Here is a 144,179-nt window from a genome sequence, read left to right as displayed (position 1 = left end):
CACGCAGGCGATATTTTATCAGCACTTTCATTTAGGTAAAGACATTGCGACATTGCATGCATCGGCCGTCACACTATTCAATGATAACATATTGCCACGTGCGTACTGCTAGGAAGACGAAGACGACAGCGCATACGCGTATCTGCACGCTTGTATGCAGCAAGCAATAACAAGAAACAAGAGAAACGCTCGGGCACGCAGTAAACAGAAATACTGACCTGCTGCTACTTTCTCAACCTGTTAAAATTACTACTTCTGTCTTCATGTTGCAGCAATACATTTGTACTTAACTCGCAGTCCTTGAAACAAGACCACGGCTGAAAATATTTCATCATTGTTGTTTTCTGACTACCTACGAAGTCAAGGCTTTGACCGAAGCACGTCTGCTGGAGAAGATACATAAACTAAAAGAAGGGGATCCACAAAAAAACTGAGAGAGAGAGAGAGAACTAGAGAATGCGTTTCGGGTCCCCTGAGGAGAGCTTTGTTCGCAATTCAGTCCACAAGGCTCCCGTCATTGTGAGCAAGGCTGCGTCAAGGTCACCGAAATGTCCTTATTCTGAATTTTTCTTTATGGTCGGTGTCCTCTTTCTAATTTCCATGACGCACTCTTAAGGACACATGAAGAGGAACATTCACTACAGTAATAAATAAAACGTGCCTGCTAAAAATACGTGACCTCAATGTTCGTTTTTAAGGGACCTAATGGCCAGCTGACGTGGTAATTATGGCTAAACAACTGTTTTGTTGTTGTTGTTTTTTGCAGGTGGTGGACGTTTTATCTCTTTTTTCGATCTTATGGAAGACGCGGGAAGGGGGGAATGTTCTATGCATGGCTAAACCAATGTGCGCCACATTACCTTGTTCAGGCAAATCAGTGCACTTTGTGAGTGTTGACTGATCACGCAAATGACACAGATGAAAGCAACAGGTACAGGAGAGTTGGCCCTTATTCTATTGAAAAAGCGTCGCTCCTATTGTATATTCCATCTTGTAGTAGTTTGCGTACATTATCGATTAAAACTGCGTTTCGCTCCCATTGCTTTCTGCTTCGATTTATTACTAGACTCGCAAGCAGCTAGTAGTGGGATCCTTGCTTGTATCAAGATGGTTAATGTACACTAAGAGTATAAGCAAAACAGCCCGAAAATGTCGTGCAATTGTAGCCTTGTAGGCACGTGTGCTCAGATTTGGGTGCACGTTAAAGAACCCCAGGTGGTCGAAATATCCGGCGCCCTCCACTACAGCGTCTCTCATAATCGTATGGTGGTTTTGGGTCGTTAAACCCCACATATCAATCAATTATTTGTAGCCTTGTTCATTACACCCAAAATATAAGGGTGTAAATATGGTGTTTTGAGGGTGTTCTCATTACGAACACCTCGGATTTTCAAAATGGGGCGTGAAAAGGCTGTTTATTTGAGTGATTTTCATGCGTACACCCGTTTTACACCTTTTAGGGTGTAAAGTTTTTTAGAGTGTAGAGGCGAAGTTTTAGGATCTTCGATTTTTTTCTCTTTGCACAAGCATCGCTCAGACTCAGACTTACAAAAAGTTGTTATAAACTGACTCTCTCGCACTACAACGGGCTAAGTAATACAGCTAAATATGTATGTGGGTAGAAGAAACGAAACATTGTTCGGCAGCGGTGTCACGAGCGGTATCCATTGGTTGTGCTATCATTCACGTCATCCTCAGCGTCGTACTCCAGCAAGCGCGCCGTTGGCTGTGTTGTGAATGACGCGATTCATGCCATTGCAACCATTGCACCGAGCGCGTGTGCATCAGTTTTGACATTCCACATTCATAGGCCAGGGACAACTCCATAAAAGAGCCAACAATGGTAACATGCTGTAGTCCTGGCTAAAAAGTGCCGCCATATCCACGAAGTGAATGAGGATGAGTGGGCGAAGCTCCGGAGGTAAACCTGGTAAACTATGAATCCTCCGTACATTTTGCCCTCTCGATTTTATTGCAACGCTCCTCCTAGCGTACGTCACTGATTTGAACGATTGCCTTGTATCAGTTACACGCGCCATATGTGACATCATTCATATTTTATAACATCTATAATGAGGCGTTTTAGAGTTGCACTCTTTTATAAAACAGGAGAGCGGTCACGACACGTCAAGTGGTAATGGCGGAACCAGCCTGAGTGCCCAGCCAACCAAACGTCGTCTTCTTCACCGACAGAGTCATACCCCCTGCCCTTCTGAGTAGCATTCATCTTCTTCACTACATTTTCCTCCCCTCCGGAAAAGAGCCATCCTGGCGACTCATGGGCAGGAGACAATAGAGGGATCGTAATACGGTTTTAGGCGGTCTATGTGGACGGTCTCACGTCCACGGCGTCGTTGATCATGGGGCTGTTCAAGCGGCTCCACGATGTAATTGACGGGTGAAGTTTGTTTAACCACACGGTAAGGTCCGTCATACTTGTACATCAGTTTCGTTGAGAGACCAGGGCTGGTTGAAGGGATGCGAAGCCAGACAAGTTCATCCGATGCATAAGAAGCCGGAGGCGTCGGGCTATCGCGGTGGTGTTTCTGGCGTTGCTGTTCAGCACTTGTGAAGGAGCGGGCAAGCTTACGACACTCTTCCGCGTATTTAGCAGCTTGTGACATCGTCGTCGACTCAGCAACATCCGGGTGGTAAGGAAGGATGGTGTCTAGCGTGCAAGAGGGCTCGCGACCATAAAGGAGGAAATATGGCGAGAAACCAGTTATTGTCTGGACAGCAGTATTATGCGCGTAGGTTACAAAAGGGAGAATACTGTCCCAATTGGTGTGATCGGTTGCGACGTACATCGACAGCACATCTCCTAATGTACGGTTGAATCTTTCTGTAATGCCATTTGTTTGAGGATGATACGCGGTGGTGGTGCGATGAATGACTTGGCATTCCTTGAGAAGCGATTCGAGAGCGTCCGACAAAAACACACGCCCTCGGTCACTCAGGAGTTCACGTGGTGCACCGTGACGTAAAATGATCTGATGCAGTATGAAACGACCGACGTCGCTGGCTGACGCAGAAGAGAGTGGTGAAGTTTCTGCGTAGCGCGTTAGGTGATCGATAGCGACGATTACCCAGCGATTTCCAGCCGGTGTAATCGGAAGAGGTCCATACAGATCAATACCAACACGGTCGAACGGTCGGGCAGGACAAGGTAAGGGTTGTAGTGGAGCTGGAGAAGTTGGAGTGGGATTCTTCCGGCGTTGACAAGCGAGACAGGAACGTACGTAGCGACGGACGAAGCGATACATTCCACGCCAGTAGAAGCGGTGGGACAGGCGGGTGTAGGTTTTTAACACTCCAGCATGGGCGCATTGTGGGTCGGCGTGAAAGGAGGCGCATATGTCTGAGCGGAGACTTCTGGGAATGACTAGAAGCCATTGGCGTCCTTCGGAGAGATAATTACGTCTGTATAGCAAACCGTCTCTGATAACGAAGTGTTGTATTTGACGGCGCATACCTCTAGGGATATTTTGCGAGGGAGTTCGATTCAACAAGTTGATAAGTGAAGCGATCCAAGGATCTTTTCGTTGCTCCTGTCGCATGTCACTGACACTAAGTGCAGATACGTCGGGGGCAGGCGAAGACGGCGGCTTGTCACTACATCGTAGAGGTGATCGGGACAACGCGTCTGCGTCGGAATGTTTTCGGCCAGATCGGTAAACGACGTGTATGTCGTACTCTTGTAGCCGAAGCGCCCAACGGGCAAGCCGGCTGGTGGGATCTTTTAACGAGGAGAGCCAACATAATGCATGATGATCTGTAACCACGCTGAATGGGCGCCCGTAAAGATATGGTCGAAACTTGCCTATGGCCCATATGATGGCTAGACACTCTTTTTCTGTGACTGAATAGTTGGCTTCTGCTTTTGTGAGTGCACGGCTGGCGTAAGAGACGACGTACTCATCAAATCCAGGTTTACGCTGGGCGAGCACAGCACCGAGGCCAACTCCGCTAGCATCCGTGTGTATTTCCGTCGGGGCAAGAGGATCAAAATGTCGCAGTATAGGAGGTGACGTAAGAAGGTGGCGGAGTGTGGCAAATGCATCATCACAAGCTGACGACCAACTAGAAAGGTCTTTGTTGCCGGCAAGAAGGTCAGTCAAGGGCGATATGATGGAGGCGAAGTTGCGAATAAAACGACGAAAATATGAACATAAACCGAGGAAGCTGCGAAGTTCTTTTAAGGTCTTCGGCTTGGGAAATTCGGCAACGGCACGGAGTTTCGTCGGATCCGGAAGAATGCCATCTCTAGATACAACATGGCCCAAAATTAGGAGTTGTCGAGCGCCGAAGCAGCACTTCTTCAAGTTGAGCTGTAGACCGGCGGCGGTGAGGCAAGTAAGCACTGTCTCGAGCCGCTGAAGATGCGTTGAAAAGTCGCTTGAAAATATTACAACATCGTCTAAATAGCACAGACATGTCTGCCATTTGAGGCCACGGAGGATGTTGTCGATCATGCGCTCGAAAGTGGCAGGCGCATTGCAGAGCCCAAATGGCATGACGTTAAATTCATATAAGCCATCAGGGGTAACAAAAGCCGTCTTGGGGCGATCAGCCTCAGCCATGGGAACCTGCCAATAACCTGAACGCAGATCTAGTGACGAGAAGAACTCCGCGCCTTGTAAGCAGTCAAGGGCATCGTCTATGCGAGGTAGCGGGTAAACATCTTTGCGCGTGATCTTATTCAACCGGCGGTAGTCGACGCAGAATCTTATTGAGCCATCCTTTTTCTTGACTAGAACAACTGGGGAGGCCCACGGGCTGTTAGAGGGCTCAATAACACCTCGCTTCAACATGTCGTCAACTTGTTCCACGATTATGCGATGCTCAGATGCCGATACCCGATACGGACGCTGACGTAAAGGAGCGTGAAGGCCAGTGTCGATTTCGTGAGATACAGTGGAAGCACGGCCCAAAGTCAGTTGCTGGTGGTCGAAGCTGGCACGGAAGCGCTCGAGGAGGGCAATGATGTCGGTGCGCTGCTGGGCCGTAAGGTTGGGGTCGATGCAGCGCGAAATTGCGTCGGTGAATGATGGGGAAGAGGATGACGCGCAGCAATCAACAGCATCAATAGGTAGCGTAGTCGAGTGGTCAGGAACTACACGTGCACTCGAGGGATCGATGTCATCGGCAAAGCCCAGGCACTCTCCGCACAGTAACTTGGAAGGCGAGGGAAACGGATTTGATACATAAATTGCACTTGATCCATCGTGAATATTAAGAACGGCGAAAGGAATCAGGAAGCACTTGCGGTGAACAGCGGTTACAGAAGGCGTAAAAAGAACAGTTGAGCCACTCGAGACGTCACAGGAAAGCGGAACTAGGGCGGACGAGAACGGGGGTATCGAAGTGTCGGCGGCAACGAAAACTTTTGCAGGTGAAAGGGACGAGTCGAGTGAAGCAGCGTCGCATAACGGCGCGAACTCCACTTCCGCGCGAGCACAGTCGATGACGGCATGATGAGTGCAGAGAAAGTCCCAGCCTAATATAATGTCATGGGAACACTGCGGGAGCACTACGAACTCAACGACATATATATTGTCAGCAATAACGACACGTGCTGTGCATGCAGCAAAAGGGCGAATTCGTTGCTCGCTCGCAGTGCTTAAAACGAAGTCGTGTAGAGGCATTGTGACTTTTTTTAGTAGACGGCAAAGTTTTTCAGTCATTACAGACACTGCGGCGCCAGTATCGACCAATGCAAAAACAGGTATACCTTCAACGGAGACAGCAACGACGTTAGACGGTGAAAAACAAGGTCTTGTGGAGTTCGAAAGATCCGCAGTTCTTGCCCCCGGAACCGCGGCTCCTAGTTTTCCTCAGGGACAGGGCGAGGTCGACGGAGCATAGGGGAAACGGAACGGCGTTGAGGTGAAGGCGACCGGTGTCTGTTGAAGTTCCGGCGAGGTGAACATGTGTCCATGGTGGTAGTCTCGCCATATACAGCCGGCTCCGGTCGTGGGGGTAAATCATAATTGTTGGGCCTGACGTCGTCACGCAGGAAAAACTCACGCCGTCGACAAAATCGTGCCACGTGACCCGCAATTCCACAGGCGAAGCATATGGGGCGGTTGTCTTGAGTGCGCCAAGGGTTCTGAAAGCGTCGAGGTGGTGGTCAGGAGATAGGACGGGCAGCCTGGTACATAGGCTCAGTCGGTACGACAAAGGGATGCGTGGACGTAGGCGTTCGCGACAAAGAAACGTGGCCGTTCGCGACAGGTGGACGTCGGGTTCCGTTCAGTGCTTCGGCATAGGTTAAGGGAGCAGCCACAGGTGGTGCGTGAGCAGTTGGTAGCGCCTCGGACACTTGCTCCTGGATTACTCGCTGTATTGATGGCGCTAAAGTAGATGGGGCACTTTCGGAGGTATAAGGCACGAGGGACAACTGGCGTGCGACCTCCTCTCGTACAAATTGCTTGATCTCGAGAAGCAAAGTGGTGTGATCTATAGAGCCAGCCGACGTTAAAGCGGAGATGGTTGCACATGGCGCGGTAGCACGACGAGTGGTGTCACGCTGTTTCCAGAGCTCATCATAACTCTGACACAGTTGGATCACTTCCGCTACCGTTTGCGGGCTTTTGGCGACAAGCATCTGAAATGCGTCGTCAGTCACGCCTTTCAAGATGTGTTTGATCTTCTCGGCTTCTGTCATGGCCGAGTTGACACGCCGGCAAAGGTCGACCACATCTTCGATATAACTGGTGTAATGCTCACCATTCTGCTGAGCCCTGGTACGCAAGCGCTGTTCGGCCCGTAGTTTGCGAAGTGCTGGACGGCCAAACAAGTCCGCAAACGCCGTTCGGAAGGCCGACCAGGTGGGGAGGTCTCTCTCGTGATTGCGGTACCACAGACTGGCGACGTCGGTCAAATAAAATTGGACGACAGTAAGCTTGTGTGCATCGTCCCACTTGTTGTGCTTGCTCACCCGGTCGTATTCGTCGAGCCAGTCTTCCGCGTCTTTGTCATCGGTTCCACTGAAGGTAGGTGGATCGCGTTGCCGAAAGGAGCCAAGACAGACAGGAGCTGCAGTAGTTGGAGCCGAGGCGGCCGCCTGCTGATCCTCGTCCGTGGACATTGTAGCAACTGGAGGCAACGTACGGTTTCGCAGTTCCAGGATTAGGCGTTACCCAGCACTCTCCACCAATTATAATGAGGCGTTTTAGAGTTGCACTCTTTTATAAAACAGGAGAGCGGTCACGACACGTCAAGTGGTAATGGCGGAACCAGCCTGAGTGCCCAGCCAACCAAACGTCGTCTTCTTCACCGACTGAGTCATACCCCCTGCCCTTCTGAGTAGCATTCATCTTCTTCACTACACATCTCGCATCTTTCGTCATCAACACTAAGTACCTCCGTCTAGTTTATAACATCTTGCATCTTTTCATCATCATATGCAAGTACCGCTATCTAGTGAACACTGCAAAACCTAAACGAGAGGTGGCTACATGCATGGGATGGTACCGCGATCTAGTGAACACTGCAAGAACTAAACGAGAGGTGGCTACATACAGGAGATGCACAGCACACGCCTTAAGGAGCATCGCCCCTAAAACCAAGCCCGGGAGGCCGAGTACCAGCATCAACTGCGTACCGATGATACGGCAGCCTTGCGAACTTCGCTAAATTGGGAACGTGAATGCGAGTGATGGTGGCAGGTGGATCCTGGAAACCACGCCGCCAAGTTTACTTGCGATGTCAGACACTTGCAACTATGCCACGCTGAGCAAGCGCCCTTGCGACAGGGTTGCTACTGGTAGCTACGTTTTGCCAAATGGCCAAATTTGAGAGATTCGTGGCGACCTGAACTTACGAATATCAGCTTGCCGAATCATCAGTGATTTTCAGCTTAGGTCTCAACCGAGTTAAGCACACTATACTCATTGTCTTCGGAATGCATGTGGCGGAAGCATTTTATAGTTTTCGTAGCTTGAGACCCACCAGTAGAAGGCACGCTTTGCGTGTATTGAGAACGTATGTCTTGTTTTTTTTGTGTAGCTTCTCAATTTATCCAGATACTCCGAAGCACTAAATATCTGGCGCAAGCACCGGCAACCTCCCAACAAAATTCATATCAGTGAACCGATTTGCCTTCCGCGAAGCGGTGCTAGTGTACAAAATTTTTAGGCGATATCAAGGCTTCGAGAGATGCCCATCTGGTTGGGAAGAGTCATTGAATAAAGAAGCAAAAACACCGACCACAACAGAATAAAGATGCATTGACCTTTCAGCACCCAGGACGGAAGCCTCGTGCCCAATATCCTTGTGAGGGAGGCTCCCGTTCTGGGTACCGAAACGTCATTCTATTTTTATTTTGTTGTAGTCGGCGTTTTTGCCTTTTTATTCACTAAGCTTTTATGTGCTTCGAATGTTAAGGCTTCGTAAGAGTTTTATTCTGAAGTGGTTAGGTGACAGTTAGGCTGCTTGTTCGCACCACAGCACCATCTCTCCTGAAACACTTGTCGGCTTCTTCACTGCTGTAGTATATCTTAATTTCGTATGTGCAGTTAAAATTTATTATTACCACACTTTTCGGACCGGTCATAAAATTCGGTTCTTTAGACAGCCCTCAGAAACTTTCGAAACTGAACTGAGGCGAATATGCAGCGTTACCAAGACTGCACAGAAAGCTTGGTGCGGGCATTGCGATGGGTACACTCTAAGCCGAAAACGGCCGAAATGGGAGCAACGGCTGTTTTTACTCCTTCATACCGACTGTTACTCTCCAAGCGGAACAAGATGGCCGACTTGTTCGAGAATGGGGGAGCAACTGTATTCATCTTAAGTTTGTTAGGGAGCAACGGAAGGAGGAACCGCTGTAAATGCTCTTGTCACGCGACGGTTGCTCCCCGGCAGGACACCACACACAAATATGCATGCCGCCCACATTGACATTCATGGGCCAGATTATTGTTTGTTCTGTGTGCCAAACTTCACCAAACCAAAACAGTGATTTATTTTAGCATACGCAGATAATAAGATAGCAGCGCTGGCGGAACACAGAAGGCCTGTGATTACAGCTACGGCAAGTATACACACGCAGCAGCAGAATGGAGAGTTGGCACGTCAAAGCGGACCGAACGCCGAGACACGTGCAAAACAACGATAAAAAAAGTGTAGACACGCCGTTCGTCCGTGAAGAAAGGGCGTCAAAGCCGATCAAGCACCGAAACACGTGCATAAGGAGCCCCCCCCCCCCCCCAGATATATCGGAGAAAAAAAAAGCGGACCCAGACGCGCTTCTCATTAGCCGTACACTTAGTAACACGCTTCACCGTGTAGTTTGAGGGCAGAATGACAAATCTGCGCCATCTGCGCCCGCACGACAAGTGTGGCGCTAGTGTAGTAAGCGATGTAATTTACAAAGTAATTTTTATTCAGTGTTTATGTGTACTAGCACTAAATAAAAATTACACTCAATTATTCATATTTAATTATGAGTTTTAGTGTACCTCAATTTTTTCTTTATAAGTGTATTAGGAGAACACACTGAAAGATTGCGCTGACGCCTGTGCTGCCACTGCTCGACGTTTTTGTTTCGGCGCAACTAGGTTCGCGTTCGCACTACTCATATTCATATGGTCTGCGGTCGGCGAGCACATGGAAATACGTGCTTGTGGGCTATGTTTTGATCGTGTGTGTGTGTCGCAGATTTGCGTTTCTACTTATTCGTGATGAAGGTTAGTGTATATTTATCTTTATGGAGCGCGAAGTTGTGGATTTTGCTGCCGGGTGGAAGAAACACATCGTAAACACGTCTTCAGCTATCTGCAAGCCTGTTCGCTCGTCGGACAAAGGACTGTGCATGCATCAGCGTGCAGGTGAGTGGCATTTCCAGCAACATTTAATGCTCTTACAATACATTGTTGAGTGGTTGTGCTATTAAAAGAGAAATGATTTGCTCTTTCTTATTTACCGTATTCATTGCTAGCCGTATCGGACTAAATTACCTCTATTATTACCGCCTGCATACCCTTTTGCTTCCCCTGTCACCACTGCAGTGCCAGTGTACTTTTGATGTTAAAAGTTCATTTCCGCAACACTACCTCGCTTGAAAAAACATTGGGGCGGGGTTGTAGCTGCCTTCATACTGGCACTTTTCTACCATTGGCTTTATGTAACGTTAACGGCTGAGTGTTGGGGCCTTGGGCTGCATTTTTTAGAGCTGTAAAGTGTATGTAAATCAGTAAGCGAACAAACCATTGTCGCATCACTTCACTGACATAGCCAGGCGGTTTCGCACAAAATTTTTTTAGGCCGGTCGTAGGGAGCCCATAATGACGACCATATTCGCTTGCCCGAACTCCAATTAAAATAAGCGGACCCTCCCCCCCCCTTCCCCGCACGCCTTAAAAAAAAAATCTGCCCACATCACCGCGTCACTTGCTTCACCTCTGCGCTGAACGTACTATTTTAAAAGCGCACCATCAAGCGAGCAATTTACATATGGACAGAACAATTGGAGGAGGAATGACCCAAATCTTTCAGATTTCTTTAGTCATGCAAAACCTTCGCAAAACTGAATATTGTAAAAGACAATCATAAATGCTGTATGTTCTCATTAGCGTTGTCATTATTCTGCATCATGAAATCTTTATGAGCTGTGAAAACTTGGCATGCCGTTGAAGCCACATATCGACGTTAATACCAATCGACGAAAATTTCGACAACCTCAATAACGCCGTTTGAGATTTGCCGCATGCACATAATTAGGCTGACTCCCACTTGGCTGTTCTTAACCTGACTTCACTGCTACCAAATGAAACAATATTTGATGCATGTCTTTTACTACTTTTTTTCAGGGATATGACACAAATTTGGTTATAGTACTGCAGATAAAGATGCTCCCAACGATGCTAAAGTACAGAAAGCAAGTGAATTTAGGTAAGTGCAGACTTTTTGTACTACGTATGTGAAAGCATCGCTTTTTAGGGGCAAACTGTGCATGTGTTGGCCAAAAAATAGTTTATCATGCCACATGGTTACACTGGCACTGACAATTTGACATGGCTCTGCTGGCCCGTGTGTGTGCTCACACTGTTACCGTTAAGATAAAATGTTTATGTTTTCATTGCAGGGGTTGCTGTTTGTACTAGAAAGCCAACTGCCAAGATTTGTTTACGCTGGTGCTCCTAAAAGTACGCTTTCCCTATTTACATGGATTTTGGCTTGTACAAAGCATAACACTTGGGCCTAGATTCACAAAGCTGTCCATGCGCAAGCCTTCATAACAGCATTTCTTGACTTGACTTTACCCTGTTTTCTGCAGATGTTTCAAGGGTTTAAAAGTGCCACAGCATGTTGATCTCCCCCCCTCTGAAAAATTCGCATTCGAAGTTCTGCAAGATTGAGCTCAACTTTCTTGTGCACCTCCTTGCTGTTCCAAGATCCTGAAGTGTTATGCTCTTACTAGAGGTAACAGTGTTTCTAATGTTTGTATTTCCATCACATTGACCAAGTATGCGATCTTGGCTTGACTGGTAGCACTTCCTCAATAAATATCTTTGTGGCACATGTAGAAGGCAGTACAAAATAAATAGGCAGACATTCATACCAGGAGCTAACTTCTAATAATGCTTTTTTTGAAAACCATGGTGCGCTTATTCCAATTTGTCTAACAGAGCAGTAACCTGTTTGGCTGTGAACCAACAAGACGTTAAACTAATAAAAGCTTCACATCTTGTTGCTCTCAGATATACATGTATTGGCAAGCTATATGTGACAATGTCAAACAAAGAATCAGAATATCTGTGCATGCCTTAAGATATATTGCTTCGTTTACATATCTCGTGGCTGTGACTTGTCAACAGAGTGAACAAATGCACCCTAGTTTACTAAATTTAAAGCATTTTTTGAAGGTAGCACGGTCTACATTTATTTGTCTATAGTTTTGTCGAGCCGTTTGCGTCAGTTACAAAGATATATACTGAAGATTATCATGTAGCCTCTGCAAATGGTCGCTTTCAAGCAGGTTTTGCATGCTTGGCTTGTGCCTACAGGTATTGCACAACTGAAGACGCAGCAGCGTATGATAGAACAGTAGAATGGAGAGCAACTATGTGCACGAGCTATATAAGTATTTTAACATGAGCGGACGGTACGTGTTATTTGCCACACACATGATCTCACTTATAATGCCCTTTGGTGAATGGGCTCATAGAAATGTCACTCAGCTGTGTATAGGAAACAAGTTAACTGAACCTAAGGGTATCTTTAACTACTACAAATATGCCTTGTTGAGGTGCTGCACATTTTCTTCCAGAATATTGCTGTCTGAGACATCATGTGAAAAGAGTCTACCACATCAGCATTTATATGGCTTGCCAAGTAACGTTTGGCCAAACCTTCCTTTTTTTCACATTTTGTTTTGCAGTAGACATCCTAGAATGTAAGCGCTGCTACAGTCTGTGTGACTCATTGTTATGTATTGATTCTGGCATGTTTAACCTCACACTTCTATTTTTTTTTTCTTGCAGCAATGAGATGCTTCACATATGCCTGTGGTGACATTCCGCTGTGCTAGCCTGATGGAAACACCAGCTGCGAAACTTGAGTCCTTCAGCATTGGAGAAGTTGCCCATCTCTCACTAATGATGACACAGACTGCCCTATGCTACAAATTCAAGATTGTTTTTCCGCGGATGACGCAGAAAACCTTTGATGTATTATGGTGCTTATTTTGTGCTGGCTGGGGTGTGACGAAGTCTACTTTTACGTGTGCTCGCACGTCGCCTCATAAAAAGAACAATAAAGCATTTATTTTCCTTTCAATATTGTCCACTTTGTGTGTTAGAAGCACCCAAACAGTGCTCTTCCAAGGAGCTCTCGCCATGTATTAAGGGTGTGACAAGCATACTCGAGATAAATAGTCATTTCCCCAAGGAGTAACTGGAAGCATGTGCAGTTGGTTTTCAGAGAGTAACTGCGTACACGTGGGAGGAACGGTAAAGAGTAACTGTTGCTTTTAGAAGAGCAACTGGTGGGAGTAATGGTTGGTCCGCAGGGAGCAACTGGTGGGAGTAACTGTTGGTCTGCAGGGAGGAACTGGAAGGAGTAACTGTTCATCCCCCGAAGGAGGAACTGGAAGGAGAGCAACGGTTACTCCCTCTGCTGTTACTCCTTTTAGGGGAGTAATGGGAGTGGCAATGCAATTGCTCCCTGAAAGGAGCAACCCCTATACCCCTGTTGCTCTCTTTTGGCTTAGAGTGTACGCTGTACCACGGCCGCTGGATCAAAAACAAAATGCAACCTGTTGCGTGGCATCACCGCCAATCGGCAAGCGCGTCTGGGTGCAGTTGGCAGTTTCGGCCGCTTTTTGGGGGAGGGCGCTGACGTTCCACCCATCACAATGGATGGCACTTTGAGTTTCAATGTGGTTGCGGGAGTACTTGTGCGTGTCCGTGTGCTTTGCGTGTGCTTTGTCTTGCATACATTGTGTGAGATCATGTGAGGGGTGCAGTTTGCTTCATGTTTTTCGTGATCGAGTATAATTCTGTGATGCGCGCTCGTGTGGCAGGAGGTTTTTTAGTGGTGTGACGCCCTGAAGCTGTTGTCTGCCGCTGAGCAGCTCGAACGCTAAGAAAGATGCTACATTGAAGCACAACGTATTCCCCGGTAATCTACAGTGCCAGTAAGCGTATCAGTATGCATATAATTTTTAACAGAGCACCGACTTTTGTCGCAAATGAGCGCTGAAGTAGACGCGCACTGCCGCCTTACAACTCCCGCAAAACTCACTCATCTTCCTACTTCATTTACCTGAATCTGCTTTCAATAGCTTGCTCAGATGACCGCAGAGTACTGCTCTGTGCTAACCTAACTGTCACATTAGCTAGACAGTTGTTGGTTATTTATCCTTTAATGGGTCTATGATAAAAGACTCGACACATCTCAAGCACAAAACCAGGCACTCACCACATTGCATGCGGTAGCTGAGTCGAAACCACTGAATGCTAGGGCTAGGGCTTTCGGCTGACCTCCGGTCCATGCATATCGCTCTTTGTCACGGTGTCTTATCAGAACGCTGCCATCCAGTTGTTGCGACTCGCCTTTGCAGGCACCGGAGATTCGGGATGACGATGCCGAGGTAGGAGGAGGTGAACTTCGAAGACAGTGCTTATTTACAATATATACATGGCAAGAACTTTCTGGCGTGAAGCTGTACATTGAAAAGCTGTACATAGAAATCTTCCCATCGAACAAGCACCCCAAGCAGCCTGCGAGGGCCAATTATAAACAGTCTCCTCTCACAGATCCCAGGATCGGGTCCTCACTGCACTTTCCAATAAAAGGTCCCACAGCACACACGAGGCTCATTATACCGGCACCGCCCCCAACACACTCTATAAATATTTCTAGTAAATGGGGTGTCTTTTTGTCCCACAACAATAATCGTCATCAGGCTTGCGTGCACTTCCTTTCTCGAAAACTCGGCGCTGGCCACTTTCCTATCGAGAATGCAATGTAACCCTGATAATGAGCACGTCGATCGTGACCGGAATGTACCGGGTGCGGGGTGATAGCACAAGGATGCAACGCAATATAGATGACGATTATTGTTTTGGGACAAAAAGACACCCTTTTCACGCTCTTTTTTAGAGTGCATATACACTGACATATCAAACACGTGTATGGCGTCGGCGATGCTGCCTCCTCCAACGAATCTTGCTTCCAGTGAGCGGGATGTAATGAGTCTGTGATCTCGCCGCTCGGGTCGACAACTCATGCTTTGTCCAATGGCGGTCGCGGGCTTCGAGGGCAAATGCCTGGACGTCTGGTGCTGATTTGAGCGTCGTCGGCCCATGAGTCAGCGACGCACAGCATGGTGGTCGGACGTCCGTCTTCAGTGAAAACTCGGCATTGTGGCTTTTCCTGGGGCACGAAGTCACCACGTGTCGCATCTCCGCGCCGACCCCAAGGACAGCAGTGCTCCGTCGAGTAATTTCAGCCACGGGCCACCCAGTACATGAAAATAGCAGGGCGTTACACGCTGCTTCTTATCTTCAAAAAAGTTTCGGCAGCATTTTTACCAATCTGGCGGCCGCGGCAAAAGGGTGGCTGGCCAAACGCCACAGCTCGTCCTGCTGCGGGAAAATCGACCTGAGGGTTACCAGCCATACTTGGTGGCGAAGCGTGGTTTTTTGATGCCGTCCTCCGACCCACTCTGCCAATGACGCAACAACGCGTCCTTCACTCATTCATGGGTATTTTCTCCCAGGAAATAAATAGAAATACACACAACCATGGGCACAGGAGAGAGCCTTGTCCGCACTGAGACACACTGAGTCTGGAAAATTATGTTAGAACAGTCTTCGTTAAACAGTATAACTAAAGCACAAAGCAGCAATTCAAGCGTTCCCCTGAGTTATCTCTGACACTCCCCATTCCATCACGAGAATAAGCTTCTCTCAAGGGTTGTGCCCCACGTCAGTGGCATGCCTGTGTGCCAGCCATAGTAATCCACTGCAAATCATCCAAGCCTCATACTCATAGAATAAAAGCTTTTGCTTCACGCTATCTTTTAGTTCCCGAACTTTTGTCCGTTCAAAGTTAGTCATCGATTTCCTTTTAGCAGACGAAAGAATAACTGTCGTGCTGCACCTGCACCAGGAACATCCACATTACACGCCCGAAAACGCACCTTATAGTGCTCCTGCGTAGATAAACTACTGATTCTACCTTGCTGTTACCGGCTTCATGAAAGGTACTTATTAACCCTCGAACTAACTTTTTTTACTGACGTCCACACAGGACACATGCGAAGAAAACAAAAATACCAAACTTTCGCATAAACCCAGGAAAATGTCGCAAGGAATATCCTTTCATTTCTGCGCTCACTCAGAATCTGTTTTCAACGTCGCTCTTACTCGACAGACGCTCCTGGGCGTGTCGCTATGTGCTACCACGCAACGCTTACCTTATAAAGACATACAACACCTAATTTAGAAATAAGCAAAACCTAAAATAAGGTACATAAACACAGTTTATCAGCCAAGATACTAAACACACTACAAACGCAAAACCAAAATGTGCAGTAAAACAAAACTTCAAAATAAAATAAACAGGTACTCTAGTTATCATTTTAAGATACTTACGAATATGGAATGCCGTACCAGGTGACATTCGGTCATTAGGAAAAGATGAATTCTTGAAGGCACCAAAAGACGGCATACACTGATTTTTACTGCTAGCTTTGCAATGTTTGTAAATTACCTTTAGAGCATTTTCGTAAATACTTGATCTGTCATTGTTTCTGTCTAGTTCAATTACTCTCAGTTTATTTTTTGTTTTTTTCCTTTGTACCCACTCCTCTGATAATCCTGCAACAACGCTGCAGTGCGTGAAAATAAATAAATAAATAATTAAATAAATAAAATGAGGTGGCAGCATTTCTACCATTCTGGCGGCCGCAGCAAAAGGGTGGCTCACCAAATGCAGCACTCTCCACGATTTCGCATTCGCTCTCCTCCTAACCGCGGCTACACAAAAAAAACTGCCTTTTTTCCCACCACTACATCGAAGATTTCAGGGCAGTTCATTAGCTCTTGACGACACTGGACAGCTATCTGTAGACCGTCGCCACATCATCGGTTAAAGATGCCACTCTCTTTCCTTATATCATCCTGAATTATCTCTCCTCATTTAACTGTGGACGCTGAGACGTGTTTTCACAAGGAGTTTGGAAAACCGCGTATTTTCCATTGGTCATCCTTCCCTCCTCCTACATCTCCAACCACTCACGGCTTGTCCGCGCTGTGGCATGTGGTGGCCACTGAGTCCCGTGTCAGTGCGGGTAGCGGTTGTTTTTCCGAACTTGGTAGCTAGAACCAGATGACTTCGTTTAACCTCATAATGCTTGAAGAGGTCAATGTTGCCTTTTCAATTGAATAACGGTTTCAAAGTGCGCTACAAAACAAAATTTGGCCTTAAATGGCACTCACATAGGCACTGATTTGATAAATACACATTTATTGCCACTTACAGTCGCTTAGGCACGAACACCAAAATTAAGAGCGCTATAAAATATATTTTACGCTCTAATTCATGCCCATATATATCAATACATGTATTTCTATGTTGTGTCATTTTGCTGGCCCTTTACCCACCCCCAACCTTGTGTTTAATACCCCCAGAACCATCGCAACCATCGAAACCCCAGTGACGCACAGACGCGCTTTCACACAGCAAGAGAAGTATTCATGATGGATGGATTGATATGGCTGTACCCTTTGGATCGGGTGGTGGCAAACGGCACCAAGCCGGAATACTTAGTGAACCAAAAACTAGAATATTTTTTTCCTTTGAATAGTGAGGTAGAGGACTCGTACTTTGCAGTGAAGGGTTTCATTTTAATTATGCCTTGACTTTAGTCATCAATCAGATAACCTCCTTCTAGTTCATTCGACCCGCTTAAAGTCTACTTTGCCCTCCCTGTCCCTAAACCCCAACGCTTTGAAAAACTATGCACCATCATACTGAACTATAGGGGGAAGCCCTTCACAGAACATTATCAAGTGTTCGGCAGTTTCCTCCTCCTCCTCTCCACACGCACTGCATACCGTGTCTACCCCTTCGTATTTGGCCCGATATGTCTTGGTTCGTAATACTCCCGTCCTGGCCTCAAACAGTAGAGAACTACCCCGAGTATTATTTTAGATCCTTTCCTTGGCAATTTCCTGCTTAAAAGTTTGATAGATCTCTAGTGGGGACTTCTTAATCAGGCCAATTCTTCACGTATTGATCTCAGCTTCCTTCACCTCCTCTTTAACCGATAATTGTTTTTGGTTCGACCCCCTGCTGTTTTCTAAGTATTTAGCAGTCGATTTTCTGGTTGGCTTCCCCTATTTTGTATCGACATTCTTCATGTACAAGTAGCTGAACACCTTCCTAGCCCACCGCTCCTCCCCCATTTCTCTCAATCACTTCTCAAATTTTATCTTGCTGCTAGCTTCTCTGCCCTAAATGATGTCCATCCCATATCACCATATACTCCCTGATTTGGTGCATTCCCGTGAGCTCCTAAGGCGAGCCTACCTATTCCACGTTGCTTAATTTCTAATCTTGCTTGAATTCCTGATCTCATGCACAAGACTGCATTGCCGAACGTCAGCCCAGGAACCATGACCCCTTTTCATATCCCTCTCACAACATCATACCTACTGTAATTCCACAGCGCCCTGTTTTTCATCACTGCTGCATTCCTGTCGCCTTTAGCCGTCAGGTATATTTCGTGTTCCCTTAGGTACTCGGTCCCATTGCTCACCCATACGCCCACATAATTGCATTTATCTGTTATCTCTAGCGTGACCTCCAGTATTCTAAGCTCAGTACCTTCATTATGATTAAAAATCATGACGGCTGATTTTTACTTACTGAATCTGAATTCTAACCTATCTCTCTCAATACCGCAGATGTTGATCAATCTCTGCAAATCTTTCTTTTTGTCGGCCATCAGCACTACATCATGTGCGTACATCAATGCTGGTAAAGCCAGTTCCATGAGTTTTCCTTGTTTGACGAAATAGATGTTGAGGCCAAGTCCACTTTTCTCTAATTTGGCCTCTAATACTTGTAGGTACAACATCAGTAACAAAGGTGACAGAGGACACCCCTGCCTAAGTCCCCGTTTCATCTCTGCGGGCTTCGGTACCTGTTTTCCCCCTATCATAACTACCTTGTTACCTCTATAGATATCCTTTAAGAGATGATTGACTCCATCGTCCACACCTAGTGTGTCGTCCAATATTCTCCACAAGTCCTCTTGAACCACGCTATCGTACACTCTGTTGATATCCAAAAATGCTTGCCACAGAGGCCTGTGTTCCTTTTCTGCTATTTCGATACACTGCGTCAGTGAGAACAGATTGTCTTCCAACCTCATGTGTTTCCGAAACCCATTCTGTAGTTCCCCAGCCCCCCTTATCCTCTATCCTTGCCAGCTGTCTTTCCTTTATTACCTGCATCGCCAGCCTGTAGACCACTGATTTCACTGTTATAGGACGGTAGTTGTTTATGTAAGATTTGTCCCCCTTTCCTTTATAGATCATTCTCATCCTGCTAAGTTCACATCCATCGGGGACTTCCCAATCGATTAATATTCTGCTCACTGCCTCTCTCAAAGTCTGCTTGGACTTCGCGCCCAATGTCTTTATGAGCATACTTGGCATGCCATCTGGGCGTGTTGATGTACTACCATGAACCCTCTTTTCAGCCCTTTCGCACTCTCGTTGTGAAAATGAAGCCATCGTGCTACTTGATTCATCCTTGTCTATTGTGGTGCATAAAGCACTTCTTTGTTGAAATTTTTCTGTCACCCTTGTTCTTATATATTCAATACCTTCGTTCCCTTCTAGCCTAGCACCTTGAGTTGTAGGTAAAAACCTCTGCTCTAGGCTCATCTCATTTCTTAGAGAGTTTAAATGGTTCCAAATTTTTGCAGCTGCCTTTATATCCTTTTTATGTACTTTTGCCAGCCACTGAGCCTTGTTTCTTCTAATCTTTTCATTGATCACAAAGGATGCTTTCCTTCTACAGCTTAGAAAGATTTCCCATTTCCTTTCATCAGCATCTGTCGGTTCACCCCACTGCGTAGCATGTCTGTGTTCTCTAGAGTCTTCCCGACGTTTTGCTATGGCTCTCTTAACTTCCTCACCCCACCAACTCTTGGGTTTTTGTCTTCTTTTCTGAGATGAATTGTCACGTGTCTTAGCAAGCTGTAGCTCAAACAGTGTAATTTCGTGTATAACCACACAGTTTTATTATCCTTAGTGATTACTCTCTCAATTTGTTTAGTAGTTATTTCAATTTGCCTTTCTGAATAAAAATTTTCTTGTAGTTACTCATCTTGTCTCCCTCTCACTTTCAATGCTCTTTCAGAACTTAGCTTGATACGTTTGCGATCACTACCAAGACATCTGGAGCTACATTTATCTATGTGCATTCCTTCGAGCCTATCATACATCCTACGTGATATCAGTGCGTAATTCTATTGTCGACTGCAGCCTTCCTACCTTACATGTTATTTCCCATTCACACTTACTACTGTTGCAAATCATCAAAGCATGAATTTCACACATATCCATGATCATTTTGCCTGTTAGGTCGGTATACCATTTGCCTGTTAGGTCGAGGGCCATTTTGCCTGTTAGGTCATTGCTTGTTGGGTCAAATGTTAGGTCATTTTGCCTGTTAGGTCGAGGGCCGAGCAAATATACGTAGTATATTTGCTCAGCCCTCGTGGCTACAGCTACTTATCTTATATACTAATGGCACTTTGGAATCGTATCTGTCCATACTACCCGTCAAATAGTCTCCCTGGAGAAACTCAGGAGAAACTGGCGGCAGCGCCCCTGGCTGGCGCCCGATCTCTCGACGTGGCAAGGGCCATGGCAGCGTAGTGCAGGGATAGATAGAGCAGTGAGTCCACTGCCCCCTTCTAGTGCACTGTACCTACGGCTAGAAACGGGTGATATGGACTATGCGGCACAGGACTCGCTCTCGGGACTTCGTGCCGACCGGTTGTGCCCCCGCGACCTTCAACGACAGCGCAGCTCTGGCCGACGGGGCTCGCCCTACGCCATCTCCTAACGCCGAAAAGAGCTCTCGCCGAGTGGTGCCCCATCCTCGAACTCCTGCGACCATGTCCATCTTTCCAAACTTCTGCTTACTTCAAGATGTCGCTTTCCTCCTCTACGCTCCCTGCTTTTCCCTCTCTCTATCTATATACAATTCAATCCTATTCTTCTAATCCCCCCTTACCCCCTCCCCTCGTGAGCCACTGTTGAGGTGTCCCCCTGAAAAACAGTTACGGGGCTCCCTTTTCTTTTGATTTGAGAATCACTCCACCTCCCCCCCCCCCCCGGCACTGGCGAGCATAGCAAGGAAATATGTGTCATTAGCAGTTTTCCGAGCCCGGTGTGCTGCCGGGCGATGATTTCAGAGTTTGTGAAACACTGGCGCTCACCTCACTTTCTGTCATGCCAACACCTAACCACGGCACCAGTTCCTGTTTCAGGAAATTATCACAGCTAAGACATGTCAATGCATAATTTCTAAATTTAGGCGTTGACTTATGGTACAAAACAATACTTCTCGACAAGTAAGATTCTACCCAGATACATAAATACGTCTTCGGCAAGGCATAACGAAGCAACTTGCAAGAGCACCTCGAGAAACTTAGCCTGTGTTCTTATTTACTGTTCTTAACTGTTCACAACGTTAAGAGACTATGGGGCACTAGTAGTATAAAGCATAGGTCACAGCTGCAGATGTTCACCGCCCACTATAAAGATGCGATTCATCTTCATATGAGATATATGCTCCCCCGTGGCGTCGTTTCCACGAATCCGTGCTTGCCTTGAAGCATACGACATTTAGCTGTAGATGTCTTCTGTAGGAACAACAGCTGGCTGACAGATTGAGCGTCTGTTTATAATATTCAAATGTTGAGAAGTGAGTGTATAGGAAATGCCATGGTGCAGGGTTAACACAGCGAAAATATCACAGTTTCGCCTCAAAGGCCAAGGATTTAATGCGATAGCAACAACTTGTAATGTCGCGCTTGGAACGGTAAGCAGCTCAAAACGTGCAGCGCACTGCTCACGCACAAATGACGCTTGAAAACAAAGCACACACGACGAGAGCGAACTAACAACGTTTACTGCTCCACACGTAAGGCGCTGTTTAAACGAAAATAACGCACGAAACATGATCAAAGATACAGATGAGTGCAAACTAACAAGTGTCCCAGTTGTTATACCGCACTGTGTATGAAAAGCGCACTCTTTTTGCAAACGGAGCCTGCGTAGCAACCGAAGTCATCTCTGTGGTCCCGGCAACTAACGAAATCGTTCCATTTAAAACCGAAGGCACATGATTGTCCCATCAAAGGATCAGTGCGCGCGCGCCCAAGCATCTAAAGGCCCTCCCCTACCAAAACCACTCGCGAGGCGAAGTAGTTGTGGGAGATAAGCGCGCGTCGGCGCATTGCGCCAAGCTGCGCGCTGAGCGTGGGCGGCTTTTAGATGGGAAGCAGCTTTTTGATTAGTCTGTGTAACGCCGTTCGCACCACTCCTTTCACCGAAGGTGTTAGAGGTCACGACCTCCTAGCAGTGGCTGGTGACATCCCTCTGGCTCGCCTGCCGCGCGCTCGCCACGTGTCAGCTCTCTATCACTTCACCCACTCCACCACTCACTATGCTCGAGCACACTCCTCACTAAAATCTCCGAAAAAAGTTGGTTCCAATCGGCATGTTACACCGCGAATGAAGTCGAAAGACGTTAGTCTTGCGTCTGGGTAGAGTGAACAAAACGTTTATTTGATGTTCTGCGCAAGAAAATCGAGGAATGGTATTCTGGAGGCGCAGCGTTAGAGTGCTTCGAGCATGTAGCCGAGGTGAACGAGCGCATCGAGGCACGTTAGACGCAAGCGCCATCTGGCAGTTATCTTCGAAAACAAAGGCGTGCAGCCCGCGGAGAAAGATACACGCCAGTCGCGGAGGTGATTGGGTGTAGAACGCAAAGCGATGGGTAGGTGCCGCCACCGTGACGTCATAGCAAAGCGTTAGAAACACCTTATCAGCATCGCGATGCACTGTCAGTTCAGCGCAATAAACGCTAGATTCCTTGGAGTTACTTGTGTGTGCTCCTTTTAGTATAAAGGGAGACATACAAAAATTTGAAGTGTTGTTATGGCGCCTCCAAAATGCTCAATAATTGCTTTTAAAGACGATAGTCTTTCTTGGGGACCTTCGATGGAAAAACTTTGGTCTGTCTGTCTGTCTGTCTGTCTGTCTGTCTGTCTGTATATTTGTCTGTTTGTCTGCCCTAACGATACCACAAACGGCACCGAACGGCCAACCCTATCCGCAGCGCCCACCAATATTGCTCAAGATTTAGCGTTCATAGTTCCGCGATGGCCAATTAACAAAGCAACTATTGCGCATATATGATGCGCCATAACAACATGTCTAGGTTTTGTATGTCTGCCTTTATACTAGAAAAGGACAAACACAAAAAACTCTAAGGACTGTAGCGTTTAACGCGTTCCGCTGCCAGTGCAACGCGATGCTCAAGAAGGTGTTTCCAACGCTCTGCTACGACGGCACGGTGGTGGCACCTGCCCGTCGCTTTGAGTTCTATACCTTATCACCTCCATGACTGGCGCGCATCTTTCTCCACGGTCGCGCATGCTTTTTTTTTCGAAAGTAACTGCCAGATGGCGCTCGTTTTTAACGTGCCTAGATGCGCTTGTTCGCCTCCGTTACACGCTCGAGGGACTTTAACGCAACGCCTTCAGAATAGCATTTACCGATTTTCTTGCGCAGAACTTCAAATAAACGTTTTCTTCACCCTCTCCAGAAGCAACACTATCATCTTTCGACGACATTTACAGTGTAACATGTAGATTCAGGCAAATTTTTTATTTGACAATCGCACAACTATGAACGCTAAACTTTGAGCAATATTGGTGGGCGCCGTGAATAGGGTTGGCCGTTTGGTGCCGTTTGAGGTATCGTTAGGGCGGACAAATAGACAAATGTACAGACAGACAAACCAAAGTTTTTTCTCGAAGGTCCCCGAGAAAGACAATCGTCTTTAGAAACTAAAGTAGCGCCACTCGTGTCAATGTGCAGGCTCCTCACCCATCACGTGCATAGCTTTCGTGGATGTATCGCAGACGCCACATTGTTTGTCCACTTTTGCGAGCGCGCGCTTGACTAACAGATGTCACCGGCGTACCGTTTCAGCATACCCGAAGCACGGCGGCTGGATCTACACCCGGCGCAACAGTGCCCGAGCTGCCCAAACGACTGGCCCATTCCCAAGCGTCAGGGCAGCGTGCTTTCGTATTCGTAGTTTCCTGGTGGACACTCTAGAGGCGCTCATATGGTTGCTGGGAGACGAGGTAGAGGCGAAGGGGTGCGGTGGGTGCGGTTTGCGCTACTGTAGTGTCTTAAATGCGAACAATTTATTAGCGAACTTCGCTGACCTTGAGCGTATCTATCTATCTATCTATCTATCTATCTATCTATCTATCTATCTATCTATCTATCTATCTATCTATCTATCTATCTATCTATCTATCTATCTATCTATCTATCTATCTAGCCGCCTACGACTTCTAGCTCTCCTTGCCGTTTCGATAATGGTGTCGATACCAAACTTGGCATGGCATAACATGACCGTATGAATAACATATTTGACTACTCATAACGTGATAATCATGACATGTATGCCATAAATGTCATGAGTTACATTTCATGGTCTCGCCGCTCTTGCGGTGGTTTCGTTGGCATGGCATGTTGCAAACTGGTATGATATAGCATGATTGCATGGCGAACACAAGCGAGAGACCCTAACATAAGTATAAAAATTATGATGAGCATGTTACGTAACAACATGACTACATGGCATGCTCATGATGCGCTTGCGGCCGTTTCGCTAGCGTCACATATACAAAATTTAGTATTACAGTACGTGAGTGGATAACGAAGGTAGGTGACTGGTGCAAACATGATAATCATGAGATGCGTGTCATGTAACAACAGGACTACATTCTTTATTCTTTATTCGAAGTATACCTGCAGCGCCTGAAGGCGTTATAGCAGGGGAGTTACAGATTCGAAAGAAGCACATTTTCATTTACAGCAGACACTTGTACACTTGTGAGCCCATTCCACTCATGTATTGTTCTGACAAAACAGAATTTGCAAAAATTCCAGTCCTGGGACGGTATTTCCTCAGTTTAAAAGGATGATCAATTCGATTTGACAAATAATACGGCGTCTGTAAATACATATCCTTATTGAGTCCAGTTTTACTATTAAATATTAGATATAAAAGTTTTATTCGGAATTTTCTTCTACGCGATGAAAGCAGCTCCCAATTCAATTCTTGTTTCATAGCAGTAGAGCTTTCCCGCCATTGATACCGTCGCAGGACGAACCTTGCCGCCCTGTTCTGTGTTTTTTCTATCTTATCACTAAGATATACCTGCACCGGATACCACACAGCGCAGGCGTACTCTAAGACTGGTCGTACACACGTCAAATACGCACATTCTTTAAGTCGCTGATGCGAACATCGTAAGTTACGCTGAATAAAATTTACCACCTTCGCAGCTTTCGCGACAACATAATCAACATGTACATTCCAGTAACAGTCGGAAGAAAAGAACACACCAAGGTATTTGTAAGTTGTCTTCGTGGTAACTGGCACACCATTTATACAATATCTAAATTCGATCTTCTTTGTCTTCTTTGAAAAACAAAGGTTAATGCACTTATTAAAATTTAAAGACATTTTCCACGTTTACACCAGTCATGAATACGCACCAAGTCATTTTGAAGTTGGGAGGAATCCTGCTCACTCTTAATTTTCCGGTAGACTATGCAGTCATCGGCAAAAAGCCGGATAGACGATGAGATACCAACCGAAATATCATTGATAATAAGTAAAAACAACAAAGGACCCAAAACGGAGCCCTGTGGCACACCTGATGTCACGTCAACATAACTGGATACTTTTCCATTCGAAACAACACATTGGCGACGATGCTTTAAGTAATTTTCTATCCAGATCATCACATTTAGGTCTAAATTAAATAACTAAAGTTTTTGCAAAAGGAGCGCATGCGAAACCGAATCAAAAACTTTTTGTAAATCAAGAAAAATACAGTCAATTTGCGCATTTTCGTCAATACTAGAGGATAAATCATGATAAAATTCAACCAGCTGCGTGGTACAAGATGGTCCTTTACGGAATCCATGCTGATTTTCTATTAACAATTTGTGGTGCGTTATATGTGGCATTATTTCCTTGTACAAGATGTGCTCATGTACTTTGCAGGCAATTGATGTTAATGAAATTGGTCTATTGTTGACAGCTTATTTTTTTGGGTCCACCTTTGTGGATCGGCACAACGTGGGCCATCTTCCAGTCATCTGGTAAGACACCAGTAGATAAAGACTTCGAGTAAATTAAATAAAGATACATGGAAACAGGAGCAGCACAATGTTTGTAAACACGCAAAGGAATGCCGTCAGGACCTTTCGCTTTTGTTTCATCGAGATTACTGAGAAAGGCTTGAATGCCGTCCACGCTAAGCTCAATAGGCTGCATTAAGGGTACGGGATACACACATGGGGTATCACAGTATTCGTCAGTCTTTGGCGAAAATACAGAGCGAAAATATTCATTAAGGCAGTTCGCCTTGTCTATATCTTCCGAGAACACTCGATTAATATTGTTACGACCTCAGTAGGCGTCTGGGGGTTTATTGATACACGGTTCGAGGGACGAGCCGTATCGGCGCAGGCAGATGATGATCTTCTTCTTCCACACCCCTTGCTTCTTTTTCCTTCTTCGTCCGGCACATACGTGGCGTAACATTTCCCCCCTCGCAGACAAAGCGCGCCGCGCGTTTCATGCAGTGTCGCGTTGACTGAAAGGCTTCAGGCGAGCGACATGCGTGACCTCTGTCTTTCTGGAACGTCTCCCGCTAGCTGTAAGACGTGCGATGCGGTAGTCGACTGCGCTCAGGCGGTCAAGGATAACAAAAGGTCCGATGTAGTGCGCGAGCAGTTTTTGGCACAAGCCACGTTTGCGTAAAGGCTTCCACACCAACACGAGATCTCCCGGAATATATGTGGCCTGCCGGTGCTTGCTGTCATAACGAACTTTCGATCTGTCTTGCGAGGCTATTGTACGTAAACGAGCAAGACGACGAGCTTCTTCGGCGAGACAAAGAGTTTCTGCTAGGGAGATTTCTGATTGGTCCCGATCAGAGAAGGAAAATATTGTATCCAGAGTATAACGGGGGGGTCGAACATAGAGGAGGAAGAACGGGCTGTAGCCGGTGGTCTCATGTTGGGAAGTATTAAACGCGTATGTGACGAACGGCAAGACATCGTCCCAGTTCTTGTGGTTCGAAGCAACGTACATAGAAAGCATATTCACCAGTGTTCGAATTGTTCGCTCGACGAGACCATTCGTCTGCGGGTGATAAGGCGTCGAGTGTCTGAGCTCTGAGCCACACATACGGAGAAGTTGTTCGACAACGTCTGCCGTGAATTGACGTCCACGGTCACTTATGATGACGCGAGGGGGCCCATGACGCAGTATGATAGAATGGAGAAGGAAGGACGACACTTGACCAGCAGTCGCGGATGGCAGGGCAGCAGTCTCGCAGTACCGAGTAAGATGGTCAGCACATACCACAATCCATCTGTTGCCTTTCGATGAACGCGGAAAAGGGCCCACCAGGTCAATGCCAATTTGTTCGAACGGAGAACTGGGAGGCGTCACAGGTTGTAGATGTCCGGCCGGAGCTGCTGAGAGAGATTTGTGCGCCTGGCATTGCGCACAACTGGCCACGTACAACTCAACTGACTGGCGCATACGTGGCCAGTAGAAGCGTTCCTGGGTACGATGAAGAGTGCGCGTCGTTCCGAGGTGACCTGAAGTGGCGTCATCATGCATGGCGTACAAAACAGATGACCGTAGTGCCTCTGGAACCACCAGCAGGAAGCGGGAACCGGTGCCGGAGATGGATTTCTTGTACAGTAGACCATCACGGACGCAAAAGCGGCTTTCCGGAGTGGATGCTTGTGCGATCACGAATAACGGATTCAAACTCACGTCCTTCCGCTGCTCAGTTTCAAAGGTGGCCTTATCCGGGAACGCTGGTGCTACGGACGCAATCAGATGATCGAAATCGTCAGCGTCGCAAACTGTAGCATCAACTGGCATCCTTGAAAGGCAGTCTGCGTCCGCGTGTTTCCTGCCGCTCTTGTACGATACCGTGAAGTTGTACTCTTGCAGCCGGAGGGCCCAGCGTGCTAGACGGCCTGACGGATCCCGAAGGTTGATAAGCCAGCACAAAGAATGATGATCCGTAACTACTTGGAAAGGACGACCGTATAGGTATGAGCGGAATCGCTGCACAGCGAAGACGAGTGCAAGGCATTCTTGTTCGGTCACAGTGTAATTGCGTTCCGGCTTACTTAAAGTACGACTGGCATATGCGATTACGTGTTCCACTCGATTACATCGCTGTATCAGGACTGCACCTATGTCAATGCCGCTTGCGTCGGTGTGAACTTCAGTCGCCGCAGAAGGATCGAAGTGCCGCAGGATAGGCTGCGACGTGAGCAAGAACTTCAGTTGGTTGAAAGAAGTTTCACAATCAGGAGTCCATTCAAAACTAGCACCTTGGCGGAGAAGACAGGTCAGTGGAAAGGCAACTTCTGCAAAGGCGGGAATAAATCGGCGAAAGTAAGAGCAGAGGCCCAAGAAGCTCCGAAGCTCCTTCACTGAGCCAGGTGGTTTAAAAGCTCTAACAGCCGCCGTCTTATTCGGGTCGGGCCTGATGCCATCCTTGTTGACGAGATGTCCCAGCACCAGTGTTTGTCGAGCTCCGAAATGACACTTCTTTGCATTAAGAACCAAGCCAGCATTTCGAATACATTTCAAAACCAGCTCTACCCTTTCGTTATGTTCACTGAATGTACGCCCGAAGATAACAACGTCGTCAAGATAACACATACAGATGTTCCACTTCAGGCCGCGCAGAATGGTGTCCATGAATCTTTCAAATGTAGCGGGCGCGTTACATAGACCAAAAGGCATCACGTTAAATTCATATAGTCCAACCGGAGTAACGAAAGCCGTCTTTTCTTTGTCCATTGAATGCACAGGTATTTGCCAATAGCCTGAGCGTAAGTCTATGGACGAAAAGTAGGATGCTGAATGGAGGCAGTCTAGAGCGTCATCAATGCGTGGGAGAGGGTAGACATCTCTCTTTGTGACGGAGTTTAGACGGCGATAGTCCACACAGAATCTCCAGGTACCATCCTTCTTTTTGACTAGAATCACGGGAGCCGCCCAAGGACTCGATGATTCTCGAATGACACCCTTCTGCAGCATATCACGCACTTGTTCATCAATTATCTTGCGCTCAGACGGCGACACTCGGTAGGGTTTCTGGCGGATGGGCTGTGCTGTTCCCGTGTTTATCCTGTGGAGAATCCGAGACGCGGGAATCGAGGGCGCATGGTCATGGGAAAAATCGAAAATCGCCACGTATTTCGACAAAACGTCCAGAAGCATGCGGCGTTTGTCAGTAGTAAGTGACTTGTCGATCATAGGTAAAAGTTTTGAATCGGCCGTAGAAGTATTGGCTGAGGCCCCACCTGGAGCATCACTGAGGGCAGCCACTGCCATCGGTGAGTATGTTTTGAACTTGGCAAGCTTCAGTCCTCCTGGTAGAACCACCGACTCAGCTGAACAGTTTACCGCCCATAGTCCTGTGCGTCCTTGAACGAGTGACACTATGCAATGCGGTACCAATGTGTTCTTCTTAATGCAACTGAGATGAAAGGGCTCCACTAATGCGTCGAACGCACTGTCACTGTTTTCAATGCGTGAAGAGTATACAGGAACACAGACTGCAGAGAATGCCGGCACAATGCTATCTTCACTGACCCGGAGCGCACCGTGCTCCCTGTCTGAATTCTCTAATAGTTCTCCAGGGGCAGCATCACATATGTACACCTCTCCATTTCTACAATCAACAGTGGCGCCACACATTCGAAGGAAGTCAATCCCCAGGATTATGTCGTGTGTGCTCCTTGGAAGAATCGTAAACTCTGTGACAAACACTTGATCACCCAAGCACACTTCTGCGGTACAGACACCAATGGGACACAGCGAGTTACCACCAACGCCACAGAATGTTGTTGCCTTCTCCCACAAAAACATCACCTTTTGTCCTAAACGGTGTTTAAAAGCAGCACTCATAATCGAAACTGTAGCACCAGTATCCACCAAAGCCATCGTACACACACCATCAACAAAAACTTCTACCTTGTTCTTGAACATCAACACAGACGGGGGTATTTCGTTTTGCAGCAAGTCACCAGCGACCTCACCCCCATCGGCCGCACTGTTTAGTTTTCCTGATGTGGTGACGATGGGCGGCGCCGTGGCGATGGAGACCGGTGGGATCGAGGCGCAGGAGGTGGCGTCACACTTCGATCAGAGGCAGGGGAGTTGTTGCGCCAGTGTCCGTGCCAGAAGCTGCTGCCGGGTCTTGAGTCGGTGGGCCAGTGTCCTTGAAAAGGTGGGACAGCAGGTTTATCGGTCAAGCTTGTCCACTGATCATAGCGTGGTATGCGCGAACGATCGCAATACCTCGATATGTGACCAGTCAGACCACAGTTGTAGCACACAGGCGCAGGACGAGGTCGTCGCCGTTCTTCGAAGTGTTCACGTCTGCGAGCGTTCGCGTAAGCCCGAGATTCAATGAAATCAGTTGTCGGTGGGTGGTATGGGCGTACGGAACGGAAACGTTGAGGGTACTGTGATCGCTCGTAAAAAACCGGACTTGACTGCTGAATACGCCGAGGCCCTGCAACCTCCGTTGCGTTGACGGATGGATGTTCATAAACTGTAAGCTGTGGGGCAGTGGTGTCCTGCGGGAAATAGGATGGAGACGTGGCAGCTGCCCGTTCACGTGTCATTTCGCCATGTCTGAGTAACTCTTCCCGAACAATTTGGCGGATGGTTGCCGAAAGGTCACCAGTTGAGGCCGCTTCTATGCTGGCTACTGAGGTGACATTTGCCAGACGACCAAACTTAGGCGCTATTCTGCGCTGCTTCAGGGTTTCAAACGTGCGGCAGTGCCGTACAACGTCAGACACTGAAGTCAGGCTTTCCCTGCTAATAAGGAAGTTGTAAACATCTTCTGCAATTCCCTTCAGCAAATGCCCCACCTTGTCCTCTTCCGACATGCTGGAATCGACTTCCCTACACAGCCTCAAAATCTCTTCAGTATACACGGTGCAGGTCTCACCGGATAGCTGGGCCCTCTGTGCAAGACTCTGCTCGGCAAGCTTCTTTTTTGCAGCTGAGTTGCCGAAACACTTCTTGATTTCTTCAACAAAGCGTTCCCATGTTGTCAGAATATCTTCATGGTTCTCATACCAAACGAGGGCAACATCAGTGAGGTAGAAAACAACGCGTGACAGTTGGGAGGCAGCATCCCATTTGTTGCAGTTGCTTACTCGCTTGAAATGTTTGAGCCATGAGTCCACGTCGTCATTGGCCCTCCCGGAGAAGGTTCGTGGCTCTCTGTGATACGGCCAAGAACTGCTGGGGACTGGTTCCCGAGCTTCTGTTTCGTCAGGCATGATGGCCAAAGAAGGAGGCAGGCCGGCGAGGCGACGACTCCGGCGAAATCCGAGGGGTAGCGGTCCCGTCGTTGGTTCCTATACCCAGCACCTTCCACCACTCTGTTACGACCTCAGTAGGCGTCTGGGGGTTTATTGATACACGGTTCGAGGGACGAGCCGTATCGGCGCAGGCAGATGATGATCTTCTTCTTCCACACCCCTTGCTTCTTTTTCCTTCTTCGTCCGGCACATACGTGGCGTAACAATATATTGGATTAATATATTGGATTATTATATTGGAATACCGGTAGCATCCGACCCGCAACGTTTTAAGTACCACCAGAACATTTTGGGATTTGTTTTCATTTCTTCGTTTAGCCTATTTGAGTAGCCCGCCTTCGCGTTTTTTGCCATAACTTTGTATTCACGCGTTAGGGCGCTTAACCTGTCGAAGTGTTTTTTTGCCTTCGTTCTTTTGAAGCTACGGTATACTCGCTGCCTGTTTTTAATTATTTTTAATAACTGTGAGGTAACCCAAGGCTTCTTGCGGCTATTCATTCCACGAGAATGCACACTAGGTATGTAAATATCTATGAGCTCCATTACTTTACTTTTGAAAGCACACCACAATTCTTGTGTGGTAGAATATTCGGCAAGGCATTCGAAAACAGGCAGATGATTTGAAAGCGCATGTGACATCGCTGAGTAGTCACCTTTACCAAAAAGAAATACCTTCCTTGTAGGTTGCTTCTTTGGCTTGTTCTTTTCAAACTCAATACCCGCGACGACCGCGGTGTGATCACTTATACTCAGAACGTTATCCACAGAAGTTACAATAGAGGGGACATTACAAAATATCAAGTCTAGAATGTTGCCATTTCGGGTTGGCTGATACACATACTAGTAGAGTCCCAAAACATTAACGATTTTCTTCATTTCGCTGTTAACACGGCTACCAGTTTTGCACGTGCATGTGCTGTCATCCCAAAGCAGATCTGGTAAATTAAAGTCTCCAGCAAGAAGAAAGATTTCGCCAGAAATATCGGAAATAGTTTGATGTAAAAGTTGTAATGAACTAATGTCGCAGGCAGGTGGTCAATAAAACGCCCCGACGGCAAAAGAAGAATTGTCTTCTAATCGGACGGAGCACCAAACTGATTCCAATTTCTCATGGCCAATATCAAGCGCTGATGAATGCAGTGAGCAGTGAACGAGTACAAAGACTCCCCCGCCTAAGCTAGGCCTGTCCTTCCGATAAGCTATAAAATCATCTGGGAAGACTTCACTATCACAAATAGACGGGTTCAACCAAGACTCTGTGCCAAATACGATGTCAGCTTTGAAAGAATGTATTAATCCGGCAAATTCTTCGACTTTATTCACCAGGCTCCTACAATTGATTACAATTGCGACAAGGTCGCGACGAGCACCGCTTTTGACAACAACTTGTCACTGTTTGCGCACTTTCGCAACTTCTTCTTTTTCCTTACCCCAAACGAATGCTTGGCCGTTGATGACAACCCGGTCACTCTTAAGCTTTACTTCTTTATCGGTCCGTTTCGCTTTCGCGAATTCCCACAATCGCTTACGTATGTCCCGGGTCTCGGGAGAATAGTCTTGATCGACGCTGTAAGGCGAGCCCTTAAACTTTTTTGCCTTAGTTAGTACGCTTTGTTTTTCTTTGTATGAAGAGAAATGGACAACAATAGGTCTTTTCCCACTTTCAGTATACCGGCCCACGCGGTGGGCCTTCTGTATGGAGTGCAAATCGATCTGAAGTTCTTTTTTACAAATAATTGTGATCAAGTTTTCTGATTGGTCCCAAGTCTCGGCTCAGTTGTTGTCATCGACACCGTAAAACACAAGATTTTGCTGTCGGCTGCGATTTTCTAATCTGTTATTTCTACTTTGCAAGTCTTTAACACGCTGTGTCAAACTAGTGATCGCATTCGCCTGCTCCGATGCTGATTTGTTTAGTCCTTCAATATCTTGTGTAGTTTTGCCTAGTTTTTCATTGATTTCCTTAATAATTACTTCATGCTTCGAACAGCTCGCATTGATAGATTTCAGCTTGTTAATTATTTTTGCTTGGCCATCCTGGAGGCTTTTCAGTAAGGCCAATTCGTCTTTTGTAAGAGGGCCTGGATTAAGTTCCACATCCCCAGAAACCAGCAGAAGCAAAAATAGGTAAATAACTCTATTAGCAATAAGGCAGAACCATTTGCGGAAGCATTTCCGACAGACATGCTTGTAACAATGCTGGGCAACACAAAACTTTGCGGGAGGAGCCGGCAGAGCACATAACAGCCCAGAACAAGTAACAGTACTAAAATGACCAACCTGCATGAACAAAAGTGACGTGAGTTGCATGTCGGCAAGAGTGCCGGCTCCGAATCCCACGAAGCCAAAGTGCTGCGCGCTTAAGTAGTCCCCGGTGTGGTCACGTGGTCCTTGCGGCCCCAAGATTGATGGCTGGTCCTCAACTGTTATCTTTTCGGCTGGAAGCTTCACAGGCTTGATATCGTTGAAGGCAACAACGAAGCTCATGCTGGTGGCCACAGTCGAGCGAAATGCAAGCGGTGTTAGCGAACATGGTCCGCACCGAAAATCTACAAAATCGTGCCACGTGACCCGCAATTCCACAGGCGAAGCATATGGGGCGGTTGTCTTGAGTGCGCCAAGGGTTCTGAAAGCGTCGAGGTGGTGGTCGGGAGATAGGACGGGCAGCCTGGTACATAGGCTCAGTCGGTACGACAAAGGGATGCGTGGACGTAGGCGTTCGCGACAAAGAAACGTGGCCGTTCGCGACAGGTGGACGTCGGGTTCCGTTCAGTGCTTCGGCATAGGTTAAGGGAGCAGCCACAGGTGGTGCGTGAGCAGTTGGTAGCGCCTCGGACACTTGCTCCTGGATTACTCGCTGTATTGATGGCGCTAAAGTAGATGGGGCACTTTCGGAGGTATAAGGCACGAGGGACAACTGGCGTGCGACCTCCTCTCGTACAAATTGCTTGATCTCGAGAAGCAAAGTGGTGTGATCTATAGAGCCAGCCGACGTTAAAGCGGAGATGGTTGCACATGGCGCGGTAGCACGACGAGTGGTGTCACGCTGTTTCCAGAGCTCATCATAACTCTGACACAGTTGGATCACTTCCGCTACCGTTTGCGGGCTTTTGGCGACAAGCATCTGAAATGCGTCGTCAGTCACGCCTTTCAAGATGTGTTTGATCTTCTCGGCTTCTGTCATGGCCGAGTTGACACGCCGGCAAAGGTCGACCACATCTTCGATATAACTGGTGTAATGCTCACCATTCTGCTGAGCCCTGGTACGCAAGCGCTGTTCGGCCCGTAGTTTGCGAAGTGCTGGACGGCCAAACAAGTCCGCAAACGCCGTTCGGAAGGCCGACCAGGTGGGGAGGTCTCTCTCGTGATTGCGGTACCACAGACTGGCGACGTCGGTCAAATAAAATTGGACGACAGTAAGCTTGTGTGCATCGTCCCACTTGTTGTGCTTGCTCACCCGGTCGTATTCGTCGAGCCAGTCTTCCGCGTCTTTGTCATCGGTTCCACTGAAGGTAGGTGGATCGCGTTGCCGAAAGGAGCCAAGACAGACAGGAGCTGCAGTAGTTGGAGCCGAGGCGGCCGCCTGCTGATCCTCGTCCGTGGACATTGTAGCAACTGGAGGCAACGTACGGTTTCGCAGTTCCAGGATTAGGCGTTACCCAGCACTCTCCACCAATTATAATGAGGCGTTTTAGAGTTGCACTCTTTTATAAAACAGGAGAGCGGTCACGACACGTCAAGTGGTAATGGCGGAACCAGCCTGAGTGCCCAGCCAACCAAACGTCGTCTTCTTCACCGACTGAGTCATACCCCCTGCCCTTCTGAGTAGCATTCATCTTCTTCACTACACATCTCGCATCTTTCGTCATCAACACTAAGTACCTCCGTCTAGTTTATAACATCTTGCATCTTTTCATCATCATATGCAAGTACCGCTATCTAGTGAACACTGCAAAACCTAAACGAGAGGTGGCTACATGCATGGGATGGTACCGCGATCTAGTGAACACTGCAAGAACTAAACGAGAGGTGGCTACATACAGGAGATGCACAGCACACGCCTTAAGGAGCATCGCCCCCAAAACCAAGCCCGGGAGGCCGAGTACCAGCATCAACTGCGTACCGATGATACGGCAGCCTTGCGAACTGCGCTAAATTGGGAACGTGAATGCGAGTGATGGTGGCAGGTGGATCGGCCAAACGAATGCTTGGCCGTTGATGACAACCCGGTCACTCTTAAGCTTTACTTCTTTATCGGTCCGTTTCGCTTTCGCGAATTCCCACAATCGCTTACGTATGTCCCGGGTCTCGGGAGAATAGTCTTGATCGACGCTGTAAGGCGAGCCCTTAAACTTTTTTGCCTTAGTTAGTACGCTTTGTTTTTCTTTGTATGAATAGAAATGGACAACAATAGGTTTTTTCCCACTTTCAGTATACCGGCCCACGCGGTGGGCCTTCTGTATGGAGTGCAAATCGATCTGAAGTTCTTTTTTACAAATAATTGTGATCAAGTTTTCTGATTGGTCCCAAGTCTCGGCTCAGTTGTTGTCATCGACACCGTAAAACACAAGATTTTGCTGTCGGCTGCAATTTTCTAATCTGTTATTTCTACTTTGCAAGTCTTTAACACGCTGTGTCAAACTAGTGATCGCATTCGCCTGCTCCGATGCTGATTTGTTTAGTCCTTCAATCTCTTGTGTAGTTTTGCCTAGTTTTTCATTGATTTCCTTAATAATTGCTTCATGCTTCGAACAGCTCGCATTGATAGATTTCAGCTTGTTAATTATTTTTGCTTGGCCATCCTGGAGGCTTTTCAGTAAGGCCAATTCGTCTTTTGTAAGAGGGCCTGGATTAAGTTCCACATCCCCAGAAACCAGCAGAAGCAAAAATAGGTAAATAACTCTATTAGCAATAAGGCAGAACCATTTGCGGAAGCATTTCCGACAGACATGCTTGTAAATATGCTGGGCAACACAAAACTTTGCGGGAGGAGCCGGCAGAGCACATAACAGCCCAGAACAAGTAACAGTACTAAAATGACCAACCTGCATGAACAAAAGTGACGTGAGTTGCATGTCGGCAAGAGTGCCGGCTCCGAATCCCACGAAGCCAAAGTGCTGCGCGCTTAAGTAGTCCCCGGTGTGGTCACGTGGTCCTTGCGGCCCCAAGATTGATGGCTGGTCCTCAACTGTTATCTTTTCGGCTGGAAGCTTCACAGGCTTGATATCGTTGAAGGCAACAACGAAGCTCATGCTGGTGGCCACAGTCGAGCGAAATGCAAGCGGTGTTAGCGAACATGGTCCGCACCGAAAATCTACGCTCCCTCCCACTGCGCCGGAGCACACTTCTATTCCAAGAGCGGCCAAAACCTGCATGAACAAAAGTGACGTGAGCTGCATGTCGGCAAGAGTGCCGGCTCCGAATCCCACGAAGCCAAAGTGCTGCGCGCTTAAGTAGTCCCCGGTGTGGTCACGTGGTCCTTGCGGCCACAAGATTGATGGCTGGTCCTCAACTGTTATCTTTTCGGCTGGAAGCTTCACAGGCTTGATGTCGTTGAAGGCAACAACGAGGCTCATGCTGGTGGCCGTAGTCGAGCGAAATGCAAGCTGTGTTGGAGGAAGAAGACGACGAAGCTGTTGCTGCTTGGCTAAGTAGCTCTGTCTGCTTTTATCGTTTATTTTTTGTTTATATTACGGCTCAGCGCTGCTCAAGACGTCAGACGACTCGAAAAGGTACCTGCCGTAGATGATGATATATGGTGTTTTCTGGCGCAAGGGCCATTTGTTGGCCAAAGAGCGCCATTTCATCTTACTAAAAATATGGACGATGATTGTGATAAGCGGCTGTATAAGGGCCATAAAATTCCTCGCGATAAGGCGGGTAAGAACATACAAGTAATAAAATGATGACCATGCCGTGAAAGATGTGTGTGGTGTAAATGATGACAAAAGTTGGTGATAATAAGACGATAGTGGATATGTATGGCATTAGCACAAGTGCCTCACTCGTTCATACCCTTGCGTCCAAGGGCCGTGAGGCAAGTGCTTTCCTGTGTAGCCACCGCAGCAAAAACCTCTCTAGAGAGGTCGTGCTACGGTATGCCCGGGTATATGATATGAAAATTATGAATTTCCTTTAAAAACGCTAATAATGATTTGTGACTAAAAAGCGGTTCCCTACCGACGAACACTGCAGGGTGTAAAGGTATATGTTGTCGGTAGGATAGTGGGAAGTGGTGTCTTCTTAGAGTGTCTAAATGTTTACATTGAATTAAAACGTGAAGAACTGTTAATGTGTCACCACATTTATCACACAATGGGGGATCACCACCGGATAAAAGATGTGTGTGTGTCGTGTATGTGTGTCCTATCCTGAGTCTTGTTAGTGTTACCTCTGTTAGACGTGATTTTGATACTGGTGGCCAATGGCCAAGGTGTGGCTTGATAACGTGTAGTTTGTTTTGTGTGTGTGTGTATCCCACTTGCTCTGCCAGTAGTCCCTGAGGTTTCGTTTGAGAGACGGCTTAAGATCAAGGGACGGGATTGAAATAGATGTAATGGCGGTGCTCTCATGGACGGATGCAGCGAGCTGATCTGCCCTCACGTTACGTTGGATCTCACGGTGCCCTGGCAACCAGCACACTACAACATGTTGTTTGTGTGTGTAGAGTGTGCACAAAATGGAGTAAAGTGAAACAAAGACTGGGTTTTTTTGTTTTTTAAGACTGTGCAGAGCCGTTACCACACTGAGGGTATAAATTCCTGCTTTTTGTATTTGTAATTGTTTGATGTGTTTAGCTGCCACCAGTATCGCGTAAGCTTCCGCTGTGAAGATACTTGTGCGTGGATGTAGAGGGCCAGCATCCGAAAAGGATGGGCCGACAGCAGCGTAGGACACAGAGGAGTTAGTCTTGGAGGCATCTGTAAAGAACTCAGGACGTGTGTATTTGTGTTGAAGTTCCAGAAAGTATGTTCGGATATGGGCAATAGGTGCATGTTTTGTAACCTCTAGGAAAGACACATCGCAGTCTATAGTCGGCCACTGCCACGGTGGCGGGTATGCTACAGGAGCCATTAAACTGTGTTCGAGTGACACTCCAGTGTCCTCAGCTAGACCCTTCAGGCGAACTGAGAAGGGCTGCCTCATTGAAGACCTGTTTTGAAAAAGAATGGAGCTCGCCAAGTCATTAATAGTAGAGTATGGGGGGTGCCTCTTGTCTGCTTTCACCTTAAGGAAATATACAAAGGACATGTAGGTTCTTTGCAGATGAAGCGACCACTCATTTGACTCAACGTAAAGGCTTTCTATGGGACTGGTGCGAAAAGCACCCGTAGAAAGGCGGATGCCCAAATGGTGCACGGGGTCTAGCATTTTCAAGGCACTTTGAGTGGCAGACTGATAAACAATTGCCCCATAATATAAGCGGGTACGAATAAGGCTTCTGTAGAGGTTCATGAGGCATTGCCTATCACTACCCCACGTAGTACGTGACAACACTTTTATAACATTCATGGCTTTTAAACATTTTGTTTTTAAATACTTTATGTGTGGTACGAAGGTCAACTTGTTGTCCAAGATTAAGCCTAGGAATTTATGCTCCGCATTCACAGACAGACGTTGGCCGTTCAGTTCAATGTCGGGTTCCGAGTGCATGCCTCTCTTTCGGGAGAACAAGACACACGTGCTTTTTCCTGGGTTCAGCCGGAATCCGTTTTCCTCTGCCCATTTGGAGACCTTGTTTAAACCTGATTGAACCTGTCGCTCACACATTGCTAGGTTGCATGACATAAAGCTAAGCTGGACGTCATCGACATATGTGGAATACAACATGTTGCGGGGGAAGGACAGGTGCAAGGAATTCATTTTTATAACAAAAAGTGTACAACAAAGTACACCACCTTGCGGTACTCCCGTTTCTTTCACAAATATTTGGGAGAGATTACTACCCACACGGACGTGGAATTTCCGATTGGACAAGTAACTCTCGATTATGGAAAGCATTCTACCGCGCACACCCAGGTGAGACAAGTCTCTTAATATCCCAAAACGCCATGTTGTGTCGTAAGCCTTCTCGATATCGAGAAACACTGAGAGGAAGTATTGTTTGTGGACAAACGCGTCTTGGATCTGTGCCTCCATACGCACCAGATGGTCGGTGGTGGATCTACCCTCCCGAAACCCACACTGAAATTGGTCGAGAAGATTGTGTGTTTCAAGAAAATGTAAAAGTCGGCGGTTTATCATTTTTTCAAAAAGTTTACAAACGCAGCTGGTTAGTGCAATGGGCCTATAACTTGAAACTAAGGAAGGGTCCTTGCCCTGTTTCAAAATAGAATAACAATAGCCTCTTTCCAGGAAGCAGGGATGGTGCCTGAAAGCCAGATAGCATTGTATGGAGAGAGTAAAGTTTTTCGCGTTTCGAGCGGCAAGTTTTTCAACATTTCAAATGTGACACGGTCGTAGCCTGGAGCGGAATTATTGCAGGAGTTTAGTGATGTTTGTAGCTCAGCTAAGTTGAAAGGTTGGTTGTATTCCTCGTAATTTGTGCACTTGAATTCTAGTTTCTGCTTTTCTTTGTTTGCTTTGTGTCTTTGGAAAGCTTCAGTGTAGTGTGACGAGCTAGACACCTGCTCGTAGTGTGCACCGAGGAAGTTCGCTTGATTTTCCAGGCTATCACCCTGTGTGTTTACGAGTGGGAGTGACTGTACTTGTCTTCCTGCTACTCTACGAACCATGTTCCAGACTTTAGCCTCTTGTGTATATGAACTTATCCCTGATAAAAATTTGTGCCAGCTTTCTTTTCTGGCCTGCCGACGCGTTCTCCTGCCTCGAGATTTTATATTCCTAAAGCTCTCAAGGTTTTCCGCTGTCGGCGAGTTCCGCAGCAACCTTCATGCCCTGTTCTGTTCCTTTCGCGCATTCTGGCACTCAGTGTTCCACCACGTAACGTGTCGTTTGCCGGGCAGTCCAGATGTTTGTGGAATGCACTTGGTTGCTGCGTCAGTAAGAAAAGCCGTGAAGTACTGCACAGCTTCATCTATGCCTAACCCGCATATGTCAGTCCAATTTAGGTGAGTAAGCTTTTGAAATCGTTCCCAGTTGGCTTTGTTTACCAGCCATTTAGGAACATGTGGAGGACATTCATTTATTATTGGTGTACTCAAAACTAAAGGGAAATGGTCACTTCCGTATGAATTATTTATGACTTTCTACTGAAGTAATGATACAAGTGAAGGAGATGCGATACTGAGGTCTATGGAAGAGTAAGTTTTGTTGGCAAGGTTATAGTATGTTGCCTCTTTCCTATTCAACAGACAAGCACCCGATGAAATGAGGAATTGTTCAATGAGACGACCTCGGGCATCACGGCGAGAGTCACCCCACAGACCATTATGTGCGTTCAGGTCCCCAAGGACCAGATAAGGTTCAGGTAGTTCGTCGATTAAAGACTGGAATTGAAGTTTTTTGAGACGGTGGTGCTGAGGTATGTACAAAGAGCAAACAGTGACAAGTTTGTTTAGAATAACTGCTCGGACAGCCGCCGCCTCGAGGGAAGTTTGAAGGGGTAATTTTGTGCATGCTATACCTTGACTTACTATAACCGCTACACCACCGGATGGTAGCATGGCATCATCTCTATCCTTTTGGAAGATTATGTAGTTACGTAAAAAGTTTGTGTGAGTTCGTTTTAAGTGTGTCTCCTGTACACACAGCACTCTTGGATTGTGTTCATGGAGGAGTTCTTGTAAGTCATCGAGGTTTCGAAAAAGGCCTCGGATGTTCCACTGTAATATTTCTGTCTGCATATTTAAACAAGAGAGATTCTGCTGTGTGTACAAAGAGTATCCTGTGTTGGAGTGAGCTCGTTAATTCAGGTGGCAGGACGGTCGTCCGGCCCCGTTATTGGTTTTTTATTTTTCTTAACGCGCTCCAAGGAGGCGCGCCGCTCTTTTGGTACCAAGGGTACCGTTGTATCCATTGCCTCCCCAGAGGCACTGGTTGCCCGCACATGCGAGCTGGTGGTTCGGATTTTAGGCCTCGCCTGGTGAGGGGAGGCCTTGAGACCAGAGGACCCTGGAGTCTCCGGCCTCAATTCGCTAGGCGGCGGAGTAGACTGATACTGCCGCCTTGGGGGCAGGTGCCACAGCCGTCGGCTCGCTCTGCTCTGGCCGAAGGAGTGACGAGGGCTGGTGCGGCGTTGCCCCCTGACGCGCCAAATCAGCATACGTAGCGCCATAAAATGGCGACACTCTTCGTCTTGCTTCCTTGAATGTGATATTTTCTTTAATTTTCAATGTGATAATTTCTTTTTTTTCTTTCAAATATGAGCAAGACCGTGAGTATGCGGCATGATTTCTGCCACAGTTCACACAGTGTGATGGTTCTTCGCAATTGTCAGAGATGTGGCCTGACACTCCACATTGTGCACAAGTTTCGTGACCACGACAGCTTTGTGAGCCGTGGCCATACTTCTGGCATTTGAAACAACGACGTGGGTTAGGTATGTATGGTCTGATCAACGTCTTAGTGTACCCTGTTTGAATACTTTCTGGCAGATTACTGGAAGCGAACGTGAGTATTAGGTGTTTTGTTGGTGTTACCTTGTTGTCTCTTCTAATGGTGATCCTTTGTACATTGGTCACATTCTGACTCTTCCACCCCTCCAGAAGTTCGTCTTCAGTCAAGCCGAGCGAATCAGCATCAGATACTACTCCACGGGTTGTGTTCATGGATCTGTGTGGCGTTACAGTGATGGGAGTGTCACCAAAAGTTGAAAGATTCTGTAGCATTTCAAACTGTTCTTTTTCTTGAACTTCAAGGAGGAGGTCTCCGCTGGCCATTTTGGTAACTTTGTACCCGGCTCCTAGAGTTTCTGTGAGACATCTGGCTACTACAAAGGGGGATACAGTTCTGGCTTGCTTGCTGCTTATCTCACTATGTATAACATGAAAATGGGGGCGTTCTCAGTTGATCGGTTGAAAAATCCTAAGTTTTCGGTGTGTACGCGCTTCAAGGTGGTACGATCACTTAATAATGGAAATGCTCTATGCATGCCAGTTTAATTTTTTTCAGAAGCGTTGGCGGCCACCCACCACGGAGCCCAACGAGGGGACGCTACAAGTTTGCGGGTGCTAAAACCTGCAGACGCCAGCCATACAACGCTAATATAACCCAATGCCCTTAGACCAAGGTAGGCTATTCGCACAGGGTTAACCCTAGCCGCCAGGAAGTTTGGAAGTAAACAGAAGAGAGGAGAAGACAGGACAGATAAAAAGTGAGAGATAAAGACGAAGATGTAAGGAGAGAGAGATAGGAAAAGGCGACTGCCGATTTCCCCTGGGTGGGTCAGCCCAGGGGTGCCGTCTACGTGAAGCCAGGGCCAAATGGGTGTGTTGCCTCTGCCGGGGGGCCTTAAAGGTCCAATCACCCAGCGTCAGCTCAACCCCCAGGATCCCCTTTTCCCCGGACACGGCAAAGCCACGCACGGCTAGGCGTGGAAGGGAGCCGAAACTGCCTCGTTAGCTCGAGTCCGTGGTGTCACTACACACCAAACGCCTACTTGCGCAGGCGCCCCTGCGGGTAAGGTACCTGCCGTATCGGCGACCGACGGGTGCTGCGCAGCCCGCCGCGTCGAAAGGTGCTAGAAGAAACGAGACAAGCATCAGGGAGAGCGCCGCCATGACCTCCCAAGGTGTGACACCAGGTCAGAAGCACCAGCTGGTTTGCGCAAGCATACCTGACTGCAAGCGCCAACACAGCGTTGAATCAGAGGACGAATCAACTGTCGTCGGGGACCACAACGGGGCGAACCTCACAGATCAAGACATGGACGAGGGTGGTTTCCGCCTTGTGCGACATCGCAAAGACAGGACGGTGGGCATTCCTGTGTTAATTGCTCCAACATCCGAAGGAGCTAACTTGAGGCAAGTGAATCCTATTCACCTATACTCGGAAATTGAAACGATTCTCGGTGGAGCCCCAGTTAAAAGCCGTTTCACAGCACAGGGAGCCCTGCTCTTGGATATAGAGACAGAACATCAAGCTAATATGCTTCTAGAGACCAACACTATCTGCGGCCTTGCCATATCTGCCCGTGTACCACACAGCTACATAAAAAATACCTGCATTATAAAAGGGGTCCCAAGATGGTACTCGGACGAAGAGCTTTTAACCTACCTGAGACCTCAAGGAGTATACCACGCAAGAAGAATCATACGACGAGTCCAAACCTCATCCACCGAATGAGAATCAAGGCGCACTGACTCTGTAGTTCTCACATTCGCTCCCAATTCGGAACGTCCAGAGAAGATCAACCTTGGCTTCACCAGACACGAGCTGGTAGACTACGTGGAGGCGCCACCACGCTGTTTTAAATGTCAGCGTTTTGGACATGTTGCTAAGCACTGTCGTGGGGAACAAAGGTGTAAGCGCTGTGGGGAGCCTCATGACTTTAAGACGTGTACAAGTAAATAAAAAATTGTGTGTGCAAACTGTGGCGGTGACCACCCAGCTAGCTACGGCCGATGTCCAGCACGAACAGCTGCGCAGCGAAGAAATAAGACGTTTGTCCTCTGCCCGAAGACGGTGAACGAACCATAGCTCACAAAGAAGATGTCCGGCGTGCCACAACATGGCGGTTCGGATAACGAGTACGCAGGAAATTTTCCGCGCCTAAATCCAACAAGAGCTGGCACTGAGTCAACGCAAGTGCTCAACGCTGGTGAGAAATGTATCACGAAAGAGTCCGCCAAGCGCACCTACGCTGATGCACTGAGCCCATCTCAAGTACCATCTGGAAGCCAACAGCAAGAAAACCTCTGTTCACAGCACTACGTTCACACGTCGCTAAGATGCCTGCGAGTTCAACGAAAAATATGTTGGAAGCAGTCCTGGATCTAGAGTCAGTGTTACTTTGCTCTTCTTCCACAAACACACAGTAGAATAATGGCACTGTCTCGTCCACCTGGTCTATTTCGTCCTTCAAAAGTGCCCTTAATAATGCAATGGAACTGCGCCGGTCTTCTAAAACGCCTGTGCGAACTCAACCTTTTCCTACGCGATATTCCAATACCGATTCTAGCCCTCTCCGAAGCCGGTCTACCGAATGCAAGGACGCTCCCAGAGTACACCCGACACGGCAACCCGAGCATAACGTCGTTTGCAAATAAAGCGCAATGATATACATAAGACGGAAAATACCTCACGTCACCTTACCAGTGCAAGACTTCTGTTCCAACTCACTGGAAGTCGCTGCTGTGCAAGTGTGCCTGGGAAACCGAAAACTGAGTGTGGTATCGGTGTACATAAGCCCACGAAAAAAGGTCTCTATGGAGACTTTCCTAAAGGACCTCTGCACTCGATGTCCCACTCCTCGAATAATCTGTGGTGATTTTAAAGCGCACCATCCACTCTGGGGAGATAAGAGTGTGGATTTTCGAGGCAAGGAACTTCTAGCAGCTGCAGATGCTGCCGTATTATGTGTGGCGAACGATGGTAAACCTACATTTTTCAGGCCACCAGATTCATGGAGTGCAATAGACCTTGTACTTCACTCCACGGACCTTCTGGTATCATCGGCCATGGCTCCAGACAAAATGGGCAGCGACCATTTCCCCATCTTCCCCAATATCCTGGGTTTTCGAACTGCTGGTCGACAATTCTGCAATGTAACACGCTGGGACACCTACAGAAAAGTGTTGGACAAATCCACTGGTGAGCTGTTCGCAGATATGTTGCAAAGCATAGCGATCAGCAACTTCATTGCTGAAACTGCCCGACCATTTTCCTGCTCCTGACTTGAAATTGAAGAACCTCTGCGCAGCACGTAGACGAGCGGAGCGGAAAATTATGAGAACAAAAGGAAATCCGTCTTCGAAAACCGAATATAACAGGATAAACGCTGCGATTCGTCGCCATACAAAAAATTAAGACGAAATCAGTGGGCCGCTTTCTGTGAGCGTTTATCAACGTTTACGCCCTTGACAAAGATATGGGCAGTAATAAATAGTCTTTCTGGGAAGATCCGAACAAACAGGCCATTCGAAGCACTCGCTTTGAAACAAGGGATAGATTTGCAAACCCTTGCAGAGGATTTCGCAGACGTGTACATATCTGGTAGATCTGCAGGAGCGGTGATTCTCTGTGACCCCAGTTTTTTCACACCATGGATACGCCATTCACCTTCCGAGAGCTGGATATGACACTTAGCAAATGAAGAAGACGCTGTGCCGTGGGTCCCGATTTGATCAGCAATCAAATGCTGACAAATGTACCATTCGAGAGAAAAAGGGCCCTTTTGGACATATTTATTCATGTCTGGAGCTCGGGAGAGATCCCATTTGTTTGGAAGACAGCATGGGTGGTGCCAGTTCTAAAGTCCGGAAAGGAACCTGTGAGCCTCGCGTCATATCGACCGGTATCTCTTATATCATGCGTATCTAAGTTGATGGAAAGATTAATGTGTACAAGATTAACTTGGTACCTTGAACAAGGAAGACGATGGCCAACGTGTATGACCGGATTTCGCCCACGACTGAGTGCCCAGGACAGTGTTTTGGACCTATTAAGCCACATCAAACACCACCGCGTCAGTGGACTCTCGACACTCGCCGTCTTCATGGACGTTGCCAAGGCATATGATTGTGTGCTTCAGGCAGGCATCGTGAACGGGCTCCAAGCCATGGGTGTGTCAGGAAATGCTCTGCGGTTCGTACATGAATTTCTCGGAGACCGCTGTGTCCGTATTAAGCTTGGAAATGTAACTAGTGAAGAGAGACGCGTTTCCCTCGGCGTCCCACAAGTAAGTGTTCTATATCCCTTGCTTTTTAACGCTGCCGTGGCCAGGCTTCCCGACACTCTGCACTCAGCCCTAAAAGCAGTTAAAATATCCATCTACGCCGATGACATCCGCATTTGGATCTCAGGGTACCAGCACAAACGTTTGGCCCGGATAGCACTGAGCGCTATTTCAATCATTGAGCGTCACTTGTGCACACTTGGCCTATCTTTATCAGCAGAAAAGTCGGCGTTCATGCTCTTCCAGGGAGCGCGACGGAAGTCAACACGTCTGTCGCTGAATATTCGAGGTCACTCAATTCGTTGTGCAACATGTGTCCGTTTCCTGGGCATTACCATCGACAACAAGCTATTATGGCGACGTGCGGTTTATGGTATAGTCACTGCATCAGTGCAAAGGATCAACGCTCTTCGTCGCATGGCAGGGGTCTGTTGGGGCAACAATCCCCATGCTTAACTAGAATGATGCGCTTATAACAAGCCACATTCTTTATCAGCTGCCCCTGATATCACCATCACCAAGCCAGTTCGCACGCCTAGAGGCAGTGCACAGAAAGGGTCTTCGCTTGGTGATGGGAGTCCCTCAGGCGGCTTCAAACACGAAGGTAACCAATAAAGCCGAGTCTCTTCCGCTCCGCCTTTTGGCGTCTCAGGCCTTATTGACGCAGCTGTCAAGACTGGGCGAGTCCTTCGCAGGCACGGCGCTTCTCCGGCGGCTAAGAACAAGAACTGGCTCACAATTCAACGCGGCACTAAACACATTTCAATATTTAGGCTTGAAACTGCCCTAACGGCACCCTATGGACCCGCCATGGTCTTTTGTGGATGTTGCGTGCAACTTCAGCGTACCCAATCTACCAGCGAAGCGCACCATTCCAGCCGCGGAAGCAAAATTTCTTGCGCTGGACCACTTGAGCACCATGTACCGTGGCCACCTACAAGTGTACACCGACGGATCAGTGTGCACACAGACGGATAGCTGCGCAGCGGCTTTCTGCATACCCAGCCTGGGCGTGTCATGGTCGGGCCGCCTGGATCGCGTGGTTTTGTCCACAACGGTAGAAAGCGCTGCAGTTACGGCGGCTTTGCGAAAACGGCGATCCTTTTCTGCACGAGATGTTGTAGTGCTGACGGACTCCAAATCGGCGCTACAAAGACTGCATCTTGGCCTACCTCAAGAAAAGTTCACCAGGCAATCTCTGGCACTAATCAAACACCCAAATGGCAAGAGTTTTAATATAAAGTTCCAGTGGATCCCATCCCACGTTGGCATTGAGGGCAATCAAAAGGCTGATGCCCTTGCATGCAAAGCACGTACATCGTTTCCAAAAGTAAGAACTCCCAAGACTTACCAGAACAACAAAGATGTGATAGGCAATCATTTCATGACGATCTACAAGTTTCCACACCAAGCATGTGTAATTCATGGACTTTCTCGTGAAGAAGCAACGCTGTTGTACCGCAGTAGAACCGGCTCCGCATACACCCCGGTCTGGTCATTCAAGACTAGGAGAGACGCTTCCCCGTTCTGTGCCTTCTGTGGTGACATCGGGGATATTGAACATTTCATTTGGCTTTGCCCACAGTTTGATGCGCAAAGAGCAGCGATGATCCGCACCTTGCGAAAAGGCTGACATAGGCACCGGACAGTTGATGAGATCATCTTTCCTGAAGGACCCGCGGCAACTAGGAGGAACGTGCAACGAACTTTGTTGGTCTTCCTGCGAGACACTGGGCTGTCTGACACGTGGTGATATTTTCCCAATTCAGGAGATGCTCAGGCGGAACAATTGCCAGCCATGCAGGCCAGGCTAACCCCGCCTGCTGCAACACCACTACCACCACCACCACCACCTTAGCGAACATGGTCCGCACCGAAAATCTACGCTCCCTTCCACTGCGCCGGAGCATACTTCTATTCCAAGAGCGGCCAAAACCTGCATGAACAAAAGTGACGTGAGCTGCATGTCGGCGAGACTGCCGGCTCCACATGCTACGCTCATGATGTGCTCACGGCCGTTTCACTAGCTTCACATGTACCAACCTCGGCATTGCGCGACGCCAACTGACGACACAGGTAATTGACAAACTAAAACATGACAATCACCACATGCGTGTCATGTAACAAGATGACTACATGCCACACTGATGATGCGCTCACGGGTGTTTCGCTAGCTTCACATATGCCAAATTTGGCACTATATGACGCCAATGGATGACAAAGGTATGTCACTGGTGCAAACATGATAATCATGAGATGCGTGTCATGCTAAAACATGACTTCATGCCAGAGTAAAGTCGCCAATACATTTCGACGTGACGCGGTGCGCGTGCTCGGCGGCGTTCATTTCGTCGCGTCACACCGGCGTTGCCATGCTAGCCACCGGTCCAGTCATATACTCGCAGACGCCCGCAACGCTGCGTTGCTTTGACGGATGCGCTTTTTAGCGAGTCTGACATTCCTCCGTCACGAAAAGAGGGAGACGCAGTGTAGTCTGGGTGACGCATCGGCGCAAAATGCAACATGTTGCATTTGCAGCATGTCACGCCGACGGACGCTGGTCGCTCCTGGCATCAGACTATAGAGCGCTCGCGTTTGGCTAACGTATCGTCGCTGTGCCCAGAGTGCGCGCACGTCAACGCTACATAGGAGTATATTGGGCCCTTCATGTGTGATCGCGGCCGTTTAGCTAGCTCCACACATACCAAATTTGGCGTTGCGTGACGTCAATGGATAACTAAATATATGACTAGTGCAAACATGATAATCCTGAGACGCGGGTCTTGTAAGAACATGACAACATACCACGCTCATAGTGTGCTCGCGGCTGTTTCGCTAGCTGTAAATATACTAAATTCGGTATTAGGTGACGTCAATAGATGACGAAGGTAAGCGACATATTCAAACATAATGATATTGACACGGCAGTCATGTACGGCATCATTTACCTGCACCTCGTAACGTTGCGCTGATTTTAAAGTGACACGCCAACATTTCCCATTCGTGCTTCGCATGTCATCGATTCCCACTGTACGCGCGATCTGCCATATTTTTTCAGGGACTCTACTCTTCACGTGGCCATCATTTCTACTGCGTCAAATCTCTCCATCTATCGGCGAGAAGCCGCAAGCCGGCGTGTGCGCGTGCTGCACGCGCCTCGAGAATCTCGCAGCACCGAAAATGTGGAGATCGCGCCGATGCACGGGACGCAGTCGCGGCATGCTTCCCTCTAGTGGACAAGTACCTTTCCTGGCCGTCTCCGGCGTTGCGAGGGTTAGCGAAACCGATTGCGTTCACGAATGGGGACGGTAATAGCAACGAGGCGCAGGCCAGGGAAGCCAAAAGTAAGCGTCGGCAACGGAATACCAGCTACCTCGAAGACGTGCCAGTCAAGAACACCAATCGCGTTCGAGACTAGAGAAGGTACGTACGTAACACTGACGAGACGCGAGCCAAGGGATACAAGGGCAAGCGCCTTGAATGCGTGCAACCTCCCGTGCCTTTGCGTTTCAAACAAGTGTTTACCCGAGTAAACGCTACACCAAGTTTCGCTTCGAACCGTTCTTCCTGCACCGGCGTCGACGCCCGTTTCAACTCGGTCAACATCGTGCGCACGGCCGCTGCTTCACATCCCATCCGGATTCTTTTCGTGGGGTGGTACATAGTTGTTTTTAGTGTTATATTAGATACGGATACATATACGGTGAATGACGATGGCGGTTCCGGCAAAAAACCAGCTTAGACTGTTCATAAAATTGCTATCACAATAAAACATATGTCACTCACGACACGTATTATAAACAGGCAACATTTCGAGTGCTGAACTTTATCCAGCTCACATACCACTCATTTATATTAGCACACGTTATTTTCGACTCCTAATAAAGTTCTAAGCTTTTTATGATGTAGTGAGAGGCTTACCTTGCTTGACATTACGGCAAAATATCGTTGATTGAGCGAGTTCTTGTGCCGCGCCCTGTCAGCGTCTACGTATTATGCTTTTATTTCAAACAATTAAGACAAAGTTCGTTGAATCACAAGTTTTGAGAAATACAGGTGCAATGCACATAATGCTGACATATTGCAGTCCTTCGTGTGGTTCTTGCAGTGCAACCGAAAGAATATATTTGTCAGACATGAGAACCACAGTATTTAAACAATGATTGTTCGCATTTCGTCTGAAAATTACGGTATGATTACTAAAACGCCTAAATGAATGGAATGAATGGAATGAAACAAAACTTTATTTCAGTCCTGCAGGACGCGCTTAGCGCGTAGCAGGCGTCTCCCACGTAGGAACCGACAGGGAGTACTTGGCGGCCGCTTCGTGGGCCTGCCTGAAGGCCCCCTAATGAAGTTGTTATGAAATTTTCACGACCTGGGATTCTTTAACACGCACCCTCATCTAGGCCTAGAGGCATCAAGAGTTTTCGCCTTTACTAAAAATGTGGCCACCACTTCCGGGATTTTACCCCAAGTCCTGCGGGTGACCAGTCGAGTACCACAATCAAAAGACCACCGAAACGGATGAACCGGAGTATTGAAACAGCGAAGCTGTTTAGGCCGCTAGCAAGCTATATTCCATACTCTAAAAAAGAAGGTCCACGTCGTTTGTGAATTGACGGGAAAAGGTGACCATGTTGTAATTTTTATATTGAAAGTATGCTGTCCACCCACCACGTTACGTGCACTGTGCCATTGCGCAGGCGCCAAGTTCATTTTTCCTTGTTTCCTATCGTGTCCTTCCCGTTGCTACCTATATTGATGCGTGCAATAAAGGCCTTCTGGGTTGTTCTCAGCTGAAATGTAATCAACGACGTCTCCGTGTTGTCATGACGGCAGCTAGGCAGCCACTGCTACGCTGCATTGGCGACGAGCCAAGTGACCACTCACACAGTCAAGCATAAACCCGAAGCTATGAGCATTCAGTGACAGCCATTACGCTGACAACGATGCTATCCTACATGCTTCTGAACTTCGATGATGATGATGAAAAACATTTATTATAAAAGAGAGAGGTACGGGGCCAAAGCATGACCCCGCTACATGGTCGGCATCCTTAGTCCGGGACACCGCATGACGAGGCCCCTACTCGCGCCCGTCTCAGCAGAACCCGTTGAGACTCTAGTGATGAGCAGTTGAGGAGGGCAGTCTCCCATGCCTCTCGGGAAGGGGTAGGGGAAGGGGGTAGGTGGAGATTTTTTGGACATGCCGATACCACGTGGAAGATATCACACGTCTCCCCACAGTGTGGGCACCGCCCATCTGTGTTCGCATTGAAATGTTTTAGGTTTGCACGACAGAGTAGAGTACCTGTCTGCAGGCGCCTTAGAGTTCGCTCTTCCGCCTTACTCAGCCGCTTTGCAGGAGCCAGGTAAAGGCGGTGAGTGTCGCGATAATAGGTCAGAATTTCTTTGAACCGCAGCAGCGGTGTATTGGCCTCCGAGTCATGAGAGCCATGGTGAGGAGCCCGGAGGGTAAGTGCTCGGGCGGCCGCGTCAGCGGCCTCATTACCTCGTAAGCCCTGATGGCCAGGAGCCCATACGATGCGTTTCGGGGCTGGATCAGCGAGAGCCCGTTTTAGAATTTGGCTGGCTAGGGTGGATATCTCTGCTACGAAGCAATGAGCACATGCTTTCCGGGAGTCCATGATGATAACTTTCGAGTTGGGATCCGCAGCAGCAAGCGCTATCGCGACTTCCTCAGCGCGCTCTGGATTTCGTGCTCGGAACGAGAGCCCACTGACATGCTTTTTCCGGTGAACTACACAGGCCGTGTAAAAGTCCCGTGGGCGAAGGCCCTGCTATATCTACGTAGAATACACCAGGTCGGGAGCCGTGTTGCCTCTTAAGCGTCCGAGCCCGCGCCTGTCTTCTGCCCGAACTTCGATGGCACTATAGATCATTCTGTCCTTAATTTCAGCATTGAAGACCTAAAGTCGTTTGTGCAGATGGTAAACCAGATTTCGTGCTCTTTGGCGTGTTATTTAACATCGTTCAGCAGTGTTATGATGGCGGACAGTCCACTGCAAAAATCTACAATTGCAACAGCATCCCCAGGCCTTTCAACGTGTCTTTAGGCATCTCTGCTGCAGACTCTGAGGGTGAACTCTTCTTGATTGAATTCGAAGCAGAGGCACCGCAGCCGACCTCCTGGTGCTTACCTAAGTCCTTGATAAGGGTCGCCCGGGCGAACCTCAAACATTCCACAACTTGAAACGTGCAGTTAAGTTCATGGTGCTTCAGCAGAGTTTCCATGGAGTCCACAAACTCGCATCCTGGCGCTTCATTCCAGCAATGTGCCTTGAATTTGCGTATATTGATGATAGGGAACTTCATGGAGACGCTGTCCACTTTCCTTAATGGCTGCCTATCCAAAGGACACTGGCCTGCATCATTTGCGGAGTTGGTGGTGTGGCAAGCAACATAGACGACGTGCGAACATGGCAGCTTCACCGAACACTTTGATATCGTGCCACACACAGAGCACGCGCATGAACTGGGCACCATCGGAACAAAACCAGGTTGGTCTTCAGTTTGCACCGAGAATGTCATCGTGGCCGCAACTATGCACGCACTTTTCTTCCATTTCCGAAATGGTGTCGTCTGCAGTCACAAAGAAGCCACTAGAATAACACCAGACTACCTTTAGCGCCGCTTCCACATGACCTGGTCACGCAACATTGGGAGCCACATCGGGAGGGTGCATGGTCACACTGAGACTCCCCAAGCAATCGTGTGGCATCACATTGACCGAGTGTGTACTCGTATGTGATTTCGATAGTACTATGGACCGATCCAGGCCCTACCTGCAAACACACGCTGAGCGCCATGCCACTCAACTCGCAGACAGCCACTGATCCCGAAAAAGGTGTGGAAGCATCGCCACAAGAATCGTGCCCAGCCACCGACCAGCATAAGCCAGCTGCAGTCCCAACACCCCTGGCACCTGGGACAGAGCAAGATACCGTACAACCGCTCTGGTGCTCCACAAAAACACTCAAGCCAGTTCATCGTTTTTAAGAAGAAAGAAATGTAAACGCGGTGTCAACGCGCCAGGTTACGTGCGCGATGCCATTGTGCAGACGTCAAGTTCATTTTTCTTGTTTCTTTGGTTGTTCTCAGCTCACACGTAATATCAATGTCTCCGTGTTGGTAAGATGATAGCAGCTAGGCTGCCACCGCTGTGCTACAGCGATACGTTATGAAATGACGCTAAATATAGGTCCAAATGGTGCATCTACAGACATATGTTGAAGAGTCGCAGAAGGTTATATAACCAGTTGTTTAGGCTTGGTCAACAATATCAACAGGGGAATGCGTATCAGCAACACGGAGGTCATAAACTCATATAAAGCACTGGTGCTTGCGAGGATAGAAGCCCTGGACACTGCTACGTAAATATACTTCAGCGCAAGTTAACTAACCAGAATTGACGTTGGCCCGAGGTGGCAGCTCTATTATGGCAGTGCATGTGAAAATTTTATAAAATTGTATAGCCTGCACTGCAATCACAATGGACGTTTCACGAACAAAGAATTTGCGAGACCTAGCTCTGTGATTGAATACCTGATCGCCATGCCGAATGTTGGGGTTTGATTTACTCTGGCACCCTGAAACTTATTCTTTGCACTTGTCGGGTCAAGGCTGCTAATGTCAGCTTTTTACTAACGCTCGCGCATTGAAATTACCCACGTGTTTCTCGCCATGCCTCACTAGATAAAAAAAGTTAATCATCAGTGGCACATAACCGTACAACTGTGGCACATACCCGCGGGTGGCATGTGCACTTTTCATCAGACAGGGGCATATACTTTTCATCAGACACTGCCACATTCCCTCAGATAGTAGCGTCTTCCGTTAGACAGTGGAACATACCCACCCACAGGTATGTGCCGCTGTCTGACGGAAAGTGTTTGACGTCGTACGCGACGGAATTGTGACTATATTTATGCCTTGACCTGCGCGTCACATTAGTCAAACCTTTTTATCCTGTCATACTTATTTGGGTTCACGCCAACGGGGTGATTACAAAAGCACCCAGACGTAAGTGGCTAAATAGATAGATAGATAGATAGATAGATAGATAGATAAATAGATAAATAGATAGATAGATAGATAGATAGATAGATAGATAGATAGATAGATAGATAGATAGATAGATAGATAGATAGATAGATAGATAGATGCCAAAATGCTTGAAGTATGCAAAGAAATGCTTCGCGTTTAGAAAACGAGTAGGTGACTCAGTAAGCGAGTTCGCGCCAAGCAGCTCCTACCATAGCTTAGCCAGGCATTGTATGGCATATGAAAGGAGTTGAAAAGAGAACTCAGCGGGATAAGGTAGTTTAGGAAAATGTGGAAGTGAATGAGAATGGAAGAGGGTTGGGCATAACCTAGGTTTGTGTAGCATTGTTCGAAAGGGGGTAGTAAAGAGAAGAAACAATGAGGAGCACTCACGCGATGGCTGAGGGGAAGGCACCAGGGTACTAAAGAAATACAGAAAGGTGAGCGACAAAAAAATGATGTGTAGACAAGGGCTGTGAAAGTAAGGTGATATAAAAGGACGATACAGTACTAAAGAGAGCCACATGAAACAATAAAGTGGAAGGTGAAATTAAATCTCCCATCGTGAAGTGGTGGTGAATGCCTGCTAAGGTATATTGAGGATTTGCCTAACTAAGATTGGGGCTGTCAAAAAAATCCTCAAGAAAGGCAATTTAAGTCTTGAATTTAAAGTATGTTTGAATCCGACAAATGTCCAAATAAGCAAATAAATGAGTGGCACATGAATTGAAGTCGCATTAAGCCTAAATTCAATTACAAAAATTACCCAGCTAAGCTGCTTCTTCAGGTTTGCCAGCAGTAGCGCAGAGACGCCCTACGTATTTTTCATTTAGTTCTTTCTTAACAATGATATAAAAACAACTTGCTACCAGCCTACCACACACCACTCGCGTGTGAATAGGTGTGAGAAAAATTCTGAAAGAACTATATGCGAACTTTATCACTTTACTGAACTTTTATATATCTACCTTGCAAAGGTTTATCTTACGAGAAAGAAAAGTAAACGACAAGCTCCTGTTAATCTCCACATTGTCGTATGCTCCACCGCAACTGTTAATCTCCACGTTTACACCTTACTGGGCAACTGTTAGTCCTCACAGTTGCACCGTGCCGGACGAACGGTTGATCCACTCAAATACTCCAATAGGATGAACTTTTTGTCCCCAGTTAAAACATTGTTTTTTGTTTATTTTACGCCAGGCCTAATACTTTTTCCGCCTGTTTTTTCTGCGCAGAGAGCAACAAATTGCGCAGAAAACAACACGCGAAAAAATAGTTAGCCACCTGTGTGTAACTGCTTTCGCAGTCACGGCAACAACGAACGACAAAAGTGCGACATCGAAATCTTTTGTTTTTCTACATACACATGAAGTTTCTTCATTATTTTAAGTGAATTCATGGTGAAACGTACAAGTCCAGTCTCGTTGTCATATTTTGTTAACTCCTTGGGGAGTTCCTCCGACGGAAGCGATAGATGACAGGCATTGCAGACGCCAGCGCACGCGGCCTTCTGCCTGTTGCGTTCCCACGGCTGCAGGTGCAATAATATAGTAAAAATAGTTAGACACACGTGACAGAAGATGAAGATGCACGCATATGACAAGTACGTGCACGTTAATATAGAAACAAGCATTAAAATATTACACACGAATAACTTTACCTTCACATCTCACACAGTCCATCTGAAGCTGCTCTGACGAAAGGGATGGATGACAGGCATCGCAGACGCCAGCACACACAGTCTTCAGCACGCTGTGTACCCACGGCTGCACAATAAGTATGTAAAATACTGAGTCACACGTGACAGAGGATGTACACAAAGGCATATGAGAACTGCGTGCAAGGTGAAATGAAAACATACGTGAGATATGACATGATAATAATTTCACCGTGATGTCACACATTGTTAAAGACTTATTTCGATCCCCGTAGCGCAACAGCTTAGGAGCAGCGGCTGCAGCCACAACTCCGCGAACCACCGTGCCGCTAACAAGTCGGCGAGTCCTAAGCGAGCGACGTCGTTCAGCTCGAGCAAGCGAACGCGAGACCAAACACTGCGTTGCACAGGGAGTGTCTGCCGCCAGCGGACTTTGAACAAGAGAGCGAGCGTACGCTTGGCCGCCGCCACGAACAGCGAGTGCACATACCATCAGCGAGTGCACATATATGTAGGCCAGGCGCTCGTATAAGCAAGCTGGATCTGGGAAGCGCGCGAATGGTGAGGGGCGGGGGCGGTGCTCGTGCTTTTGATAACCAGTAAGCAGAACTTGAATGAAACCGCGTGATTGCTCGTAAACAGAGAAGCAACCACTTAGATAACTTGACAAATTTGTTGGCATCCGTTACATAGATACTGTCCGGTGTTGCACTTTATTCTATTTTCGTGGCACTAGTGAAAACTACACGGCGAAAAGTTCACGACAGTGTGATTATCCACTGGGATACATGCTAACGGGGGCCCTGCGTATTTGTTCTCGCTGATATTACCATCCCTTCTTACCCTGCACGCAAGAGGCATACAGTATTTTTAGGAATGCCACTTGCTCACAAAAAGCAGTGAATTCAAAACGCAATACAGTGAGAAACAAAAGCTCACTACGCTCGTAACAGAAAAAATACTACGTATTGCAACGTATATCTTTGTTTTGCATAAGCATGAAACCAATGTTTGTGAAGTGAAAATTATTCATTGACATTCACAACGAATCATCTCATCTGTGAAGTGTTTGCTGTAGACTGCATCCATTGTGCTGAGCGGACGGTCTTTCCTGGAAACTGCTCGAGTCCAGGCTTTGAGGCATTCGGGATTAGAATGAACATCGGATATTATTACATTTTTTTAGCACGTAGGGTAACCTGATCGGCAACCACAAGCGAAGCGCTTTTTTTTTGATATTCACTCACTGTGCGGACGTCTTTTCTCAGCAGATTTCATTCATGGATGCTCATAGCATCAGAAGTTCGTTTTTCAAACGAGAATAATGAAACGCCCTCTTCACTTCATGAAACGCGCCAAAGGCACGCTAGCGGCTGAAGTGGCCGAAAGACTTCTTTCACGTGCGTGAAAAACATGACGCTTTCAGAATGCAGGCGTTGACACCAGCCTCATCGGTTATTGTTGCAACGGTGCCTGATTTTTTCTATGGACGGTTTCAATGTTGAAAGCGTTGTACCCCAAAATCTTCCGATCACCTCGCTTAGCAGCTCCACGCGTGGAAACTGAAAGCACTTTTTACAGTTCTTTTCAAGTGTAAGGAAAGTCTCTCCTTCGTTCTTCTCATTAAATGAACTTGCGTAAAGTACAAGGGAATGTTTTATAACTTTTATGTAAGTCAAAGCAACATTTACTTTACTATATCTTGCCAAATAAGGGAAGTAAACTGTACAAAATCAACGGGAAATTTGCTGGAGCTCTTGTTGGATTGGATTGAATAAACTTTTATTTGGTCCTCCAAAATTCATATCACTGCGTTGCGGGCAGCTCCCATGTGGAGACTGAGATGCCGAGCTCCTCAGTCGCGGCGCGGGCTTCACCAACGTTATTCAGGCACATCCGTGGACAATACCGAATGCCATCCAGGAACTGCGCTTGTAAACAGTGAAAGGGTCTATATAAGTTGCGCTGGCTTGCCCATAGGTGCGCTGCGGACAGTGGTTTGATGGACATGAGCCTCTGTTACTTCATGTGATCGATCGCGTTCCATAAGATTGCTCAGAAGGGTCCTCAGCTAAAGTGTTTGTATCTTTCACCATGCTGTAGCTTTATACTGATGATCACCTTAAGGGACAGATTGGCACACAAATTAAAATATAACTTCTGAAGCTACGTAGGCTTCGTGATTACGCATCAAAAGCTGAAAACAAATCTCTGGTTGCTCAGGTATCACATTCTTTGTAACTGGGGCAAATATGTCTCGGAATATAATTCATCTTGAAATAATGCATCGTGAATCTAGCAAGCTGTCTATAGCTCGTTTATTTATGTATTGAGCTTTGCATAAAGAATTTTTTCATTTTTATTCATGACGAAATAAGTCTTTGTAACTAACTTCTTTCTGTGAAATGGCGAGGGTCCGTTGCAGTGACACAACAGTTACTTGCTGGGCCGTTCACTCGAAGGTCGCGCTTTTGATCCCAGCGGTCATTGTCGCGTCTCGACAGAAGGGACACGATGAAGGCCTGTGTACTCGTTGTGCGATGTCTGTGCAGGTTTAAATCAGCGGAGTCTTGTGCTGCGGCGTGCCACGTAATCATATAGTGTGGTATTGTGTTATGTTGTGAGATAAAAGCCACACAAATTCATTCCTCCACAACGAGCACTCGCTTTAGAGCTAATGCGGTCATACAGTCTTCAAATAAAATAACAGTGTATTTTACCACTCCTTGATTTACATGCCCTCCTAAAAAAAAAAGAAGGTGATAGATGATTCACGATAAATGAATAAACGGTTCTGATACTTTGATCATTACATTTACAGTTTTTATTACCATATCATTATAGTGTATTGTTGCCCAAACCTCTCTTTTACAGGAAACGTCGAATACCGAAATCAGCTAAAAGATTATTTTGCATTGAACTTTTGAATGCCTTTTAAAACCATCTGCGCCAATATTTGTTTTCTACACCTGATCATGTGAGGGCTCTTGCTCCTGAAGGTTAATCATTGATCTTTGAATAGTGCGCAGTTGCCTTTTCTTCAGAAAACCTGCAGTTTTATTTGTGGTACATCTTGCATTAAAAGCACTGACATTGTTTACGGCGCAGTGTTACGTTCACAATTGTAGTCATAACAAAAGCTAGCGTCCTTTTGATCACCAGAACTGTTTGATATTCATATGTTGCACGTATGTTGCAACATATTTAAAACGTGTTCAGTTTTAAACAGCAGTTCAGACACAAGTGCCAAAAATCATGGTACTTTTTATATTGCGTTTAGGTGCGTTGGTTGTGTCCGCTTTTCTCAGCACCGTATATTGTTCATCTGGTGATTTATTCCCTACTATGAACGAGCTACAGGAGGTAAATATAGTTCTTCAACTATGATATTTAGAGCTATTTCATGCATAGCATGCCATAACTGTGCTCGTACAATGTGATTTACTAAAGATGGCAGACCGGACATCCTTGATTTTGTACGTTTGTACACCTTTCCTTCACCATTCAGCAAGATACCACATGTTACCCACGTAAACCTTTCATTGGGAAAGGAACAATAGAGGCACGAAGAATATTGTCTACGTCTATGTTGTACAATTTATTAATTTCGCACAATTTTAATTTTTCAATCTATTTTTATAAAAACACAGCTTTAGATCCCACAGACTCACGAAGTCAATATGATGTCATTGTGAAGCAGACATCGGTAAGCATGCTATTGCGTATATCTTTTTTTAAATTCAGTGACACATTGCTGATAAGGCTATTGAACGCAAGCGCTATACCGTAGGAACACATGACGGTGATGTCTAACTCTATGAGGGACTAGTGTTTGCTAGCTACAGTGATTACCTCTGTCATTGGCATTCTCTAGTTCGTAAAACTTGAGATCATGCCATGGCACAATGTTCGTGTAGGCACCTTGATGGTGCTTTTATAGTAAAAGTGACATGGTGTTGATTAAATATGACATGAACATGGACACCTTACTTTGGAATTGTGTGACCATCAAACGATACCTAGTATTGTGATTAACTGGAGGCACCGCTAATGCCGTCGTAACTGTATAAAAAGATCTACGAATCTGCTTTACCTCTGAAGTCCTAAGAGACAATGTCCTGCAATTCTTAAATTTTCTATTACCATTTCGGGGGAATCATGTTTATCGCTCTTATTCTCTCCGTTCAACAAAAACCACTTTTAGGCTATCGCTCTCCTGATTCAAAATTGTAGCAATTGGATTGACCACGTCTCATCTCAATTAGGCTTTAAAAAAGTGCTGTTGTCATGTGGTATGTGAGTTTTTTTCCGCAGGTTGACAGATTTAAAGCGGCTGGTTTCTCGCATCTGGTTCTTGCCTCCACTTTTGAGCACTTTTTTCATCCCTTGAAATGGGAACAAAATGAGTGCCTTCAAGCTGCGGTTTTGCCCTCGGCCAGACGACAAGAGTTCATTGTTTAGCTATATCTGTACTGGGTGCGGCGCCATTTGATGAAGGTTGACATTTTATATGAAATAAATGTTGTCTTTTGTGCTGGCACACAGCCGGGAAGCGTGTGGCCGTATGTAAACAAAAGAGTGCAGAAGGAGCAGGTCACTGTAAGAACATGAAAGTTGCTCTGTAAATAACTGTAGGAGTTTTGCTGACTGTGCGAGCGGAGTGATGTACTCCATTCCCAATGTCATGCGGTAGTACTTACATTGGGCAGACGGTACATTGCCTCAACACCCTTCTAAGGGAGCATGCTAGCTCTCTGGAAGGTACACCATATATGCATCTTTTCCTCCATTGCTAGCAGCGCGTTTGGCAGCCGAGCTAATCAAAGCCACGGCAGTGATGAGGCAAAGGGACTAGCGCACACCTGAAAACGCTGAAACGTTTGAAATATCAAAAGAAAAAGAGAGATGCTAGAGCTAGTCTTCAATCGCTCTTGCAGATGATGAAATTTCATATCTACCGCACAACTGATTCCATTGTTGGCGAGGGCTCATAAGATGTTTAGTGTTTTCCTTTACGCTTATAAATGCCACGTTTTTTCCATCAAACTTGTAGTTGTTAGACAGCTGTTGTGTCATTCAGGCCCTTGTACTTTGTTATCATCTTTGTTTTATGCTCATCGTGATGAGTATATTCCAACCAGCTCAATTTGCTACTTCAGTGATGAAATGCACCATCCGCAAAATTCCACAAGGGATGCGTAGCTGGTAAAACATCTGTGACGACCTCACCGAAGGAAGTCCTTTTTGTTGGCGGGCAGGCTGCTTTTGATTGTTCGATGAAGCGCTGGTAGTGGTGAACGAAAGCCGGAGGAGAGTACTTTAAAAAGTTGCTGAAATATTCAAAACTGATGTATAATGAACTGTAACAAAAATTTTCAGAAAACTTTGAGGCAGGCGCGGTCTAATCATAATCTCGCACTGTGTCTCCTTAGTTTTGAAGAGCACGACACATTTCTTTCTCGTAAATTTCCACGTGTGCTCAAATTTCCAGGCTTTGAAAACGGGAGAAAAAATTTGGCTAAAACGAGCCAATTATTTTTATCTTCATCTGGATTGTTTCGCCTGGCAAAAAATATGGCTCAATGGCGCCTACTATAGCATGTACGTCTGGTACAGGAAAACTGAGCATTGGTAAGTGCGTTGAAAAAAAAAGCATCAATCAAAGCAAGATGACAACTAGTATTGCACTTCTTCGTATATTTAAATAATCAACGGAATGCGAAAAGCTTATAAGCAAGTCAGTTTTTTTTCTTGGTAATGCTACCTGGCGTTAAGCCTCAGGCTTCGTGGTGCACAATTTCTATTGCAGTCAACGGGTGCGGAAACAGTTGAATTAAGCAAGACAGAGGCACGTATAGCAACTCATCCGACTGATTCTACCTGCGCTTTGGCGCTCAGTTTCACCGCATTTTTACACTATTACTCAATCAGTTATTTATTGCTATATATGTCAATCGATAGCTCATGGATTGACTTGGTTGATATGGAAGGTTTCGCGTACCAAAACTACCATATGATTACGATAGACGCCGTAGGGGAGGACTCCAGAAATTTTGACAACCTGGGGTTCTTTAACGTATGCCTAAATCTGAGTACATGGGCTTACATCATTTTCGCCTTCTTCGAAAATGGGGCCCCATCAGCCGGGCTTCAATCCAACGACATGCGGGTGAGCAGCCGAGCACTTTAGCCACTAGACCACCGCGGCGAGGCACCAGTCGATAGCTAAAAAAAAGAAAACTTGAATCATCTGTGGCCCAAGATACGCCACTTACTCAAATTACACACGGACGACAACTCAGCAAACAGCAAATGTCTGACATCGAATATAGGAGTGATCTTATACAGCTGTTTTCATCGGATGAATGCACGTACTAAAGCTAGGGGTACTAAATCAACTCAGATAAAAAATAAATATTAGATTATGAAAATTGTAGTGTGACACTCAGATGCTTACTGCCAACAATAAGGACCCACGTGAAACGTGAATATAAGATCATATTTGCTTTGTAAGCAGTCAAACTAGTTTCTTTTATTTTCTTGGGCTTAATATACGACATGTATAGTGTGGGAACGGTGTAGCGAAATACGCGGAAATTCAAAACCAGGTTACACACGTCGTGATAGGTGACATCGATACAAATTCATGCAGCAGAACCTAAGCGTCACCCCTCCGCGGTGGTCTAGTGCCTGAGGTACTCAAATGCTGACCTGTAGGTCGTGGAATTGAGCCGCCCCTACGGCCGCTGCATTTTCGATTCAGGCGAAAATGTTTTAGGCCCGTGTGCTCAGTATTGGGCGCACGTTAAAAAACCTGAGGTGGTCGAAATTTCCGGAGCCCTCTACTACGGTGTCCCTCGTAATCATATGGTGGTTTTTGGACGTTAAACCTCGCATATCAATCAATCAAGAACCTGAGTGTCTATGAAACTGAACAAAACTACGAGATTATGATGCCACTGACGCTTCTGAAGTGTTTCGCCTTACCTTATAGGCAAATTTTATTTTTTCTGTATTCCTGGATATAAAACACATACGTGTGGAAGTGTAAGGCACCACGGAGGATACACCAGTTCATCAGCAGGCGTAAAACCTGACGTAAACGACGCACGATGAGCACAGACAATTACACTTAAATTCGTGCAGTGCCTCTCAGTAGCGAGGGTTGCCAAGTGGTGGGAAGGATTCCTAGCATGTTGCCTGAGGTACGTACGCATTGTTTCAATGGTGATGTGCGTCATGATCGAGTAGCCCTGTGCAATGGCAATTGTTTCAGCTGTCGATGCGCAACGGGGTAAACCAAAGCATATCCTAAGCGCTTGGGCTTGAATATTTTGGATTGTGCGCAGCTTCGTTTTGCACGTGTTAGATATAACAGGTAGGCTATACCGCAGGAATCCAGTAAATGATACCTTGTAAAGCTGTAACATAAACTCGACAGATATTTCCCAACTTTTCTCAGCAAGAAACCTGAATAAGTGACAAATGGCAGTCGGCCGCTTTTTCACGTATTTTACGTGAGGTGTCCTAGACAGGTTTCGGTCGATTACGACTCCCAAGAACCTGTGACTCCGGCTGCATGACACCAACTGCCCGTTAATTGATATGCCGTAAACGTACATTGGTTTTCTGGTGAAAGCCACGACTGCACACTTCTCACTTGTGATTTCGAGCCCTTGTTTGCGTAAGTGGTACGATATCACTGATGCTGCCTTCTGAAGTCGAGCGCGAAGTTGAAGTCGAGTCACACCTGATGTCCACACACAGATGTCATCATCAGCCATAAAACAATTGAGCTTGAGCTATCTGACGAAATGTACAACAACCACGTGCACATATACACCGATGGTTCAACCACAGCGTCTGGTTCTGGTGGTGCGGTGGTGATTTCAGCTAGAGGAATCACTCTGCGAATCAAACTTTCACATGTCACTACGTCTACGGCGGCAGAACTTGCGGCTTTGCGTGGCGCCCTAGAGTACATCAAATTCCAAAGACCGAGTAAATGGGCTGTGTTTTCCGACTCAAAACCAGCCCTACAGAGCATGCAGTCAGTCCTTCGACGAGGTTGCCATGAACAATTAAGTTACGAAGTTGTCAAGCTTGTTCACCACGTCACAGAAACAGGCCACGAAGTCAAGTTTCAGTGGCTTCCTGACCATTGTGGGATCAGTGGCAACGATTCCGCAGACAACGCGGCTCGCACTTCGCACCAAGAAGAACAAACCCTTCCGATTCCTTTGTCAAGGACTGACGCTGCAAAGCAACTTCGTCACCTGGCACGTAGTCTGAGTCTGCAGTAGTGGAACACCCCAACCATAAGACATACGAGATTATACCAAATAAACCCTCGACTGGAAATTCGACCTCCATCCGGACTTCTTCGACGTGAAGCTTCACTTCTTTGTCGCCTTTGGTTGGGGGTTTCCTTCACAAAAGCATATAGAGCCCTCATCGGATTGACCGACAATGCGGAATGCGCCGTCTGCTGCAACAAAGAAGACATTGACCATCTGATATGCCATTGCCCTCAATGTCTTGATGTGCCTCTGAAAGACAGAAGCTTACGGACGCATTGCGACAATTGGACGATCGGCCACTCTCTGTGCAGATGCTACTGGAACACCATCATCGCCTTTCGTCGGCTCAAAAGGCAGTCAAGCTGTCTTGTGCTTTTTGAGGACTACAGGCCTACGTGACTACCTTTAACTTTTGTGTAGTGCCACTGCTACATACGCGTCAGCCGAATGACTGACAATCCTCCTTTTTTGTTTTTTTTCTGTCTTTCTCCGCTCTTTCCTCTCTCTCTCTCATCTTCATGCCCCCTTTCTATTCCCCCAGCGTAGGGTAGCAAACCGGGCATGTGCCTGGTTCACCTCCCAGCCTTCCCTCTTGTTGTTTATCCTCTCTCACCTTATATGTGTTATAACTTTCATTCGATGTTTTTTCGATGATTTTGTTTTGTTTTTATGACATTTTTCGAGGTGAAGCCACACTTACAACTTAGTCTATTTATGGGCATGTTCTGTGGGATGATTCGTGTAACAGTGTAAACATCAGAAAAATAAGAAAACAAATGATGACATAGTGGAACGTTCTTATTGAAAAAATGTTAAAAGAAAATGACGTAGTGGTATTGTAGGCATATATGTAGGCTTTGCCGTGAGCGGACAAGTTTGCGCTTTAATTGATTGTGGCGCGTTAGCCCGAAAATAATTATTTGTGTACTTTTGAGTGAGTGCATTTTAATTGAAACCTTTTAACGTGAGAAATTATTAGTGTTTTCCAGTTGCCTCAGTGTACCATAAGCAGTATGGAAAACATCATTAAAAAGTACTCGTTATGATATTATTTTATATATGCACAACAAAGTTGAAAAGTACGTTTCAAATAGAATTATGCAAGTTTTGCACTTGGCATTTTGAGATTATTCCGTAGTAGTGGGCATGTACGATGAAGATTTCACTTTATGAACTCAACTGGACTGAAGCTTTATTTTTTCTACACCAATATTTTAATTGTCTCCTAATTTTTGAAATGTACAAACTGAACGTTGACTTTTGGGAACGTCATTTTAAAGAGACTGGAGGCACCTTAGCCAATCTTCTGCAGCTTTGTGTAAAAACACCCTTGCTAATCTTCGGCAGCTTTTGTATCCTAACGGCAGCTCTTGTCCTCAGATATACATTGTGAGTTTTCGCATCTAATAGTAAATTTTGTCTCTGCTTGCATAAATCATGCATTGCAGTATTCAAGTTGGCAATGCTTTCGCGATTTTATTGAAAATGTTGCATAGAATCCTTGAAAATAATCTTATGAGATGAGAACACAGAAGGGCCTCTTTTAGCTAACTTCTGCTTTAGGAGGAGTGCAGCGCATTAGTATAACCAGTTGTGCAAACAAGTAATGATGCAGTGTGGCACAGGGAAGTTTGCTATTAACCTCAAAACGAACACTGAAGTCGCTGCTATCGCGATGGTGTGACGTCATGGCAATGACTTGCCTTCTACACCACCGCTTTTCGCTCTTTTCGGCATCCTTTGTGCACGTGCCCGCTCTTTAGTGATACCGTGCTGATTACCCTTTCATTTTGCTATGTAAATTTTTCAAGGTATCAGTTGGAAGCGAAAGTTACTTGAGCTGCCTAAAGTTTTGATAATTTGGCTTAGTATAACCAAGTTCGAGCCTAAATGGTAAACATTTGTTGATCTGATTGCGTACACAAAAAACAGTGCTATAAAAATACTCAAATTGATTCTGACTTGACTACAACTAGGCATACATTTTGGCTTTAAAACTTGTGGGCTGAATTATTCAGAATATTTGTACGTTGCGAATCGACTAAGTGCGTTGTGGTTTATCATGGAAGATGCGTATACCTCTGCAGAAGTGATTGATAGATATGTGGGATTTAACGTCCCAAAACCTTCATATATTTATGAGAGACGCCGTAGTGGAGGGCTCCGGAAATTTCGACCACCTGGGGTTCTTTAACGTGCACCCAAATCTGAGCACACAGGCCTACAACATTTCTGCCTCCATCGGAAATGCAGCCGCCGCAGCCGGGATTCGAACCCGCGACCTGCGGGTCAGCAGCCGAGTACCTTAGCCACTAGACCACCGCGGCGGGGCTACCTCTGCACAAAATCTAGGTGATTTTATGGAATGGCGATTTCTCAAAATAGAGACTTCACATCTATATGGGTGTCATAAGCAACCACCTTACCTATCCCCCTCCCTCCCCCCCAAAAAAACCAAAACACTGCCGCACACATCATGGTTTCAGAATTGCTGATATGTCCGTTTACTCGGATCCATCTTATACACAGACTTGTTCTTAACAGTCACCGAGGATTATGCGTATGTGAACGCTACTCTGCATGAAATGCTGGTCCGAACTACTGCCGTGTTCTTAAAGAGTAATGTCGATTCAAATGCGAGCACCACCAATATCAACGTTCGCATAAAACGCCATGGTCGAAATGAACTTTTTTGACGGCACGTGCACTCGGCAAACAACGTGGCCCACGTAATAAATAAACATGCTTCGCCTCTCAGACTGGTCTCACGCGTCCTGTCTACTTACAGGTTCAATGCCAAGGGTAATGAACTGTATGGAAAATCAATTTACGATGTGGTCAATAAAAGTGTTACTTACGAACGTGCCGCATCTCGGGTTCAGCACAATGACGCACTCTGAGAGCATCAAGGGTTTTCGCAGTTAACCTCAACCGCGCCTCACTTCTATATTACCTGTGAAACGAACCACCGAAATTATTGCGAGAAAAACATGATAATAAAGAAGATAATGACTAAGCAAGTTTGCGAGAAAAACTGACTCAACAGCTGCGGTAGTAATCTAGGGTAAGCGCATTCGAGATATTTCATGAGACTCGACAATACATGCGAAAGTGCGGTGCTTGGCACAGCAGCAAAAATGCTGTTTGTAGATATGCAGATGTGTCCGAAACAAATAACCATTGTACAAGTGAAAACCACATGTATGCCATATAACCCGTGGACAACTTAACATAGTGGTGCAACTATGCTGTCTTGAGGCAACGACGTAATTATGCGACGATAACTTGGCTGTATCTGAGCCAAAACGTCTTCTTTCTTTCCAATCGGGAAAGAAACCTATCTTATCTTTAGTAACGCGACACAAAGTTGATTACACTTTTCATACGACCGCTGGCGTAAGCAGATGTAATCTTTTTTTACTGTTTTACAACAGGCACATAATCGATGCTATTTTTGTCATCCAGCTGTAGCTCGAGACACGGAAAAAACAAACACACCCAAGAAAACAGTGTATTAAGCAAGCGCAAATTATGTAGGCGTGACCCGACGGGTGTTGAAGAGTCCTTGCCGTTACGTAAGCCAGGCTTCCCACAATGTGGCACCACTTCAACTTCTCGGGGCTAATACAAGTATGCCGTGATGGTGTAACGGTTCTGGTGCTCGGCTACTGACCCGAAGGGTACGGGTGCGATTCAGGCTGTGGCGGTGCTATTTCGAAGGAGGCTTTAAACCGCAAATGCCCATCAACTGCACAATAGATGTCAGTGCGCGCTAGAGAACACCAGAAGAGGAACGTTTCAGAAGCCCTTCATTACAGCATGCCTCATTTACATAATGTTTTCGCACAATTAGGTAAAATACTACCTGTGCTTTTAAAACAGACAATATTTTACTGAATTGTGTTACAAAATGCTCGAATCATTTAGTCTAAACCACTTAACCTTGCTTGGGTGGCGTGCTCGCATACTGGCATGAACACGAGGCCCGCTCAACATAATTATCTGTGAACATATTTTATTGCGATAGCATTTATAGGGATACTCTCAGCTGGATTTTTCCGCCAGCAACAGCGTCGGCGTTGCTATCATTCACCTTAAATGTATACGCATCTCTATATATGAAAACGCAGCAAATTTTTATTCTCGAAAAAAGAATTGGGCACGCGGAATCGAACTTCTGACCTCTGGAATGTAAGTGCGGGACATTAGCCACTGAGCCAGATGTAACACCTCCTTCAACGTTTAAATGGCAAGGTATTAAGATCTACCACTTACCGCTTGTGTTCGACACCTCGGGTGAACCACTATCGTGTTTTGAACATTACCAGCGAGATGGTGCAATGAGGGCGCAACGCCAGATCGCCACAATACGGTGTCGTGCGCTCTCAATTTCCAGAAGAACTTTGCCCTGCGAAAAGAGACGCGCACGTTTGTTCATCTTGAGAAGGGGACAATCGTGCGCGTTGGGCTTTCACCCGAACGATTCTCTTGTAGTTACTGCGCGCGCCATGGTCCCTCCACTCGTTGCACAGTTTCCGTTTGCGAAAAGGGCGTGCTTTTCAGACACAGCAAAGTAACAACTGAAACGCTTATTCGCGTTCATCAGTACCTGTGAGTACGTTTCGTGCGTCATTTGCGCGTGACAAACGTGGGGCACGTTTCAATCTGCCTGCCATTTTTAAAAGCGAAGCATTTATTTGTGAACTTCGGCGACATTAAGCGTATCTATCTATCTATCTATCTATCTATCTATCTATCTATCTATCTATCTATCTATCTATCTATCTAGCCACCTAATCGATTGATTGATATGTGGGGTTTAACGTCCCAAAACCACCATATGATTATGAGAGACGCCGTACTAAAGGGCTCCGGAAATTTCGACCACCTGGGGTTCTTTAACGTGCACCCAAATCTGAGCACACGGGCCTACAACATACCCGCCTCCATCGGAAATGCAGCCGCTGCAGCCGGGATTCGAGCCCGCGACCTGCGGGTCAGCAGCCGAGTACCTTGGCCACTAGACCACCGTGGCGTGGTGATCTAGCCGCCTATGACTTTTAGCTCTCCTGGCCGTTTCGATAATGGCATCGATACCACAGTTGGCATGGCATAACAGGACTGTCTGAGGAACATATTTGACTAGTCATGACATAAAAATCATGATATGTATGTCATGAATGTCATACTTTATATTTCAAGGTCCCGCCGCACATGTGGTGGTTTCGTTCACATTGCATGTTGCAAAACTGGTATGCTGTGACATGATTGCATGGTGAACACAAGCAGAAGACCCTAACATGAAAATCATGACATGCGTGTCTTATAACCACATGACTGACTACATGCCACGCTCATGATGCGCTCGCGGCCGTTTCGCTAGCATCACTTGTACCAAATTGGGTATTAAGGTACGTGAATGGATGACAAAGGTATGTGACTGCTGCAAACTTGATAATCATGAGATGCGTGTCATGTAACAATATGATTACATGCCACGCTCATGATGCGCTGGCAGCCCTTCGCTAGTTTCATTTACACCAAATTTCGTATTATGGAACGTGAATGAATGACGAAAATATGATACTAGTGAAACATGATAAACATGAGATGCGTGTCATATAACAACATGATTACATGATACGCTCATAATGTGCTCGCAGCCATTTCGCTAGCTTCACATGTACCAAACTCAGTATCATGCGACGCGAACAGACGACATAAGTAAATTACACATCCAAACATGATAATCACGACATGCGTGTCATAACAACATGACTACATGTCACACTGATTATGCGCTCGCGGCCGTTTCGCTAGCTTCACATGTACAAAATTTGGTATTACGTGACGCCGATGGATGGCAAAAGGATGTGACTGGTGCAAACATGATAAGCATGAGATGCATGTCGTGTGACAACATGACTATATGTCACAGTCAAGTCACCAATACATTTCGACGTTACGCGGTGCACGTGCTCGCCGGCGTTCATTTCGTCGCGTCACGCCGGCGTTGCCACACCAGGCTTTTGTCGTGCCATATACTCGTAAGCACGCGCCGCGCTGGGTTGGTTTGACGCATGCGCGCTTCAGCGCGTCCGGCGTCCCTCCATCACGAAAAGAGGGAGACGCAGTGTTGTCTGAGTAACGCATCGGCGCGAAATGCAACATGTCGCATTTCTCGCTGGTTTCTGTCAGTCCCCACGTGGGAGCTGCCCGCAACACAGTGATCTGTGCTTTGGAGGACCAAATAAAAGTTTATCCAATCCAATCTGTCGGGCCGCGCCGACGGACGCTGGTCGCGCCTGGCGTCAGGCTACAGAGTGCTCGCGTTTTGCTAACGTCGCGTCACTGTACCCAGCGGGCGCGCGCGTCAACGCTACATTGGAGTATTATTGGCCCTTCATGATGCGCTCACAGCCGTTTTGCTAGCTCCACCTATACCAAATTTGGTGTTACGTGACGTCAATGGATGCTGAAATATATGACTGATTAAAACATGATAAGCCTCACGTGTGTAATGTAAGAACGTGAAAACATACCACGCTCATAGCGTGCTCGCGGGCGTTTCGCTGGCTATCCACATTCGCTGGCTATCCACAGTTTAGTATCCCGTGACCTGAATAGATGACGTGGGTAAACGACACATCTAACAAGATAATCGTGACAAGCAAGTCATATACGGCATCGTTTACCTCCACCTCGTAACGTTTTGCTTATTTTAAAGTGCCATACCAACATTTCTCATTCTTGCTTCGCATATCATCGATTCCCCCTGTACGCGGGATCTGCCAATTTTTTCTCATGACCTTCCAAGTTATTGCTATTGCGTTCATTGCATCGCCTTTGCGACAAATCTGTGACTTTTTATGCACGTACCGCCACTCACCAGCCGCACTAAAGGAGTCGTTTGAGTGCGCCAGGGTTTCGCCGAATGATCTGTGGTCATACCGTATTATATTGCAACAGTTGTATTACTGGGCAGGTTACCCTGTCCACCTTTCGCAGGTATTCTCGAAATCGATGACTTGAGTGTATATCTTACGTGTTTTATTTCTATCTCGTACGCTTGTTCCTCTTTGTCAAGAGAGCGTTTTGCTGACCACTCTTCAGTCAATCCCGGCTGGTTAATCACTGCAGCTGTGCGTCGATCCTGCTGCAACACTTTCGCCACAGATTCTGGCGTCCTGTCCTCCACAGTGCATTAATGGCTAAGGGCCTGGCTGCTGACTTGAAGGTCACGGGTACAATTCAGGCTGTGGTGGTCGCAGTTTGGGCGAAATGATAAGGGCCCGTGTACTGTGTGATGTCAGTGCACGTTGAAGAACACAACGTGTTGAAAACTTTCAGAGCCCTCACTAACGGTTTCTCCTAACCATATCGTGGCTTCGAGACGTAAAGCTCCATGTGATATAAATAAGATATTAAAGACCAAATGCAAAGAAGAGTATAGATACTGTAGGAAGTAAATGCATTTTAAATGCAAAGAAAGTAAAGAGGATAAGATAACTTCCCATCGGAAGCGACCCAACATTCTTTAAAAAATGCAGTGACACTTTCTCTATTATGGGAGAAACAGTTATGACCATCATTGTTCGCCTCTAAATAGAAAAACTTTCCTCCCTTTTGCCAAGGAGAAACCGTTTCTCTATACCGAAATCCAGATGGCTGACACCGAGTAAGTAGGTTAGCGAAGCGAATAGGCCTTGCGAGTGCACCGATTCTCGGCTGATAAGGAGTACGCGGCACTTACAATCAGAAAAAAAAAACGGTCTCACGGAGCTTGGTATTGAACAAAATGACCATAAAATTAAGCATACAAACCTGTGGTGAAGAAAACGTTGTGAAACAGAACGGTGAAACTCGTACGTTTCGCTCGGCCAGCGAGATGACGTTCACTTCGAAAAAGACAGACACTGCGGAGTTCTCATCCGGAGACTGCACGGTAGGCTTGCTGTATTCATTTCTCGAAGATTGGTGCAGTGTAGGGACGTTATCCACGCGTTTACGGGGCAAAAGGCCACGAGATGTGCCTCCGACCCATAGGCTCGATGAGAGCAAAACAATTTCCGTTCAGCGTTGCAGAGTTTGGATAGATATTTGTTAAAAACTATATAGGTACATGAAGGTGTGAGAGCCCCACAGTCACGAGAGAGAGAGAGATTGACTTTATTTAAACATATCCTGAGGAGGCTGAGAAAGGGCCATTCGACCCTTAATTCAACCTGGAGGCTCCACCCAGGATGGCGCTGGCAGCCGAAGGCTTGTAGCGATGTCCCGGGCCCTCTGGACCGCCTGTAGTTGGAGCTTGTGTTGATTGCTCTTGAAGGCTTCCTGCCAAGCCTCTTGGGTATTCCGTTGTGCTGCGCTATGGGTAGGGCACAGCCAGAGCATGTGTTCGAATTTGCAATAGGGATGGTTGCAAAGGGAGCATGTGGGTGGTGTGTCGGGGTCGATTCTGTGTAAGGTGGATAGTGTTATGTACGTACGTGTTTGCAATCTTCTGAGAGTTAGAGCTTGTGCTTTGTTAAGTTTTGGGTGCGGTGCTGGGAAGGCACCTCTTTGTCCCAGGTAATGTGAAGTGATCTCCTGGTATGTGAGTGCTTTGTCCTGGCTGCAGAGATTCTCGTACCGCTCACTCATCGAGGGGTCATTGTCCGCGGCGCGGCGTGTGAGCTCACGCGCCAGGCAGTTGACCTCTTCGTTGTGATTGCAGTGGTCGAGTCCCGGTAACTGTCCCATGTGGGCTGGGAACCAGGATACGTAGATTTGGGCTTTCTCTTCCTTAACAAGGGTTTCTTTGCCCTCGTACTCTCTTATTGCATTCGCGGTAAGTTTTCCAGTGCTTCTAGCTACTAGGCCAGCCGCGAACGTTCGTGCTGCCGTCTTACAGTCTGTGTATATTGTGGAGTAGGCTTGGCAGCTTTGCAAGGCTAGCGCGATCGCCATTTCCTCTGCTTCGTGGACATAGCTTGTTTGGACGGATGCCGCGTTTATGAGGTTTCCGTCTATATCAACGACCGCTATGGCAAACGCCTCCCTGCATAGTAGCGGGCGGCATCTACGAATAGCGCTTGCGTATTGTGTTTTTTGCCTTGTTTATGAGCGCCCTCGATCTGTCTTTCCTTCGCCCTTTGTTGAACGTAGAGTGTACGTTGCGGGGGATTGGCTCAACCCTGATATGTTTCCTCACGTCATTACCAAGTTGTGTTCTTTTCTCTGGTTGAAAAATTGGTCAAATGCCTGTGTCTCGTAGGATGAGATGGCCTGCCTGCGTCAACGAAAGGCGTGTGATCTGTGCCACTCTCTGTGCCTCAAAAATTTCTTCGGCTGTGTTGTGCAGACCAAGTTGCTCGAGTTTCTCGTTGCTTGTGCTATTGGGCAAGCCGAGGGCCGTTTTCAGTCCCTTGCGAAGCATGGAGTCAACCTTTTTGATTTCAGCCTTCGTAAGTTTCAGAAACGGGAGCGCGTATGCTACGTGACTTACAAGAAAGGCGGGATACGCCTTCATGATGTTGTCTTCTAGGAGGCCTGCTCTCTTGTTGGCAATTCTAGCAATGCCTCTTGAAAAGTTGTTCGTGTTTTTTTTCAAGGCGCTTGAGTGCTTCGTTGTTGTTGTGGCCCTCCTTGGCGCTTAGCGTAAACCCTAGTACTTTGACCGTATATACTTGCGGTATCGTTTGGTTGTTCTCAGCTTTGAGCACTACTTGCTGCTCCTCTTCGCCCGACTTTTGTCGAGGGTGAAAGAGCGTTAGAGTAGATTTAGTGGGGGACAGTGCGAGTACAGTTGGCTTAAGAAATTCTTCAGTTGTAGTCAGTGCTTGTTGAAGAATTCCTATCAAGGCACCATATGAGTGGCTACATGGGACCCATATGGTATTATCATCCGCGTATATGGCATGGTGCACGGATGGGATTTAAGCGAGCTTCTCCGACAACCTGTGCATCGCCACAATAAAGATCAATGGCGAGAGCACTGACCCTTGTGGTGTGCCAATATTTCCGGGTCGTTCGAGTTCGCCGCATTGCTCTCCTATGCGTATGGTGGCGTTTCGGTTCGCCAGAAAGCCTTTATAGTAGTTGTAGAATTTCTCTCTTAGGTTCATGTGCGATATTTCACCCCGTATGCGTTCATGTTTTACGGTGTCAAAGGCCTTGGTGAGGTCCAGGGCTAATATGGCTTTGGGCGTGTGAAGGAGACTGTAACATATGTGTTCTCTTAACATCAACATGGCGTCCTGTTTGGACAGTGCCCTGCGGAAGCCAATAATGTTGTGTCGAAAGAGCCCATTGCTCTCAATGTGGTCCGTGATAAGGTTGAGTATTGCATGCTCAGCTACTTTTCCAACGCAAGATGTGAGTGATATGGGCCTTAGGTTATCGATTCTCAGGGGTTTTCCAAGTTTCGGGATGAGCGAAACCTTCGCACTATGCCATTTTTTGGGCACGGTACCCGTTTCCCATGCCTCATTCATCTTCTTAGTAATCATTAAAATTGCTTTATTGTCTAGATTCCGTAGCAGTTTATTGCCAATTCCATCTGGCCTAGCGCCGATTTGTCATTGAATTGTTGTAGAGCGTACCGTATTTCAGCTTCGCTGAATGGTTCGTCTAGCTTTTGTTTCGGTCGACCTCCATATGAGGGATTTTAGTTTTCCCAGGCTACTGAATTGCTTTCCAGTGGGAGACATTTTCGGCCTAGCGTTTTGAGGAGAGCTTGGGATCCACCACTATCCTGGGCGTGCTTGTGCACCAATCGTTCAATTTGCAGCCGGGTGCCGCCTCTGGTGAGTTTGTCACTGTCCGCCAGAAGGTGTTTGAGCAGCCCCCATTTGCTTCCCTTCCTCATTTTGCCATCTGCTTGGTCACGTGTGTTGTTCCACTGCTGGGCGCAGAGTGCCTTGGCGTGAGATTCGATTTCGTAGCCAAGGTCCGCGATTTTTGTCCGTAAGTGTCTGTTGAGCTTGTTTTTACGCCATGCTTCTTATAGGTTATGCTTTTTCTGCAGCAAACTGGCCAGGTGAGAGTCCATTGCCTGGATGGATTCATCAGTCTTGACTTCGTTGGTGGCCTCATTTGCTGCCATTTTTAATTCATTTAGGAGGGCTTGATATGATAGTTCTGTATTGCCCTTCTGCTCCCGTATTTTACGGAACTGGTCCCAGTCTGTGATTTTGAATTTTCTTGGCGCTTTCGCCTCGTTCTCAACGGTAATTTTCAGGATGCAGTGGTCGCTACCTAGGTCTTCGGCGAGGTTATCCCAGGTAGCTCTGACGTTTTTGGTGAAGGTTCAGTCCGGCATTGTGTCCCGGTGTACCGAATTACCTCTTCTTGAAGGGAGGGCAAGGTTGTTTATCAGCTGCAGGTCCAGCGCATTCGCGCTTTCTGCTAACTTGGTGCCTTTGCCTTCGCTTTTTAAGTATCCCCATTCGGTACTCCTGGCGTTAAAATCACCCGCTACTATGAGCGGATTGTCACCCGCCATTTTTACCACCGAGGTAACTAGTCTGTTGAAATCTCTTTTCTTATCTGATGGAGGACTGTAAACATTGACCACCAAGATACTTCTTTTAACGGCCCTGTGTGGTAAGATTTCTACCAGGACCGTTTCCAGGCCATTTTCGTATACGGGGGCGTCCCTTTCGGTGAACATTACGTCCTTCCGGGTGAAGGTAGCCAATCCTCGCGTCTTGTTCTGCTCGGGGTGCAGGGTCGGCCTGGCTACCCTGTACCCCTGTATGCCAATGCTTTTAGCAGTTTTGCTTTGTCCACATTCCTGTAGCAATATTATATGCGGCTTTTTTTACAGGCTAGCAATAGTTGTGTTAGTGCTGCTTTGCGTTTCTGAAGTGAGTTACAGTTCCACTGCCAGATCTTAATCTCCTTACGGTCAGCAGCCATTTTGTCTTGGTAGCTTGTGTGCGTCGCGGCTCGTTATTTCCGCGAGATTGCGTGCTTTGACTGCTCGGAGTTTAGCTCTACAAGTTATGCTCGGCACGCTTGCCGTAACCGTTGGTTCGTCCGCGCTTAGCTTCTGAGGAGCACCTTCCGCAGGTGCGTTGGCTGCCATCTTCTTCAGGCTCACGCGCCTCTGGTCAGCTTTGTCAGTGTAAGTCTTAAAGGTTTCCATAAACTTGGCAAGCGTGTTCGCCAACGTATCAATTTTGTCGTTGAGCTTAGTTGTCGCGGACTCGACATTTGTCAGCGGGGCTTCTCTTTCTATCGAGACCATCTCGACCTCCTCCGTCGTGTCGCTGTCGCTGTCTACGGCTTTGCGTTTGTGTGTGTTTTGGATCGTTTGTTGTGAGCGTGTTGTTGGTGGTGCCGGTGAGCTCGACAGATTAATTCCGTGGCAGCTCTCTATTCTAGCTATTGAGGCCCGGAGCCCTTCAAGATCCTTATTGAGGGCCCTGTTTTCTTGTTCAAGCGCTACAATACGAGAATCGGGAGCATGCTCTGGCTGTGCCTTACCTTACGGCTGGCAACTTGTGCTTCGTGATTCACCTGCAACCCTGCTGGCCCAGGAGCGATTGTTTGGCTGCTGCTGCTGCGTGGCTGTTGGTCTCGTTCTCGATCGGGATCTGGAGCACTCCCGAGATGACAGGCGGTTGTCGGATCCCGACAAGGTCGAGGGGCGGAACGAGAACCGCTTCTGGATCGAAAACGCCTTCTGGATCAGGAACGCCCTCTGGATCGGGATCTCCCCCTGGATGGAGATCGGTGATGGTCGCTCGAGGCGTTCTCCCGTCCCGGCACCTGGTTGTGGCAGGGTTCCTTAAACGTGACAGGTGTTGGAGCGTCTTGACGCTGTTGTGCTTGCCACTCTTGCTCACTGCGTCTTTTTCTCCTTCTCACTATGTATAGAATGTGGAAGCGTCTTTTGCATTCGCGATCTCCGGTGGGGTGATTTCCATCGCAAAGCTTGCATTTCAGCTCGCAGTGATGCACGCCGTCTTCTTGTAGCGTTTCTCCGCAGTAGTGACATTTCTTGCTTGTTGCGTTTGTGTGCCGGCAAACATCGGCGCGATGACCGACTCCTCCGCACATTCTGCAAACATCGACTTGTCGCTTGTAGAGCGAGCAGGGAACCATATCGGTTCCGCATATCACTGTGCTCGGAACGCGCAACCCGTCAAAGAGGATTGCGACTACTTTGGTCTTTGTAATGCGTCTTGCCTCGATGGCAGAGGGATTTCGGTCGTGCACAATCAGGCGTTTGAGCGTTGCGTCGTCAAGGGAGAGGTCAACGTTCTTGATCACACCCTTGCATGTATTATCGGGTGCGGCCACGTATGCGGCAACTTCAAACGAGCCTTGGTTTGTGTGCAGTTTCTGCACGTTCACGTATGATGTAGCATTATTTTGGCACGGCGTAGAAATAACAATGATGTTTTGCATATTGTTGGGACAGATCGTGTCCTCCCGTGCTTGTTCATCAGTGATCTGGGAGGCCATAATTACGGTTGTCGCCAGCAGAACGAGGTCAACTCGGGCTACGTCCAATGCTCCTCTGGGTCTCATGATTACGCTGATCTGGTCCTTGGGTAGGCGGGGTAGCCTGGAAGCGGATACCACAAGGTGTAGTGCCGATTTACTTTTTTAAAGCCCCTGGGGTGCTTCGGCTGGTTGCTGTGCTCGACCGTCCCAGCGGCCAGCTCCTCCTTCGGCGGAGTCGTCTGTCTTCGGCGTCCCATGGCGGTGACCTATCCTGGTCCGTGGAAGATCTCCGCGCTTACTTTCATTCCCTCCACGGTTATGGTGGAAGGCATTTTCAGTGCCTGGTTGTCGGCTGCGACGTACGGAGGTTGATCCAGTAGCTGCCGCACCTGGCCGAGCCCTTGGCTACGTGTAACGGCCGTACTCCTCGCCAACCCTAGGTGTGGTTAGGGTTAGCGGGGACGCTCGCCGCGTCGCAACTTTAAAGTCCAAAATTATGTCTAAGAATTCACTCACCGCCAAAAAAGGCATCTCCACTGAAACCGCAGAGCTTGCTTGTTCGAATAAGCACAAAGCCAAGTAATCTTGGAGCAAAGAAACGACCGAAAACATTTAGAAAAGCGGGAGCCGACGTTTTCACGTCCGCGCTCCTCTACGCCACCTAGCGATCGCCCCCCACTGTCATGAAGTAGGTGGTAGCTGGCGCCATCTACATGGATCGAACGAAAACAGAAAAAAAAGGGCAGCATATATATCCACGGGGTGAATGATGGAGAGTGGGGCAAAGCATCCGTTCGTACATTCGTTCTTGCTTCTGTACGTCCATGCGTCCGTCTGTGTGACCGTCCATGCATCCATCCGCCCGTCCGTGCGTGCGTCTGTTCCTGCGTCCTCAAGTCCATCCGTGCATCCATCTCTGCGTTCGTTCATGCATCCACCCCTGCGTTCGTCCATGCGTACATCCGTCCGTCCAGCTTGCCGTGCGTCCGTCCATGCATCTGTCTGTGTGTCCGTTCGTTCATCTAGTCAACACTCCAAGTACCACCATCTCGCATCTTTTTATCATATATTCCGCATATAGAAGTACCGCCATTCAGCGGACATTCCAAGGACTAAATGAGAGGTGGCACACACACACTTTCTTACGGCTTGCGCTTCGTGCCTACTTCACACCTTTAACCGCCTCGAGTACATAGTATATACCAGTTCACTGTATTCATGGCACTGCGGCCCAACGCTCGCTAAACCTGTCTAAAACCAAGGAGGTTACGCCCAGCGAGTATAACGTAGCAACCATTTCTTGTCAGATAGTGCTCAATGTACATGACAATTACTGCTAATGGGAAATGAGAGGCAGGAGAATTCGGCTATTAGTTAACGCACACGCTGCGAATTTCTTATTGTTCAACAACGCACAGAAGCAATCTCCCACCGACACCACCTTGGAGGTCAAAATGTAAGACTGGTTACCCACTACTACTACGACTACGAGGGTTGAACGGGTGCCGCTATAAGCAGCATCGCCCCTGAATCTGCCTTCGGCGATCTTTGCTGACACACCCATACGGGACATAGTTGACGAGTCAGCCCATTCATAAATCACTTACTAGCACCGGACGGCTGATGTATGCTGATGTAATGCATATAGATACACCTACATATTCATAAACATAGTTTACATACATACGCCTACAGTGAACACAATGAGCGAGTGAGCTTCGCGTACAGAGTATAGCTGTCAACAAATAGCCACAGCCACGCACGCTCAGATTTGTTTAGTCCCATCCCATATCGAAAACGAAAAATTCAATATAACGATAAAATGCGACAGACTGTAGAGGCACAAGAGACAAGTAATCTTTGGTCAACATTTTTTACATTTTATGGTCGCACCACAACATGTGCACACATAATGTTACTGTATGTAATCCTTGGACAATCACCTGTTTAGAAAATGTTGCACAATAATCAACAGAATAATGACTAAAGCTCATTACATTTCCGCAAAAACAGTGATTCGAAACCATTCATAAAATGCCAACGGCATTTTGAAGCTTGCACCTTCTCTCTTGAACACTGCCACAGATCCTTTTTTCTTAAAACATCTGAGGTTTTAAACGCTTGCCACGCGCTTGCTATGTCGAAGGTCATGTCTTTTTTATTCTTTCACTTGTTGCTACTTGGAGAAGGCGCTGCTTGCAGACCAGATTTTGTCGCCGTTGTCGCGTTCACTTCGTTGAGTTCTTTCGGGTAAACGCTTGTTCACATTCTGTGTACGTGCTTACAACTTGTATGACCGTTAGGCATGGATAGAATACACTGACATTCCTTCAGTCAAAATGTATTTCTCAGTTTAATGACCGTCTCATACGTACGTTAGAACGCGGGTCGAGTGACAGAAATAAGGAAAGATGACGTAGCGCCAGACGGTGTTCTTTTGTGAGCGATATCAGTTGTTGTTCGCGTGCGGCAGCTCAATTACTTTAGTGGAGGAACTAGCGCTACAGTGCGTAAAGTTGCTACAATATTTTAGCATGCTGTACTTACATGTTTCTCTTCTAAATATATATCTGGCGATTCACCTCGCGTGGCAACATTTCCCTATTCGCCTGGCGTGTCAACTTGCATTCATTGTGCCACATTTGTGTTGTCAGCGCAGTGCCTGTGGTGGTTACTGTTCGCAAAGATGAGTGAGAGTGTTAGCACTTACCTGTTGTGCACAGCTGCTATTACAAGTGCTTTTGTGTAGCGTTTTCCTCGGTAAAGCAGAATTGTGTGTACAAGAGAGGCATACTGCATGCATGCATAGTTCCGTTCTTCGATCCTTCTCCCTCCGTCTTCACTTTCAGTGTTGGCATGCGCAATTCAAAACGCATGGGATTGAGAATTTCGGCTTAATTGACAGAAGTCATTGTTTTATTTTTCAGAAAAGCGTAGTTATGGTGATGCTTAAAGTTTCTGATGATTGCAGCTAGCCTGGCAAGTAAACGCTTGATGAAACTTTTTAGCTCGCTTCATTTCGTGCTTTCACCAGCCGCGGCAGCTTAGCCGCACTGAGTGTCGTATAATTACGCTCGAGGGCACGGGTTTGACTCCCTGCCACGACGGCCGTGTTTCAGTGGTGTATCTAGAGGAGGGGGGCCATCGACCCCCCCAACTCTGTCAGCATCCCCCCCGCTTCTCTTCAGTGCTTGCCATTCACCTGGCATCCTCAATTATGACAAATGAGTGGGACCACTTTGAGCACACTTTAACAGTATTTATGCTCTGAGATAGTTTTTGTGGTAGTAAAAACAAAAAATAATGACTATGCCTCCTATTCAGTGTTACTGAAACTGACTGCCCCCTCCCTCCCCTAGAATGAGTGGTTGGATTCGTCCCTGCCATGTTTCGATGGAAGCGAAATGCTAAGAACACTCGTGTGCCTATGTTTGAATTTACGGTAAAATTTCAGTGGTTCTAAATTCACCTGCAGACCTCACCAAGACGGGCCTGATAGTCATATGGCTGTTACAGCACGTAGAACACCAGCAATTGTATATGATCGTGCTTTCACGCATGCACTGTGCATTGGTATCACGTTAGCTATAATGTTAAGAAAAAATAAACCGCGATGCTTTTTTATGTGTCTCGTTGAAATAGTGAGTGCTATTAATGCCATGCGAATTAAAAAGCGCGTATTCTTACCAGGTATATCGACACCCAAGAAAATTCATTATTTTTGTACAGTCTAAGGTAATCGATAAAACAAAACTGTTAAGGGAAACAGGGCTCCTTGTATTCGCAACAAATTGGTAGTATAAAACAAAACGAGACACACACGGAAGTGTGGGGAGCATAGCGCGAGTGCCTAGCAATGAAAAAGAAAAGCATCTGCACTGACGTTACTGCAAACCAATAAAAAAGAATAAACGTCACTCCTTCATTGCTTGCAAGAATCATTCGTAAAAGTAATCGCATGCGACTGGCCACGGCCGACTAGGCTTGGCGTGCGCTTGCGCGCGGGCAGGACCCCGTGGTTGAGAAGCAAATTGAACACTGTAGGAGAAAATTTGCTTTTTCGATTCTTGCCGCGAGAGGGCGCGCTGGTGAAAGTCTTCCAAAGGGAGAAAAACGCTACGCCGAAAGAGGTCCGGTGCACGTTGCCCCATTGTCGCTCCTTTTTTTTTGAGTGAGTCTTCACCTTTGACAGAAATTGGGGGACCCGTAAGGCCACGTTCACACTTGAGAGTTGAAGAAAAACAGAAACGCCAGAGTAGCCGGGAAACCCCTAACGCGCGCGTTGAAGATGTTCTCAATAATAAGATGTCCACCGCCACTGCCGCCGATACCTTAAGAATTAATTCAATTTTGCCTGCTTTCTGAGAACTAAAGTACGTACCTCATTCTAGTAATTCACGCAAAGTAGGGAAAAGAAACAGCACGCACCTTTTAAAACGTTGGTTTGGGAGATAAGCCAGCAGAAACGACACGAGCGAACACTTCGGCAGCGGCGGCAGCGCGTTCAGCTGGCTGTACACAAACGCGAGACACGTTAGGGCACGCCATTTTGCTGCCTCTGCACCGTCTACTTCCAGAGTTCTAGGCGATCGTAATCCAAGTCAGGCTCTCGATGAGCGCGTCCTCGTTGAGGCCATCAAGCTTCGTCGTGCAGCGCGGGTAGTTTCCTATTTGAACTGAAGAGAGCCACCGTCGACGCCTCTGTAACCATCTTGAATCTGCGGCCAGCTGGTTAGGTCACTTGGTTTGATCTAGCGCAGCCTAGGCTGTGAAGAGGAAACCGGATCCGGTTTTGCGTGGCGGGAAAACTACGCTCGGAACGATTTTTGCACGCTGGCCGCGTGGCGTTCTTTTCCGGCTGCTTGGGCGGCGAAACGAGACAGTTTCCGGTGAGTTTCACCCGTTTCGCTTTCTTTGAGGCCAAATGTCAGGATTCGCTTGTGAAGGAGCATGTTGATCATCTCCTTGCGCTAAGCCCCGTGAAAAGCTCGTCAGCGGTCTCAAAGCTTCGTCTTCTGCACGATAGTGCGCGGTTCCACATTAGTGCCTTGGAAGGCCTTGGAGTTGCGCCCGACCAGTACGCCGTTGTCTTAAACCGTGTCCTGATGCGATGCCAGCCAGAGGATTTCGCCATTATGTACTGACGAAAATCTAAGGAATCAAACTGCGCCTCCAGCATCGCCAAAACCCCTGAAGACCAAACACGGCTAGCCGTGGGGTTACTAACGTTTCTCCGCACTCAAGTGGAAATCCCAGAAGAGGGCTGGCTACAGTCTCGTCGTGCATCGCAAGATGAACCCAGGACCCAGTTATCTGAGTTAGTGAATGCCATGGAACGCATACCATCAGTGTCAGCACTAACCGGATCTACATTGCCCGTTAGACCACCATGCCCACTATGTCAAACTAGCGATCACGCTATCGCTGTCTACAACGCCAACTTTTCAGCTGAGGAGAAGTGAGAGAGGCTGCAGTATGCCAGTTGTTGCTTTCGCTGTGGAACACGCCATCACATCATCAGATTGTGCCTAAAAATTATCGGCCTCAAGTGTGGTAGCTGCCAGCGGAGCCACCTGACGATTTTCTGCGAGTTATCCAAGCCAGCGGGACATCCACGGCCACAGAATAAGTCACCCACCTCTCATAAAACCCCGTCAGGTGTCGTGCGAGCCGTCACGACTACCCAAGACAGTCACATTGAATCTACTCCTTTATTATTGCAGACAGGCCGAATTTGCGCAGAGTTCGGAGACAAACGACTCCTTGTGCGATTACTGTTGGCTAACAGCAGTCAGCAGTCATACATTCGTGAAGACCTGTCAAAGACTCTTAAGTGCTCCTTCTTGAGAAAACAAGAGCTATCTCTCGTCCCTTTAGGTCATCTATACAAGGTCCCTCAAGGTCATCTATACAAACCTACATAGAGCGTGTGAACGTGCCACTGCGCAGCCAGTTCGACAACTCCGCAATAACCGTGGAAGCATGAACAATTACGAAAATATGCACCGTCACAAGCCCACCGCTCGACCACAACATTTTGCATTGGCACGACGAACGGTGGTACAACGCAGCTGACAGCCGTGAATCAAATGCATGGCAACCCGAAAAAATTAGTGTCCTCATCGAATCTAACGCTTATGGGCAAGTTGCCACCGGGAAAATTGATCGCATCAGCAGATGTATAACTGCGATCGAAACTAATTTTGGATGAATGCTGCAAGGCCCCATAAAGTCCGACTTATGCTCCCCGTCTAGCGCACTGTTTGCCGTGAGTTAAGGTTCTGCTACGAACATCGACGTATCGTCACTGTCACCTTTCGGTGCTGTCGGAATCGATAGATTGCATTCTCGAACCTTTGTGAAGCACCACTTGCAGTCTGCATTCGAGCAGGGAAATAAGTGGCATAAACTTCATGATGCCGTGCCAGCAGCAGAACCATGGAACAATCTGAGATGCCATGCCAGCGAGTCGACAGTCGTCATGAATGCACAAGTTTTCGTCATCAATAGCACCATGGTGGTAACGCCGACCGTGCGCAACTTGTTCCAGACCGGCCATGGTCGCGTCTTCGACATTCGTCACGTCGAGTACACCACTCTCAAGTATTCCAGGATTACTATATGCCTTATGATGGTCGATCTCAAGTACGTGAAGGTGTACAACAGCCGCAAATCAATGACCGCGATGCTCAGGCGCTTCTGGAAACAAGGAGAGCGGTGTGAAAAAAATTACATGCTGTGCATCAAATGCGAAAGCCCACTAAAGAACGTTTCGGCTACAGACCACAGAAGGAACGCAAGGAGCGCAACAGTTCCTTCGAGGACGATGTCTACGATAAGGGCAACTTGGCGCAGGGCGATTCTCCGGAATACTTGCCTCACTTTAACTATACGCCATACGGTGGAAAAGACACATATATGGTTCGGCTGGAGGAACGCCATGAGGCTTATCAGCCTAGCTCAAGTAGAGTCACCGACAAACCGTATAAATCGTCCCGCTAACACCACTCAGGCATTACAACACGAAGATGTCAGAATGGCGATACCTACAAGCCCAAGCACTTCGCACCATCCCATTGCTCATCGATGGATCGAGACATCTCGCTACGACACCATATCTCCGCTTTGGGGCTTTCGAAAGAATATGTATCACAACGCAAAGTTCGTCATCGCTAACACCTTGCAGTTGGCTTGCGGAAAACATGCCAGCGGGCCGCGCACCTATATTGCTACCGCGGAAGGCCATATTGCTACCGCGGAAGTTTCATTTTTGATGCCTGTGATGTATCTTTGGCCCCCTGAGAGTATGTTGCAAATTGATAACGGGGGAACTTGGAGCATGCCGCACTCTATCGAAGAAGAGGAATCAGAGGGTGAATCGGGGCACGCGCACACGGTCGGGGCCATTCGCCGCTAGAATTGGCAATAAATGGACGTCTCTCCTTCACGTCTGGGCGACGAGTCATTTCGCTACATTGTTGACTGTTCAATGTTGCTGCCGCCGGCAACAGAAACAAGTTGATGTCCCTAGCGAAGCCCACCCGTTGACCTCTTCTTCAATACAGTGCGGCACGCTCGAAGTTCCCCCGTTATTATTTTGCAACAGTACATACGTTAATGGGAGCCCCACCTGCTGGTCCTTAAACATGAGGTCATTGATAAGTAATTCGTGTTAACAGGGTACTCCCATAGGTTTACTACCATTACCACTCATTGTTCATTATCAGCGTGCACGTTTCACGTGACCCTCGCGACTTTATGTTTCGTATATGTTTACAAGCCTTTATAGTGCACATTTTAAGACACACCTACAGCAACTGTATTTTGCACAGCCTACATCATGTCATGGCATCACATACATGATCTCTCCTGACTATAGGATATTCTGTTCATCAGTTTCCCTTTGATCATCTCAACACTGTTGTCATTTGGAACACTTTCAAAGCTTGAAAGAGGCAGATAAAGAGAGACGCAGCTGGCAGCCATTTAGACTATGACATATTTACACTTTTGCGAAACCCTATACAGTGAATTGTAATGTAGTCAATGAATTGGTGTGCCCCTTTGTTTCGGCCGCTTAGCTGGAGATTGCATCATTACCATATTTTACTCATTACCTGACTAACCATTGTTTTCATAATTTACAAACCGAATGTTCAGATGAGGGCATGTTGTACCTTCTAGAATTTCATTTAGGCTAGTGTTTTGTGCCTGGAACTTTTTTCACTCAAGTGATGAAGCTGTACATAATGTACAACCTAGTAATAAAGTTGTTTACTACTACTACTTGTCAAATGTACATCATATCTAATGCTCGAACGATCTTTTTCAGGTTTTCTCAGAAGAAGAAAACAGAGATGCGGGCTACGCTTTTCAATAAAACTCGGTGGCCTGAAATGAATATTTGGTACCCAGAACAAAAAGGTAAGAGAGGTAGAAGGGCTCTACCACGATTACGTAATACTTGTGCCTTACGTCTTCGTGCAGAATATGGGAACACACTGTGCCAGGGTTCTAAGACAGGTGGCCCAGGAATCTCTTCGTTAGCAACACTGCACTCACTAACATGCAAAGATATATACAATAAAATATGCCGAAGTGCAAGAGCAACCATCACTAAACTGGTATGGAATTAGAGGCGGTTTTGGAAAATTGCACGCTTTGTGCCTGCCAGCAAAAAGGTGTCTTTTGGCCCACTCTGATATTGTACTAGTTGAATTCATTATTACTACATTAACCACCTACTACATCTTATCAGCTGTATTCCGTGTTATTCCTTATTAACATTGTATCTGAAAGAAAAATAAGCTTTTGAATTCTCCTTTTTTCGTGCATATATAGCCGACTCGTTAAAACTCTCTACTCGAGGACCAACGTATCATGTACTTCCACTTAGGAACTCGTTAAACTACTCCAGGTGGTTTAAATTTCCCGAGACCTCCACGACAGTGTTACTTATGTTTTTATAGTATTATTGGCTCACTAAACTCTAAGAGTTATTATATGTAGGCCTAACGTAAATACAAATAACTTTCCATGATAACTAGGTCCAACTTATATATAGTTGCTGAGAAACTCCATGAGAAAGGAATTTAGGCATTTGAACAGACTTTGCTTTAGACTTTTAATTCAAAAAATGCTATATTTCATGAAATAGAGAGGGAGGTCGGAAGTAAAGGTAAGATGACGATAGCCCCTTTAAAATACACAGAACTGTTGCGTTTCTACCTGTTTTGATTATGACCCAGCTGTAGTGGCTGTAGAGGTATTTTTAATAATAACGGTATTTTGTACTGTTTCGTATTCTTCGAATTTATTTCATAATTTAGGTGCAACGTTGTCGCAGCTCAAATCAGAAAGCTAATGCAGTTGCTCTATTGTTCTGCCGGGTGGTCAGCCAGATCATAGGTGCACAGCATGGACACTTATCCTTAGCAAATGAAGTTTGGAGGACAGAGCTTAAAATCGGGAAGCTTAGCCGATCGAGAGAAAAAAAATGCGATGATCGTGTTGGCGCGTCTCGAAAGAAATCTCGCGAACAACGGTAACTTTCCGAGAGTTCTGAGTCGCTCAGTAAATGAATCAGGAAGATGAAACGTGAACCATAACAAAAATGCAGAGTCGCGCAGCCAGTGCATCGTTCTCAACATTGCTGTGTACATCCCTAAACGCAAGTGTACATGTCAAACGAGGACGTTTTGGCACAGCACTATTGTGATAAACTGCATGAACTGTCACCGCTGGTCAAGGAGGAACAGACAAGCATACAGAAGTGTCCCGATGCGCCAACATCGAACGTCATATTCTTTCTGCCATAGAGTGGTACCCTCTGCCCATTGGAACGGCGCTCATTGTGACTACGTTTATGTCCCCTCCAGAAAAAGAGGGATCCCGGTGACTTACTTGCAGAACTACAGTACGATTGCAGTAAGGTTTGAAGCGGTAGAAAGGCACAGTGTAATGTCAGCGCCGTTTTTAATAAGCGGACGGCGCGAAAAACTGAATGATATTGCTGCCATGAGGGCTAAATTTATTCACTCGGATTTCACACACAGAGACCAGAGAGCAACAGCTGATTGGCTTAGCAGGCCGAAATCGGAGCGATCAAGTGGAGATGCCACTTGTGCATGCATGGCACGCTGGCTCAGCCAGCGTTTTGACGGAGCGAGCCACTCCTCCACTCACATTGTTTTCTGAGCGAAGTGTGCGCATCGGCGAGCGTGTGAGCGTTTTTCAGACAAAGCTTATTCCGTTCACTTACGTTTGGGGCAAGCGAACGATGGCCAGTAGGAAGACTAGCGCCTGAAGAAAAGCTGAGCAGATGGGTCACTGAGCCGTTTACCTGTGCATGCGCCTTTGTTGCCGAAGTCCGTGAGCATTTGTTCATCACACCCTGCGGTCATAAGTCATCCGCACGGGGGAAGTGTTCTCACGTTGAGCCAGTCTGAGAAACAATTTCGGCCGAGTCACAACATCCTGCACGACAAGATAATGTGGCGGCGTGCTGTCACGGTAAGTGCGGACAGGCGGCAGCATCTTGTGTTCACACTTCAAACAACCGACCGGCTGTCTAAATAGACTTGTGGTTGCGCGAAAACACTTTTAATCTGTACCTTGAAGAAATCATGAATTTCTCCCTAAGCTAACTTCCTGGAGGATGAGGGCAGCAATGTCTGGGAACGCAGAGGCGGAGACACGTCTCTGAGAAAAGGAGAGTTGTTTGCTTCATTTTTGGAGCATAAGGAATGGTTTCGTCTCACGAGGCAGCTTCAGATAAGATGCTCTTCTCTTTTGAGGTTGTTGTACATTACTTTCATTTTCAGCAGATTATTTTTAAGATCGACTTTCCCGCTATACTCATATAAATCAGTAATCATGATTTGCAGTTCGTCCGCCGAGTTACTAAGCAATGCAATGGCACCGGTGAAGTGCAGGTTACCAAAGTACTCTCCATTCACTCTTTGCCCTTCCTCTTCCCAATCTAGGCCATAATCATAACTTGGACGTGTTTGACTGACCAGCTATATGTTTATGATGCGGGCCAAGTTTTTTTTATTTTCTTCCTTTCCTCGCAATAAAGAATGGTAGCAAAGCAATGAGCTCCGCTGAGAAAAGTGGTGCATCACTCAGATATCATTCATTCTGCTTCGCGCTCCGCTGCCTCCAAAACTCAAGCGCTAGGTCCGCTGAACCGCTGAGCTATCGCTCCCTACTGTTTGCAACTGACAGAGAATAAGGACACCCCGTAAAAGGACTCAGACGGGTATGAATCATCACATGAAAGAGGTGACTTGGACAGACGATCAGCATAAAAATGTTTACCACCAGGTCTATAAACCACGTGATTGTCGTACTCGAGGTTACGTAGTAGCGTTCAGATAATTCTACCAGATGACTCTTTAATGAAGAAAGCCAGCAGGGTCACCTGTTGGCAAGCTAAATGGGCGTCCATAAAGATGATGTCGAAACTTTTTTTTGGCTCGTAAGATGGCTAGACATTCCTTTTCGGTCACGGAATACTTGGACTTGGCATTGGGGAGCACAAGGATGGTGTAAAAAACAACTTGTTCATGAAATCTAGGTTGACGTCTATACCTACACCACTGGCGTACGTGAGCAGTCTGGTCGGGACGAGTGGGCCAAATGTCTCACTATTGGGGGTGCCGTTATAAGGCGGTGAAGTCTGGTGAACGCATCATCGCATGCTGATGACGGTTCCTTAGGATAATTGGTGCAACGAACAAGTCCAGCCAAAGCGACAATGAATGCGGAGGTTTAGATAAAACTGCGAAAATACCAATAAAAGCCAAAGAAACACCGAAAGTTTTTTATTGAATTTGGTTTACGGAACGTTTAAACCACACTAAGCTTTGTCGGACCAGAAAGAACACCCTCTCAAGAGACGACGTCGCCCAAGATAAGGAGACGTCATACGCCAAAGCGACACTTCTTCAAATCTATAGCCGTAGAGCAGCAGACTTTAGGAAATTGAGTGGGCACTCCTTTCATGTGTTGATGATACGTTGGAAAGCCGTGCGAAAACATTAAGTCATTGAGGTAGTGTAGACATACCTGCCATGCCATTTGTCGAACATGCGCTAGAACGCGTCAAGTGCATGGCATAGCCCCAAAGGCATGACATTTCAATCTTACAAGCCATCGGGAGTAACAAAAGCTGTTTCGGGCTGGTCAGCCTCACTAAGTGACACGTGCCAGTAACCGGAGCGCATATCTATCGAAGAGAAGAACTCAGCTCCTAGTACGGAGGTATGGAGGGCCTCATCTATACGAGAAAGCGAAAAGCCATTTTTGCGTGTGATGTTGCTCCGCCATCGGCAGTCAACGCAGCACCGCATGAGCTCTCTTTCTTCTCCCCAAGACTACCGGCGATGCTTACGGACTATTAGTTGTTCAGTTAAGATGTGACGCTCAGGTGTTGACAAAGAATATCGCCACGTTCCATTTCTCAAGTATTGTTATCGCCCCAAAACACTACACAATTCTCAGCGCAAACCACGCCTGCAGTTTTCGAGAAGCTTCCGGACTTTAGTAGATCATTTCGATAAAATCACGCCCACTCTGCGAACTGTACAGATTATTCTGGAGCCTACGCCACCACCAGCGATAACGCTAGAACATTCGATTGGCAAGAGTATAAATGCCGATGCACTTCGCTGCTTGTCAGTAGTTGATCGAAGGCCGACGCTCCGTTCTCTGCAATCTGTGCAAGACTGCTACTGTAATCGGACTTTCCGTTTACCAGGCACAGGTTCACCCAAAGAAACAGTTAAATCCCAACACAAAGTATCCTGTCTTCGGCCACGTCACCACCTCGTGACATCTGGTGGAGGTGCTGCTCCGTTCATATACCGGACATTCCCGTCTAGCCGTGAACCCCGCCCACGTCGCGGAGAAGACACCGACGCCAACCAAAAGAAGCGAACAAGCCACCGACAGCACGGTCTCCCACTGGAGTACGGGCTTCTACAAGACAAGGCGCGGAAGACCAAGGCCATGACCTCGACTGCAGCCACAATGACAACCACAGCGTCCCAGCTCGCGATCGTCATTCATCAACCAAGGGAACCACCAACGTTCCATGGGTCATCGTTTGGAGACCCGGAAACCTGGCTAGAAACGTACGACCGCGTGGCTGTCCTCAACCACTGGGACAACCAAGAAAAGCACCGTCGTGTGTACTTCTACCTAGAAGACACAGCAAGGACCTGGCTCGAGAATCGGGAGTCCACGCTTCGAACGTGGGATGTCTTGTGCGGCGCATTCCTGCAAACGTTCGCAAGCGTCGTTCGCAAAGTGAGGGCCGCTGCTCTACTAGAGACCTGGGTTCAGCTACAAAATGAAAAGACTGCCATTTTCACAGTGGAGATGACCCGCCTATTTTATCACGCTGACCCAAACATGCCTGAGGAGAAGAAAGTTCGTTTCCTTGTGCGAGGGGTCAAACAGGAACTCATCGCGGGACTTATGAGGAATCCACCGGACACCGTCGAAGAATTTGTATCCGAGGCAACCACTATCGAAAAAACCCTGGACATGCGCACCAGACAGTACATTTGTCGCCTGATTCTAAAATGCGCTGCTGCTCAAGCCAGTGACTCCGAAGACCTGCGTGAAACGATCCGAACGGTCTTCGGGAAGAGCCGCGCAAGCTGTTGCCTTCGGCGCGGCCTCAAATTGATTCAATCGCTGACATCGTGCGAGAAATAGTTCAGCAATCGCTTCGAATTCCCCAAACACCGCTGCCCGAGCCAGAAACTATGAGCTACGCCGCTGCAGTGCGCCACAACGCTCCTCCCCGTCCACGCCAAAACGCCAACCCGTTGCAATTCCGTCGCCAGACGCCACCATCCCCACCGACATCCTACCGTTCGCCAGCGCGCCAGCGCAGTGCGCTGAGGAAAACGGACGTTCGGCGTGCACCTGACAACCGCCCGCTCTGCTACCACTGCGGCGAGGCCAGACACACATACCGCCGTTGCCAGTACCGACAGATGGGACTGCGTGGTTCGCCGTCAATGCACCGCGTCCGCAGCCAGGAGAACGGCCACGTGACATCGCCGACTACCTGACAAGAACTCAATGGACACCACGAATTCCTTCCCGTTCACCGTCGCCCAGCCGCCGCATGTCACTGCACCCCCGGCAGTACTCTGGCTCAACGCGGGGCCGGTCTGATAGCCCGTATCCGGGAAACTAAGAGCAGCAACTGATGGAGGTGCGGTTGCTGTGCGATGAACTACCGAAGATCCTTTGACGACGATGACGACGCCGCGAAAGAGCTTTCCGAACACAACGCCAACCAGACAAATCCCTGATGGTGAAAGCTCACTTACCGAAGGTGGCCTGACGACGCAACATGGAAGCAGCGGAACAAGCCGACGCCGCCGTGACCCGACGCCACGTCCTAACTGTAATGCGAGACGGCGAACTAGCGACCTCGACGTCCTTATTGACGGCAACAGTATGGCCGTTCTCGTCGATACTAAAGCCGACTATTCCGTCATCAGTGGGTCGTTCGCCGCGAAGTTAAAGAAAGTTAGGGCAGCTTAGGATGGCCCTGAAACTCGCACAGCCAGGGGTAACGCCTATAGTAACGCCTGCAGGAATCTGCACAGCGAGAGTCACCATTAATGCCCGTATTTATCCTACAGACTTCATAGTCCTACAGCGTTGCTCGAGAAATGTCATCCTTGGTATGGACTTCTTATGCCTCCTTGGTGCTGTCATCAACCTAAGAACAAAGACGATAGCGTTATCCACAAAAGAAGCACTACCGCCGCGAACGCCGTCAGGGAACCATGCTTTGAATGTGCTGTAAGAACAAGTTACCATTCCGCCTCGCTCCAGCGTCATTATTTGAGTCGGCGCTCCTACATCACCTGACTTGGAAGGCATCGTTGAAGGCAGTCAGCATCAGTTGACCACCCGAAATATTTGCGTCGCAAGAGGAATTGCAGAGCTGCATGGAGGAAAAGCAACGGTTATGCTCACGAATTTCAGCAATGAGTACAAACATGTGAACAAACGAACAACGGTCGCATACATCGAAAAAATTGTGGACGCCACCAGTGCTTTCACCCTCGTCGATTCTGCGGAACCTGCTCAGAGGAACCAAGCCCCTCCCAAGCTTTCGACGTCAATCCCAGACTTCCGAACCATAAGCAAGAACAGGTCAAGGCCCTGCTCCTGCAATACGAAGATTGCTTTTCATCGTCATCAAAAATTCGGCAGACCCCAATCACGAAACATCGCATCATAACCGAAGAAAATGCCACACCACTCCGTCAGAGTCTGTACAGAGTTTCGACACGAGAACGTGAAGCCATGAAGAGACAAGTTGATGAAATGCTGCGGGATGACATCATCCAGCCATCCAAGAGTCAATGGGCGTCCCCCGTGGTGTTAGTGAAGAAAAAGAATGGGGCCCTACGTTTCTGCGTCGATTATCGCCGCCGGAACAAAATAACAAAAAAGGACGTGTATCCTCTCCCACGAATAAATGACGCACTTGATCGGCTCCATAACGCCAAGTACTTATCGTCAATGGACCTTAAGACTGGGTTTTGACAAATCGAAGACGACAAAAGAGACCGCAAGAAGAGGGCGTTTATAACGCCAGACAGCCTCTTCGAGTTTAAGGTGATGCCCTTTGGCCTTTGCTCAGCGCCTGCAAGTTATCAACGCGTTATGGATACAGTACTGGCTGGATTGAAGTGGCAGACTTGCCTTGTGTACTTCGGCGACGTCGTCGTGTTTTCCTCGAGTTTCGACGAGCATCTTCGGCGCCTTGAAGCTGTACTTCAAGCCATCAAGACATCCGGACTTACACTGAAGCCAGAAAAGTGCAGATTTGCGTACGAGGAGCTCTTGTTTCTGGGACACGTGATTACCAATCCTGGAGTTTGTCTTGATCCGCGGAAAACAGCTGCCATCGCCGACTTCCCGCCGCCCACTGACAAGAAAGCGGTGCGCCGATTTCCGGGCCTGTGCGCCTATTATAGGCGGTTCGTGAAAAACTTCGCCCGCATCACCAATTCGTTCATTAACCTTACCAAGGCCGACGTGTAGTTCAAGTGGGAAACGCCGCAGGAACACGCTTTCCAGGAGGTTAAACATCGCCTCCAGACGCCTCCGTTACTTGCTCATCATGACGAATTCGCCAAGACAGAAATACACAATGACGCAAGCAGCGTAGGTCTTGGCGCCGTTCTTGTGCAGAGGGCTGACGGACTTGAAAAGGTTGACGGACTTGAAACCAGCCGATCGCTATCCAAAGCAGAAACCAATTATTCCACAACAGAAAAGGAGTGCCTCACCATTATCTGCGCAACGTCGAAATTTCGCCCCTACCTCTACGGCAGGCCCTTCAAAGTTGTGAGCGACCACCACGCCTTGTGTTGGCTAGCTACCTTGAAGGACCCTTGAGATCGCCTCGCACGATGGCGCCTGAGACTTCAAGAATATGACATTACCGTCATTTACAAATCCGGCAAGAAATACTCCGACGCCGGCTGTCTCTCTCGTGCGCCTGTCGACCAACCACCACCCGACGACCCGGATGACGACTACTTCTTGACGACTACCGACGACTTCGCTGAACGACAACGGGCCGACCCAGAACATAAGGCCCTAATAAAATACCTCGAAGGTAGGACCGCCGAAGTCCCGAAGGTATTCAAGCGCGCACTTGCGTTGTTCTTCCTGCGAAATGGTCTTCTCCAAAAGAAAAACTTTTCACCGATTCGAGCCAAGTATCTTTTTGTGGTGCCTTCAGCTCTGCGACCGAAACTCCTGCATACCCTTCATGACGATCCGACAGAAGGGCACCTCAGTGTTTGTCGCACGCTCGCGAGGATACAATAAACGTACTATTGGCCACGTCTTACCACCGACATCACTCGTTATGTGAGGACATGCCGGGCGTGTCAGCGACGCAAGACACCACCGACAAGGCCAGCGGGACTTCTGCAGCCAATTTAACCACTTCGCCGACCTTTCCAGCAGATTGGTATGGACCTACTGGGGCTGTTCTCGACTACGGCTTTCGGAAACAAATGGATCGTGGTAGCTACTGACTACCTCACCCGCTACGCCGAGACAAAAGCCCTGCCAAAAGGCAGTGCATCCGAGGTAGCTAAGTTTGTCGTCGAAAATATCGTCCTACGTCCCGGTGCCCCGGAGGTCCTTATCACCGACAGAGGAACGGCATTTACTGCTGACCTAACTCAAGCGATCTTGGCATACAGCCAGACAAACCACCGCCGCACGACAGCGTACCACCCACAGACCAATGGCCTCACCGAGCGGCTAAACAAGATGATCGCCGACATGCTGGCAATGTACGTCGATGTCAAACACAAGACGTGGGACGCCATTATTTCGTACGTGACCTTTGCATACAACATGGAGGTGCAGGACACGACGCAGATATCTCCATACAAATTGGTCTACGGAAGGAGCCCGGCAACGACGCTCGACGCCATGTTACCCAACGTCACCGACGAAGAAAACCTAGATGTGAGTGAGTGCCTTCAACGCGCCGAAGAAGCCCGACAACTCGCGCGTCTCCGCATCAAAAACCAACAGACGACTGACAGCCGCCGTTACAATCTTCGATGAGGCTTCGTGGAATACCAGCCCGGTGAACGTGTTTCGGTGTGGACAACGATACGCCGACGTGAACTAAGTGAAAAGCTTCTGCGACGGTACTTCGGACCGTACAGGTTCGACGTCTCGGCCCACTTGATTACGAGGTTGTCCCCGACGGCATCACGAACTCTCAACGACGCCGATTGCGAACTGAAGTCGTTCATGTCGCGCGTCTCAAGCCGTTTCATGCGCGCTAACAAATTGAAACAGTGTTTTTTGTATTATTATTGTATTGTAATTTATTCATTGTACTTTTATGCATTATCATTGTACCTTCATCTTTAGTTGAAGCATCGGGACGATGCCTTTTTCAGAGGGGGACAATGCCACGTTCCATTTCTCAAGTATTGTTATCGCCCCAAAACACTACACAATTCTCAGCGCAAACCGCCCCTGCAGTTTTCGAGAAGCTTCCGGACTTTAGTAGATCATTTCGATAAGATCACGCCCACTCTGCGAACTTTACAGATTATTCTGGAACCTACGCCACCACCAGCGGTAACGCTAGAACATTCGATTGGCAAGAGTATAACCTGACGCACAAGCGCGGCTAGTATCACGTTGTTTTCAGTGTTCTACATGGATCTGACATAGATGTATGGCGTCCACTGCTGTTTCCAGGTTCATAGTGGTGACATAAAATTGATCGTCACAGACAATTTTCAAGATATGCTTGATGTTCTTCGCCTCCATGAATAATGGGTTCATGCATCTGCAAAGGGAGACCAATACACTTCAATATAGATGGTGTTACTTTTACCAGCTTGCTTATAGACCTTGTACGGCTGTTCGGTATGCAGCTTTAATATTCTGGATGGCTTAAAATTTCCACAATTGCAGTTCTGAAGGCCAGCCAGGCAGGAATGTCGGTGTTGTGGTTACGAAACTACAGTGTGGCAACATCGGTTAGGTGGAATAGGACGTTGATAGGCTGATGCGCCCACTTCTTGTACTTTCTTACCATGACATATTCGCGAAGGGAGTTTTCAATCCCTGTCGCCAGTAGCACTGAAGAAAGGATGGTCGCGTTGCGGAAAGGCTCCGGGGTGAACGACACTGTGAGGGGCTGTCGCTAGGGTTCAGGCTATTGGTCGCAATCTGAGGCCATGAAATCAACTGGACGCAAGGTACGGTTATTAAGTCCCAGGGTGGTAGATTACCCAGCACCTCCGAAATTTAACGGTCAGGTGCCGCACTTCTTTAATTCGCCGTTCTGACAGGTAAAGAGAAACCGCCGAGCTGAAGCAAGCGCCCAGGCACACCAGCGCTCAACGTCATCTTTTTTCTGCTTTAGAGGGGCGTCCTCTGCTTTTCGGAACAGTGGTGACGTTCTCCGTTGCACTGTTATGAGAGAATTGTTCGAAATTATTTTTTTAAAAAAGATGTGTCAATTGCTGAATGTTTTCAGTTTCATTAGGGTCGCTATTTCGCAAGAATGCGCATGCATAGCATCGTCTTCTGAAATGTTTATGGCTACTATGTAGAACTGGGAATTTCCATGTCACTTGGCCAGTTAGTTCAATCCTCTGCTGCGATGTGTGCGAAAATATGTGTCAGCTGCTCCACCTCTGCTCAGGGGGGTCAGTGAGCCGCAATTCGCACGAAACGAGCCAGCAACACTGGTATCAAGAACCAGAATTCAAAGGGTACACGCCTTTAAAGCCCATTTTTCCAGCACTCCTACATGCCTCGGAGCTTTCAAACTGAATTTTATGTAGAACAAAAACCTTGCATGCGTGCTAGGCACGTGAGCCATTACCTCCGCTTGATTCAATACACCGTCATTTGTAGACTCCTTCAAGGTGTTGCATACGCATTTGCAAAACGCAAGCTCATGAAGCTTGTACGATGTGAACGACACGGGACACCATATAAAATGTGGTTCTGGCAACGGGATGAGAAGTTAAAACTTGCGCGCAACCACAACAGCATACGAATAGCAAAATTAGTCCCAAAACGCGATACAACGTTTTTCTAGTCGGCCGCAAATACATATATGCCTTTGTAAATTTTAGGTTGAGCCATATTCCAATACCACAGTTCCATATTTTTGCACTGAACAAACTTGAACATTCCAGGTGTACCTGCACATGTTCTAAGGCTGACTGCGAGTTCATGGGTATCGCAAAATAGTGAGTTAGGAATTTGTGAATTTGAGCAAATACACTCGAAGCAGTGATTTATAGTGTTGATGTTTGTTGAAAGCACTGTGGGCTGATTGATACTGACAACACTCACAACCCACTGATGTACATCGGTAGAAAGACCCCTTACAACTACAATATAACTATCCATGAGTGCTGTTTTCAGTGTGGGTTTGAAATGAATTCTGTAAAGAGAGAGAGAGACAAATAGAGAGGAAAGGCAGGGAGGTTAACAAAGCTTGGCATTCTGAAAAGGGTACCGCTTGTTAACATAGACCATCGAAAGCCACACGGGTAGACGCGCTTTATATAAAGGAGCACTGTCACAAATTTACTCATGCCACAATTTTTGCGTTAACAAGTAGCTATCGACCCCCTAGCAGCAATTTGCAACCTAAAACGCATCTGAGTGACTAATGAGTATCTACAATCTTGATTAGTATATTCGCTATCGAACGCGGTTCAAAATGAGTGCAAAGTCCACCAAATTGTAGTGCTGGCAGCACTAACTCGTGGTCACGCTGGGGCCGCTACACGGCTGATGCCGCTTTCACAAAAATTGGTGACGTAACACTGGCGTTTCGTCTGCTAGGAGCACAGGTACAGTCAGTTTATCTGTGTCTCTGAAAGCGTAGACATAACTCTGTCGCCAACATTGTCGTAGTTAGTATGACACACCAATTACCAGCATGTGGGGTGCAGCGCACTTAATGCGGCTGATGTAGAGCGCGTAGCCAGTTCCCGACCCATCAACTAAGGAAGCTTATCGGTTCCGCGAAGGCGAACGCGGAAGACCCGAGCGCAGGAAAGAAAGGAGACTTCTTCGTTCTCACGGTTCACAAGCGGAGCAGTCAAGGTCGCCCCTGTTCGGGATTAGAAGGGGAAAGTTTACTCGGAAAAGCGTCTGGCATGAGGCAGGTCAGGTGCCACCATCTGAGTTTAAGCCATTGTTGGCAGGTGCGCGGGTCATTGAGAATGACACAGGGACGCGACCACTTGGCTGACCGAGACATAGTGGCGGCAGGGAAACGACCATAATCTTTCCCGCTGTTGTTAGGATGTCGGGGCGCCTCGCTGTAGCATGCACACCTGGTAAGTGCACGGAGCTCAATAGTGTACCTACCGCTCTTAAGGAGGCTTCTAGGAAGCAACAATTAATGAGAGAACTGACGGGGCTCGAGCGTGAGAATGGCCGCCGACGGAAGTCGGCCGATGGAGGCAGCACTAGTAATGGTGGGCAGCACGGCCTGGCATGGGAGAGAATGTCACATGCGGAGAACCTATCCCTTTGTGTGTTTTATTTGGCCACGAGGTTTTTACAAATTTAGTGCCTTTTATGGAAGGGTTTCTGTGATTGGTTGTGATGATGCGATACCATCATCTGATTGGTTTTTGTGAAGACTCTTTGTTCGACCAAGGGTTCAAAGAGGATGTTTGAATTTGAAATGAGAGCGGAGGTTCGGGCTTGGACTCGGGCAGTCGCCTGGGGCTGCAATAAAGCGTCTCTTCACCGGACTACGGCTCTTCCTTCGCGCTGCCACCGTGCACTCGAGTCATCGAGGGGACCCATTCCGAACCTCAAACATCTTCCCTCCTTAGCTAGAGTTGAAGCTAGTCGAGGAGAAAAAAAATAACTGTCGTCCTCGCCGTCATTGCGGTCAACATCGGCAGGTGATGATGATAGCGACCTGGAGTTTAGTATAGCAGTGATTCACGAGGACCCTTGCTTGACAAGCTCCGCGTTAAATGCAATGTATTTGTCAGTCCCGGCCATACTGTCGGAGCTCAGGAACACCTCATGTCGCGGACGTTTGGCGAATGAATCGTTGCTTTTAGCTGCAGCAGGGCACACAGTAGGAATAGCCCCGTCCTCGAGAAGAGGCCTCGTACTTCCAGCGAAACCCAGCTGCTTGGCCAACACAGGATTTACCCTGTAGCAGCTTGCCGCAAAGCGAAAGGAGCAGATGCAGCTGTTCTTCACAAGCGTCCTGTCCCTCTGTCCATCGGCACGTACAAAGTCAACCCAATGACTGCGTTGACGTTCATGACTAGGAAAGGCATGAAATGCCACGCACTTCCCGCTTTTTCCGCGCCTCGACGTGCATGTTCTCACTACGCAGCGATTCCCCGACATTTTGGCACGTATTGTCGCTCTGAATGATCGTACTCACATGCAGTGGAGCACAACGCAAATCAGTCGATGCGACACGATGAACCGCTCGCACGCTTACCCAGAAAGAAGAGGCACTAGTGAGAGCATGGCTGGAAGTCGACTCGAAACACTCAGAGATCATCGACGTCATAATTACTAGCGTATCGTCACTCGGGATAGTATTTGTGGAATGTATGTCACCTAACACGTAGTACTAGTGTCCACGCCGCAGGGCAGTCTGTTTTTTTATTTTAAATGCGAAGCATTTCTTATAGAACTTCGGCGACTTTGAGCGTATCTATCTATATATCTATGTATCTATTTATCAATCTATCTATCTATCTATCTATCTATCTATCTATCTATCTATCTATCTATCTATCTATCTATCTATCTATCTATCTATCTATCTCGAATTCGCCTAGACTTGAGAAAGGAACGACAGAAACTGATACGCAAGAAGCCAATCAATGAGCTCTAGCACTGAGAGGGAAAGTACAGCAATTCAGAGTCTCGCTTCAGAACAAGCACTCGGCTCTTAGTGAAAAAACTAACCTTAGCATAGATACAATGAATGATAATCTGACGAGTATCATTACGGAGTGTGCAGTGGAAGTTGGAGGCAGGATAGTTAGACAGGACACTGGCAAGCTTTCCTAGGAAATGAATAATCTCATTAGGAAGCGTGAAATCATGAAAGTCTCAAGGACGACAGACAAAATAGAACTGGCAGAGCTTTCGAAGTTGATTAATAGGCGTAAGGTATCCGAAGTAAGAAGGTATAATATGGAGAGAGCTTTGGAGAGCATGCAAAAAGGCAAAGCTGCTGGTAAGGATCAGGTAACATCAGATATGCTGAAAGATGGAGGACAGATTGTGTTAGAAAAACAAGCCACCCTGTTTACGAGGTGTCTCCTGATGGGAAGAGTACCAGAGTCTAGGAAGAACGCTAACATCATCTTAATACATAAGAAAGAAGATGACAAGGATTTGAAGAATTACAGGCCGATTAGCTTGCTCTCTGTAGTATATAAGCTATTTACAAAGGTAATTGCTAACAGAGTAAAGAAAACATTAGAATTCTATCAACCAAAGGAACACGCAGGATTTCGAACAGGCTACTCAACAATCGACCATATTCATGCTATCAATCAGGTAATAGAGAAATGCTCAGAATATAACCAACCACTTTACATAGCCTTCAAGATTGCGAAAAAGCGTTTGGTTCAGTAGAAATATCAGCCGTCATGCAAACACTGTGAAATCAGGGCGTCGATGAAGTATATATAAACATCCTGGAAGTATTCTACAGGGGATCAACTGCTACCATCGTGCTTCATAAAGAAAGCAGCAGAATACCAATCAAGAAAGGTGTAAGGCAGGGGGACACAATGTCCCCAGTGCTATTTACCGCGTGCTTACAGGAAATTTTCAGAAGCATAGATTGGGAACAGTAAGGAATAAGAGTTAATGGGGAGTACTTTAGTAACCTGTGCTTCGCCGATGACATTGCATTGCTGAGTAACTCAGGGGACGAATCGCAACTTAATATTATGGAGTTAGACAAGGAGAGCAGAAAGGTGGGTCTTGAAATGAATCTGCAGAAAACGAAAGTAATGTGCAACAACCTCGGGAAAGAGCAGCGCTTCGAGATAGGTAATAGTGCACTTCAAGTTGTAAAAGGCTATGTCTTCTTAGGGCAGGTAATAACCGTGGAGCCAAACCACGAGATTGAAGTAACAAGAAGAATAAGAATGGGGTGCAGCACATTTGGCAAGCACTCTCAAATTATGACAGGTAGATTGCCACTATCCCTTAAGAGGAAGGTATATAACAGCTGTATCTTGCCGGTACTTAGTTATGGAGCAGAAACCTGGAGACTTACAAAGAGGGTTCAGCTTAAATTGAGGACGACGCAGCGAGCGATGGAAAGAAAAATGGTAGGTGTAGCCCTAAGAGACAAGAAGAGAGCAGAGTGGATTAGGGAACAAACGGGGGTTAAGGATATCATAGCTGAAATCAAGAAGAAGAAATGGACATAGGCCGGGCATGTAGCGCGTAGACAGGATAACCGCTGGTCGTGAAGGGTAACTAACTGGATTCTCAGACAAGGCAAGCGGATTAGGGGGAGACAGAAGGTTGGGTGGGCAGATGAGATTAAGAAGTTTGCGGGTATAAATGTGCAGCAGCAAGCACAGGACCGGGTTAACTGGCGGAACATGGGAAAGGCCTTTGTCCTGCAGTGGACGTAGGCAGGTTGATGATGATGATGATGATGATGATCTATCTATCTATGTATTTATCTAGTTATCTATCTATTTATCTATCTATCTATCTATCTATCTATCTATCTATCTATCTATCTATCTAACCGCCTACGACTTTTAGCTCTCCTGGCCGTTTCAATAATGGTATCGATACCAAATTGGTATGGCATAACATGACTGTATGAAGAACATATTTGACTAGTCATAACATAAAATCATGACATGTATGTGATGAATGTCATGATTTATATTTCACAATCCTGCAGCTCTTGCGGTGGTTTCGTTTACAAGGCATGTTTCAAAACTAGTATGGTAAGGCATGAATGAATAGCGAACACAAGCGACAGACCCTCTCAAGGTCATGAGATGCGTGTCATATAACAATATGACTACATGCCACGCTCATGATGCGCTGGAGGCTGTTTCGCTAGCGTTACATATATCAAATTTGGTATTACAGTATTGAATAGATGAAGAAGGTATGTGACTGCTGCAAACATGATAATAATAAGATGCTTGTCATGTAACAACACACTACATACCACGCTCATGATGCGCTGGCGGCCGTTTTGCTAGGTTCACTTATACTCAATTTAATCTACGTAACGGGAATGGATGACGAAGGCATGTTAATGGTGCAAACATGATAAACATGAGATGTGTGTCATGTAAAAAGACGACTACATGCTACGCTCATGATGCGCTCGTGGCCGTTTCGCTAGCTTCAGATATACCAAACTCAGTATTACGTGACACTAACAGACGGCATAGGCAAACGACCCATTCAAACATGATAATCACGACATGCGTGTCGTGTAACAACATGACTACATGCCACTCTGATGATGCGCTCGCAGTTGTTTCGCTAGCTTTATCGTATGCCAAATTTGGTATTACGTCACGCCATTGAATGATGAAGAAGCTATGAGACTAGTACAAACATGATATTCTTGAGATGCGTGTCATGTCAGAACATGACTACATGCCACAGTCAAGGCCCGAATACATTTTGACGTGACGCGGTGCGCATGCTCACCGATGTTCATTTCGTAGCGCCACGCCGGCGTTGCCACGCCGGGCACCGGTTTCCCATATACTTGCAGGTGCGCGCCACGCTGCGTTGCTTCGATGCTTGCGCGTTTCAGCGCGTGCGGCATCCCTCCGTCAGGAAAAGAGGGAGAAGCAGTGTTGTCTGGGTAACGCATCGGCGCGAAATCAGCATGTCACATTTCACGCCGGGGGCTGACGGGCCGTGCTGACGGACGCTGGTTGCGCCTGGCATCAGACCATAGAGTGCTCGCGTTTTGCTAACGTAGCATTGTTGTGCCTAGCATGCGCACGCGTCAAAGCTTCATTGGAGTATATTGGGCCCTTCATGATGCGCTCGCGGCCATTTCGCTAGCTCCACATATACCAAATTTGGTGTTACGTGACGTCAATGGATGACGAAATAATGACTGGCGCAAAGATGATAATCCTTACATGCGTGTCATGTAAGAACATGACGACATACAGTGCTCACAGCATGCTCGCGGCTGTTTCGCTAGCTCCACATATAGTAAATTTGATATTACGTGACGTGAATAGATGACGAAGGTGAACGACCCATCCAAACATGATAATCATGACACAGAAATTATGTACGTCATCATTGACCTCCACCTCGTAACGTTGTGCTGATTTTAAAGTGACATATCAACATTTCCCAGTCGTTCTTCGCATATCGTCGATTACCATTGTACGTGGGATGTGGCTTTTTTTTCTATAAGCTTTTTAACGCCGTTTGACGTCGAAATAAAATAACTTCGACGCGACGGACGTGATTCAAATTTAGCCAAGACAACCTATGGATACCAAGTGATCGAGTTAAGGCAATATAGAAATTTTATATCAGTGCTCTATTAGGCTACTAAGCTTTTATTTAAAGTCCACCATAAACATCCCTTTGTGTGTCCTTCTGCATTCCACGAGTCCATGATCAAAAGTGGTTCTTGTTTCGGAATGACTATGATTGTCTTGGATGGCCTTGTCACCTAAAGTTTTATACAACGTAAAATCGCAATTGAAAGAGGGTTGAGCTGAAACACGCGGTGGTTTTTCCTGTTAACGTTTTCCAATTTTATTCTGTACAGGACACGGGACGCCCTACGTGATGCGGTTCTGGCAAAAAAGAGAGAAGTGTGCCGTTTTTGAGCTACCAGGTAAGCATACGAACAAAAATTTAGTCTTAAGCACCATATATAGCCGCCGTTGTCTCCTTCTTATACTAATTGTTTTCGAAATATTAGTTGGCGACTCTTTCTAGAATTAAAAAAAACGAATAAACAAAGTTTACATCTGCCAGAGCTAGTCCTAAAGTACATGCACCTACAATTTTTTTGGTGACAGCATATCGTCGTACCTACGACAGACAATACGAGCGAGATAATGTTTTTTACAGAATTCATTATCCGTGAAGCTGGCCTTTTTGTTCAAACGAGTAGTCATTTTTTATAGAAACCACCCCGCTGTACGTCCGAAGGGATCAAAACGTATTTCGTGTATTGGAAAGGAAAGCACAATGTCGCTTTTTCTAGTTTTGCGGGAGGTATATTATAAGTATCGTGGCGAAATGCGGAATCGCCATATTTCTTCTTTGAGAATCCAGAGAATTATCTGATGGATAAGAGAGCGAGAGAGCAGTATGAATCAAGAGAAACGAAAAGAAGGACGCTATTTTCTGCTTCCCCTAACAGAAGTCCGGCTCAGCGCCTTTGGTCATGGGGAAAGGATTGTAACAATGTTGCAAAGAAAAGAAGACGAAAAATTGGTCTCATATTTGCATGTTTTACTGGAAATGTCGTCGAAAAACGATAGTATAGCGTCTGGAGAGAGTGAACAAAACGTGTATTTGATGTTATGTGCGAGAAAATTGGTGAATTGTTTTCTGGAAGTGCTGCGTTAAAGAGTCTTAATCCGTGCAGCGAAGGCCAACTAGCGCATCAAGGCACGTTATGCACGAGCGCTATCTGGGAGTTATCTTCTAAAACGAAGGAAGGCATGCGCACCCATCTTGGAGGCGATAAGGTGTAGAATGCTAAGCGACGGGCACGTACCACCACCATGCCGTCTTAAAGGCGCCCTGCAACACTTTCTGAGCATGGTCAGTAGAGGCTCCCGACAACACGCAAGCCATATGTTATAGCACAGCACGCGACCTGGAATCCACAATAAATTATTAAAGTCAGCGAAAAATTGTTTTTTTCTCGACAAATCACGTTATATGCCCCGCAACCACACGTCAAACACCCATCTATCAGACGATGACTGATTTGAACATGACGCGCTTGCTCGTTACAGAAATCGCCGCGGGAGGCCGCTACTTGTCCACGCGTGCGCCTGCGATCATACTGAGCCAGCCGCACATTCGAAGAAAAAAAAAGTGTCCAAACTCGCGAAGCGTGCGTGATGTTTTTCTATGACCCTGCCATCCATACCTCCTAAGCTTCTAGCATTTTCGTCGGGACGAGAGACGAAAGAATTGAATTGCAGCAAGCGACAAACCTGTCGCACTGAACGGTTTCTTAAAATTTTTGTGGCGCTGAATTCATGATGCAATGAGCTCTTCCAGTGTATTCATTTCATGGTTACTTGAAGCAGTGTTTCAGTGCCCGTTCAAGGTGCGTTTACGCTTGAGAGACACGACACCAAATTTGGTGTATGGGCTGTCTTTAGGAGTGTCTTTTCCCTTGTCGACCTACGTACGCTGCAAAGACACAAACAGTTCGCTGGTGGTCTCTCGAGGATACCGAACGCGGCTTGTCGTGCTCCCAGTTTTTTGTGGGCCAATTCTGCAGCCACATTGGAAGCACACGCAGCGACACTTGCTAAACTTGCTCACCTGCCCCTCATTATCAGCCATGCTCCCTGCTCTGCCATTGTCCCTCTCCGGCCACCTGGTGCAGCCCCCGCCATATTCCATGGTAACGAGGGATGGGGTGGTGGACACTATAGGGAAGCGAAAAATGGCACCATATCCACGGAGTGAATGATAGAGAGTGGGGCGAAGCATTCTTCCGTCTGTTCGTTCTTGTTTCAGTACGTCCATGCGTCCGTCCGTGTGACCGTCCATACGTCCATCCGCCCATCCGTGCGTGCGTCTGTTCATGCGTCCGTCCCTGCGTTCGTCCATGCATCTGCCCCTGTGTCCGTTCATGCATCAATCCATGCATCTGTCTGTGTGTTCGTTTCTCCATCTATTCAACACTCCAAGTACCACCATCTCCCCGCAGGGGCGCCTGTGAAAGCAGGTGTTTGGTGTGTAGCGACACCACGGACCCGAGCTAACGGTGGAGTTCTGACTCCCTCCCACGCCTAGCCGTGCGTGGCTCCGCCATGCCGGGGAAAAGGGGATTCTGGGGGTTGAGCCAACGCCGCGTGATCGGACCTTTAAGGCCCCCCGGCAGAGGAAACACACCCCTTTGGCCCCGGCTTCACGTAGATGGCACTCCTGGATTGGCAGCCCGGGGGAATCGGCAGTCGCCTTTTCCTGTCTCCACCTCACATCTCCGTCTTTTCCCTTACTTTAAATCTTTCCTGTCCTCTACTCACTTCCATTGACTTCCGTGTTTCCTGGCGGCAAGGGTTAACCCTGTGTGGCTATCCTACCTTGGATACACCATATTCGGTTATTGTGGTGGCGTACAGCTGGCGTCTGAAGGGCCTGTACTTACAGACCCTGCAGCGTCCCCTTGTAGGACTCCATGTTTGATGGCTGGCGACGCTGCCGAAAATAAACATTTACATATGGCTAGTTCCTTCACCCCACTCCCTGATCACCATCAGAAAAGAGGGCGCACCGATGAAGTCTTCCCGTCTTTTGGTCACCAGAAAGTATTTTTCCCAGATTCCACGTTATCCACGCTGACACACCCGGCAAATCAATGCGAACGCTTTCACTATTTCTAGTTTCAAAGTCCTTGACGGAAATTTTCGGCCCAGAATATAAAACATCGAGAATGGCAAGTGGTGACATCCTGTTGGAGCTCCGCGACCAAAAACAATATGAGAGACTGCCTAATCTAGTGAAATTCGGAAATACCAAATTAATAGTAAGCCCACACCAAACCATGAACACCACCCGTGGCGTTGTTTCAGAGTATGACCTGTTAGGGCTGACGGAGGCTGAACTTCTGAAGGGTTTCAGCGAACAGAATGTCATCAACGTGAAACGAATTAGAATAAGGCGTGATGGCAAAAAAGTCCAGACTAAGCACCTGATACTTACCTTTTTTCAAGTGTACTGCCCGACTCCGTTGAGGCTTGCTTCATCAAGCTTTGAGTGAGGCCATACATACCAAACCCTTTCCGATGTTTCAAATGCCAGCGGATCGGCCACAGTTCAGAGAACTGCCGAAGCCGCCTAACTTGGGCGAAATGCAGTGCTCAAGAACACACATCAGATGCCTGTGAAAACTCTCTTCACTGTGCGAACTGTAATGGGGAGCACGCCGCATACTCACGGTCATGCCTATGCTGGAAAAAAGAAAAGGAAATTGTGACAATTAAAGTAACACAAAACATTTCATTTAGGGAGGCACGAAGGCAGGTGTTCTGCCTACCAGAAACCAGCTTTGCCGAAGTGGCGCGTTAGGGGGCAGCGCCACGGCGGCCTCCGGCGCCTGTCTGGCACACGTGTAGTGAGCCAGCGGTGATGCCATCCGCCCCCTTGGCGGTTGCAGCCAGCGCTGCTTCGTCATCCAAGAAAGACCCACCAACCTCCGGGCTGGTGGCCGCGAAGGTCTCGTCTTATGAGGCGAGGCCCTCAAAACAAACGCAGCGCTCGCAAGAGCGCGTGTCCAGCGTCTCGCAAGAGGCAATGGACACAACACCGAGCGTGAGGGCGCAGCCAGCGCCTAAGGATCGGCGTGACTCCAACGACCGATCTAAAAAAGAAAAATCTCGTGCCACGGCCCCTGGAAAGGGTCTGTGAGTTAACTTTCCATTCTTGAGCACACAGCACAAAACACATCTAAAATGAACACACAGATCTTACAGTGGAATGTGAGACTTCTTCATAACCTCGATGACATTAGAGAACTTCTTTATAAACGTACTCCAAAGGTGCTGTGTGTTCAGGATACACATCTCAAGTCCACACAAACAAACTTTCTAAAGCAATATGTCATCTTCCGCAAAGACCGTGACAACGCTGCCGCTTCGTCGGGCGGTGTCGCTATAATAGTTGATAAAGGCGTTGCCTGTAAGCAAATAAACCTCCGATCTTCTCTTGAGGCAGTCGCTGTCTGAGCAGTGCTGTTCAGGAAGCTACTAACAATTACCTCTATTTACATTCCCCCGTGCTATCAACTTTCAAAGACAGAATTTCAAAGCTTCATTGATGAACTTCCTCTGCCATATATAGTCGTTGGTGATCTAAATGCACATAATCCTCTATGGGGCGACTCCCGTTTAGATGCGCGAGGACGCCTAATAGAACACTTTCTGTTTTCGTCAGGTGCATGTCTACTAAACAAAAAAGAACCGACGTATTATAGCACTACACACAACACGTTCTCTTCTATAGACCTGAGTATTGGCTCGAGTACATTAACTCCGTATCAGGAGTGGTTCGTTCTCAAGAACTCCTTTGGGAGGGACCACTTCCCGAATAAGTTGAAGTTGCAAAAGAAGATACATGCTTGCCTGACTTTTCTCGCTGGAACACCAAGTCAGCCAACTGGGAACTGTTCCAAGAAATTGCAATATTAGACGGAGATGAGATTGCTGATTTTAAAATAGACGGTGCTGTAGCATACGTAACAGGTTCTATTATTGACGCTGCAGTGAAATTTATTAGGCAAACTGACGGAATAACCAATGAACGTAGCATCCCATGGTGGAAAGACGATTGTCGGAAAGCGCGCAATAGACAAAATAAAGCTTTGAGGCTACTCCGAAATTACCCAACGGCTGAAAACCTCGTCCATTTTAAACAGGTCAAGTCCCAAGCCAGAAGAACTCGTCGCCTTGCAAAGAAAGAAAGTTGGAATAGGTAAATCTCCTGTGTAAATTCTTACACTGACGAAACGAAGGTTTGGAATAGGGTAAACAAGTTTATGGGTCGGGAGTCAAACCCCCTACCATTGGTAAATAGCCGAGGGGAGAGCCTGGAGGAGCAGGCGGACTGCTTATGCGAACATTTCAAATATGTCTCAAGTGCATCCTACTACACAGAAACGTTCTTAAGATTTAAAAAACGCGAAGAGCGGCCACCCTTTATTTGTAAACGTCCATCTAGGGAGGCTTACAACTGCCCATTTTCATTAGCTGAACTTAAGGCATCTCTTGGGTACTGCAACAACTCGGCGCCAGGTGGCGATCGTATAATGTACGAAATGATTAAGTATCTTCACCCTGAAGCACTAAAAACACTCCTAACCTTGTTCAATACCATGTGGGAAGCTGGGTATATTCCGTTGTCATGGAAAGAAGCGATAGTCAACCCAGTACTTAAACAAGGCAAAGACCCATCCTTGGCCGCCATCTACAGGCCAATAGCGTTAACAAGCTGTCAATGCAAACTAATTGAGAAAATGTTAAACCGGCACCTAATCCACTTCCTAGAATGTAACAGTATACTAGACCCCCTACAGCGTGGTTTCAGAGAGGGTAAGTCGACAATAGACCACCTTGTTCGCATTGAGACATATATAAGAGATGCATTTATTCATAGGCAGCTTGTACTTTCGGTATTCTTAGACCTGGAGAAAGCGTACGATACCACATGGCGATTCGGGATTCCACGCGATCTTGTCGCGATGGGCATCCATGAAAACATGTTAAACACAACTGAAAACTATCTGTCTAATCTAACCTTTCGCGTAAAAGTTGGAAATGCTCTCTCCAGATCATTTACCCAGGAGACTGGTGTTCCGCAAGGGGGCGTGTTTAGTTGCACACTCTTCCTTGTAAAAATGAACTCCCTGCAGTCAGTAATTGCAAGCACGATGTTTTATTCCGTGTATGTTGACAATGTGCAGATGAGCTTCAAATCATGCAATATATCTATCTGTGAACGACAAGTGCAGCTTGGAATGAATAAGTTCTCTAAATGGGCGGATAAGAATGTTTTTAGAATAAACACCCAGAAAAGTACTTGCGTACTCTTCTCCAACAAACGAGGGGTAATGCCACTACTAAATATTGCGATCAAGGGAGACCAACTCTCTGTGAGCAGCGAGCATAAATTCCTGGGAACCACTTTAGATTCTAAGCTCACGTTAATTCCCCATATTATTCATGTAAAAATGAAGTGTCTGAAAGCGATGAACCTCCTAAAGCTCCTATCACGTACAACATGGGGTAGTGATTGGAAGTGTCTCTTAAACTTGTACAAAAGCCTTGTTTGGTCGCGCCTCTGTTATGCCTCTATAATTTATCATTTCGCAACGCCAAGTGCTTTGAAAATTCTAGACCCCGTTCACCATCTGGGTACCCGACTTGCAACCAGTGCTTTCAAAACAGGTCCGATCCAGAGTCTCTATGTAGAGTCGAATCAGTGGTCACTTCGCCTACAGCGATGCTATAGCAGTTTCCCTTATTGTATAAAGGTACGTGCAAACATAAAGCATCTTTCTTATTCAGCTCTAAATGATATGACCGCTGCCACCCATTACCCTAGTCGACCCGCCGCGAGAAAGCCGTTCTCTTTGTGTGTGAGAAACTTAAGTGAGGGAATGGGTGTTCCGCTGCTAAAACTTTGTCCTATGCCCACAACAAAACATTTATCGCCATGGTAGTTGCAGCTTATGCATTTTGACACTTCCTTTCCCGAGATCACTAAACACGCACCAGAAGCACATATTAAAATGCTTTTCCGACAACTCCAGTCCAACTACTTATGCGTACAGTTTTATACCGACGCTTCTAAGTCGCATGCAGGGGTGGCTTATGCAGCCGTCGGAGCATCCTTCTCGGAATCTGGTGTACTGCACCCGGAAACAAGTATATTTACGGCTGAGGGTTATGCACTATTGTCGGCTGTGAAGCATATACGGAAATCAAACATACAAAAATCAATTATATTCACAGACTCGTTAGGCATCGTAAATGCATTAACATCCCTTTTCTGATTCAGAAATCCGGTAATAATTGAGCTGTATTCCGTTCTGTGTACAGCGTATATGTGCAACCAGCATGTTACTATTTGCTGGCTACCTGGCCATAGAAGCATCGACGGCAATGTGTTAGCTGACCAAATGGCCACGTATATTATATTGCGCGCTATTAAACCCACCGCTACTGTCCCTGGAACCGATCTAAAACCCTTCCTACGTAATAAACTGCGAAACCACTGGCAATGCTTGTGGGACACAGAAATAAATATTAAACCGCGGCTAGGTTACTGGCCCTCCACTACAAGAACACGGCGAACTGATGTCCTTTTCTGTCGCCTCAGAAAAGGACACACATATGGTACCCATAGCTTTCTTCTGACTGACGATGAACTTCATACTTGTGGTAGATGTGGCGACAAGCTAACTGTCCTCCACGTCCTCCTGAAGTGTCCAGAATCTGAAAGAAATAGAAAAAAAAATATTTTGCTCTAGCATACCGCGATCATCTTCCTGTACATCCTACTATGTTTCTCGGCGAAGAGCCACTTTTCGAAGCAAAATCAGTCCTTGGCTTTCTAAAAGATGTAGTATTGAATATTTTTAGCCGAACAAGTTCATAGCGCATCCCCTATCTAGAGGATGCGCTATGAGCAGCTTTCATTAAGCCCAGGCCTCCATGCTCTTGTTTAAGGGCACTGCTGAGGCACTGGTGCTCCACGCCAAGTTTTTATTTCATATACGTATCATTTTTGGAGCAATTTATGTCTCCTCAGCACACATCATTTGTCATTGCCATAATTTTACTCTATATATATTTCATGCACTTACAGCGACTGTTTTTAGGCCCATTTACAGCCACATCACATCTGTTTTATCCATACTGCATATCGCACAGTTCATTATCATTGTTCTGGCGCTCTTCGGCCACATCTGGCCCTTGCGCCAATAAACTTCACTAATCATCATCATCACCACCATCTCGCAACTTTTTACGATATATTCCACATAAAAAGCACCGCCATCCAGCGGACATTCCAACGACTAAACGAGAGGTGGTACACGCACACTTTCTTACGGCTTGCGCTTCGGGTCTACTTCCCACCATTAACCACCTCGAGTTCATGGTATATACTAAGTCACTGTATTCATGGCACTGTGGCCCGACGCTCGCTCAACCTTTCTAAAACCAAGGAGGTCACGCCCAGCGAGTATAACGTAAAACCCTTCCTTGTCGATTAGTGCTCAATGTACACGCCAATGGCTGCTAATGGGGATCGCAGCGTGCGCGTTAACTAAAAGCCGAATGCTCCTGTCTCTTATTCCCCCTTAGCAGCCGTTGGCATGTACATTGAGCAATATCTTTTATTGTTCAACAACGCACAGAAGAAATCTCTCCCCAGCACCACCTTGAAGGTCAAAATGTTAACTTGTTACAGACTACAACGGCTACGAGGGACGAACGGGATCCGCCATAAGGAGCTTCGCCCCTGAAAAAAAAAAAAACTTCCGTTGGGTGCTCGAGCTGCTTATTCAGACGCCGTGGAAGCCTCAGAGAGGGCATTGTTAACTTTTTCAATATTGCGCGCTTTCTGGTCGTTTGAAGCAAAGGCATGGGGAAACGTTTCGCTCAGCCACCGATTTCCGGAAGACACGCCGCGACAAGGCGGCGGATTCGCTTCGCTGATGTTTTCGGCCTCTCATCTTGTTACACTACAATTAAATGCCGTCTTTTGAGGCGGCATCGTCATCATCGGCCTAGTGTGACCATGGTGTCTGGTGACTTCGTCGGCGGGAGACTCGTCGGCCGCTAATTTGCGTCTGCCTTGTGTTTTCGTCGGGGCCATGTCAGTCTCGTGTCGCTCTAGTGTAAGCACGTCTTTAGCAAAGCGTTGTAAACACTTGCCTTTTTGAGCATCACGTTGCACTGTGAGCGCAGCGTGATGAACGCTATGGTCTTTAAAATTACTTATGTATGCCTTCTCTAGTGTAAAGACAAGAAAACAAAATATTGACGTGTTTTATAGTACCTCAGATATGCGCAATAATGGATTTTTATTGACGATCGCACAAGTATGAACGCTGAAACGTGAGTAATATTGGTGGGCGCTGCAGATGGGGTTGGTCCTTTGGGGTATTGTTTTCTGCCAATTAGAGTATCGATAGGGCGAAAAAACAAAAAAATGTGGACACAGCAAAATTTTTGCGTCGAAGTATCTCAAGAAAGACTATCGTCTTCAAAAGGAGCGAGAGGCATAAAGGAGGGAGAGGCATACTAAGATAGTGTCTTGTCAGCGCAGATCGCGGCATGAAAACAACGCGTCCGGGTGTACAGCAGTGAGGTCTGTATGAACTGCGAACTCAAGCAACGTTCACAGGGCTTGTATCATCGATTGTGCGAGGAAAGGAAGTCATTTGCAGTTGTCGCAGGGAGCCCGAGCAGGGAATATAAGCTCGCCATCACGCATCGTTTAGCAGCAGTGCAGCGCAGGTGCAGATTATGTGCTGCAATGTTTCTTCGTCACCCCATCTGCGGCACTCAGGCAATGAGCAGCGGCCCGCGGAATATACGCGCGCTGCAGGCGGCACGCGGCCGATCTGCAGCCAAAGCAGCAACTGCTGCTCGCATCTAGCCGGGAGGGTGTCCTGCAGAGATCGCAGAGATTTGCCGCTTACGACCCGTATGCCAGGGTGTACCGCTGGTAGCAGTTCCCACAGTCGTTGTCGAGAGCAGTGCGACAGTGTTACTGCTTTAATAACGGGGGTGTCAGTTTGGTGTGCTGCTGACGGATGAATCCACAGGCAGCTCGTTTTGCCGACTTGAGGCTCAGATGGCTATGCCAATTAACACCGCACTAACAACTGTATGCTTATTCATAGCGACAAAAGCATGCTGCAGACGCAGGAAGTTCCTTCGGCCACCAGAATATTTTGAATCAGTTAAAAAAAAGAGCGACTCAGGGCTGCGGCGGCTGCATTTCCGATGGAGGCGGAAATGTTGTAGGCCCGTGTGCTCAGATTTGGGTGCACGTTAAAGAACCCCAGGTGGTCAAATTTTTCGGAGCTTTCCACTACGGCGTCTCTCATAATCATATGGTGGTTTTGGGACGTTAAACCCCACATATCAATCAATTAAAAAAGAGCAAAGTTTCAGTGACTTCTCACAATCTCTGATCGCCTTTTCTCCTCTTTCGTCCCCATGAGCATGCTGAAAATTACAAAAGGGTGGGAGAGGGTTGCACAGGGCAAGGGAGCTATGCGACCGTCCGCCAGAGTGCTAAGGCCAGTAGACTACCGTGCCGAATAGTTTTTGAATACATGGCGCACTTGAGTTTGGGTGAGTGGCGTCATTTATCAAGAGAAAAGCGATATTTTCAGCTGAGAATAAGGTGTAATTGCAATTACTATGGCACCCGTTGGGTTGTATTGTTTGAGTAGCATGTTATCAGGAGCATCGACCTCCAATAGGTGGCATTTTCTGCTCATTTTGAAGACACTATTGCAAAGCCATCTTAAAAGCGAATTTCGGTAAAGCGTTACGTGATACATCCCTTATAATCAAATGGCGTCTGCTTCCAATAGCAGTATTGTCAGTCTTCTCACACTCTATAGGAAGGAGAAAGCGTACCACTGATGTTCTTTATAAACCTTTCTAAACGTGTGTGTTAGTTAATGTTGGGAGAGTTGCGCAAGCAAGTTGACATCAACCCACGTTCTCGTGGCGCTCCCAATCGGAAACACTTCAAATGTTAGGTGTTCACATTATTTCTATATCACCAGCTTGCTGATCAGTTGCCACGATCAGTGCGCTATCTTCTACAACCATATTGGCACCATTATTAGTCATTAGCACAACAGAGGAGAACGAAGCCAGCATTACGAGTGGTAGTTTCTGGCCTTTTTTGAGCAATACGACGTTGGACGTCTGCTCTTGCGTTGTGTTCTTTTGTGCGAATGTGGCCTTGCAAATCTCGTCGAGACGAAGCCTTGTCCTCTGTTCTTTTCACGTTGCGAGACAGGTGGAGGTGCTGGGTGCTGGTTATAATTGCAGAACACACGCACGTTTGGTTACGAAGTTCAGTGCTGAGCGATGACATCTTGCGAGAGGTATGACAGTCGTATATGTGGAGGAGCTCACTGAGGTTGCAGGCAGCTTGACCGTGCAGAAAGCGGATGACACTAAGGCAGCACGCCTATCCGTTGATGTTTCCCCAAGTTTACTACCCACACAGAAGCAAAGCCTTCAAAAAGTGAATAATGAGCTTCAGGACTGTTTTTCTTTGACGTTCAGAGTTCACCAAACGCATTTGATCACACCTCACATCATTACGAACAAAACGGTAAGACCTGTACGACAGAACCCATACCGAGTCACTCCGCGTGAACATGAGGCCATAAAAAGTCAGGCTCAAAAGATCCTTCAGGATGACATTATTCAGCCGTTGAAATGTCCCTGAACATCGCCGGTAGTATTGGTGAATAAAAAAAGACGGCATTTTACGTTTCTGCGTTGATTACCGGAAGCTCAATCAGGGGACAGAAAAGGATCGACGTTTACCCGCTAATTCCTATAGACAATTCTTTCGATCGACTACGCCGCGAACGTTAACTCTCGTCAATGGATTCGTGGAGTGGATATTGGCAAATGGAAGTTGATCGAGAAAAAACAGCATCCATGACACCCGATGGTCTTTATGAATTGAAAGTTCTCCCATTCGGCTTGCATGTGCTCAGCACCGACAACATTTCAGCCGCTCATGGACACAGTCCTATCAGGCCTGGAGTGGAACACGTGCCTGGTGTATTTGGACGATGCCGTTGTAGTTTCAGCGACATTTTACGAGCCCTTGAAACGACTACAGGCGGTGTTCCAAGCGGTACAAACGGGCGGCTAACGCTGAAGTCAGAAACATGTCACTTTGGCTTCGAAGAGCTTCCTGGGGCACCTTGTCAGCAGTGAGGGTGTACGACCTGACCCACACAAAATAACCGCTGTTGCGAATTTTCCAACGTCATAAGACAAAAAGGCCATCAGACAATTTTTAGGTCTTTGCGCCTATTACCAACGCTTCATTGAGAATTTTTCATGTATGCATCACCTTTGTTGACACCTGTCACAAGACGTTAGGTTCGTGTGGGATGAAGAGCAGGAATTAGTGTTCGACTAGCTGTAACAACGTCGTAAAGCCCAGCAGTTCTCGTACACTTTGGCGATGACGCTCCGACAATGCTTCAAATTGACGCCAGCAATGTCAGCTTATGAGCAGTACTCATGCAGTGGCAAGACGACGCTGAAAGAGTAATTGTTTGTGCAAGTAGGACTCTCTTCCATACAGAGGAGAAGTACTCCACAACTGAAAAAAGTGTGCCTTGCGGTGGTGTGGGTTGTTATAAAGTTTCGACCATATTTGTACAGCCGCCGATATAAAGTCATCGACGGCCATTACTTTCTTTGCTGGTTGACAAACTTAAAGGACTTGTCAGGACGATTGGCGCGCTGGAGCCTTACGCTTCAACAATCCGATATGGCTATAGATTATAAATCGAGGAAGGGACATATGAATGCCGATTGTCTTTCTCGCGCCCCATTAGAAGACGTAAAAGTCGAAGATGATGACGACGCATCATTTATCGATACGGTCAACACGTCTACAATCGCACAGCAGCAACGCGACGACCCCGAGTTGCAACCTATTATTGATTTCTTGGAAGGATGCACATCTGCTATGCCAAAACTCTTCGGAAGAGCGCTAGCATCGTTTTGCTTGCGCAACGAGGTCCTATATAAGGTGAACTTTTCTCGGAGTGGACACCTCTACTCACTTGTCGTCCCAACACAATTCAAGAGAGAAGTACTACAGGCAAGCGCCATGACGAAAAGAAATCCGGTCATTTAGGTTACACATAAACGCTACGCCGAGTGAGACAGGAGTATTACTGGTCGAGACTGACGGCTACCGTTCAACAGCACGTTCGGACTTACCTTGAGTGCCAACGTAGGAAAGTAACAAGCATCAAACCAGCAGGGCTTCTCCACCCAATTGATGTACCGGAAACTCCATTCGCTCAAGTCGGAATGGATTTTCTAAGTCCAGTTAGGACTGCAGCTGCTGGTCGCAAATTGATAACTGTCGCCACAGACTACCTCAACCACTACGCCGAAACAAAGGCACTGAAGCGGGGAATGACATGTGGAACAGTCCAGTATTATTGAGAATAAAGTCATGAGTCATCGCGCTCCACCTGTAGTAATAACTTACCGGGGAACAGCATTCACGGCCGAGCTGTTGCGCACAGTTTTAAGCCTAACTGAAACATCTCACCAGCGTACAACGGGGTACCATCCACAAATGAACGGCCTGATGAAACGGCTGAAACAAACACTTGCGAATATGCTTTGCTGGTGCGTCAATGTGGAACATAAAAACAAATGTGGTGAGTTACTGCCTTCTGTCACTTTCGCTTACAATACGGCACAGCAAGAGACAACACGCATGACACCATTTGATCTTCTCTATGACCGTGAAGTCACAAACATGCTCGACGCTATGTTGCCGCTTGAAAGCGATGGCGTTCAAACAAGTGCAGACTACATAACTCAGCTTCCTGAAGAAGCCCGACAACTTGCCCGCGTAGGTATTCGTCGCCACCAGGACTATGACACAAGGTGCTATAATCTTCGTAACATACCAGTCTCCTATGAGCCAGAAAAGATTGTTTGAATCTGGACCCAAGTTTGCCGTCGTGGCATCTCAGAGAAGCTGTTAGGATGATACTTCGGGCCCTATAAAGTCATGCGACGTCTCTGTGATGTCAACTATGAGGTTATTCCCGACAGTCCACATGGTTTAAGGCGTCCCGAACATGCACCAGAAGTTGTGCACATACTACGGATGAAGTCTTATTTTCCGGATAAACCCGTGGGCTGCCAGTCTCTACAAACTCTGCCGCCATGACGATAAAGCATGAGGACGATGATATCTTGAAAGAGAGGATAATGTCACGATTTTTAGACACCAGCACCACAAAAGAGAACAAAGCGAGCTTGGCGAGCGCTAATTTCTGGCGTTTTTCGAGGAATACAATGTTGGGCATCTGCTTTTGCGTTGTGTTCTTGTGTGCGAATACAGCCTTGCTATTCTTGTCGAAACGGAGCCTTGTGTCAAGCTCTTTCCACGTTGTGAAAATATTGTCATAGGTACAGCAAAAAACACTGCACCAATACCGATGTATATTCCCTTAGACTGCCAAACAATACAAGAACTAAAAACTTGAATACATGAGTGTCCATAACGCATTTGAAGAGCACGTGACGTCAGTTACTCTCCCACAGTGAGAAAGGCTCAACTCAAATGAACAAGGCAGAGGCTTACGACAGAAGCTTAGGTTCCCCCTATGGCCGCAATATTGCGCAGAACAGACGCTTCTTCTACCCCATCAGGTCAGAAAACACATAATGACCTCTACTATTCCCAAAACATGAGTGTCAGTTAATATAAGGGTAGACGACAGGCCAGAACCACAGCTTTGCAAAGGCAGTTCGGACATGTTTGGCACGTGTGCTACACTGACGCGTGCAAAATAGCTGAAGACAAATACACTGTCGTAGCCAGAAATCAATCCACTACAAAAATAGCAACCAAACTAACCTTCTCAGTTAGCACGGCAAAGACAGCAGCTGTAGCATTAGGCATACGAGATGCCGACTACAAGAACCAGGACGCCCTATAGTTGTGTCGGACTCGCAGTCAACATGCCGTTAATAGCTGAAAAGAGCTGTCTCATAACTGCTGAAATCTTTGGAACAGATTTTGAGCAATGGAATGCTGTCATTTGGTGTCAAGCGCACGCGAAGAAGAGCATAATGTGAGGGCTGATAGTATAGCTCATGGAATTAGTATCTGAGTGCCAATAGCGACTCTCCAGGGTGTCGCGTGGTGTAACTAGAGATACTTTAAGACACAAAGAAAAGAAAGGCAAACATTCAGCCCAATACGCCCCAAACTTGATGTCGGACAGGATTAGAGACTACCGCCGATTACAAACTAACACGTGCTGAATATAGTAATCCTCAACAATATCCAGCCAACGCAGTACCCAGGTACATGACCCTGGTATTGCGAGTGACCGTCTTTCACCTACATAACGTGGACGTGCACACTCAGGCCACCCGAAATTGAATTTCTCCCGAAAGAAAGAAGCTCATTTGAGAGGCATTGGGAGGTCTGGCTTGCGAACAACGATTGAGAGAACCTAGTTGCTATGCTCAATTAGGCCCAGTGAGCAGCTGCAAAGGCCTGTGGGGCCCTGAACTAGCGACACACCCATCTTCGCCATATTTACCTCGAGTACAATAAACATTCTGGTACTAGTCCAACACAAGCCTAGCCGTGCAGATACATAATGCACTCCACAGCATTGTCAGCAGTCTGCAGCTCTTACGTTCGTTTTTGCCTCAGCATGTATCAATCTCACATGTAGCAGTTCACCATATTTTTTTCACAAACGTGATAGGTCGGATGCCCTAACGCACGTTTTGAGGACACCCGAATGCGTGTGATTGCTCAAGTTACGCGGCAGCTAGATTGATTTGCCCTTCTTCGATATTATCGAGAATGGGAAAAGATTGCTCCCTTCTGTCTGTAAGATTGCCACGTTTTTATTTTACTTAGTGTTTTTTTACCCAGTGCACATAACGCTTATCTTCTATCCCTAGTGCTTGTATCGGTATCGTCAGATGCTCGCTTCAGAGCCTTCCATTCACAAACGCAGTTATACTTCCTTATCCGCAAGAGATACACATCGATTGTTGCGCATATGATATGACTTACTCAGTCGTAGTTCCTCTACCTATATATATATATATATATATATATATATATATATATATATATATATATATATATATATATATATATATATACATATATATATATATATATACATATATATATATATATATATATTAATATATATATATATATATATATATATATATATATATATTATGTGACGGGGAGGGGTCTAGGCTTATAGGATTAGCGTCCACCGAGAATCGGCAGCCGAACAAGATGTCGGAGTTGCCTCTCGCGCAAGCACTTAACGCACAGGCGTCTTCTTCATCATCGCAAAGTGCCACGCTTTCTCCTGTCGACGATACACCGTAACATCACTCCCCTGCGGCTGAAGCACCGTCACGGCGCTTAGTACGGCGGCGACAAACGAGGAGGGTGATACGGTTTGAGTCTTGAAACGTGTACAACGTCTGTCTGGAGTGAGGGGGTCGAAGTGGCATTGTTTAGGGGTGCGATCTCGTAGCTCACGTCACTAAGCTGTCCTAGCCCTTTGTAGGGGCCATGGTAGTGTGATAGTAGCTTCTCTGAAAAGCTGGCTTGGCGGTTTGGTGTCCAGAGAAGTACCAGAGACCCCGGCGAGAAGTGCACGCTTTGGTGGCGACTGTCATAGCGGTCTTTTCGGTGCGCTTGCGACAAGTGCGGCAGATCACGGGCAAGCTGACGGGCTACATGGGCTCGAGAAACGACATCGCCGGCACACTCAGTACACAAGGGGGCGGCCGAAGGAAAGAGCGTGTCAAATGGTAATGCTGGTTGTCGGCCAAATAGCAAATAAAACGGCGAATGTGTGTCGTGCCGTGAAGAATTGCACGCGAACGTGACAAAGGGGAGTGCTTTGTCCCTGTCATGGTGATCTGGCGAAACGTACATTGACAGCATCTGCGTCAGCGTTCGGTTCAGACGCTCGGTCAATTCATTTGTCTGTGGATGATAAGCGGTGGTAAGCTTGTGCTCAGTGGAGCTGGTGCGGAGAATGTCATCCACAACACGTCAAAGAAAGTACCTTCCTCGATCAGTAAGCAGCTACCTTGGAGCGCCGTGATGAAGAATGACTTCATACAAGAGAAAGTCAGCGACGTCAGTGGAACAGCTTGTCGGCAGTGCTTTAGTAATAGCAAAGCGTGTGGCGTAGTAGTGTGTGGCAACTGCAACCCATTTATTTCCGGAGGTGGACGTAGGAAATGGACCCGACAGGTCAAGGCCAACACGGAAGAATGGTTCCGTCGGTATGTCAATGGGCTGTAGGAGGCCAGACGGTAGCATAGTGGGGCGCTTGCGGTGTTGGCAGCGGTCGCAAGCAATGACGTAGCGAACAACAGAAAGATACAGTTCAGGCCAGAAAAAGCGACGTCGCATACGATCGTAGGTATGAGAGACGCCTAGGTGACCGGCTGTAGCTACGTCGTATAGTTGTTCGAGAACGCTGGAACGCGGGTGATAGGGAAGCACGAGTAGTAATTCCGGGCCATCAGCGTTGAAGCTGCGACGGTACAGAATGTTGTCGTGCAGCTCGAACAGGCGAACGCAAGGGTCTGTTGGAGCAGAGCTCAGACGCTCGATGATGGAGAGTAACGATGGGTCACGTCGTTGTTCGGTGGAGATATCACCCAAAGCGTGGATAGAGAGAACGCAAGAGTCAGAATCTAGGTCTGTGAAGTTGGGCGTTTCAACCAGATAACGTGACAAACAGTCTGCTCTGTGTGCAGGCATCTCGACTTGTAGTGGACCACAAACGAGTACTCTTGCAGACGGAGCACCCAGCGATCGAGACGTCGAGATGTGTCCTTAGTGATGACAGCCAGCAAAGAGCATGATGGTCCTTAACAACGGAAAAATTCGGCCATACAGGTAAGGCCTGAATTTCGCCATGGCCCACACCAAAGCTAGGCATTCACGCTCAGTGATGGAGAAATTCCGTTCGGCAGGTGAAAGACGACGACTGGCGTAAGCAATCACGTGGTCCTTCCCGTGCTGTCGTTGGCCAAGGACCGCTCCATTTCCATGGCTACTGGCATCGGTCCGAAGCTCTGTAGGTGATGCAGGGTCGAAATGGGCCAGCATTGGTGGCGTAGTCAGCAGATGGATAAGAGCCGAAAAGGCGCCCGCTTGCTCTATGCCCCATGCGAAGGGAACTTCCTTCTTTAAGAGATCAGTAAGTGGTCAAGCGATGTCGACGAAGTTGCGGACAAATCGACGAAAATAGGAACATAGCGCTACAAAACTTCAGACGTCCTTGGCTGAGCGTGGTTCAGTAAATTGTTGTACTGCTCGCACCTTTTCGGGCTCTGGTTGAACACAATCGGCACTGACAAGGTGGGCGAGCATGGTGATTTGGTGACGTCCGAAATGGCATTTTGCAGAATTGAGCTGGAGAGCAGCTAAATTCGTAACAATATATAACATAACGTATAATATATAATCGTAACAATATATATATATATATATATATATATATATATATATATATATATATATATATATCAACATAGTGTCTTCAGCGGATTCAGTGATAAATAGAAATTGGCTTGAGTGGATTAACGTAGGAGAACTTTTATTAATTTCTGTGTTTCGGCTGGAGTCGGCCTTTTATGAAGAAGGCCGGACCCTGACCGAAACGTAGAAATAAATAACATTTACATGAGATCCAACAGGCAATAATGCCAAGGATTTTATAGAGGAAATTAGACCCAATTGTAATGTAAATGTGAAGAAAAGCATAACTGTCCGTGAGCAAGAACTGTACCTGCGGCCTTCAAACAGAAAAACGAGCCCTTACGTATACTTTTCTTTCCATTATTCACTAACGATGGTCTCGTACTAGCAGACTTGGTGCCGTCAGGTTGTATACGAGAGACTATTGATGTGCTGCCAGCACGCAGTAGGCTCACGTGCTACATGACGCCAAATAGCTCATCAAGAGTATGCCACACCCACCCCCATGGCTACAGGTGGCGCTGAGTGACACTTTCACGTTTAAATTTACATAAACACAGTGAAGTGGTGAGGGGATAACCACCGTGGTAGCTCTCTAGTAGAGCACAGAATGCGTTATTCGGAAGTCGCAGGTTTTGTTCCTGCTCCCGGCAAGTTATCTTTTCAGCAACTTTTCTTTCTTCACAATTACATTGCGATTGGGTCTAATAACTTCCTCCATACATCGCTTAGCATTATTGTCAGTTGGATCTCATTATTATTGTGTCAAACCACGGAAATACGAGCCCTTAAGTATACACTTCTTTCACTTAGTAACTAACGAGAGTCTCGTACTGGCAGACTTGGGGTCGTCAGGTTGTATACGAGGGACGATTGGTCTGCTGCCAGCTCGCAATAGGTTCGCGTGCTAAGTGACGCCAAACAGGCTCATCAAGAGTGTGCCACGCTCGCCGCCATAGCTGCAGGTGCCGCTGACTGACACTCCCACAGGTAAATTCACATATAAACCCAATAAAGTGGCTGGGGGGATAACTGCCGTGGTAGAACAACGAACGCGTTATTTGAAGGTCACAGGTTCGGTTCCTGCTCACGGCAAGATATCGTTTCATCCACTTTTCTTTCTTCACATTTACATTACAGCAGGGTCGCAGGGTCTAATACGTTCCGCTATACTATTATTGGCTTTATCTTTATTGTCTGTTGTATCTCATTAATATTGTGTATAAGCACGGAAAAATGAGCCCTTAAATGTACACTTCTTCCCCTTATATATATATATATATATATATATATATATATATATATATATATATATCCATTTTTCTTTCCTCTTATTTACATTCCATTGGTTCTAAAACGAGCCCTTAGGTATACGCTTCTTTCCGTTATATATATATATATATATATATATATATATATATATATATATATATATATATATATATATATATATATATACAACATAACAGTCACAGCGTTTGACTTTCACCTTCTTCATCTGTATATATTCTTCATCACGAAAAGCGTCTTCTTCGTTCTAAGTGCTGATCAGGCGATTCGGCCTAATAAACGCCGTCGCGACCCTAACATTGCTACTGTCTTACAGAGTGGTGGAGGCTGCCTTGATCCCCAAGTCTTCTCTGACGCCACCATCCCCTGGAGCTTCGTTCGGGTCGCCACTTGCATACCCCGTCCCCTGTCATAGCTCAAAAACCGCTGCCCGGAATATCCAGCATCCCTAGCCAACAAAGTATTTTTTTGTTGATATGTGGAGTTTAACGTCTCAAAACCACCATATGATTGTGAGAGACGCCGTACGGGGGGACTCCGGAAATTTCGACCACCTGGGATTGTTTAACATGCACCCAAATCTCAGCACACGGACCCACAACATTTCCGCCTCCAACAGAAATGCAGCCACCGCAGCCGGGATTCGATCTCGCGACCTTCGGGTCAGCAGCTGACTACCTTAGCCACTAGACCACCGCGGCGGGGCCAAACAACAAAGTATTCCTGCGTGCATCTTCAATGCCCAGCAGCGCGACCCACCTATCTTCTCTGGCCTTCCACGCGACGGCGTCGTGGTACGGCTGAAAGAATACGACATGACCAGTGTTCATAAGCAATGGGATGAGCCTCAAAAGCATCGTCACGTTGCCTTCTATATGTTCGATGTCGCGAAAAGGTGGTTTTAACCACGAGAGCAGCTTCCCGGATGGGCCTACTTTTGCTAAACAAGTGCGTAGGAATTTTGGGAAACCGAACATCTATTACGAAGTGTCGAAACGAAAGCTCGATGGGCGTGCCCAACATCCCGGGGAAACACATACTTCGTACAATGAAGGCGTCCTTGACTTTTGCCACCGCGTGAAATCGGTGATGACAGAAGCTGATCGTGTTCGCCACATAACCAAAGAGATAGGCCACGTCGCATTTAACGCTCTTGCTGTTAAAGACCCCACCACCGTTGAGGACGTCATCACCGCAAGTCAACATTTTGATAATCTCCAAGCCATTCGATTGCACCCAGACTAACCAGACGCCAGTGGCAGCCAGCCTTTCTTGTATGCGCATTTGCGCAGGCTGATTCGCACTCTGATTCGCGAGAAACTTGAAGCGCAAGGGTTGTCATGTGTACCCGCCCCTCGGCCTCACTCTGCATCAGCTGGTCTGCACGACATCATCAAAGAGGAGCTCTCACTCATGGCTTGCGCTTTTCCATCCAACACTACGACGCCACCAACGCTGCCCATGACGTATGTGCAGGTCGCTTACATGCTGCCTGCCTTAGTTCAGCACGCACATCCTTTTCCTGCGCAGTCCAACCTAGCAACATTTGCACCCCACTCGCCTGTCCCAGCGCCAGTACCAGCGCCTGTGACAGCTCCAGCACTCTACGTCCCTGGTGCTCGCCTCGCCCAGTATGTTACTATCGTTGCGTTCGGGGCCATATTTCACGATCTTGCCGCAAACGCCCAAAGGTTGAACGCCGTGGCTACGATGTTTACGAAATAAATTCAGTGCCATCCCTGAGCCAGTACCAGCGCCACCCTATGACAGGTTCCTTCTCTCCGACTTCTTCACTCGCCACACCTCGCCCCTACTATACCGGACGCCGCCGGTCCCCTTCACCTCTGCGACGCTCAACATCTCCTCTGAGACCGGCTGCATCTACTTCTGACTACCACTCGAAAAACTAGCTGGTGCAGTTTTTGGGGAGAAAGCTGGATCGCTCGAACAAACACCAAGACCTCCAGAGGGCCCAGCCAATTCGTTAATGGTGTATGCTGAAGGGGTACCAGTTCAAGCATTGGCGGACATGGGGTCTGCTATTTTTATTATTCACGTGGATTTGTGTTCTCGTGTACGTAAGGTTACCACACCTCATACTGGCACTGTGTTACGTAGCGCAAATGACTCGCAGATACGGCCATCAGCACAGCGCACCGTTAGAGTTTTGATTGATGGGATCCGGTTCCATATTTAGTTTGCCGGGGTGGCTTCTTGTGCTTTTATGCCTATTTTAAGATGTGACTTTCTTTCTGATGCTGCTGCTTCTATCTCTTGTCGACAACGACTCTCACATATGCGAGAGACGGATGATATCTCCCCGAAATTATCACACAACCGGCTATAAACAGCCAAAGACTTTTTTGTCCTAGTCACTCCTTCATCCCGTTGTCTATCCAGAGGAAATGCACTTTCATCGAGTCTTGTCCGCTTTCCCAACGATACCGTCTTTCTCGCTGTACTAATTATCACCAATAAGCCGATACTGCTTACCAAGGGCACTTTTGTAGTTTCCTGCGTGTATACACAACCTATCTTTGTAGTGGCTTGGCATACCAATCCGGTGGAATCACGTTCAATACCAACAGATGCTCCACCTACTACGGCTCTCGTAAATTAAATCAGCACGGATATCACACCCCCGCTAGCAGATAAACTACTGGTGTTGTTGTACAAGCATAAATATTTTTTAGATGTACATTCCACTGCTCTAAGCCAGACTTCTGTGGTGGCTCATCGCATACATAGCAACAGAACTTTTGTTGTCCGTCGTCGACCGTACCGTGTCTCTTCCAATGAACGCGAGATTATCGACAAGTACGTTCCTGATATGCTCAGTCAAAATAGCATCCGCCCCTCCTCAAGCCCTTGGTCGTCACCTGTCGTTCTCTTGCGAAAAAAAGATGGCTCGGTGCGATTCTGCGTTGACTACCGCGCATCGATGATAGTAACAAAAAAAGACGTATACCTCTTGCCTCGCATTGATGATGCCTTAGATTCCTTACAAGGAGCGGAATATTTTTCGTGTCTTGACCTGCGCTCTGGTTATTAGGAAATTTTAATGGTCAAAGATGACAAGAAAAGAACTGCCTTTGCCACACCCGACAGACTTTACAAATTTAACGTCATGCCTTTCGGCCTCTGCAATGCTCCAGCAACGTTAGAACGAATGATAGACACTGTATTGCGGGGCCTCAAGTGTAAAACATGCTACCTTGACGACATCGTCATATTTTCTTTAACAGTCGAACAGCACTTGCAGCGCCTAGATAAAGTACTGACGCGTCTCGCAGGTGCTGGTCTTCAGCTCAACACCAAACAGTGCCACTTTGCAAGCAAAGTAATAACGTACTTGGAAATCTCGTCAGCTAAGATGGAATCTGGCCTGATCCCGACAAGATTACCGCCGTTCTTTACTTCCTGGTGCTTCAACACGCCAAAGAGCTCTGACGCTTTCTTGGCCTTGCGTCGTACTTCCGGCACTCTATACGCGACTTCGCCACTATTGCTGCGCCACTTCACCAACTCCTTTCTTCGGCAACGTCATATGTACGGTTGGACAAATTTCAAATGGCCTTTGACACCTTGGAACGTGCCCTCACGTCTGAGCCAGTGCTTTGTCATTTTGATAATGCTGCACCCAATCTCCTCTATACTGATGCCAGCGGACACCAACTCGGCGCTGTACTTTTGCAACGAACAGAGCGTTAGGGCGAACGTGTGATCGCATACGCTAGTCACACCCTCACAGCAGCAGAGAAAAATTACACCATCACCGAGCAGGAGTGCCTCGCTGTTGTCTGGGCCATCCAGAAGTTTCGACCATATCTTCACGGACGCCACGTTACCGTCGTCACTGACCACAACGCCTTGTGCTGATTGTCAACGTTGAAGAATTCGTATGGACGTCTCGGTCGCTGGATACTTTGTCTCCAAGAATATGAATTTGACATTACCTACAAATCCGGCAAAAAGCACAACGCAACTGATGCCCTTAGCCGCTGTCCTTTACCATCCTCATCAGGCACTCCTGGCCTGTCGCCAAGGGTGAGTGAACCCATCAAAGTTCTCCGTCTGTTCATTCACTCGCCATGGTCGACTTTCTTTCTTCCTTCAGCAAAGAGACGTTTGCATCCCACCAATGCAGCGACACTTAGTGTCGCTCTATAATGGAGCGTCTTTGAGGCTCCTCCGGTCCTCCCAACGCCCGCGCCCATCGACAGCTGCGGATATTCAAGACTGAAAACTCAACATCTTTTACTGCTTTGTCTTCCACCCCGAAGGACAGCCCTGGGTTCGTGTCGCTCCTCGTTCCCTAAGGGCCCAGACTTTGGAGGCATTTTACTATGACCCCAAGGCTGGTCATCTCGGTTTTTTAAAAAAAACTATGAACGCATCACAGTCGTTTTGCTTGGTCTGGGCTTTCCACCTGCGTAACGCAATATGTTGCGTCGATGTCGCTCTGTCAACGCCGTAAGCGACCCACTTCCTTCCCGGCCAGTCCCCTGCAACCTCTCCCGTGTCCTGACGCGCCCTTCTATGTCATCGGCATTGACCTCTACGAACCGCTACCAATATCAGTTAGCGGCAACTGCTGGATTGTCACAGCAGCTGAGCGCTTGACAAGGTACACCGAAACAGGTGCACTTTCTTCAGGATCGGCAGAGCACATTGCCACATTTTTTCTTGAGCCAATCTTTCTGAGACATGGCGCGCCATGAATCCTATTGAGCGACTGTGGCAAAGCGTTTCGAAACTACTCGAACGCGTCGTCCACGCATTTAATACAATTCATAAGATGACTTTAAGCGACCAAACCCAGACTAAGAGCTTCACAGAGCGCTTCTATCGTACTTTGACCGATATGATATCTATGCATATCAACGCCGGCCACACCAACTGGGTTACCATTCTGCCATTCGTGACTTTTGCGTACAATACCGCTACGCGGCGCACCAAGGGCTACTCTCCATTCTTTCTCGTCTATGGCCATGAACCGACATCTCCGCTTGATATCTCCTTTTTTGACATCTCTGTGAACTCGTCATCGTCATCAAGTGACCACTTAATCTCTCGCATGGCTGATTGTCGCTGACGCGCCCGCCTCAATACAGAGGCAAGCCAACAAGAGCGGAAGACTCACTACGATGGCGTCTACCGTGCAGTTCACTGTAATACTGGCGACGAAGTGATGTTGTAGGCCCAACGCGGGCTCCCGGCCTGTGTGATAAGTTTCACTAACGTTTCATCGGCCCCTACGCTATAGTCGAGCAGACGTCTCCTGTTAACTATCGAGTAACCCCTGTTGTCATGCCTTCCGACGGCCGTTCTCGTGGTACGGAGGTTGTTCTCGTGTCGCGCTTAAAACCATTCGTGCGAAGTGAACCACCATCATAAACCGCGGCCATGTTGGCTGCTTCCGCGCGGGTGGGAAATTAGTGTAAACACAATATTCACAGCGTTTGACCTTCATCTTCTTCATCTGTATATACTCATCATCACGAAAAGCGTCTTCTACGTTCGAAGCGTTAATCTGGCAATTCGACCTAATAAACGTCGTTGCGACCCCAACGCTGCTACTGTCTTAAAACATATATATATATATATATATATATATATATATATATATATATATATATATATATATATATATATATATATATATATATATATATATATATATATATATATATATATATATATATATATATATATATATATATAGAACGAGAGAGAGAAAAAGAGAGATTAAGTTTCTCTGGACCCAGTGTTTTTTTTCTCCTGAGATGAACATAACGGACGAACGTGCCAAACCTTTTTATTCCTACATTTCACCTGGGGTCCGACCTTCGTCTGGGAATACAAGGTATAATGTAATTGCACTATATATACGTGGTAGAACAGGGGGTCCCCAGCAACTGTGTAAATATATCGTATACAAGTTGCATAACTTACGAGGTACAAATATACAAATTACATACATTTACAAACATACATTACATACAGTTACAAAAACAAATATACAAGTTGTCAACATTCGTTCGATGTGATTGCGGCATGAACATGTGACAAGACTTGTGCGGAAGTTATACTTTGCAAAAAAATATCTTCTTTATCTGTTGGGGCGTGTGTATTAAAGAAAAAAATAACTAAATCAATGGTTACATCGAGAGAGATACAAAAAATCAACAACTGCAATGCCTCCTAAAACTTAACAATAACAGGTTTGGGGCAACCATAAACAACGTTGAAAGAGTACAATGAAGGTGTGCAACCAGATGCGCAAAAATGGGCCAACTTGATTATACCAAAACAATGAGTGTGGGAAACAAGATGTATCAAAGCGGGATAACATGAGTATATAAACAACGAACAAAAAGTCATAGTGTGAAACAAGAACAAGAAGTTAACATGTGTATATCAACAATAAACAGAAAGTAAAAGGAGTAAAACTGGTGACTGCATTGAGGACCTTCTACAACGAAGCGTATGCGTCATAACGGCTAATAAAAGAAGATAAAAAGTAAATGTGCGCGACCACGAACTACGCCACGGTCACTGAATTAAAATACCGCATTTGATAGAGCAAGCTCGCGTGGCTTTTACGTTAGTAAGAAAGTCAGTTCACCAGCACTTTTGTTAATGACAGATGATACGGCCTTGAATTTGTAAATGAGGAATAGTTCGCACACCTCCTTTTTGTGGTGAGTTTTAAAATCAGATTTTAATACCGTGGGCGCTAGCTTCTCAAGTGAGTGTCCTGGCATGCTGACATGTTTAGATAGAGGCAGGCTGAGAAACGTGGTAAATTGCGCCTTCAAGTTGTTGAATCGTAATCTAAAAGGTGTTTATGTCTGTCCTATGTAATAAATATTACAAGTTAGGCATTAAAGTCGATAGATGAATTGCTGGTGTCACAGTCAGTTTCCTTTATATTTGAGTGTTTAATTGGAAGCTGGTCTCCTAACTGATACTGTAGTTGTCATCTGGTTGCACACTTTGCAACGTGGCTTGCGGCAAGGACGGCAACCAGAATGAACAGAAGGGTTTGTTGCCTCACACGACGTCAGCATGCCACACAAGTTTTATGAACGAAGGTATGCTACGCATGGTACTCATGGAAGATGCTCTTCAGACGATAATCTTGCATGAAGATCTTGTGAGGTTTCTTGAAGTTGCAGCTGACGTTTGGTATCGATGCAGAGTGCGGTGAAACCAAGTTAGTAAATTGATGCCGCGGAGCTCGTTTGCTCGAATTAAGGAGCTCTTGTTGGTCTGCTTTAGTCGTCTGTCTATTAGCGTCGTGAACTATTTCAGCCGAGTGTTTCTCTCCAGCTATTTCATTATGCATATTGTCACAGTTATAACGAAAGACACTATCAGAGGAGCAAAACTTTTTAAATCACATTGCTTGACTGTGTGGATACTTGTTTTGTTATGTTTGATCTGGCTGCTTTCAAAATGTGAATTTTGATGTTTGTCTGCGGGTTTTTGTTAAGCTTTGTCGTTAGTTTGTTGTCAGACAAGCACACCAAGTCGTCCAGAAAGTTTATGTTGGAATGCAAGTAGGCTGGTGGGAAAGAAAATGATGGATGGGCGTCATAAAGTCTGTAATGAAGAACGAAATCTCAGCCTCTCTGTGATGGAATATGAGGAATATGTCATCCATGAAGCGCTTGCAGTATAATGGCCTTCGTGCACACGAGTCAATAACTTGTTTTCTAGTTGACGCAAAAATATGTTTGAACAATTCGGCCCTATTTTGTGCTCACCGAGGTACCGTTAGCCTGTGTGTACTGTGTGCCATTAACTTAGAAGTTGTTAAGTTGTAGGATTATTTCGAGATTGGCGCCAAGAGTCGGGCTATCAACAGGTTTATCGCTGATTAATCAAATGCCCTTATAACCGATCGAATGCCATCCTTATGGGCATTTTTCATGCAGAAGGCAGTCACGTCTAATTTACCGAGCATTGAGTTTTCAGGTACGTTAAGGTCTGCAATGCCCGGTAAAAATTATTAGTATCTTCAAGATACGATGAAAAAGGGAAAGGAATGCTTCTAATGAGACCATCAACATAGCCAGTGAGTAGTTACGTCACGGTGCCAATGGCCGACAACATGGGACGACCAGCATACTACAATTTTTTACAATACTACAATGTAGACAAATACATCTTATAACAGCGCAATAAAGACGTCTGTGGAGAAACTTCCTCACTTTGGGGACAAATTTTTTTTCGCAACACTACTAAGGCGCGTCCAAAACACCCGAAAGGTAAACGGTAATTAAAAACAAAATATATTCTTGCAGGTGGAAAATGTGAGCAGCGTGTCTGGAATTCCCACGTCGGAAATACTCACCTATGCGATGAAGGATACCGTGACATCTGTGGTGGTTGGAACAAGATGATTTACCACCACAACTGTTAATGTGAACCTCAATGTCAGATGCTCTGCTACAAGTATTCCTATTTGACGCTATACATATCGGCGCAAGACACACATGGGCGTGCACAGATAGAAACAACTGATCAAAAGTAATAAATTGAAGGAACTGACGTCCTGCGCTGGGTCATAGTTTTGCCGGGTTAGAGATGCAGCACGTAACGACTTAAAATATGTGCTCATAAAGCCCACAACAAAATAAGGAAGAGGCACCAGTGCCCTTCTTTATTCTTCCGTTGCGCATGTTGTAAAATATACATACTTTGTTACTTCCAGTAGTGAATACAGTAACATTATACAGGAGGTTTCCATACTCTTTTGTTGTGAAAACTTTTGTGGTATACTGAATGCTTGCAATCCTACCGGCATTTTATAAATCACAGTGTCATTCTGGGACAGAGAAGTAAAAACAGCTCTAGTTTGCCAATTGGACTTTAGTAATGCATGTTGCTGTGCGAGTCCATCGTACTCGATTAAACAAGGCGCTGCGCTAAAAGAAAACTGATAATGCAGTCAACGCTGAAGGGCTCCGACTCGCAACTGAATTTTATTGAAAAGAAAAACGCATAATTAAACTATATAAGAACTGCAAACTCAGCAACGTTCGCGCCAGAAACTTGCTTTCTTTATCATTCAACCTTACGGAGCTGTCACTGACGTAAATATATTTTTTTCTCTGTGTGATAAACTACTTTCTCCGCAAGTTCACGTGCCGAATGGCCTTAACGAGACGCCTCAAGATTTTTCTTGTTGCCAGCAAAGCTCGCATGGTTTGCCTTGGTCTTGCGCCGTAGTCAAAAGGCAGATCAGATGTTTATTCATTTCTTATCATAGGCTTGTGTTCTTTTCGTCGCTCATTTATTAACCAGCCTGTTAAGCCAATATACGTTCCCGCATATCACAAGAATTTCATATACCACCCCCGTCGAACGCTCGACGAAATGAGTGGCGTGGCTTTTAGCGCAATCTTGCGAGCTCCTATTTGCAGAGGCGAAGCAGGGACATAGTGAAGCCAGTGTGTGTAGTTTTGTATAACTATGCGTTTTAGATGCGAATAACCTCTTTCACCAGCCTCTGTAACTCTGTCCCTCCATACATCTTTACGATTGCGCCGCGACGTGTTCTCCTCGCCACCGGGGATGGAGCGCTGCCATGTAAGTCATGGCGCAGCCGTGCGTTGATGTCACGCTCCTTTTGCATTGCGCGCGACCATCGCTCTCTCCTTCACCTGCCGTGCGCTAGCCACAGCGCCACAACTGCAGCCTCGTCCATTTGTCAGCAAAACCTACCACTACATCTACTCGCTGCGCTACCACCGCCGTCACTCGCGAATCTTCCAGCGCTCACCGCAGTACCCCCGTTAGCGCCACTCAACCCGTGACATCATCCGTGTGCAACGTTGCTGCTTTGCATCCCATTATGGTTCCCTTTCGGAAGATGGGGTGGATTTTCTTTGCAATAAAATCAAGTCGCAAATATTCGCCCGACCTCGTTCACTTCCTTTTTCGTGTTTTGCTTTCGCAGCTCTTTTTTTAAGGAACACTGATATCAAATTTACTCGTCAACATTTCTTAATCCACGAGTAGTGATCGGTTTTGTAGTAACAATTCGAGATCGAAAACACAAGTGAAGGGCGAACAGCTATTAATTTAGTGTATAGATGTCAGGCGTATCTTGCACGATTTAAAACGGCCAGCAAGCCAGTCATTGCTTGCGCTGGCAGCACTTCCTTGGGGTTGCCTCCAGATTGTACCCCACCTAATCACTTCTCCATAGGAAAAAGCGACGTAAGGCTCAGCTACTCCTCTAACAGTTTGTCTGCAAGGCGCACAAGTTCAGTCGTGTCTTGTGGCTAGCACTGCAACTATCCCCGTAAAACGTGTCTGCTAGTGTTGGTTACGTCAGTCTGGGGCTTAGAATCGCTGTGATTTGTCACATCGTGAATCACTTTTTGGTGATCAACTCTTTCCAGGAACGCGTTTCTTGAATAGAGGCCTTTAACAGCAGCAACGAGGAAGTGACCGCAGACGGATGCATAGGCCATGCTCGCTCGTGTGTCGTTGCGGAGTTTTGACGTGTACAGTATTTCTTTTGTATTGTTTGTCAACTTTGTATTGTTATCAACTCACGCTTCTGACTCATTCGTTGAACCACAGCCGGCGTCCGCTGGCGCTCCAAATAGGACGGCATTTATATTATCTGCGCTTTCGTGGTGCAGTTTGGGGGCCGATACTTCGGCCCTTGTAATTAGCCCGGCGATCGCCTCCCTAATCAACGGGACCTGTGACAGTACCACGGACAAACAGGGAAAGCTAAACATGTCTGCGATAGAAGCATGTAAGAGACGGTTATATTATTGGGGGCAGAAAAGTGGCGATAAAGGACAGAAATTGTGGTAAAAAACGTCATTCTGCCTCAAAAAGCATAAATGTGGGACACAAGTTTATATTTGCCTTGTTATAATAACATCCCGTTAAACGAAGAGGATAAGGCCATAGGCCATCAAAAAAAGAAATACCTTTTTTGTTTTTTGTTTGCGAGCCTGACGACACACATATCTCACCACCTCTTTATAAAGGGGATGCTCATAGCACTCATTTATCTACTCACGAGAAGAGACCACGTGTCTGACGGTTCGTTGTAACGATGCTGACGCTTGTACATTCGCATACAGAAGAGTTGACTGAATAACACATTTTGACTAAAGATTCAATGTCAGCGCTCCTTTAATTCATCAGTTTGATTTGTCAGCTCTAGTATACTCACGCGCTGAAGAAAGAAAACCAAATGGCATAAGTCGCAACTCAGAGTGGACCTTATTCTTCTCTCTTTGCTTTCCTCTCCTTTCCCGTTGTGGTGAGAAAAGTTTAGTAGGCGAGGAAACAACCAGTTAAGGGAGACTCTCAACTGACCATATTGTCACGGGGTTGTGACGTGGCCGAAGACAGGAGACTTTATGTTGGTATTCAACTGTTTATTTGGGCGAAGCTGTGCCCGGTAAACGGAAAGTTAGATTGCAGTAGCAGCCTTGCACAGATAGCAGTGAACGGAGCGTCGGCTGTCGATCAACTACTGACAAGCGGCGAAGCACGTCAGCATTTATACTCTTGCCGTCGAATGTTCCAGCGTTATTGCTGGCGGTGGCGTAGGTTCCAGAATAATCTGTACAGTTCGCAGAGTAGGCGTGATCTTATCGAAATGATCTACTACAGTCTGGAAGCTTATCGATAACTGCAGGCGCGGTTTGCGCTGAGAATTCTGTAGTGTTTTGGGACGATAACAAAACTTTGGAAATGGAACGTGGCATTACCCCCCTCTGAAGAAGACATCGTCCCGGTGCTTAAACTAAATTTGAAGGTACAACAATAATGCAAAAACGTACAATGAATAAATTACGATACAAAATTAATAATACAAAAACACTGTTTCAGTTTGTCAACGCGCATGAAATGGCTTGAGGCGCGCAACATGGACGACTTCAGGTCGCGATCGGCGTCGTTTAGTTTGTGATGCCGTCGTGGACAACCTCGTAGTCAAGTGGGACGAGACGTCGAACCACCCTGTACGTTCCGAAGTACCGTCGCAGAAGCTTTTTACTTAGTCCACGTCGGCGTATCGGCGTCCACACCCAAACACGTTCACCGGGCTGGTATTCCACAAAGCGTCGTCGAAGATTGTAACGGCGGCTGTCGGTCGTCTGCTGATTCGTGATACGGAGACGCGCGAGTTGTCGGGCTTCTTCGGCGCGTTGAAGGTACTCACTCACATCGAGGTTTTCTTCGTCGGTGACGTTGGGTAACATGGAATCGAGCGTCATTGCCGGGCTCCTTCCGTAGACCGATTTGTAAGAAAATATCTGCGTCGTTTCCTGCACCGCCGTGTTGTATGCGAAGGTCATGTACGGAAGAATGGCGTCCCACGTCTTGTGTTCGACATCGACGTACATTGCCAGCATGTAGGCGATCGCCTTGTTAAGCCGCTCGGTGAGGCCGTTGGTCTGTGGGTGGTACGCTGTCGTCCGGCGGTGGTTTGTCTGGCTGTATGCCAAGATCGCTTAGCTAAGTCGGCAGTAAATGCGGTTCTTCTGTCGGTGATAAGGACCTCCGGGGTGCCGTGACGTAGGACGATATTTTCGACGAAGAACTTAGCTACCTCAGATGCACTGCCTTTGAGAAGGGCTACTGTCTCGGCGTAGTTGGTAAGGTAGTCGGTAGCTACCACGATCCATTTGTTTCCAAAAGCCGACGTCGGGAACGGCCCCAGTAGGTCCATACCAATCTGCTGGAAAGGTCGGCGAGGTGGTTCAATTGGCTGCAGAAGTCCCGCTGGCCTTGTCGGTGGTGTCTTACGTCACTAACAGTCCCGGCATGTCCTCACATAACAAGTGACGTCGGTGGTAAGACGTGGCCAGTAGTACCTTCCTTGTATCCCCGCGAGCGTGCGAGAAACACCGAGGTGCCCTGCCGTCGGATCATCGTGCAGGGCCTGCAGGAGTCCTGGTTGCAGAGCTGAAGGCACCACAAGAAGGTACTTAGCTCGAAGCGGTGAAATGTTTTTCTTTTGTAGAAGACTGTTTCACAGAAAGAACGACGCAAGTGCGCGCTTGAATACCTTCGGAACTTCTGCGATCCTGCCTTCGTGGTATTCTATTAGGGCCCTAAGTTCCAGGTCGGCCCGCTGTCGTTCAGCGAAGTCGTCGGTAGTTATCTTTCCTAAGAAGCAGTCGTCATCCGGGTGGTCGGGTGGTGGTTGGTCGACAGGCACACGAGAGAGAAAGTCAGCGTCGGAGTGTTTCTAGTCGGACTTGTAAATGACGGTAATATCAAATTCTTGAAGTCTCAGGCTCCATCGTGCGAGGTGACCTGAAGGGTCCTTCTAGGTGGCTAGCCAACACAAGGCGTGGTGGTCAGTCACAACATTGAATAGCCTGCCGTAGAGGTAGGGGCGAAATTTTGATGTAGCCCAGATGATGGCGAGGCACTCCTTTTCTGTTGTGGAATAATTGGCTTCTGCTTTGGATAGCGATTGGCTGGCGCAACTAGTACCCCTTTCAAGTCCGTCAGTCCTCTGCACAAAAACGGCGCCAAGACCTACGCTGCTTGCGTCAAAGTGTATTTCTGTCTCGGCGAATTCGTCGAGATGAGCAAGTAATGGAGGCGTCTGGAGGCGATGTTTCAGCTCCTGGAAAGCGTGTTCTTGCGGCATTTCCCACTTGAACTCCACGTCAGCCTTGGTAAGTCTAATGAGAGGATCGGCCATGCGGGCGAAGTTTTTCACGAACCGCCTATAACAGGCGCACAGGCCCAGAAATTGGCGCACCGCCTTCTTGTCAGTGGGCGGCGGGAAGTCGGTGATTGCGGCTGTTTTCCGTGAATGGGGGTGAACTCCAGACTTGCTAGTAACGTGCCCCAGAAACAAGAGCTCCTCGCACGCAAACTGCACTTTTCTGGCTTCAGTGTGAGTCCGGACGTCTTTATGGCTTGAGGTACAGCTTCAAGGTGCCGAAGATGCCCGTCTAAACTCAAAGAAAACACGACGACGTCGTCCAAGTACACAAGGCAAGTCTGCCCCTTCAATCCTGCTAGTACTGTATCCATTACGCGTTGAAAAGTTGCAGGCGCTGAGCAAAGACCGAAGGCCGTCACCTTAAACTCGAAAAGGCCGTCCGGTATTATAAACGCCGTCTTCTCTCGGTCTCTTTCGCCGACTTCGATTTGCCAATAACCAGTCTTGAGGTCGATTGACGAAAAGTACATGGCGTTATGGAGCCCATCAAGTGCGTCGTCTATTCGTGGGAGAGGATACACGTCCTTTCTTGTGATTTTGTTCAGGCGGCGATAATCGACGCAGAAACGATGGGTCCCATCCTTTTTCTTCACTAACACCACGGGGGATGCCAATAGACTCTTGGACGCGTTCCATTTCCCAAGTTTTGTTATTGTCCCAAAACACTATACAATTCTCAGCGCAAACCGCCCCTGCAGTTTTCGAGAAGCTTCCGAACTGTAGTAGATCATTTCGATAAGAGCACGCCTACTCTATGAACTGTACAGATTATTCTAGAACCTACGCCACCACCAGCGATAACGCTGGAACATTCGACGGCAAGAGTATAAATGCCGATGAGCTTCGCCACTTGTCAGTAGTTGATCGACGACCGACGCTCCGTTCACTGCTATCTGTGCAAGACTGCTACTGTAATCGATATTTCCGTGGACCTGGCACAGGTTCGCCAAAATAAACAGTTGAATCCCCACATAAAGTCTCCAGTCTTCGGCCACATCACGACCCCGTGACATCTTGTGGAGCTGCTCCTTCGTTCATGTACCGGACGCCCCCGTCAAGCCGTGAACCCAGCCCACGTCGCGGAGAAGACACCCACGCCAACCAGAAGAGGCGAGCAAGCAGCCGACAGCAAGGGCTACCACAAGAGTACGGGCTTCTACAAGACAAGGCGCGGAAGACCAAGGCCATGACCGCGACTGCAGCGACAATGACAACCGCAGCGTCCCAGCCCACGATGGTCACGCATCAACCCAGGAAACCACCAATTTTCCATGGGTCTTTGTTCGAAGACCGGGAGTCCTGGCTAGAAACATACGACCGTGTGGCCGCACTCAACCACTGGGACCATGACGAAAAGCTCTGTCTTGTGTTCTTCTATTTGGAAGACACCACAAGGACCTGGCTCGAAAATCAGGTCCACGCTCCGAACGTGGGATGTTTTCTGTGGCACATTCCTGCAAACGTTCGCTAGCGTCGCTCGCAAAGAGAGGGCCGCTGCTCTACTAGAGACTCGGGTTCAGCTACCAAATGAAAATGTCACCATTTTCACAGAAGAAATGACCCGCCTATTCCGTCACGGTGACCCAGACATGCCTGAGGAGAAAAAATTTCGTTTCCTCATGCGAGAGGTCAAACAGGAGTTTTTCGCGGCACTGATGAGAAATCCACCGAACACCGTCCAAGAATTTGTAGCCGAAGCGAGCACTATCGAAAAGACCCTGGACATGCGCACCAGACAGTATAATCGTCGTCTGACTCCAGAATGCACTGCTGCTCAAGTCAGTATTTCCGAAGACCTGCGTGAAACGATTCGAGTGATCGTGCGGGAAGAGCTGCGCAAGCTGTTGCCTTCGGTGCATCCTCAAGTGGATTCGATCGCCGAAATTGTGCGAGAAGAAGTTCGGCAATCACTTCGAATTCTTCAAGCACCGCTGCCCGAGCCGGAACCTATGAGCTACGCCGCTGCAGTGCGCCACAACGCTCCTCCCTGTCAGCGCCAAAACGCCGCCCCATCGCACTTCCTTCGACAGACGCCACCGCCGCCACCGCTCCCACCGACGTCATACCGTTTGCCAGCGGCCCAGCGCAATGCGCCGAGGAAGACTGACCTCTGGCGCACCCCTGACCACCACCCGCTGTGCTACCACTGCGGCGGGGCCGCACAGACATACCGCCGTTGCCAGTACCGACAGATGGGACTGCGTGGCTTCACCGTCAATGCACCGCGTCCACAGCCAGGAGAACGGCCACTTGACATCGCCGACTACCTAACATAAACTCAGTGGACACCACGAAGCCCTTCCCGTTCGCCGTCGCCCAGCCGGCGCACGTCACCGCACCACCGGCAGTACTCTGGCCCTACGCGGGGCCGGTTTCTTAGCCAGTATCGGGAAAACTAAGGGCAGCAAGCAATGGAGGGGCGTTTGCTGTGCGACGAACTACCGAAGATCCTCCGACGACGATGACGCCGTGACGGAGCTTTTTTGTCTTCACTTGCTTCACCTTTGCTTTGTCCTCGATGGGAGGGAGTTGAGTAAGAAAGGAGAAAACCAGTGAAGGCAACTGAACGGCCCATATTCTTATTTCTTCGCTTTCCTTGCATATCTTTTCCCCTTGTGGGGAAATAGTGAGCAGGCGAAGATAACTGAATTGACCTCACTCTTTTCTCTTTGCTTTCCTCACCATTTCTTTCCCCTGGTGATCAGGCAGTTGAATAGGTGAGGAGACCCGATAAAGCAAAGCTGAACTGCCATTAAACTTCTACCTTCGCCTTCTATGCATTTCTTTCCTCTTTGTGATAAGATAGTTGAGCAGGCGAGGAAAGAACTGGTTAAGGGAGATTGAGCTGACCTTATTTCTCATCCTTAAATCTTCTCGCATTTCATTTCCCCTCGTGGTGAGGGAGTTGAGTGGGCAAAAAAAGAACCAGTGAAGAGACACTGAACTAACCCTTTTCTTCTCCGTTTGCTTTCTTCGCATTAATTTTCCCTTACGGTTAAGAAGCTGAGCAGGAGAGGAGACAACTGTATAAGGGAGACTGAACTCACCTTATTCCTCTCCATTCAGTTTCTTCACCTTTCCTTTCTCATCATGAAGAAGGAGCTGAATAGGCAAGAAGAGAACCAGCAAAGAGAAACTGAACTTATCTTATTTTCCTCCGTTCGCTTTTCTTTTATTTCTTTCCCCTTCAGGTGAAGAGGCTGAGCAGGCGAAGAAATAACCGCTTAAAGGAGACTGAACTGACCTCATTCATTTCGCTTTCCTCGCCTTTCCTTTTCTTCTTTGAGAGGGAGTTGATTAGGCGAAAAGACCTGGTGAAAGCAAATTGAACTAACCGTAAAGTTCCTTTGCTTTCTTTAGATTTTCTTTCTTCTTGTGGTGAAAGAGTGGTGAAATAGTTGAGCAAGTGAGGAGAGAACCGGTACTGCAGGCTCAACTGCCTTATTATTCATCCTTTGCTTTTTATGCTTTTTCCTCGTGGTGAGGGAGTTCAGTAGGCGAGGAGAGAACCAATGAAAAGAAATTGAACTGACCTTATTTTTCCCTTGTGGTTAAGTAGCTGAGCAGGCTAGGAGAGAAGCAGTTAAGAGAGACTCGGAACTTACCCTACTTTACTCTCTTCGGTTTTCTCGATTTTTTTTCTTGCGTGGTGAGGAAGTTCAGTAAACGAGGAGAAAGCCGGTGGAGGGGATTTGAGCTGGCCTTATTCTTCGTCCTTCGCTTTTTTTTCATTTCTTTTCCTTCTTGGGGAGGGTGTTGAGTATATAGCCTAAGAGAGAACCGGTCGAGGAAGATGAGAGCCATGGCGTCTTCATTACTTCGTTTGTCCACGGCCACAGTCGCCACCACAAGCATTCTGAGGTGTACCCTTTTACGTGATTTCCTACAGCCACTTTCTTGGCTCTTCCGGTGACCTGAAGGTGGGTCTCTGCGCTCGTTTACGGAGCGTTATAGTAAGAGAAATTATGTGAACAGTCTCGACGTGTTTTTGCCACCATCGTCGTCGTCAATGTAATGTAGTTTTCTCATCATCATCATCCTGACTACATCCACTACCAGACAAAGACCTATCCCACTTTCCGCCACTTAACCCGGTCCTGTGCTTGCTGCTGCCAATTTATATCCGCTAACTTAATCTCATCTACCCACCTAAGCTTCTGCCTCCCCGTAACCCGCTGACCTTCTCTGGGAATTCAGTTATATACCAGCGGTTATCCTGTCTACGCGCTACATGCCAGGACCATGTCCATTTCGTCTTCTTGATTTCAGCTATGATATCCTTAACCTCCGTGTGTTCCCTAATCCACTCTGCTCTCTTCTTGTCTCTTAAGGTTACACCTAACATTTTTTTCCATTGCTCGCTGCGTCGTGCTCAATTTAAGCTGAACCCTCTTTGTAAGTCTCCAGGTTTCGGCTCCATAGCTAAGTGCCGGCAAGATACAGCTGTTATATACCTTCTTCTTGAGGGATAGTGGCAATCTTCCTGTCGTAATTAGAAAGTGCTTGCCAAATGTGCTTCATCCCATTCTTATTCTTCTGTTTAATTCAATCTCGTGGTTTGGCTCCACGGTTATTACCTGCCCTAAGTAGACATAGTCTTTTACAACTTCAAGTGCACTATTACCTATCTCGAAGCGCTGCGCTTTTCCGAGGTTGTTGTACATTACTTTCGTTTTCTGCAGATTAATTTTAAGACCCATCTTTCTGCTCTCCTTGCATAACTCCGTAATCATGAGTTGCGATTCGTCCCCTGAGTTACTCAGCAACGCAATGTCATCGGCAAAGCGCAGTTTACTAAGGTACTCTCCATTAACTCTTATTCCTAACTATTCCTATTCTAGACTTCTGAAAACCTCCTGTAAGCACGTGGTAAATAGCATTGGAGAGATTGTGTCCCGCTGCCTTACACCCTTCTTTACTGGTATTCTGTTGCTTTCTTTACGAAGCACTATGGTAGAAGTTGATCCCCTGTAGATTTCTTCAAGAATGTTTATATATACTTCATCGACGCCCTGATTCCGGAGTGTCTTCAATAAGCATTTCTCTATTACCAGATTGATAGTATGAATGTGGTCGATTGTTGAGTAGGCTGTTCGAAATCCTGCTGTTCCTTTGGAGGATAGAATTCTAATGTTTTCTTTATTCTGTTAGCATTTACCTTTGTATATTGCTTGTATACTACAGAAGGCAAGCTGATTGGCCTGTAATTCTTCAAGTCCTTGTCATCTCCTTTCTTATGTATTAAGACGATGTTAGCGTTCTTCCAGGACTCTGGTACTCTTCCCTTCAGGAGACACCTCGTAAACAGGGTGGCTCATTTTTCTAACACAATCTGACCTCCATCTTTCAGCAGATCTGATGTTACCTGATCCTCACCGGCAGATTTGCCTCTTTGCATGCTCTCCAAAGCTTTTCTGACTTCTTTTATCATTACTGGTGGGGTGTTCTCTGGGTTAGTGCTAGATCTTATAGTATTAAAGTCGTGGTTGTCCCGGCTACTGTACAGATCTCTGTGAAACTTCTCCGCTATTTTAACTATCCTATCCATAATGGTAGTTCCTTTGCCGTCTTTGTCCCTTAGTGCATACATCCGATTTTTGCCTGTCCCAAATTTCCTCTTCACTGCTTTAACGCTTCCTCCATTCTTCCGAGCGTTTTTGATTCTCTCCAAGTTAAACCTTCTTACATCGGATACCTTACGCCTATTAATCAACTTTGACAGCTCTGCCAGTTCTATTTTGTCTGTTGTACTTGAGACTTTCATGATTTGACTCTTCTTAATGAGATTCTTCGTTTTCTGGTGAAGCTTGCTAGTGTCCTGTCTAACTACCCTGCCTCCAACGTACACTGCACACTCCGTAATGATACTCGTCAGATTCTCATTGTAGCTACGCTAAGGTTGGCTTCCTCAATAAGAGCCAAGTACCTGCCCTGAAGCGATACTCTGAATTCCTGTACTTTCCCTCTCAATGCTAGCTCATGGATTGGCTTCTTGCGTATAAGTATCTGTCGTTCCTTCTTTAAGTGTTGGTGAATTCGAGACCGTACCATTCTGTGGTCACTGCACCGTACCTTGCCAGCCACTTCAGCATCCTGCACGATGCCTAGGTGAGCAATCATTAAAAAGTCTATTTCGTTCTTATTTTCGCCATTAGGGGTCCTCCATGTCCAGTTGCAGTTTCCTCGTTTTCGGTAGAAGGTATTCAAAATCCGTAAATTATTGCGTTCGGCGAATTCTACTAGTAGCGCTCCTCTGGCGTTTATAGTACCGATGCCATAATATCCTACCGCCTGGTCTCCAGCCTGCTTCTTCTCTACCCTTGCATTAAAGCCTCCAATCAGTATTGTATACTGTGTTTTTCCTTACTCCTTGCCGATGCCACGTCTTCATAGAAGCTTTCAACGGGAGCGTCATCATGGCTGGATGTAGGCGCGTAAGCTTGTACCACCGTCATCTTGTATGTTTTATTCAGTTTAATTACGATACCCACCACTCTTTCAATAATGCTACAATATTCCTCTGTGGTGTAAGCTATGTTTCTGTGAACTAGGAGCCCCACTCCCAGTTCTCTTCTGTCAGCCAAGCCCAGATAGCAAAGGACGTGCCCAGTAGGTAGAAGCAATAGGCCTCATCTGTCCTCCTAACCTCACTGAGCCTTATTATATCCCAATTAACACCCTCTAGCTCCTCGAATAGTACAGCTAGCCTTCCTTCACTAGATAAGGTTCTAATGTCAAACGTTGCCAAGTTCAGGTTTCAATGGCGGTCTGTCCGGATCCAGAGATTCTTAGCACCCTCTGCTGCGTTGCAGATCTGACCGCCACCGTGGTCAGTTGCTTTGCAGCTGCTGAGGACTGAGGGCCACGAGTTATTTGACGTATGAATGTGGGAGGTAGTGGCGAGATGCTGCACTAGGGTGGCCACTCCTTCTCTGGTGAGGGAGTGCGTTGCCGGCGGTGGTTACCGGTGAGGGCGCACCCAGGCGTCTTAAAGTTCCATCACCACGCGGATTTTTTAGATGCGGAAGCATCTTATACTC

The 144,179-nt window shown here is 47.1% G+C and overlaps 1 protein-coding gene across 3 annotated transcripts; it reads left to right on the top strand.

The window, feature by feature from the left end:
* Positions 1-58,862: 58,862 nt before the first annotated feature.
* On the top strand, positions 58,863-131,966 carry LOC119187746 (uncharacterized). Of its 3 annotated transcripts, XM_075874819.1 has the most exons (6): positions 58,863-59,127; positions 59,415-59,470; positions 61,256-61,395; positions 85,834-85,925; positions 103,867-103,935; positions 131,720-131,966. In XM_075874819.1, the coding sequence occupies exons 3-6, from the start codon at positions 61,364-61,366 to the stop codon at positions 131,836-131,838; spliced, it is 312 nt and encodes a 103-aa protein (XP_075730934.1). In that variant the 5' UTR covers positions 58,863-59,127; positions 59,415-59,470; positions 61,256-61,363; the 3' UTR covers positions 131,839-131,966. The 3 variants fall into 3 exon arrangements, with proteins under 3 accessions (XP_075730934.1, XP_075730933.1, XP_075730935.1); XM_075874818.1 differs by lacking the exon at positions 59,415-59,470; XM_075874820.1 differs by lacking the exon at positions 61,256-61,395.
* Positions 131,967-144,179: the final 12,213 nt, after the last annotated feature.

The sequence above is a fragment of the Rhipicephalus microplus genome, chromosome 10, assembly GCF_043290135.1.
Source record: "Rhipicephalus microplus isolate Deutch F79 chromosome 10, USDA_Rmic, whole genome shotgun sequence".
In the NCBI taxonomy this organism is placed as follows: Eukaryota; Metazoa; Arthropoda; class Arachnida; order Ixodida; family Ixodidae; genus Rhipicephalus; species Rhipicephalus microplus.
Note: the sequence above shows the minus strand (reverse complement) of the source record. Positions and strands in the feature narration are given on the sequence as shown.

Bases quoted from the DNA above. Each gene is read 5' to 3' on its own strand.
- LOC119187746 (XM_075874818.1), top strand. From the start codon at position 59,020: ATGGTACTTTTTATATTGCGTTTAGGTGCGTTGGTTGTGTCCGCTTTT. The intron at 61,396-85,833 runs GTAAGTGCGTTG...GATCTTTTTCAG, and splicing joins TACAGGAAAACTGAGCATTG to GTTTTCTCAGAAGAAGAAAA. The intron at 103,936-131,719 runs GTAAGCATACGA...ATATTCTTGCAG, and splicing joins TGCCGTTTTTGAGCTACCAG to GTGGAAAATGTGAGCAGCGT.